Source organism: Pimephales promelas, chromosome 6, assembly GCF_988280905.1.
Source record: "Pimephales promelas chromosome 6, fPimPro1.hap1.1, whole genome shotgun sequence".
In the NCBI taxonomy this organism is placed as follows: Eukaryota; Metazoa; Chordata; class Actinopteri; order Cypriniformes; family Leuciscidae; genus Pimephales; species Pimephales promelas.
This window is the reverse complement of record NC_142774.1, coordinates 9,763,412-9,907,081: the sequence shown is the minus strand read 5'-3', so window position 1 is coordinate 9,907,081 and position 143,670 is coordinate 9,763,412. Positions and strand designations below refer to the sequence as shown.

The 143,670-nt window shown below is 38.5% G+C and overlaps 4 protein-coding genes across 4 annotated transcripts; all 4 read right to left on the bottom strand.

Moving 5' to 3' along the window:
* Nucleotides 1-19,541: 19,541 nt before the first annotated feature.
* On the bottom strand, nt 19,542-22,919 carry LOC120491362 (uncharacterized). The gene is made up of 2 exons (XM_039689127.2): nt 22,507-22,919; nt 19,542-22,308 (listed from the first exon to the last, which is right to left on the bottom strand). Exons 1-2 carry the CDS (start codon nt 22,661-22,663, stop codon nt 21,047-21,049), a joined length of 1,419 nt encoding a protein of 472 aa, XP_039545061.1. The 5' UTR covers nt 22,664-22,919; the 3' UTR covers nt 19,542-21,046.
* A 9,233-nt stretch (nt 22,920-32,152) lies between these two features.
* mogs (mannosyl-oligosaccharide glucosidase) lies at nt 32,153-38,533 on the bottom strand. The gene is made up of 5 exons (XM_039689115.2): nt 38,378-38,533; nt 37,591-37,995; nt 37,252-37,475; nt 35,441-35,634; nt 32,153-34,206 (listed from the first exon to the last, which is right to left on the bottom strand). Exons 2-5 carry the CDS (start codon nt 37,940-37,942, stop codon nt 32,442-32,444), a joined length of 2,535 nt encoding a protein of 844 aa, XP_039545049.2. The 5' UTR covers nt 37,943-37,995; nt 38,378-38,533; the 3' UTR covers nt 32,153-32,441.
* A 3,440-nt stretch (nt 38,534-41,973) lies between these two features.
* On the bottom strand, nt 41,974-47,323 carry LOC120491344 (uncharacterized). Its single transcript, XM_039689103.2, has 8 exons — nt 46,955-47,323; nt 46,270-46,373; nt 44,593-44,695; nt 44,270-44,367; nt 44,080-44,182; nt 43,786-43,877; nt 43,051-43,132; nt 41,974-42,929 (listed from the first exon to the last, which is right to left on the bottom strand). Exons 1-8 carry the CDS (start codon nt 47,223-47,225, stop codon nt 42,139-42,141), a joined length of 1,644 nt encoding a protein of 547 aa, XP_039545037.2. The 5' UTR covers nt 47,226-47,323; the 3' UTR covers nt 41,974-42,138.
* A 257-nt stretch (nt 47,324-47,580) lies between these two features.
* LOC120459352 (uncharacterized) lies at nt 47,581-141,485 on the bottom strand. Its single transcript, XM_089132657.1, is given in 130 exon segments — nt 47,581-48,102; nt 48,288-48,534; nt 48,911-48,969; nt 49,113-49,228; nt 49,430-49,605; nt 49,686-49,755; nt 49,926-50,029; nt 50,192-50,262; nt 50,355-50,476; nt 51,049-51,227; nt 51,311-51,362; nt 51,450-51,544; nt 51,686-51,747; nt 51,839-51,960; nt 52,072-52,226; nt 52,327-52,390; nt 52,505-52,605; nt 52,744-52,805; nt 52,897-53,018; nt 53,131-53,285; nt 53,386-53,449; nt 53,565-53,665; nt 53,805-53,866; nt 53,958-54,079; nt 54,192-54,346; nt 54,447-54,510; nt 54,623-54,723; nt 54,863-54,924; nt 55,017-55,138; nt 55,250-55,404; nt 55,505-55,568; nt 55,682-55,782; nt 55,922-55,983; nt 56,075-56,196; nt 56,308-56,462; nt 56,563-56,626; nt 56,741-56,841; nt 56,981-57,042; nt 57,134-57,255; nt 57,368-57,522; nt 57,623-57,686; nt 57,800-57,900; nt 58,040-58,101; nt 58,193-58,314; nt 58,427-58,581; nt 58,682-58,745; nt 58,860-58,960; nt 59,100-59,161; nt 59,253-59,374; nt 59,487-59,641; nt 59,742-59,805; nt 59,919-60,019; nt 60,159-60,220; nt 60,312-60,433; nt 60,546-60,700; nt 60,801-60,864; nt 60,975-61,075; nt 61,217-61,278; nt 61,370-61,491; nt 61,603-61,757; nt 61,858-61,921; nt 62,036-62,136; nt 62,276-62,337; nt 62,429-62,550; nt 62,662-62,816; nt 62,917-62,980; nt 63,095-63,195; nt 63,331-63,392; nt 63,485-63,606; nt 63,718-63,872; nt 63,973-69,186; nt 69,595-70,750; nt 71,579-72,310; nt 72,692-74,748; nt 74,806-75,552; nt 75,790-77,307; nt 77,398-78,153; nt 78,598-78,648; nt 78,970-79,249; nt 79,391-79,774; nt 79,913-80,098; nt 80,981-81,166; nt 81,467-81,814; nt 122,881-123,014; nt 123,164-123,225; nt 123,351-123,472; nt 123,691-123,866; nt 123,969-124,017; nt 124,106-124,206; nt 124,331-124,392; nt 124,482-124,600; nt 124,700-124,854; nt 124,943-125,006; nt 125,082-125,221; nt 125,348-125,409; nt 125,501-125,622; nt 125,730-125,884; nt 125,991-126,057; nt 126,155-126,255; nt 126,443-126,504; nt 126,598-126,719; nt 126,827-126,981; nt 127,070-127,133; nt 127,247-127,347; nt 127,474-127,535; nt 127,627-127,748; nt 127,856-128,010; nt 128,117-128,183; nt 128,277-128,377; nt 128,566-128,627; nt 128,721-128,842; nt 128,950-129,104; nt 129,193-129,256; nt 129,369-129,469; nt 129,596-129,657; nt 129,749-129,870; nt 131,076-131,230; nt 131,319-131,382; nt 131,496-131,596; nt 131,723-131,784; nt 131,876-131,997; nt 132,104-132,258; nt 132,364-132,430; nt 132,540-132,640; nt 133,861-133,922; nt 134,015-134,136; nt 134,248-134,430; nt 134,476-136,863; nt 137,010-137,059; nt 141,457-141,485. Coding segments are annotated over 130 exon segments (27,936 nt in total). The 3' UTR covers nt 47,581-48,006.
* Between the last annotated feature and the right edge of the window lie 2,185 nt (nt 141,486-143,670).

The window sequence follows — 143,670 nt, the reverse complement described above, 5'->3', positions numbered from 1 at the left end:
ACATTTTATGTTTTGTAAATGTCATCATAACCATTTGTATATTTATTTATTTATTTATTTTGCCTGGGAAGTGTAGTTTTCTGTGTAAAGACCTAAGGAAAATATTAAACATATTATAAAGACAAAAAAATGTTGGCTTTTTTATGTCATTAAAGCCAGAGCAGATTGTTAAAAAATTATCAGGACATATTATCTTATTCAAAATTATTTTATTTACTTTGTATTAAGTTGACAGTGTATCTTGTTTTTACACACAACGGTAATGTTAGGCCTATAAACATCACTATCAACATCAGTTGAAATTTAATGGATAAAAAAAAGGACTCGTTTCCCGAGGACAATGGAGAACAGACATGCTGATTAAGATAAAAAGCGATGCTAACCTCAAATGCTCAGAAGGTCGCTAAAATTTACTTCGTCAGTTAGATGACGCCGTAGGATCGCGTCATGTAAGTGGCGCTAAAGGGCGCCTAAAACGTCAAATATTGAAGCATGGTCAAAGGTGACGCCTTGGGGTGAGAATGCGTTGTCTAAATTTACTACTTTCTTTCTCGCCCTAGACATAAAGAAACGGATAAAGGAAAGATTATCTTGAAATGAAGTCAAAAGGAGAGGCGAGATATAATAATGCGAACAATACTTAGTTAAAGGGTTCCTATAATGCCCTTTTCACAAGATGTGAAATAAGTTTCTGATGTCCTCAAAGTGCGTATGTGAAGTTTTAGCTAAATAATGTTAAAATTGTCACTTTTTGAGGGTGAGCAAAAACAGTAGTGATGGCACATTTTCGGTAGTGACAGTAATATAGCCCATTGGTAGCAGTACAGAATTTTAACTCACATACTAAAGCACTTCTACATACTAAGATACTAATGATTTGCATACCTATACTAAAGTTTTGTTTATTTCCCCCAATTAAGTGATTATGTGTTTCCTTTTGTCACTACCAAAACCATGATGGCAGGCATATGTTTCGGTCATGACTGTTTCGGTAGTGACAATTTTACACACTTTTAAGCCTAGCTCAAAAATATAAATCAGCAAATGGTTAACTTGCACAGTTCTGAACAGTTGAACACACACAAAAACTATACATATTTTTTTTTCCGAATAACACTCAAAAAAAAACAAAAAAAAAACATGATGTCACTGGACTCACTACCGAAACTTCACCACATGTTTCGGTAATGACTGTTTTGGTACTGACAATTTTAAGATACTTTTGAGCCTAGTTCAAAGATGATAACCGTGACATGGTACCCTAGCACAGTTCTGAACAGTTGTATACAGATAAAAACTAAATTTTATGGAATGACACCCAAAAAAAAGTTTGCTTAATTGCAGAAAAAAAAGTGTTTGGTAGTGATGTTCCTTAAAGTTAAAAACAGATTTTCAGAATTTTGAACATATTTTCCTCAAAATGATGGTACAGTATGTGAAAGAGATGCTATGAGAGAAAGGTACACAAAAATATTTCCTGATCAAAAATGGACAAAACATACACTGTTTCGGTAGTGACATGAAAATCCTGGACACTTTTTTTTTTAAGTTTTAATGATTTAAAAATAAAATAAAATAAAAAAAATTCCATAAATGAAAAATCAAAACGAAATCAAAATAATACACCTCCTGAAAACTTCCCTTAGCACTTCCCCTCGGGGGAATAGCTGCCATTAATAAGTGCCGAGAGAAGTCTAAATGGACAGACCCTCGCTCCCTTGATTTTGACAGAGGGAGTGAGTACTTCATATGTAGGCTAGGCAACACTTCAGGCAGCCGATATACCACAAAGCAACATGATTGTGAAAATAGGAATCAAACACACCTATAGGCTATAGTAGAATGCTGCATTAAACAATTTCATTTCCTAAGGTTTGAAATTTCGAAAGGTCAATTTTGAAAGTCTTGACGGTCTGGAAAGACATGAGGGTGAGTAAATTATGACAGAATTTTCTTCTTTTTTTTTTCTCTCTTTTTTTTTTTCCAGCTGAATATTAAATCATGTTTGAAACATGTCTAATCTTTGGTGTTATAATATTTTGCCTGTTGTCTCCCTAACAGGGTCCAGAAGTTTGTTGTGTGACAATGATAAGTAGGTGATCCAATCTAACAAGCTCAGACAGAGACTGAGAAGCAACGTTCTGAACCCTGACACAGAGACATGGAGGACATCACTACAATAAGACATTAGCGCCATCTTGTGGTTGCATTATGAATAGGCACAAGGCACCCTCCATCTGTCTATCTATCTATCTATCTATCTATCTATCTATCTATCTATCTATCTATCTATCTATCTATCTATCTATCTATCTATCTATCTATCTATCTATCTATCTATCTATCTATCTATCTATCTATCTATCTATCTATCTATCTATCTATCTATCTATCTATCTATCTATCTATCTATCTATCTATCTATCTATCTATCTATCTATCTATCTATCTATCTATCTATCTGTCTGTCTGTCTATCTGTCTGTCTGTCTGTCTGTCTGTCTGTCTGTCTGTCTGTCTGCCTGTCTGCCTGTCTGCACTGGATGGCTACTTCAACCAAAGCCCCTGTATGTAGACATGACCTACAGTAACATTTCATCAGACCTTCATCAGTTCCTTTAACTTCATCCATTCCTTATTGCAGATAACAATGCAACGTTATCTGCAAGGGAATATTCCCAGCCGTTGATATTCCATGGTTGTGTGCGTTCCGGTGTCCTTGAATGGCCTTTTTATTGAGACCAGTAATTCTGAAACACCTGCTGTAGATGAAACACCGTCATCTTCAGCAGTAATCAATTAAAGGAAGTGTTCTCCCCCTAACCTTCCACACACACACACACACACACACACACACACACACACGTTCTCTCTAAAGTCTTTAATTCAGACATTTCAAAAAGTGACAACCACACTATGGGCTAATTACTAGCCTGTCATCTACCTTTGTATTTTGATGGATTCCATTCATGATGTGCTGTGCTTTTCCTATAGCTTTTTAGCAATAAATGCTTACTGAGGGTATTATTAGCTACTGTTTGCTTAGCAACGATAGCATGTGTCTGAAAAGTGTCGTTTTTTTTCACTGTAATTTAAACACTGAGACATAGAGACATGCAGGATTGGAGCAAAGCAAGAAATTAGAATGAAATTGAACAAGACTGTGAATAAAATGGCATGTTCTGCATGATAATAAAATGTGCATTGCTTTAAAAGCCAATTGGAAATCAGTGCACCTGCTGCAAAAAATATGCATTTCTCACATCCTGTATTACAAGGGTACTATCAACAGGGGACAGCAAAAGATAGAGCTTCTCAAAGGGGGGCAAACAACTGCATGTTCCACAACCACAACACAGTTGCATGTTAGGTTAATGAGATCATGGCAAAAAGAAATATGAATCTAATTGTCATTATATTTATTGTAGGAAATCACTTTTTTAATACCCAGTAAATAAAATTAAATATAACTGTAAAGTGTAAATATATTGTCTATTTTAAATATTACTGAAAAGAACAGGAATTATTAGAAAGATGATAACTGCAATATTCACACCAATATTTGTCATAGACTCAGACTTACACATCAAATAAAATAAAACATTAAAAAATATATATATTATTGCTGTAAAATTAATTAATCAAGAGTGATTGCATCTAACAAAAGTTTGTAAATGTGTGTGTGCTAAATTCACACATACACACAGAGAGAGAGAGAGAGAGAGAGAGAGAGAGAGAGAGAGAGAGAGAGAGAGAGAGAGAGAGAGAGAGAGAGAGAGAGACTTAAAGTTTGTTTTCTCTGTGAAAAAAAATGTGATCCAAACAATGAAAATGCAAGTGTGCTAATAATACAACTCAAGTGGCCATTGAGCATAATGAGAGCATAAAATGAACAAGCAAGACTTAAGAGAAGGGCACGATTTTAACCGGCATACAGCATGCACATCAACCTAGATTAGGCACTAAATGCACAAAACCAGATTTAGAAGATTGTGGGCTTACTGAAGACTTTGCAAATTTCACAGGCATAATTTCACAAGATTGTGCAATAAAAAAAATCGAATAATCTTTATCTGTTAATGACACTGTGCAGATAAATGTGTGAAAATCACGTTCAGCAATGACAATACAGACCTCTGCATTCTTAGCTTGAGCCACAGATGTTGCCATAGTAACAGAGTATATCTTATCAAGTATGGCTCTTGTGTGTGTGTGTGTGTGTGTGTGTGTGTGTTTTTCTGGAACTTATTTGGGCTTTCAGTGTAGGTATGACAACGGGCTGTTGAGTTGTTACACTGATTTGCATGTTAATAGATTTAACAGCTATGGTGTGTTTGTTTAACCTCTAGCAAGGTTTCGCATCCATTGAAGTTATATAGCCTGAATGAGGATCAATATGGGCTTTTATGTAAATGGTATAAGATAGCCTACTTTTAAACTAAAAATAGTTGCTTCAGATGGAAGCGAATGACAATTTCAACATTATGGTGGATATGGCTCAACTGTACATTAATCCAGTCCTTTCAATTTTTTTTACACCTCATACACATCCGGTTTCTTAATGATTAAAATAAAGTGCCCGTTTGCATCCTGAGGGAACTGACAAGTAGGCAGGGATGATTGACAGGTGAAACTGTCGACGCTCGTGCAATACGCTGTGAACTGTAAGGCAACGTTCTCAAATTTCCCCTTCTTACCCCTTAATTCAACAATCTCTGCATAAAACAAGATGGGTGGCCCTTGCATGCCCATAAAGACTAAATTGTTTGAACCTGTTACACTTTATAGCCCCCGCTCTGCTCAGGGAATCGCCTGGCGCACATCCCATTGTCAAGTATAATGAGGGTGTTTGATGCAAGAGTACATAATGAGGTGTGCTGCTCTGAACACATAAAAGTACATCTGGCCTATGTTGGAATGCTGCAGGAGTCCTGGTGGCCTGAACAGAAGATGTGGGTCCATTTTAATGGAGATCTGATTTGTATAAACTAACGGATGTAGTGTTGCATTTAGAGGAAAAGCAACAGCAGGTTAAAAAAACACATTTGTATCTTTTCATATGCTGGATTATCGCAGTATATGAATTTAACACTTTCAGATGCATGAAATGTTAAAGGAATAGTTGGATTCTCAAAAGAAGATATTAAAGAAGAAAAGCTTTCGTGCATAAAATGAATGTCACGGGGTCCATATCAACATTGAAGAATTTATTTTTATTATAAGGGCATTCTTCAAAATATCTTTAATCTTTTGATATCTTTTGATTTTCTGAAAAAGAAAGTCACATGTTTGACAAAACTAGCCCTTAAATGTCACAAGCAGTGTGCAAACGTTCACTGCGAATTTGCGAAATGTTTTTATAATTTTTGCAGATAATTCTACAGTAGTTAAGTGACTAAGTTAGCTTAAATGGTTGAACATCACATTATGTTTACTGTAAAATATTGTACATTTTATGTTTTTTTTTTTGAAAACAACAAATTATCATATCATTTACAGTGATACTGTAAGTAAAAAAAAACATTAACAGAAGTGCTTGTCAAATTACTGAATGATTTGTATAAATAATTTTGCTGCTTCTTATTTTTGCCATCAGTAATGTGCATTGGGGATTTTTGTTGTTATGTTGTTATATTTTATACAAATTACTTGAGTTTTTTTACATTGTAAACTTAAATTTGTAAGTACAATAAACTTGGATGTTTAAGTCATTTCAACTTAAATTACATTAAACTGAAAAACTAGTTTCAACTTAATTGGATGAGTTAAAGCAATGAAAAAACACACACTCTAAACAATGCTGGGTTGTTTGAACCCAAATTTGGGTAAAATATGGACAAACCCAAATGTTGGGTTAAAAATGTAAAACCAAACTGTAATTTTTAAAAATTGCATTTTTAACCCAACATTTGGGTTTGTCAATATTTGACCCAAATTTGGGTCGAAACAACCCAGCATTTTTTAGAGTGTATGTTATCATAACTTATTCATCATATCATTGTTTACAGTGTACAGACACAAATATGCACTCCCGTAATACTGGGAAACATTGTCAACACATTTTTTATGGCAAACTTCTGGCAACTTAGCTGTAAGTTTAATGGGATATTTTTACAGTGTTTTTAGCATTATATCCATCAAAGCTTGGACAATATAGTATGATGTAGGACTATATAGATCCATCACAGACTGAAATGCAGATATCTATCACTGTAGAAATAAAGATGGACGACAGACATCATGCCTATGGAGATCTTTGACGCAGCCAATTGTTAGACCGAGCAACGGGATGCCCAAAAGTTTTCCTGCAGGCATCCTAATACACTGTATTTGGTTAATATTTAACCTGTACATCCTGCCACCGGCCTGTTAGGCACAAAGAAGCAAACAGAGTGGATCAGCCCAGTCAAGGAATGGGGTTTCCTCACTCGACTCAAGTGATCGCCAATGACAGTAGGCTGACACCTCATGAATGCATTGAGCCATCCATCTAATCCGCTGTCAGCGCTCACTTAGAGAAGGATGAGAGAAACAGGATTGAGATCGGTCTCCCACTGACTTCTAAAAGATCTGAATGGCCAGCTAACTCTCAGAGGATGTAAACGGGCTCTAAACAAGCGGTGAACAGAGGTGCTCCTGCTGGTTGATGTATGGCACCCTTGGAATACTTCAAGAATAGAAATAATGTCCAAAACTCTTTGATTTGTCAGCAAAACGAACCAGATTAAAATCAAAGTGGTGAAAAAATACCTTGAGTGTCCTTATTGTGAGAAAATATCACATTTACCTAGGTGAAGATTGTGTTGTGTCCAGGGAGTGACATTGCCTTGGCTGGGTATATATATATCCTAATGTAATTTTATACAGAGAATGAAAAAGCTAAATCTCTATTGGAAACACTTCCTCTCAGTAGTAAATGCTGATAATTACTGTAGAGAAAAGACTACATGTGTCTTCCCAGTGGTTCACAGGCATCTCACCTTATGTGGCCTCGTGAGGATAAGAAAACTAGGTTTTTAAAACAAAAAAAGCAGAGCAACTATTGTTTCCTGCTCCGCTTTAAAAAGATAATGTCCTATTTAATTTGCACATACACCAAACATCCAACCCATCTCATCTCAGTAATCAACAAGCTTTTGATTAAGTCAAATAATTACACAATGTCTAATGGCCTGGTAATTAACGGTATAATTGAAGGGTTTTTGTAAGTGCTCAAGTACCGTATACTAGTGGAGGTCAGTTTCATCTTCCTCCATGGTCTTGTCTAATGATCAAGTGAAGTCCTTAAAGAGCTACTGTGTTTTCACAGCAAGGTCCCCAAAAAGACAGACCACCTCCCACATTTCATGGTCCCATTTCACTCTCAGCGACAATCCATTTTCAGTAAAAAGCCTCAGTGGGAGGGAGTGTACCACAATGTGAAGGAGAGGGGGTGGGGAGATGACAAGGCTTTTACAGTTTCTGCTCAAACAGAAGAAAAAAATCTTAGTTTGTTTCACAATGCCCTGCATATATTCCCCAAAGACCAATAACAAACAACACAGCTTGAAAACAAGCCGAAAATAAAACAAATTAAACAAGGAATTGATTATTCCAGGTCATCACTGTGCACCAGAGACGGTAATGAGGTTATAATGCTTAAAAATCCCTCATATAATATGTAACACAGATAAAATTACTTTTGATTTTAGTTAAGATTTTACTTAAGATTTTACTTAAGATTTTACATGTTTTTTAAAAATTGCTTACACATTAAAAGTGGTACTTTCAAACCATGCACTCAGTTATCTGCGTATCTGCATTATCTGCTTTACATTAATTTTGCAAAACACTAAACATACTTCTCTGCATTAGACACATCATTCAAAACTACTAGCTCTTGTGTTTCATTTGGAAAACACTGCCATTTAAATGTTACTCTCATTGCCTTTACAAAGACAGATCTGCCTCATCACCCCCAGATCATCATCAGTCCTTCACCAAATTTCATAGTGGGTGCGAGGGTCTCTTCAGGTACTGGACTCATCAGAGAAAATCAGAACCAGGCAGATCCATCTTTGTGAAGGATGCATGACTTAAGCCACGTACAAGGTTATCCAAGAAGAAAACAGGACACATCGTTTTTTCCACAGGATAATGCCCCATGCTACACAGCCAGGGCAATAAAGGATGGAGGACCGCAGGATCAAGACCTTGTCATGGCCACTTGGCCAGCCCAAACTCCTGACCTGAAGGACAAGGTCACAAGCTGTCAAACAAAGCCAAGCTTCTTGAATTTTTTGCCAGGAGTGGCCTAAAGTCACCCAACAGCAATGCGATCGACTGAAAGAGAGCATAAAAGCCGATTGAAAATCAGGGTTATTCCACCAAATATTGATTTCTTAACTCTTCCTATGTTAATGAAACATTTGCTTTATTCATGGTCTGAAAACATGGCATATTCTTTGTTATTTTGACTAGTTGTCATTTAATGCATTCGATTAGACGCTCAAAACAAACAGCTCTTTAGTTTCATTCGGAAAACACTGCCATTCAAATGCCACACTCATTTACCAAATACACCCAGTGATCATGTGTGAAAACCCTTAAATGGGTAATTCCACCGGTGGAGACATGAATATGTATTCAAAGTGGGTCATATAAGTAGTATGATAGTATCATAAACTGATGGCGAGAAAATGCAGAAAATGACTTTTTATTGCTTTTGGATTGTAGACAACAATCCCCATAGTGCACTGCAATGCTCGAACCGGTTCCCTATTGGCACCGCATTTCGGTACCCAACCCTTTCCATAATGCATAATCCTTCGTCCATATTTTCAAAACGTTTCTGCCAGTAAAAATCAAACGCACTGGCAATGATCTGTGATAGGTCTGTTAACCCATTAGGTCCAACCCCCTATCCACAAGTTTCCTACGCGCCATGAGGCCTTGCGTCAAAAGTGGGCGCGACTTCCGGTTCGAAGTAAACAAAGCGCGATTTGACATGCTTGACACTCGTTCATTCAACAGTTGACAGTCATTCAAGTTATAGTGATCCAAACTAGCTAACGATGTGGGAACACAACCTCAACGAAATTCAAAAGGGTGAAATAACAATACCTTTACCCTCCGCAGTAGTTGGTTGGGAGTATTATTATAACATTAATAATCAATACTCATCAAGACATGGTGACGGACAATTGTGCGAGCTGACAAACAATTAAAATAAAAAATACACACTTAGTCATTGTGCTTTGGAGTTTATTCAAAATTATAAATGAATGTGCTACTTGAATACATTAACTGGCACATTTGGTATTCTGTCAACACAGGCTTTGATCCTGAGTTTAGGTGTAACATCAGTAGAGAACAGCCAAACACATGCTGATAGAGTTTATAGAACATTAAGAATTTAAACAAATGTACACAGGAAGATTCGTCGTCTTTTGGGAGGTGATGGAAACTACAGTTGTTGGCAGGATCACTCTGATTTCGTTTTCAGCTTATGTTCAAAACAATCACGTTTAAGCCACTGACTTAGTTTAGTCCGGTTATACATACAACCGCGAACAGCACATGTTGTCCCTGAGCTCCGTAACGACATCTCTCATAAAGATTTGCGTCTTTAATTAGTAAAATAATTATCCGAAAAACAGCTAGCCTCTTCGCTAACTAACACACAAAATACCATTGGAATGCTACTTCCGCCGCCTCACCGGAAGTTTCACCCACTTTATTTTTTACAGGAGCGCCCCTCTGGAACTTGTGGATAGGCCAACCCGGTCTAATCCCAAGACGTCATATAACTGACGTTTTGGGACGTCTTTTGACCATACGTCAATATTCGCCTTTTAAAGGCCCCCTTAAACGTCGGTAGTTGAGGTTATGGGATCCTAACTCTACCCCATACCTAAACCTAACCCTAAACCTAACCCGTCACCTAACTGACGTTAAAGGTAAAGCGTCAGTTGTATGACGGCCCGGGATCGCCATCTACCGACGTTTAAGGGGGCCCTAAAAAGGCGGATATTGACGTACGGTCAAAAAACGTCCCAAGACGTCAGTTATATGACTTTTTGGGATGAGACTGTGTTAGATAGGCGGGTTTGAAAAGGTGAGATCTAATGCTTATAGTCTTTACAGACCCCCCCCCCCCCACACACACACACACAAACACTTCCTCATACGATGACGTAAAACGACGATTTTTGCGTCATTGTAGGAGGAAGTGAAAAAGGTAAATAGCAGATTTCTCTTGTCTCAGGGGAAAATGAGAGAGTGTTGCACGACCATTCAATAGTATGACTGGATTCTAACAATGGAAACGTTAATGCAAATGGGCGGAGTGTCCCTTTAATTAGATTTCCACAACGCATGTGCGAGAACTGAACTGAAGTCGAAATTCTCACGCATACGTCGTGGAAATCTCTTGAACTCACGTCTCAGGCCTACAAGGAAGAAAAGGAATAGTAGAATAAAGTCATTATTTTTGTTTGTTTTTTCGCACAAAAATTATTCTCGTAGCTTGTTAAACTTATACTTGAGCCACTGTTGTCACATGGACTATTTAAACATTTTCTTCAATGATTTTCTGGGCTGTCAAGTTTCTCTCACATTTAATCAAAAATATCTCCATTTGTGTTCCGAAGATGAACGAAGGTCTTAAGGGGGTTGGTACAGCATGGGGGTGAGTAATTAATGACTTGATTTTCATTTTTGGGTGAACTAGCCCTTTAAAGCTGCTTCACAATAGTAACAAATTCAGATTCTTCTGTAACAAGCCAATAGTATCATTACAGCTTAAGTCAGTTCATTGTTGATTCAGTTCAGTTCAATAACTGTAACGTTCATCTATTCTGCAAACACTCCACTGCATACCAATCAAGCAAGAAATACAAAATAGTAATGTTTTACTTTTTAACATGTTGTTTGGCATGCATATGGATATTGATGATGTGTGTGTTGAGTTAATATGCAAAACAATTAGAAGAGTTAATATGGCTTAATATGCATGAATGAATGAATGAATGAATGAGGTTCATTGAAAAAACACAGGTCCTTTTTATCTGAATACATACTCACAATAATAAGAAATCAAAATGTAAAGGAAAGTCAACTAAATCAAACTGAACAAAGATAAGCAACTTGAGAGTGACACCATTAAGAGAAAAGCTGTGGACTGAGCAGCAGACAGGTGTCATTTTTATAATGTGTCTTGTCAGAGAATGGTATTCCAGCTTCTTGTTTTACAGTAAACATTGCCAGGTAAACAGACTAACAACACAATTTTTCTTTTTCAGTCAAACACACCAATGACTAACATAGTAGTACAACTAAAACTCAGTATTAGATTGCCCAAACGGTTTTAGAGATCGCATCCATATGAACACACTAACATTCAAAGGTTGGGGGTCGATTTTATATAAATGTATTTTATGTTCACCATTTAAAATAACCATTTCCTATTTTAATATATTTTCAAATGAAATGTATTCCTGTAAAGGAATAAAGGGTTTTTCATCATCATTAGTCCAGTCTTCAGTGTCACGTGTCCTTCAGAAATCATTTAATGTTGAAAACAGCTGCGTATTTGAAACAGAAATCTTTTGTGACATTATACATTTACTGCACTTTACTGTGCCTAACACTCTCTGATATGGTTCTACCTGACCATAACATAACCTGTTAAGAGCACACTGTCCTACATTCCTTATATCTTTGTATGTGGTATTTTATGTGCAAGTCATTTTGCTGTGTTTTTTACCACAAACTTGTCAATTCTCAAGCACATACCTGTGTGAAAATGTCAGCATAAAAAAGTATGTCTGTTCAGACACAAATTATATATATATGTGCATATACAGCTCATGCACATATAATGGCACCATGATTCACAGGCAGTATTGAGGTATAGTACAGCAAGTGTACGTATAGACTACTCCTGCTGAGACCTGACAGTGTGAGTTAACCACAGCCAACCCACTCATTTGCTAATGCCCTTTTGGAACAGGATTTCAACTATTACATTCTGATAGTGTGGGGGTGGTGGGGGTTGGGGGGTGTTATACAAAAATGGATAAACATGCAGGAATCTATTGCCATGTAGAAATCTAATCTACAAACAAAAATATAAAAATATAAACATCTATATAAACTCAAAACACAGGCTGAAAATACCAAATATGTTGGAAATGATTACAACTGTGCAACACTGTCTGGTTCTGATATTCCAGATGTGGTAAACTTCATTTGAGGTAACTGTTGCCTCACTGTAGCACTCATTCGTCTGACATGGCATGTGAAACCATTGGCAGCAGTGTGACTGTGACTGACCATATTGTTTTCTATCTCACGCTTAACAATCTCAATATCTCTCCATATCCCAAATACATGTCATGCTGTTTCTTTCTTTTTATCTTAGCCAATTTCATCCTCTCTTTCTCTTTCTTTACCTTATTCTCTCTTTCTGACACACGCTGACATGGGTGGCCTAAAGTGACATAGCCGTTGCTGGCCAAGCCTCATTACCGCGGCACAAATGTCAGCCACACCACAATCACTGTCCTGCTGAGGACATGGTAACGGCCTCTACTCAAGGCTTTTTTTGACTACAGATTTTGTGCAATGAATGGATGGGTATTTTTGCATTTTGGCTTAATGTGTTGAGTAACCTGGATGATTATCTTAATATTTGGGTTTATTGCATATTACAACAAACTGGAGCAAATTGATGCAGCCTACTTGGATTTGGACTAAAATGTTAATTGTAAGATGTTGATTGGAGCAGTCTCATCCCAAGACGTCATATAACTGACGTCTTGGGACGTCTTTTGACCATACGTCAACATCCGCTGTTTTAGGGTACACTTAAACGTCTGTTACATGACGTTATCGGATCCTAACCCTACCCCAGACCTAAACCTACCCCGTCACCTAACTGACGTTAAAGGTAAAGCGTCAGTTGTATGACGGCCCGGGATCGTCATCTAACAGACGTTTAAGGGTACCCTAAAAAGGCGGATGTTGACGTATGGTCAAAAGACGTCCCAAGACGTCAGTTATATGACGTCTTGGGATGAGACTGTGTAAATTGGAGAGGTTTCCCTCTCACACATTTATGTTCAATCTGAACTTCTTTTGAAATTAAATTTAGAGTTAATATTCGTCACATGCCTGTCATTAGGAGGAACGTTTGTATAGTTCCTATAACTACTGGTGGAAGAAATTGCTTTTTTATTTGTTCGCACCTCAGGAACTGGAAACAATTTTAGATATAGGAACGCCTTTTGGGAGGACTAAATAACTCCTACTTCAGAGTAGAGTCTAACCCAGCACAATAGGAACTACCAGTGACGCATGCCATACACAACACAGGCAACCGCCATTTTCAAAAAAGCCGCGTATATCAGCCCATTCTCACTCCCAAGGCGTCACCTAACTGACGCCTTGGGAAGCATTTGGACATGCTTCAATATCTGACGCTTTAGGCGCCCTTTAGCGTCAGTTAGATGACGCCCTAGGATCGCGTGTACCCTACCCCCACCCCACACCTAAACCTAACCGCGTCCTCTAACTGACGCTTTCCTTTAGCGTCAGTTAGATGACGCCGTAGGATCGCGTCATGTAAGTGACGCTAAAGGGCGCCTAAAACGTCAAATATTGAAGCATAGTCAAAGGTGACGCCTTGGGGTGAGAATGCGTTGCGTATATACACATGCACATATATTTACTCCACAAACTTAGGTGGACTCTGAAATCCAGGTACTTCTCAACCTTTGCGCTACAGAGTTGTTGGTGTTGTTGAATGATGTCGCTGTTGGCCGGCTTAGGTCACTTCAGAGTTTATGCAACCAAAATTGCCCTATAGGGGGACATTTAGTTCTTAGGGAACCATCCTGGTGGCTAGTTCCCATGACCGAGTTCCTATTGTGAAAGCCCCTAATGTAACAACGTGAGGAGATTACTCTCTAACTCCTGCGAGGATTTGATGACAACAAACTGTGAACGAACCAATGCACAATTTTCTGTAAATTGTAATACTTACTTCAAATGAGCTCATTGTTGGAGTTAAATGCTAACTGTGTAATTTGTATATGTACATTTCTAAAATCCATTAGCCTACTCGGACACAGTCACATCTGATAAAAGATCGCTGTAAATTGAAATGTAGACACCATTTGTCCTCACATCAGTACTCTTGGTTCAAAATTAAGGCTGGAATTTAGTTTAGTTCAATATTAGCCTATCGTTCTAGATAAAGAAAGCAACGTCCTACCTCAAATTCTGTAGGTCTATTAGATTTTAGATTTCTATTCTATTCTATTTTTAGGTCTATTAGATTTAGATTTTCACCATTTGAAGCATTTGACCATGCTTCAATATCTGACGCTTTAGGCGCCCTTTAGCGTCAGTTAGATGACGCCCTAGGATCGCGTGTACCCTACCCCCACCCCACACCTAAACCTAACCGCGTCCTCTAACTGACGCTTTCCTTTAGCGTCAGTTTGAAGACGCCGTAGGGTCGCGTCATGTAAGTGATGCTAAAGAGCGCCTAAAACGTCAAATATTGAAGCATGGTCAAAGGTGACGCCTTGGAGTGAGAATGCGTTGACATATAACGTAAATAAACGTGATTGTGCACAGGGTATTTTTTAACCGAGCGTGGAATATTTTCCCATCTTTACTTTTACACATCCCAGTTACAGTACATAAGTCTTTATAATAGTCATCATTTATAATGTAAAGAAACAATCCAACATTTGGCCTTCAAGAGCATCAACAAGTGCTGTTCCTTGGTGCTTGACACACTATCAAAACGAACACAAAACTCACACAAATGACATGCTTTATTTGTTTTTTTTAAGCACCATTCTCATATACTGACAGCGTTGCATTAACTCCAAACAGTTTTAAATGAACTGTTCTGGTGTCTAAAGGCTCTTTACCTCCACCGCACCATCAAGGACAGCTCTGGACTGTTCTACCATGTGATTGAATTGCTTTCAGGCAATTCATTTCACTCAAAATGTTCACCTCTCCATTCCATTTTGGCGCACCGTGACGCTTAACCCTTGTTGCCATAGTGATGTTTCACTGTGGATAACAGCGGTAGCCCGGACAAGACTCCTTGACCCCTTGGATTAACTTGCCATTTAGTGCGGGATAAAAACACCTCGGCAAGTTCTCGAAATCCATCCACTAGTGTCTACCCTGACCAGTAATACTAATGAAGAAATTCGCTTTCGGAACAATGGTGAGAATCAAACACTTAAATGTTTGCATAACGAGCTCTTTTACCTCGCCACTTCTCCATCTTAATCATTCGCACTCTCCATAACACCCACACCCTTCTTCAGGATCAGAGACAGGGCCGTCGGGCCGGGGAGCCATCCGACGAATTAATCCGCTAAGGCTGATTGCCATCAGTAGCTTATGATTATGCACCCTGATTACGAAGCCCACCCGAGGACCACGCTACGCCGGCTACACTTCGTCAAGGTGGATATAAAATCACGCAATGATTGCACTGGGACGGATCAATCTAGCGGCCGCATCGCCTTTTAGCTTAGTCTGAAGTGCAACTATGATTAATAAGGTGTACTTGAGACCTATATAGCTAGTAACACTCAACGAGACCTCCGGCTTTTAAAAGTCGGGCCTTTACTCGTCATAAAACAAACACTTAATTTGACGGACATGGAGGATTTCACTGGCAGCGCACTGGAGGAGTTCGACAGACTTGGAACAGAATACATGTCGAACTGCCTGGTAATAAGCCATTAATAAGCCATTCATGGATTGAATTCAAGCACAAGAGACCACTTCACTGACATTTTGTTTGGCTGTAAATAAAGAAAAATGTAGCCTACATGGTGAAAAATAACAAGAAATTCTGCTCCTACAATGTAATGGCCCACATTACTTCTAATTTACAACCAGCTAGCAATGTAGATATGATGACTTATTTCATCAGACTGGTTCCCTTGACAAAAACCCAATAGTTTTTTTTTTTTTCCCCATTGTTTTTTGGATTATTGCAGAAAATAAGCTCAGTGACCAACAAAAGTTTGTGATTATATTTTGTTCAATGTTATAATCTTACAAACCTACAAACACCAGAAGTAAAAGGCTTTAAACTTAAATGTTGCGCCATCACAAAGCTTTTTCAGTCTTTAATAAAGTATGAAATAATGATATAATGGTATTCTTAATGCATTATAATACATACAAAATTCCCTTATAAACAACTTTATAATGACTATCATCTGATAAATAATCATAACAATATTACATCATAACAATAAGTGGTTATATTATTTAAGAGTACAATGCATTATAACACAGATGAAGCCTGCATTTATAATGCATCACAATGGTGTTCTTAATGCATTTTAATGAATTATAAACAACATTATAATGTGTTGTATTTTCTCATGAATAATCGTAACAACAGCAATACTACTTAACTACAAATTTGATTTGGTAAAGCCTTATAATCTCACAGTTTTTATGAATAAACATGATTTGCATTGTGAATGAATACTTTTCCACACAACTTTGATTTGACCTTTAGGGAAATGTCATATAAACACTTCATTATATTATGGCTGTTCAAAAGAACTAATGTTACTTTACTTAGGCAAAGTATACATTTTATGATCACATAAAGCTTTTTAGATATCTAAAAGAAAACTTTGTTTTTGTCACTTTACTTTTAGTTGTAAAAAAACACTCATAAAATGTATTGTGATACTATGCAGATCTTATGTAAACAATGGCAAGATATGAGACTTGGAAAAGTAAAATATATGAAACCAAGGAATGTATGAAGAGTTCAGATGCAAAAGCCTCTAAATGCCATTCGAAATTTCTTCTAGAATGGTCATTTTTATCAAGCTTGTATATTTAAGTTCAGTGATTTCACTTAAATGGTAATTAATAGGTAATCTTCAATGCCATTTAAGTGAAATTACTGAACTTAAATATACAAGCTTGATAAAAATGATCATTTTAGAAGAAAATTTCAAATGACACTTCAACTTGAACTCTTCGTATATAATCCATTATAATTTAAGGGGATAAAATTATGTTCATTGTGTTTTATAAATCATCTATACTCTTAATAGTTACAAGCGCAGATGGGTAAGTGTTGTTACAATTATTCATGAGATAATACAACACATAAGGTTGTTTACAAGGCATTATGCATGTATAATAATGCAGTAAGAATACCTTTATGATGTTTTATAAACACAAGCTTCATAGAAAGTGTTAAAAACATTATGCGGCTGTGAATGCGGAATATTGAGTAGATGAGTTTTCCGGCTTGGTGTGATGACATTTATTGTCCCTGACAACCTCTTTAGTCCCATTTAGACACTAATAATAATAATTAGAATAATAATTTGTTACATTTACAAAGTGATTTTCTGGGTACACAAAGCACTTTACATGGAAGGGCTCAACCATTACCACTGTGCAGCGTCCACCTAGATGATGGGACGGCAGCCATATTGTGCCAGAACGCCCACCACACACCAGCTTATTGGTGGAGATGCAGCCAATCAGTAGAGGGACGATCAGGAGGCCAAAATTGGCCAGGATACCAGAGTTAAACCCCTACTCTTTTTCGAAGGAGTAGGCAACAGTCTGCAAGTAAATATGGTAACACTTCATTTTAAAGGGACGTAGTTACATGTCACTGCATGTCCTTAATAGTGATTACAACATAATTACAAGTAACAAACCCTCAACCAAAGCAATAACTCTATATTACGCATTGCTTATTTGTGGTCACCTTAAAATAAAGAATTACCAAAAAAAAATCAGAAGGGGAATGTCACAGAATAAAATGAAACTACCTTGATCTCGTGTTGATCCCAGACATTATTTAAAGAATTTCACCAAAAACACATTGATTCAGGACGATGGAAGCGAAACTGCTGAAATACTAACACATTTCTAGTTTTTGGCCAACAAAAGCACTCTCTTACAATGGAGACTCTGAATTATTCTGAGACACCAATTATGTGGCTGTTGATATCTGTATAAGACATATGGCTGCCTAACGTAGGCTGTTGCTTTTTTAGTATCATAGAGCCACATCAACCCAAAGAAAAACTTTCAGAAAAGTTTGAGTTTTAATTTTTTTTCTCTCTCTCTCTCTTAGTGAGGAATGAGTTGAGCTAATGGAACGAGGATTTCATTTGGATTTTTAGCTTAACTCCTATTCTCAGATGTGGAAAACTGACACTAAAGTGAGACTTGGTTCTATTTAACTTTTGCTGATATTTTACTCACCCCCATGTCATCCAAGATGTCCATGTCTTTCTTTTTTCAGTCGAAAAGAAATTAAGGTTTTTGATGAAAACATTCCTGCATTTTTCTCCATATCATGGACTTCATTGGAAACCAAACGGTTCAAGGTCCAAATGAGAGTTTCAGTGCAGTTTCAAGGGGCTTTAAACGACACCAAACGATGAATAAGGGTATTATCTAGCGAAACGATCGATCATTTCAAAAATAAATAAAAAAGTTTACGTTTTAAAACCACAAATGCTCGCATTGCTCTGTTGTGATGAGCGTTCGTGACTCACAAATGCTCATCAAAATGAACAAATCTTTTTTTGAGTCATGACAATTGTCTGGTGTTGTTTGAAGCTGCACTGAAACTCTCATTTGGACCTTGAACCGTTTGCTTCCCAATGAAGTGCATTATATGGAGAAAAATCCTGGAATGTTTTCATCAAAAACCTTAATTTCTTTTCAACTGAAGAAAGAAAGACATGGACATCTTGGATGACATGGGGGTAAGTTTTTTTTTTTTTAAAGTGAACTACTCCTTTAACATGTTTTTAATACAGTGTGGTTTCTGGTTTGAATATACACTCTAAAAAATGCTGGGTTGTTTTAACCCAATTTTGGGTCAAATATGGACAAACCCGAAATGTTGGGTTAAAAATGTAATGTAAAAATTTAACCCAACGGCTGGGTTAGTCCATATTTGACCCAAAGTTGGGTTAAAACAACCCAGCATTTTTTAGAGTGTAGGCTTCCATCATTTCTCCTCCTTGTCGAAAATGGGAACGTCATTCATAGATGAAGTGCAGCACTATAAATATAGCCACTACAGTACAAAAGCAGCACTTAAACACTCATCATCCAAGACACACCCAATTCCAATGAGGACAGTGGTGGCAAACGCCACTTTCATTGAGATCTATGCCACAGTTTGATCAAATACATTATGGCGTAATGTACCACTGTGACATGCTGATCACTGACAGTAGATGAGTGTCAGGGAAGCAGCACAGGCTCTTACGCATTGGAGTGGGAGCCAGTGATGTACTGCCAGCGGGACGCGTCATGTGTACAGGGCAGCCTACATGCTGAGGAGTCCCTATCACTTCTGCTTAGCACTTTGGCGACAGATTGCAAGATCTCAGAGCCAGTGTAGATGTCTGCATGAGACGGACTGGACAGATGGGAGGAGTGTATACAAAATAACATTTATAGCAAATCTATCAATTGAATGACCATTCTCAGTGAAAAGCTTTCTCCTTAAACACCTCAAGAAATCGTTTTATTCATAAATATCTGTCATAAAAATAACAAACATCAACGTTCATCCAAAGTATTGCGTATAAACGTTCTTGATATGTACAAAATCATTTCTCCAGTATGATTATTATAACTTAAGGCAAGTTCACATTTTCTACATTTTCCCCCATTACCTCTATAATTAATTCAGCTAGTACAATACAAAAAGCTTTCAGACTGAAAGGCATGTCGAAACTGTTCTAGTATCATGTGAAAGGACTACTGAAAACCGTAGCAACGTATGCTTTTCTAATCACTCAACAGCACCGTCGAAACCTGTGCTATTCTATTTTTTTTCTTTTTCTTTTTTTTTTTCTCATCACATCACAAAATATAGGAGCCATGTGAATTCATATTTCATGAATTAGGGTCACAAGGTCACACAATAACACACAAGTATCTGGTTAAAAAAAAACTGTAATTGAATTGAAGATACCTAGGGTAGACAATGGTATTAAAACTGGCTTAATACATTCAAATATTCTATTAGAATTATGAAGACTGAAGAAATTCAAGACATGTTTTGTGGAGCTTGTGCTTTCCATAACACAAGGGACACATCAAAAATAAGGATATAAATAGTCTCTCAGTTCAAAATAAAATGTAAAAAGTAGCACTTGTTAGAAAAATACAAATGATCATTGGCATATAAATGTATTTATTTCTTCCCATTCGCTGTGTAAATTTGACAACATTAGAACTGGATTCTTTAATTGTACAACACAATTACTATTCGCTAGCATAGCAACAAAATGAAACAAATGTATATATATTTTTATATTTATATAAAGGGGAAAATACGCTGTAAAAACCTTGGCACGAATGAATCAATAATGCCACCATGTTGTAAAACGAGGTAAATCGGACTTGTGCTGTGAAGCATCTATCGGTGATTATTAATATCACGTAAACATATACATGCATTTTTTTTTTAAGAATTCTTAAACAGGTGACAGCGTTAAAATAGAAAAGACCAAAAAGCACGAATTAAAACAATTTGAAGTTCGAAAGTGGAGATAAGTGCAATACATTCCAGCTGTGCGTTTTACTGCCGCATTACAATGCAAGGTCGAGGTTGGAGCTGTTCCATAGTGAAAGTGCTGAACTGCAGTTCATGTGTTCTGCAAAACACGCTCCTCGATTTAGGAATATGATGGTCGAGGAGTAATATAAATAAATAAATAAAAAACACTTGATTTTTGTTTATGCACTTGCTGCACACACCTCAAGCTGCACGCAAGGTTCATTGTGGGAGGTCCAGTATTTAAATTCTATCCCCTATTTCACGAAAAGGGGGATCCGTCTCCTCAGTGGACCTTTACACTCATGCGGGTCGCTTGATTCAGTTGCCACGACTTTCACATGAGCTTTGGAGTTGTAAAGCAACTGTTTTAGTAAGCTTGAATCTTCCAAGACGGTAAGATTTGACATCACGCACAACGAGCGCTCATTATCACAATTGTCGCTTAAATGGCCTCGGGCAAAGTAAACGGCCACGCGTTAACTACTTGTGGCTTCAGCTCCATCTTTTCTTTCTGTTTGAGATGCACCCGGCCGTGCCGTTTCCTTTCGTCGCTCCTGGCAAAGCGTTTGCCGCACACATCACAAGAAAAGGGTTTCTCGCCGGTGTGAGTGCGGGTGTGTGTGGTGAGATGGTCGCTCCTGCTGAAGCTCCGCAAACAGATGCGGCACTGGAAAGGTTTGTGTCCCGTGTGGATGCGGATGTGCCTGTTGAGCTCATCCGACCGAGAGAAGCGCCGGTCGCAGGTCTCCATCGGACACGTGAAGGGTTTCTCCTTGGCCGGCCCGGTAGAAGAGGCAGGGCTCTTTCTTACGCGATTAGGTTTCTGCGCCCGTGTGTAAGTTTGACTGAAAGACTCGGGCAATAAAGACGAATACAGAACCGAGTCTATTGTGGAAGTCGAGTAGGTTGTGTCGCAACTGGACTGGAGTTCAATATTTGGATAAATGGACGGTTTTAATAGACTGGTGGGCGGGATATCCATAACTGGGGTGGAGTAATTAAACATGGGAGCGTTGAAGCCCTGTGTGCAAGAATCTCCAAAGCACTGCTCCTGTTTTAAAGTGCTCTCCACTTTGAATTCAGTCTCTGGGTTTGAGCAAATGGGAGAATACGAGTCTAAAAGTTCTTTCACGTCCACTTGTTGATCAGCTTGAAAACTATTCGACATGGAGAACGCCTCTGACTGGAAGCCAGCATCCAAGTACGACTTATTGAAAGTCCCCCACTCGTAACAACTGCTCTCGAATTCATTTTTGATGACCACCGGGAAGGTCGCGCTCTCGGACAGCGGCTCTGCGTCTTGCGCAGAGGAGCGAAAGTTTAAATGCGATGCAGCGGAGTCTTGGGCCTGCGTGACGGTCTGGGAGTCCGGGTAGCTGTGGTTTGTCTGTCCCGGGGAATACAGCGGCGGGGTGGTGCACGTGGAGGCCTGCGTTTGGACCCCCTCGTCTCCAAAACTGCTACGGCTTGCGTTCATCGTACCGTCAGCACACTGTTGCGCATCCGACACAGGGGTTGTTGAGATGCCAACGATTTCGGTGATCATGTTAAGCAGTGTTTCCGTGCTGCAAGGTGTTCCTTGAGATGTTTCCACATAGAAGCTGCCTGAGTAAGCTAAAGAGGTTGCGTAGCTTTCTTTCGGTCCCTGACAAGAGTTATACTGATCTGTACTCGTGGGCTCCGTTTTGGGGGTAATAGGCGCACCTGATATGGAAAGAAAAAAAAAGCAGGCATGCGTCAGTGCCTTCATTGAAATGTGCAATCCGTTATATACTACCATACCTATACAGTTTCGTGAGTGCTTTGAATTAACTTGCACTATATAATATATTTAATGCAGCAGTACTGAAATCTGGTCTAGTTAACAGAGCTAGATTTTTTTTTTATTTGCCAGAAACTCACCGTGTGCAAACTGGGCAGGTGCTGTCCTTCCAGAATCCATGAAAACATCCTGGCTGTCTTTGGAGCCGCGAGTTTCCATCCCTATCGCAGAACTGTTACAGTTCTCAAACTGCGAGTAGAAAGAATCTTGAGAGTTCAAATCCATGTTGTTAAGCATCTTTCCGTAAGTGGCTTTCCAATGGCTGTCAGTCCGAACAGGTTATTGATAAGGGGTTATTGCAAACACAAGAAAGAGCACACAAAAAAGAAAAGAAAAAAAGACGGATCCGATAGTTAAGTCCGAGAAGGCGTTCGTCCAAAAAAGAAATGTAAATACTTTGGAATCCCCCCTTTTTGAGATCTGCGTCAAGGTAATATAGCTCTCCAGCTATCTGTAGATGTGTAGATCTGTTGATTCTCACACTAACGGCTTCCCTTCGCTCGGCTTTTATACACTCCGTCTCACCGATCAGCCCTCCTCCCCATTCATTGTCTCCAGTGAGAGGATTCCCCGCTGCGTGTCATCTTCGTGACCATATATGGACAGAGGATATGACGGGCTTCCCCAAAAAAGGAGAGTTACGGTTCTGACGCTTCAACAAGTCTTTTAGTTAAGTGTAAGGCAACGAAGGAGAGACATGGCTTCAGGTATGCATGTTTCTTTGCTAATTCAAAATTAAGCATGGTCCTGGATCAACATATTTTGTTGATCCTGGAACATTCCTGTCCCAAAATGTAGTCCTTACCCAATCCCTACCTCTAAACCTAACCCTATCCATAGCTTTTCCCTGAAATCATGAATTCATCATGAATTACTTTACCCTATTTAAAATAAACTATACAAACTTTCAACATAAAAAAAAAATTACCTTCAGCAATTAACTGACTGTTAACGAATATCATTCAGTTCGTCATGCAAATTAATAACGAGGTAAAGGCATTTGCGGTGATGCAATAGCATAAAGCATGGGAAGAACTCATTCATATTCCCGCTTTTATTACCAAAATAGATGGCTTATCACCTTATTAACTTGCTAATGCTTTGTCATTCTTTTGACCACTGTTCTAAAATTCCTGTTTTCCAGAACTCGAGGAGGATATAAGCGTTGTATCTCCTTGTAGACTACACTCTAAAGGATTGTTTTAACCCAAATTTGGGTCAACTATGGACAAACCCAAATGTTGGGCTAAAAATGCAATTAAAAATGTACGGTTGAAAGTGAAAGTTAAAGTTGGGTTAACATTTTAAATGACATTTTTAACCCAACATTTGGGTTTGTCCATTTGACCCAAATTTGGGTTGAAACAATCCAGCAGTGTAGATGTAATTTGATACAGAAAAGGCCTACACTTGGTGGATCCTAATAAAATGAACAGAAATGAAAACTAATTATAGTGTACAAAATTAAGTAAAAGTGCCCCGAGTCGAAGGTGAATATTTACCCCAAACAAGTATAGGTTGGAGACGCTCTGACATCCGTCGCGCAGAGCTGGTGGTGAGAAAAGTGCACTGTTGTCCAGCACCATGGAGAGCGCCACTCGAAATAGCCAGCCCATTCTCACCCCCAAGGCGTCACCTAACTGACGCCTTGGGAAGCATTTGGACATGCTTCAATATCTGACGCTTTAGGCGCCCTTTAGCGTCAGTAAGATGACGCCCTAGGATCGCGTGTACCCTACCCCCACCCCACACCTAAACCTAACCGCGTCCTCTAACTGACGCTTTCCTTTAGCGTCAGTTAGATGACGCCGTAGGATCGCGTCATGTAAGTGACGCTAAAGGGCGCCTAAAACGTCAAATATTGAAGCATGGTCAAAGGTGACGCCTTGGGGTGAGAATGCGTTGAAATAGCATGCTACTACATTCTACAATTGTAGTTCACGGCCTGCTGTCTGCGTTCGAACCCATAGAGGTAACGTTCTTGGAATGGGTTTAATAAAACAGTCGAACGGAAAACGATGCCTATTTTTCCCCCCTCAAAGGTTTTTCAAAATGTAAAAGAAATGCATACAAATATACTTACATATTCTGTGATTAACATGGTTTAAATTTCTGAATGAAAAGATGTTTTAGGTAACAGACAAAAATGTCTAGGCTGTTTAAGGGTAGAAAACTGTAAATAAAGTCTTATAAAAAATAAAGAAATGTTGGCCTAATAATTTATTTCTTAAAAAAAAAAAAACGTCACATGGAAAAAAAATAATAGCATATGCTACACACTACACCAAATATATATACACAATACTGTGCAAAATTCTTAGGCACATTGATATTTTCACCCACAAAAATGGTATTAAGACAGTTATTTGTATAATTTGCTGTAGTGTGTTAGTAGGAAATATTAGTTTACATTTCCAAACATTTACTTTGCAATTAAATGTAATAATCCAGTATGTACAAGGAGTCTGACAACAGCCAGTATGATCCACACGAAGATCCGATCTCATCATCATCGAGTCTTTCTGGGATTACATAAAGAAACAGAAAAAAACTTGAGACGACTAAATCCAGAAGAACTGCGGCAACGTCTCCAAGATGCTTTGAAGAAACTGACCTGCAAAGCTACAGTACTGTGCATTTATAAATAGATTTTATTTATCAATTAACATAATCAAATCAATATCTGGAGTGTGACCACCTTTGGTATATTAGCTTTATCCTAAGTATTCTTGCACATAGACTAGTTTTTCAGGTAGCTTTGCAGACAGGTTTCTTCAAGCATTTTGGAGATGGTGCCGCAGTTCTCCTGGAATGTTTGGAAAAGTAAACTTATATTTCCTACCGACACACTGCAGCAAAAGATAGAAATAACTGGCTTAAAACATTTTTTGGCAGGTGAAATACTGACATACCTAAGACTTTTGCTGTATATTTGCCACATATAAGCTGGTAACACTTTACTTGAAGGGGTGTGCATAAGATTAAAATGGCACCTTTATAATCATGACATGACATATGTTATGAATATGAAGGAAGTTTTATGCATGTTTGTGACAACTGTCATTAAGTGTCACTCGCTCAGTTATGACATTTTTAATGCAAATTTGACATTGAGACGTCACTGTTATGACATCTTGACATAAACCAATACATCATAACCTGTCAGTGTCTTTGTCATAATTACTCCAGTCTTCAGCTGATTTGATACTTATTATCAATGTTGCAAACAGTCACTTTTTATCAATTTAACATATCCTTGTTCTTTCAAAAAAATAAATAATAATAAAATAATAATAATAATAATGATAATCACTGACCCCAAACTTTTGAACGAGTATTCAAAAGCATTTATACACAGTATAGTATATGAATATTGTTAGAAAAGATTTCTATTTTAAATAAATGCTGTTTTTTTTTACTTTTGTTTTTATTCATTATCGATTCCCGAAAAAAATATCATAGGTTATTAAAAAAAAACATTAAGCAGCACAACTGTTTCCATGTTTCCAAAGCATATCAGAATGATTTCTGAAGGATCATGTTACTCTGAAGACTAAAGTAATGGCTGATGAAAATTCAGCTTTGCATCACATAAATAAATTACATTTTAAATAATATTTAAATATAAAAGCATTATTTTAAATTGTAAATGTAAAGGGTGCAAGAAAAGTGTTCTCTGCTTGCATTCATGTTAACACGTTGTTTGTTTGTAGAAAATTATTGTGGACTTTTTAATTGTTGTTTTTTTCCACTTTGGACATCCTAAATTATCATCAACCCATGTGATGCAGTCATACCTAAAGGTGTTGAATCAGGCTAATTTCTAGATGTTTGCCTCTTCATGCAAGAAATTGAAACATTTACTTAAACTTAAGTTAAGTAAACTTAAGCAATATTGAAACTTCCTGAATACTGAACTCCTACTGAATACTGAGGAGTTCAATACTGAAACTTAATTAAAAATATAGTTTTTCTAAGAAGGCATTTAAACGAAAACATAGCCTAGATTTTAGAATAATAAAAAAAAAAAAAAATCCAATTTATGTTTTAATGCTTCTTAGCCAAATTCTTTTTACCTGGATTACAGTTGCACGTGCAGGGAACTCCTACAATGGTGGCATTACTCTCGACAACTACAATTCCCTGTTGCAAAAATCCAGTTTAACCTAGAAGCTGTGTTATTGAATGTGGAAGCTGGTTGACCAGCCACTGTTCAAAAAATAGCTTGCACTGCTGGTTCAAGATGATCCACCAACTTGGAGCCGCTAATGACCAGCTATCATGTTCCAAAACACATCTACCATCACCGTACGAGGGGTACGGTGATGTCCACTTGTCCAGTAGCTGCATGGTAGGTGGAAACTTTATGCGAGGTTCAGGTGCCTTCAAAATCACCAGAGACCTATAGTTTGCCCTATCCAGCTGTGACTGCCACACTTGTACACTATTACTTCGCACAGGCCACTGGAGCAGCAATGAAAGAAAAAAAAGAGTTATGATGAAGAATATATTGAGCAGTGGGCTGCAAAAAGCGAGGCACTCATTTAGCACAAGCCTACTCAAGTATCCTTTGCTCAACCAAATCTATTTATGAAATTTTTGCATTTATCAGTATTGGCAGTTGCAGTATTTTTCATTTATTTTGGAACAGGCCTGATTAAATAGATTGGCCATGTATATGTAACCCATTTAGGAGTACAATAGGTTTCCATAAATACATATGCACGATGACAAAGAAGTGTCCGCATGCATAATGGAACTGGGTTTGGCGGTGCACGAAATATCCCTCTTATTATGATGATACAAAATCGTACTTAACAACGAGTTTGACATTTTCTGGAGGTAACCGTTCGCATCACGCTACTTTCCCCTATTCGAGGCCCTAATATCCCCCTCTCCAGTGGTCTCTCCCAGTTGACCTAAACCTATTAAAAAGCTCTTCTCTTAAAGAGTTCATAACACTGAGACGCTGTTGTGATAACTGCCGAGTAGCGCTCACCTCTCGCCTCTGCAAAATGCCACGGAGCTCAGTAATGGATTTATGTAATTCCTGCACTTACCAAGATTATTACACCAAAGAAATGCAATGAATGTAAAAGTGTAATGAGACCATCGATGTGTCGGTATTTTCAGATCGGGTGATCTGATCTGGCACTGCAATATCTCCAGATATCTCGAGTCCATTCATTAATTGATCTGAGAGCTTTAAACAATCAAATGGCAAAATATATGATGTCTATAGATCATATTGGTTGGTCAAAACAAGCTCCTCACAGTGCAAAGCATGTGAGCATAAAATGAACGCTGCATCTCTACTAAGTCTTCACTCATTTTCTTTTCTGCATGTGATCCATCTGTTCATAGCAGCATTTTTGTAGAACGCTCAACAACACCATTAACAAATGGTATAATCGTATCCACACATAATTTGACAAATTCCCAAGGCAATGATTGAGCTGAGGGAAGAAGCAGCACTGCAAAAAGAAAGTTTATTGCATCCATAAAAAGAAACAAGAAGTATTCATCTAAAACATTACTGATTTAGCAATTGCAAAAGGTTCTAGCTTATGGACTTGCCATGCATTAAGTATGTATTGAAAAGAGAGGCTTCGGAGTACTTTCAAGAACGTCTGGTTGGGTTTCAAGAGGCAGAGGAATCATACGCCCTCCACATCACATTTCTGCAGTATATGTCCCATTTTACAAGCCCCCAACAGCACCGGATGAAGGCGCATCTTCCTCAAACCATAGCAACAACGAGAAACCGAAAAAGGGATTGGGAGCGCCAACATCAGAGATTCCACGACTCAATGCAAGCTTGCATCACTCTGCCAAATCATTTTGATTTCTTTTTCCCTCGCAATCCCATGCATGACTACGCTTTAGCGCTTGAACCCCTTTCAGGAAGCATGGCTCTTTTCAAACAGCGACTTATCGCTCTCCTCCGTCTACGGAGTGTGGGAGTGGGGTTAGGGAAGCCCGATTGCACAACCAAAACCCCACTCAGCGAGCTGCAGGTTTCCCTTGCAGTTCCAGAAATACACCCTTGTGCTCGCCCACCCTTGTCCCCGGACATCCATCCTCGCCTTTCAGGCTGGGAGGGGCCGGAGCTTCGGCTTTCTTCCTGATCGTGACTGCGGAGGGTTCCAGCAGTTCCCCGCCCGCTCTGACTGACTCCCCCACATTCCCAGCAACCTCTTCTCTACTCTGAGCCGCAGCTCCAGAAGCACACCAGCAGGCCAATCTGGCTCTCCTCCAGCTACCTAGAGTTATCTAATCACAATAAATGAGGATAAATTAGCGTAGCGCCACAGCGACAGGGCTCACTTCATGTTACGCAGCAGGGTGCTCAATGTTTTAGCACTCTTGCTTGTTTTGGGGATGAGGCCCATTACTTTTTCCTCAACTCCCAAGCTGCAACCCAAACCGTTTGGAGAAATCAACGAACTCCTAATGTACTCGCATGGCAGTTCTCTCCCTACTATGTAATTCGAGCGGTTAGCACGGCGTATTTCTTCAACAGGCAGGCTTCATAACGACTGACCCCCATCAAGGTGAATCAATAAAAGCCTATAAAAGAATTCAGCACCTTTTCTGAGGGACAACTACAGACTGAAAAGAGATGAGTCTATTCAAACCAATTGCACTGCTGCTGCTATGAGGAAACAAAATAAGAATGTGGTGTCTCTCTCTCTCTCTCTCGCTCTCTCTCCCTTTCCTCGCTAACATAAGTAACTATGGTAACAGGCGCACTGCATGGCACTGCTTCCACAAGCTCTCCAGAAATAAAACTGTTGGGCTAAGAGCGAGCAGGTAAAGACAAAAGATCCCGGGTGCCACTATTTATAGAGGCAGGCTTACATAATCTCCACACAGACCAGCGCTGGCTGAGGGAGGTTGGGTTTTGGGGTGAGTGGCACAGGGGTCCCGGCCCTAGAATCGAGTGCGCGAGAGTAGCGTCTGGAGGTTACACTGTCGATTATGAGCAAGCTCCAAAGGCTACAGGAGGGGGAGGAAGTAGAGAAGAAAGAATCTGTACAGAGAGGGGGGAAAGACGATGGCGGATTGGATTTGATGGTTGCATTGCTAAAGGGTGAACGCTTTACGTGCGCTTGTTGATCAGCAACTCAAGCTCCCATGGGATGCATATCAGCCTGTGGTGGTGGGAGATGTTCGCCATTGAACGTCACTGTATCAGCGATTACATCACCAACAGAACTCGCTGAGGTAACAAGTGCTCATGACAGATGGAAAGAACGCTATCAGGGATAACAAACACAAGACTTTACCCATTGGCACTGTGAGACACACTCAGCTGAAGGCCTGAGAAGACAGTGTCACAATCTAATGGTCGTGGAAGGATTGAAAGACAGTATAAATCTAAAGAGGTTGAACTGACAAGCCTTCTATAGTTGATAGCTTGTTTAAAGGCAGAACTGTCAGTCCTGCCGTCACAAAATAAATTCTTTTGACGCACAGAGCGTGACTAAATGGCTCCCCCTAGCAGTCATGTGCCATTATTACACTCTCCACACTGTAATATTGATTCTTTTGAGCTTGACTGAACGAGGTGTGAATGAACAGCTCCGTTCTTGTCCGTCAGTTGATTTAATCTGCAAATGAAACCTTCGCGCTTCATGAAACAGGAAGCTTTGAGAATTTAATGCAATAATTGTCCCATTACGGGGCAAAAGAAAGTGTGACTCACGTAAATATGCCCCAACTACTCTAACCAATGGATGCAAATAGAGGCTCATCTCAGGGTCTCATCAATGCGCAAATGGAGGAACTCTGACTCATCTATTTATGCCTGTGCGTTAGATCTCGCTAATGTTGTTTTGGCTATTATCCCATTGTGGGTCTGAGGAGAGGGAGGGGGATTGCGCATTGAATGTTTTAGTCACACTGAACAACCAAAAACTAGGAGATGCATTTCAAATTGCTATAGCTATGAGGGCACACATGCTATGATGCCCAAGGGGAATGCGAATAGTGGAAGATGTGTGTTTATTTCCTCTCTGATCATTCGTCAGATGCTGACGTTGCCACATGGTTCTGAAAAGTTGGTGAAGTAAAAAATAAAATAAAAAACACCAAATACAGCATGACTCATCAACAGGCATAAGTATCCCAAACACTGTTGACGCAACCGAGACAGTATGAACAGAGGGATGTCAACACTTTTAAACTTTTATCATAAACAATAAACAACGATTCATATAAGCTTGCCTACCTTTCCTCGTGGAGGCCCTGGAACAGTATTGCTTCATTGTAAACCTAGATAATAAATGACAATAATATATTATAAGGTAGAGTCCTCAAAGTAACAGCAATTGAATGTAATATATATATATATATATATATAAAAATTATGTTGATACCTACCTACACATGCAACTCAGTTGAATGAAAGCAGGAAGCCTGTCATGGTTCAAAACTACCATGAATTAATAACACCTGTTTTAAATCATGCTACATAATTAATATGTGACAGCTTTGTGTGTTTAAACTTCCTCTGTACTCAAGATTTAAAAAAAAAAAAAAAAAAAAAACATCAATAAGAACCTGATGTATATTACACTTCTTTATGACATTGCATGAGAGACAAATCTTTAGAATTTGTAAAAGAAATGTAGAGTACAGGGCGTATACAACATAAGCCTTCAAAAAATAATGAAAGTACAGGATCATTGAATGTTTCAGTGGCAACATAAAACTGCCCAGCAAGGAAAACGAGTGATCTATCAACCAGCCTTAAAATGCTCAGCACATCCTTATTAAGCCCCTTTTAATATGGCCTACTGTGTAAAAAACAGATTGTATTGACTTTTATTGACTTCAATTCAGTGAACCTCCATCTTCATATAAAGGACTGGATTTGACTCGATTTCTGCACACACACACATACTTGATGTTCACTAATCTCTATGATTCAATGAAAACTGAGATGGTCTACCTGAAATTGAATAAAAATACATGTAGAGACAGACTACTTGGCAAATGGACAGAATTGTAAATTTAATTTAATTAATTGTAATTGTCAAGACACACTTTAAATGCTGGATTGACAGAGCCTTTTCTGCAAAACACGTTGGCCACAATACACCCTTTTAGTAAAATACTTTTTGCAATCTCCTTTTGACTTTGTAGGCCAACTCGGAAGTTATGGCGCATGGGTTCCCTCCATCGAAAAGCTATGCATTTCCCCCATAGACTTTTGGAAAAGTGCAAAAATCCAGTTAATCCAGTATACATTTAGAAGCCATTATGAAGTTTAAAAAACCAAAAGCAGACACAAAGTTAAAAAAAAAAAAAAAAAACACAAGCAAGTTATAAGGTGTGTCCACAAAAGCGTTTTTCCAGGCATATGTTTTGTTTTCAATGGGAGAGCCGCTCATGTGCAGTGCACAAGTCCCACCCCGAAAGTTTCCGAACTTTCCCGAAGGTGGTAGTACCGAAAAGTACTACCTTGCCAGCAGGGAATTTCTGGGGAGGGAAATTTTTACCCGGAACTTCATTCAACAAACCGAGTGCAAACACACCGAGTACCACCCCAAAGTTCCAAGTTCCTGGGGAAAGTTCCTGCGATGGAAACGCGGCTATAAAGTACAAGGAAGCAAATCAGTAAAAAAAAAAAAAAAAAAAACACTTTTATATGAACACCGTCCATAAAATGATATGATTTGAATATGTAAGTGTGAGAAATTCAATTAAACTGAAGAAAGATGTTATGAGAAGATTTCAATTTATTATTTCAAATGAAGCCAAACAGCAATGGACCAAAAAAAGTGCACTGTCTTACGGCTCTTTAAACCTGAGGATATAATCACATTAAACCAGATGTAAAATTGAAATATTTAAACAGGGCTCTTAATTACTATATTAAATGAGCAAATAAAATAAATCCACCAATTATCTAAATTACGTAAAAATGAAATACACTTTGTAGTAGCAAACATATGGCACCAATTGAACATCATGATTTATAAATCCGATTCCGGCTCGCTACTGATTTTCAATACTCTTCAGCCATTATCAGTACAGTCAGAGCCGACCAGCCAGTAAAGGGGTGGCTACCCTGCCCTCTTCCAGTACTATCACTGTACTGCTCCCAGATGTATCCTGTTTCCAGATACTGCTTGTAAACATTATTGATAAGGTTAGTCCTGAGCTCTCGGTAGAGGGTAGCTGCCTTCTCTTTGTATGGCCCTTCTATGCTGCCATAGTGATGCAGTGCTCTAACAGCCAGGTAGTTGATGTTGATCCAGATCGGACCTCGCCAGTAGGGGGCGTCGTGTTCCGTGTTCCTCTTCATGTAGAGGGGATCTGCGCGTGAGAGTGATCGCAGGCCATAGGGCGTCCAAAGGCGTTCAGGGTCTCGAATGTCTCTCAAAATATGCTCCATTTTTGGCGAGTCTGGTGTCAAAATATGAAGCAAGAACGGAAAAAGGCTAACGTAGCCTAATGCATTCACATACTGCAGCTTAGGGGCTCTGCGAACGGAGCGAACCAACCGCGAGACTGGGAACTGGTGCCGTGGTTGTCCGGGCGGCACAAACACCTTCTCCTGCTGAAGTGAGACCGCCTGGGTGTGATTGCCATAGTCACTGAAGGTGTGCAGATTCTCGGACCAGTGCAGTTCGTTTAACAGATCGTTATTTTTGAGGGTGTGATGCGTGTTTTCATACACCTGGTGGGGTTCCCCGAGTATTCGTGCCACATTCGCCATGATGCCAGATGCAAGGGTCATCCAGCAATACAAGTCTACATGCCTCTCATCAGCAGATGGGTGGGAAGCTCGTGGGTAGTCGTCCAGGCCAGAGGTCAAGGTTTTGGGGTTTAAGAAAAGGTTGGTGTCTTTGTCCCTGCCTCGCCAACGGTAGGAGTTGGCAATGGGTCCGGCTTGTGTGGTGTTAAACCACTCAAACCAAATCTGCAGTCTGGGGTACAACCTTCTCAAGAAAGGAAGCATGGACTGAGAGGACAACGACTCTGGTTGAGCATCCCGCTTCTCGAGCAACGCCTGCAGGGCCAGGAAGAGCGTGGGAGGGTTTGCGTTTTCGTTGTGCTGCACTATAAACTCAGACGGTACTTTGCTGCGTGCTTCATCATCCAAGATTTGTTCACGCGGTATCCAGCCCTCAACGTTGATGAGATCGAGCCAGTGCGCAATGACCCCCTGAGTTAACTGACTGTCCCATTTGTTGAGGAGAAGTTGATGAAATCCTTCGTCCCAAAGAAAGCCCCTCGGAAAGAAAGATCGCGATGGTACCGCCGTAAACAGCGGCCCCTCGGGGTAAAGCACAGGGTGCTCATTGTAAACGGACTGTACAACAGACTGTCCAAAGAAATATCCCATGCCCCCAAGCATGTTGCTTAAAGCCGCCTTGGCAAATTCGATCTGCGACGATGTGAATCCTTTAGCTTGAAGGCCAAATGTACCCTCAAACTTCTCATCAAAAGCCACCTTACGCTTCTCCAGCTCTTCCGTAAGCACAGAGCCCACAAGTTGATTGGGTCGGTCACGGAAGCTTCCGGATTCAAACAAAACTTCAATCTGGAAAGGGGTTTGAACGGTCACCTGATGCACCACAAAATCACTCTCCATCATGGGATCTTTCTGTTGATTCTGGTGGTTAGTGACTTTGTATGAATCCACGGCAAAATAAGACATTTTTTCACCTTTGGGGGGACTGAAAACAAATTTGTGATTTAGGCTGTTTTTCACTATATCTGTCAGCTTATCCAGGCCAGGACTCCTAGTTTGCAGGAAATTATATCTGAAAAGAAAGAGAGTAAAACAATACAGTAACTTGTTGAAAGAACATCACCAAACCTAAAATGTCTTTCTTCACACCCCTCCGCTCTGTTCATCTGATAATATTTTGTGTTAGAGAAGCAATTGGAGATTTCCTATTTGTCGAAGTGCACTAAATTTCAAAACTAAAAATGTTTTCTACAGCTTTCTAGGTTTGTATATATAAAAAAAAAAAACCTGTCATTTATCAGTAAATATTATTAACTTTCTAAATATAATACACATTGTTTTAATTTAATATATAAAGCTGCAGTCCACAGTTTTTTCCTTTTTGTCGCCATCTCTGTTCGAAATATGCAATTGCAGTCATTCGCTGCAACTTTACGCGAGTTGTACTTCGACACGGCACAGCACGGACAAACACAGTGTTTGAGGAGAGTGTGCAGCTGTCAGGTCACCGCGCCGGTGTGGATACTGGCATTCAGTATCATAGATTATTCTTTTTGGATTGGAAGTATGACCACCATAATAATTTTCACCGGAAAATGTCATCTGAACAAGTAAATAACATCCTCTTTTGTTCTGGTCATGACATTGCAGTAAATCGCGCTGATTAAATCTAAAAATCGCTTATCATATCACGCAAAACCATGCAAATTATACTTTGTTCACAAATTGGTAATGTTAACAACGTCAGTATTGCGGGACTACATGTAATGTCCTTCCAATACGCATCATTGTTTTCGCATGGGGCCGGTTGCAGATCTCTTTTTTTCTATAGCCACTCCGAAGTCTTTTGCATTTTACAGCGGGTGAATCTGTTGTCACTGGTGATTGTGGTTCAAGTCAATCAAACAGTCACCTTTGTGGTTCAATCAAGTGCTGTGAGAAAAGGCTATGAATCTCCACCTCCAGCATCCTCTCACGCAATATAGCTTACACAAGCCGAGACTCCATCTTTATGTGTACAGATGTGACGTAATAATGCAAAGACATGCTCGAATCTCCTTCGGAAATCCACCAGTACCACTGGAATTAAAAACATACAAGCTTACCGCTTTGAATCGAGCTAAGGCAAGCAGATAGCATTGAGCACTAGCTGGTTATGTATCTTCTCAAATATGTTATGTAAAGCTACTTTAATTAGTTTATTATTCTGAATATTACTGAAAACCTACATTCCTCCCTATTTCTAATGTTCACAATTATTACTTATTTATTAAATGATCTTCTAGTACATAATAAACATTAAATACCTGGCATATTTGCCTCCAGCACCTTCCCCTGCAGTGGGTTTGCCGAAAGTGATCTTGAAGTTGCCAAGCTCCTCAGAGGTTCCTGTCACAGAGCTCAAGCGATTTTTCTCCTCTACATGAGCCTGCAATGAACCTTGAATATCCGTGGCAGCGTAGAACATCAGCGAGATTACAGGAGCTGAGGAAGCAATGCTCTGCCATTCAGAAACAAAGACAGATTTGATGGTATGAATTTCGATTGTATAATATAATAAAAAAAATATGAAAAAAAAAATCAGAATTAACCACTTTAACTTCATATTATATTAAAAGAAAGCTGATGTTATGCAGAGTTGACACACTGTCTAGCATATTCTGCAGTATCCGACCTTCTAAAAATCATGCAGATTGTATATTTCCATACCAAATTTCAAATTTCTCAAATTTCACCCAAATAATTTTATATTGGTAAGAAAAAGATAGTTTGGCCTTCAATCGGTGACTGTTTTAAATACCTAAACTTGTACAAGTATCAAGGTCCCCACAACTTTTTATTTTTAGGAGCAATTTCTTGCCTATAAAATATTTCAGAGGTTAAAATTACCTTTTTTAGTGATTAATAATAATAATAATAATAAGGTATTTTAAATTTCTGTGACTTAAAAAAAAAACTAATTAATCAGCCACTTTAACTTCATATCATATTAAAAGAAAGCTGATGTTATGCAGAGTCGACACAGCTAGCATACTATGCAGTATCCGACCTTCGGAAAATCATGCAGATTGTATATTTCCACTCAAATTTCACCAATTTCAAGAAAAGAAAAAAAAAATAGTTTGGCCTTCAATCTGTGACTGTTTTAAATACCTAAACCAGTACAAGTATCAAGGTCCCCACAACTTTTTACTTAATACATTTTCGGAAATTTGCAATCATTTCTAATTACTGGAAAAATATTTTATAGAGACCACCCACATAAGCAGCCAATAAAATATTTCAGAGGTTAAATATTTAGTAAGTTCCATTACTTTTTTTTGGTGAATATTTTTGGTAAATTTTTGTGACTTCCTTGAAAGTCACAAATTAATATTTACCTTGATATTACTAGGTTTTCCATGACTGTGAGAATTGTGACCTGTTCACCCAGAAGTGAAAATTACCCCATTATTTACTATGACATTCTTCTTTCAGACGAATATAATCGGAGTTATGTTAAAAAATATCCTGGCTCTTTCAAGCATTTTAATGTTTATGTTATGTTAACATTTTAAATGCCCTTAAATAAGCCACATACCATCTAGGGGTGGGAATGAGGTTTGTAATCGAACCTCACGATTCGATTACGATTCAGAGGGCTGTGATTCGATTGTGATTTTTGTTAACCTTTTCTGTTTTGGAGTATTGCAATAATATCATATCGTGAGTTCAGTATCGTGATATGTATCGAATCGAGACATGAGGATATCGTTACACCTGAGTAAATCATGGGGCAATTTTAATTTTTGGTGAACTAACCTGTCTGTGTGGATATATGTATTTTTATTATTATTAATAATTTCACAGATGTATTTGAAATCAAGCAATATTATTATGATTATACTAAATAAAAGTGTTCTTCATGAAACCAAGAAGCGCATTTTTCCACAAAGTGTGAAAAAAGTACAATTTTAATTATCAAAACTCCCCAGACTATGAGCACTGATAACAATTAATATTTTTATTGTACATTGCTGTCACTATATTACAATAAAATATTCTTATATTTAACAATTTTATAATAACAAATCTTTCAAACACGTAAACTGTAAGAGCATTACTCTGTATTACGTACATGTTGTTTTGCAGTAATCCTCCAAGTCCAGTCTCCACCATGATCTCCACCCAAACGCTTCACAAACTCTGTGGTCAGAGTAAAATCACGGTCATGGATCTCCTGGACTCCAAAAGATACTCCATCATGCATTATCCATCCGTAGCCCTGCAAATGGTCGCCTTGCTCACAAGTGTGCCTAAGATTTCCATCCATTTCAGTGGACTGACGCATCCACATTAAGCCTAAATAAATCAATAGAAAAGGCAGGGTTGTAATAATCTCACAACATCACAAAGACAAATTTAGACAGAAAGTAAATACTGCATAAAGACAAAGTGTTAATTCAAAACACCCCACCTGTTACAACAGATCTAGGACTTCTTGTTTTCATCCCGAAGTACACCTGGGGGCGGTAGGAGCCCCAAAATCTTTCGGGAGACACAGCAGGACTTGAACTATTAGGATCTAAGACCCGTGGAGAAGGGTGCAATGTCATGACCCTCCTGGCCAAGGATGAACGCATATAAAGGGCATAGAAGAACCAGATGAGACTGAAGATACACAAACCGATGGATATATTGATAAACACCTTCCCAATGTCTGTTTTCTTTTTTTTCTCCTTGCGTGGTGGAGCAGGTGCTTTTTCTTCCTTTCTTGGGCTAGGTAACACACCATCACCACTTGCAACCCTCTTCCTCCGCCGACCCATCTTTCTTTTGACCTGACCAAGCCGGTCCGAGGATGACAATCATTCAAATGCACCTGAAAATCACCAAAAGTGAAAAGAGATTTTGACTGACATGTTTAGACTGTTGAAACAGTGATTGCAGCATTAGCTCATAAACTATCAGTCTTATGGTAATGCATTTACGGGAATAATACATGCCGATAAAATATGGTTATTATGTTAGACCTGTTTATGACAAGATTCAGCTAAATTAAATTAGCTAACGTTAACTGAAAAAAGGAATGAGGAAATGAATGAACGAACGAATGAATGAACTGATGAATGAATGAATGAGATTCAGCTCGTCAGTGTCTATTTAACGCGTCTGCAAAGATTATTCTCTCTGCACGAAGCAATAATAATAAAAAAAGACTATAGCAACAAGGCAAACACAAATTATACTAATAATGACGTTACCTTATGTACGTGTCAGTAGCCTACTCTACTGAACATTGTAACTTCCGCCTTTCTTTGCGAAGCTAACAACAAACGTAGATGCATGTTCAAAATAAAAGTCCCCCAGCGATTTACTATAAAAGACAACACTGGAAGTTATGTCGTAGTTTACTCATCATGCGTACGTCACCATAATTTCGTTCAAACCATGATCTGGCTTTCTTTCTTTTTAGAGCAAAAAAATTTCTGAAAATGTCTCGATGTTTTTGTCCATAAAGTCAAGGGAGACCAATGTAGTTTGGACCTCAATGACATTCAAAATAATCAGCTCTCTAGCTCCCCTGGGCGTGAATCAGTATATCATGTGCAGAATTTTCCTCCACTAGTAAGGTAACTTTTTGATCTAAAAAATAATGAACCCAAATTGAAAATTTACACAAACTGAGAAAGTTAAAATAAATAAATAAAAAAACTCCCTGCAACTAGCCTAATTATGTGTGCAAAGTCTGGAAACATATGATCTGATAACTGACCCTTTTACACTATTTTGGTACTAATTTGGCATTGATTGAAAGCACAAATTCTGCAGTGTATTTAAAGTTTCTATATAGACATTTTGGCAGACATACATTTTGACAGCTGAATGCCTGCATCTCAAAATACTATTACGACAGCATTACCTGAAGAAAAAAAAAAGTGCCTACAACAGCAACAACTACAGCGACTTTATCTCCCTCTATTAATGACACAAACAGTTAGGCACCCTTAACCCACTTATCAATATTTGGGTATCATGGGAGCCATTTTGCTAACCTTTTTGTATTTGTTGGCTTTATACTAACATTCCCGCAAGCCTACTTTTGCATTGGTTTATGTCTTTTCACCCATCACTACAACACTAATTGTGTGGTTTTACTTTACCTATTGGAGATGATTCATGCATTTTCTTATTTTATGAATACTTGTATGATTTAACATATAGCCAAGATAATTGTGTGCATGTATATATATATATATATATATATATATATATATATATATATAGTTGTTGTTTTTTTTACAAAGGGTAATGGTATTACATATTAGACTGACAAAATATAAGATCATAAAAACAAGTCTGGACTATGGTGTGATACAAACTTTGTGAAAAAAAAAATGTTTTTATGTTGTATAACAACCTATACAAATCAACTTTTTTTCGAGTTTTTTTTTTTTTTTTTTTTTTGTCAAAATGGGCAATTTAGGATGATTTATAGATGCATCTATTTTTTTGAACTATGTCTGGCAATTCTATTAAATATACTATATCTAATGTGGATTTTTGGTTTGGTGAAAATAAACATCTCAATGTACAGTGCCTACTACTGTTAAATAAAAATGTTACTAAGGGTGATAACTTTCCTCATTAAAATGTATCTCGCTGATATTTGGGTTGAATATGTACAAGAACTTGTTCTATAAACCAGCCTTAACCATAGTCATCATAGCTTCTGTAATATTTTGGAATTCAAAGACCATTACTATAAATGGACAATTTTACATTACACAGCAGTTTTAATGCAGACCAAGTTTTTTTTTGAGAACCAGGTGTTGTTTTTTATGCAATGATCAGAGATCCTTTGCTTGAAGGTGCATGAATGTATTAGTAGTTGCTGACATTACACAACAGCAGTCATTTTAAGGTAAAATATATACAATACTCCTTCACATTTCTTCCAATTAATGTAGAGACATTTCAAACATTTTGAAAGGGAAATCTACTGCACACACTGCATACATACATGAAGTCAATATGAAGCTGATAGTTACCCAGTTTACTTCAGAAATCTGATGTATTTCTCAGTGAAACAGGATATTCAATGAGAAAACAAAATGTAGGTACTTGATTTTATCCAAAGAGAATTTTTTGGATAATCAAAGTGGCAGTTTCAGAATGTAACAAGGTGGTTAGTGGGAAGCGGTTGAAAGGGATTTGTGATGTTAACTAGCAAAAAGGAAATGGTTTTAGAAAGCGTCCAAAATCGCTTACTCTCAAGCAAATCATTATTTTGAATAAATAATTACTTCATGGCCACTAAAAAAAGCATGTTCTATATAGTATTAATGTGCGTCAGTTTCGTCTTTTCACTGCAATTCACAAATCCTCTACCGTGGCCTCATGGGAAAGGGAAAAGTGTCCATTATATACACATTTCAGAATCTCAGTGGGAGTAGTAGGTCATCCGGGTACATTTTGTCTACATGGGAATTCAGACATACTGTTTTTCGCCTACTATACAGCAGTGTTGTAGTACTTGAGACTCGGACTCGTCTCGGACTCGGTCTCGAGACCATATTTTAATGGTCTTGGTCTTGTCATGGACTCATGTCCATTTGGACTCGGAATTGACTCGTACTCCAACATTTTTTTTTTTTAGGACTCGGAATTATTCCAGAGTCCACTCGAGTTCAATTAAAAATATTTTTCATGATTATTAATGTATGTTAATAAAATATTTCTTTAAATTCATTGACACGCCCAGTGATTGGTGATTTTCTAGTGCGCAACTGCGCATGACAAATTGTAATAAAATTACTTTTAACACCACCTACTATGTGGCCTTTTTACCCTAAACTGATCATATTTTTTAAACTCTAAGTAAATTAAGTAAAAAAAAAAAAAAAAAAAGGATTTCTCTAAGTAAATAAAAATAAATTAGGTAATCAACCCTCACTGGTCTCGGTCTCGACTCGGACTCGACCGTCTCTGGTCTCGGACTCGACTCTCTATGGAATCGGTCTTGACTCGGACTCGACTCTCTCTGGTCTCGGTGTCGACTCGGACTCGAGTGAGGTGGTCTCGACTACAACACTGCTATACAGTAGGGAAGCTTGTTATTTGTTAAAGGGTTAGTTCACCCAAAAATGAAAATTCTGTCAGTATTTACTCACCCTCATGTTGTTCCAACCCCGTAAGACCTTCGTTCATCTTCAGAACACGAATTAAGATATTTTTGATGAAATCTGAGAGCTGGATCACTCCTGCATACTAGTCCATAGGCTTCTTGAGGAATTGAAACTTGCTGGCCTCGAAAAGTTATTAAAGACATCATTAAAATAGTCCAAGTGATTTCAGTGGCTCGTTCTTAAGTTTATCAAACAACGAGAAAACTTTTTGTGCGCAAAAAACAACAAAAATAACGACTTTATTTCAACTATTCATGCCCTTCTCTCTCTGCCTCGAGTCAGGTTACTAGTTTAAGAGCGTAAGCTTCTGTTATTGTACGTCACACGCATCACACACATCACCAGCGTCGGCAAATAGTGAGCTTACGTGTGACGTAGCTCTACACTATCACACTACGTTAACTGACTAGAGGCTCATAGTGAAGGAAGTGAATTGTTGAAATAAAGTCGTTATTTTTGTTTGTTTTTGTTCACAAAAAGTATTCTCGTCGCTGGATAAAGTTAAGATTGAGCCACTGAAGTCACTTGGACTATTTTAACGATGTCTTTAATAACTTTTCGAGGCCGGCAAGTTTCAATCCCTCTAGTATGCAGGAGTGATCCAGCTCTCAGATTTCATCAAAAATATCTTAATTCGTGTTCCGAAGATGAACGAAGGTCTTACGGGGTTGGAACAACATGAGGGTGAGTAAATACTGACAGAATTTTCATTTTTGGGTGAACTATCCCTTTAATCTTCTCGTTATTTCCGTATAGAGGCCGATGAGTCGGATGCCTCAGAAAGAAACCAGCTTACTTCCGCATTGAAAAATAAGGCGGAAGACTTGTTGTGAAGTCTACATTTGTCCAGTAGTCGCACAGATTTTCTGTTGGTGTTTCACCAGAATGTACTTGTGTGCAAACATCCGCCCACATCGATCGCAACCGAAAGGCTTCTCACGTGTGTGGATCTTCATATGCGTTTTGAGGTTCGACGACTGGTTGAACATTTTTCCACAGAGGTTACAACCATAAGGCTTTTCACCAGTGTGAACAGTCACATGCTTTTTGAGGTTGCTTTGATCTGAGAACTGCTTGCCACAGTGCAGGCATCTGAATGGTTTTTCTCCTCTATGGATGCTGTGGTGTCTTTTGAGACTGGACGCCTGACTGAATCTTTTACCGCAGAGTGTACAGTTGTGGAGCCTCTCTCTGGTATGAAGTTTTTGATGCAAGTGGAGAGTGCTGGGTTGAGAGAATGCTCTTCCGCAATGTTTACACACAAACTTGTCTTTCCTTTGCATCTGAGGAGAATGTGACTGTTTGAAAGAGAAGCACGATGTGAAAGGGGGCTGCTCGGATTGAGAAATGTTGTTACCACCATTGCGTTGTGTTAAATGGCCTTCAATATCAGGCACAGATAAGCCATTAGCGTCTATTGGAGCTGCATAGGAACACATAGGATCTGCGCTTCCTCTGTACATCAAGAACGGATTCACAGAAGGTCCTCCGTTGCATTCAGATTCACCGTAGGGTGGATGGTTTGTGGTTACGTCTAATCTTCTGGAAACCCATGAGGCGTAGGAAGGGATGGGCTGTGGGTTAGTCTCTGCTTCTTCCTCACAACCCCTCTCCATTCTGGTTTCACCTATTGTGAAATACAACATGCTTAACAGTGAGCAAATGTCTACTTATTATGTAGGCTCACAACAAGAGTGTCAGACACTTCACATGAGGTGATCTATAAAATAAAACAAATTTCTAATTACCATTGAGTAAATGTGCACCTTCACCTCTGTCATACATTTCAGGGTTTTCGTCCTCAAGAAGATCAGGTTGCATTTCATGGGGCTGCAAGAGGAACAAATCATTGACAGTGAATTTTGTCCGAAAAATGTTGATGTCTTTACTTTTGACATACTATCGCTACACTGTGAAATCTGAAATTGTATTTGTTGAAACACTTTACAATAAGGTCCCATTAGTTAACGTTAGTTACAACACTACAACTAACTAACTAAGTCAACTACTTCAAATCTTTGTTAACGCTGTTATTGAAATACAACTGTTCATTGTTAGTTCATGTTTGCTCAGGACCATTCAATAATATTAATAGATACGTTTAAATTGAACAAGTTACAGTATTAGTAAACGTTGAAATAAAGTCTTTCAGTGTATTTTTCATTGTTAGTTTTTCATCGTCTGGAATCGTTAAAAGCCCTTTGAACAGTTTGTACTGAAAACGTCTTTTTGACCTTGAACCGTTTGGTTCCCATTGAAGTCCATTATATGGAAAAAAATACTGGAATGTTTTCATCAAAAACCTTAATTTCTTTTCGGGGGTGAGTAAATTATCAGCAAAAGTTTTTGTCAAAAGTGATGAAAACAAAAAAGGGCAGAAGTATGGAAATTGTCACAGCTGTAGAAAAGCAGTTTTTGTGTCATGAGCCTGATTTGTAAACAAAGACAGATATATTTAAAAGTTTACCATCTCTCAAACTGACCTCCTGATGGCAGTGTTGGACTGTATCCTGGTCTATGAAGTTCTCTCTATGAACTGGTACAAAGCTTCCCGTGCTCATGTACTGAGTGTCATCTAACCAGAAAATATTTTTTTTTAAAGTAGAAATAATTCAGGGCACACAAAGATTCATTACCATTTTAAATCTCAATTTCCATTCAAAAGTGTGTTGTATTTTAATAGTTTTCTAAATCTATTCCACCATACAGATATGTGTAATAATAATAACTAACCCTTAAATATGTTAAAAAAAATAACAAAACCCCACCATACTCACGATTTCCGGCAGTCTTTGTTTCTCCCAATGATTGTTCACATCTGATATTGTCAGGTCTTTCCTCTTTAATAATGAGAACATCTGGCTCATCTTCTCCTACAGACTGAAAAAATGCACAATGTCACCATGATTCCAGATCCATTATAAGTGGTCCCCTGAGCCTCACTGATGGCGGCATGCAGTTTCCTACCTCTGGATGGCAGTGTTGGATTGTGTTCTGGTCAATGTTGTTTTCTCTGTGGACTGTTACAAAGACTTCTGCACTCTGGCACTGGGCGTCATCTTCAACTGCAAGGTGGATGTACCAGTAATGCAAGCTTTTTCATATATCAGTGAATTTTAAAACATTATTATTTGATCATTTCTTCTTACAATCCTTACAAGCCACATTTTGTCGTCTTGTTGACTTGAATGACATTTCAACTGATATCAGATCTGAGCCATACACTTAAACCCCTACAAGTTACAAAGGATAAAACTATTACACAAATAGATTAAATGCCCTTTACTCACGATTTTCAGCAGTGTCTGTTTCTCTTTCTGACTGTTCACACCTCATGTTGTCAGGTCTCTCCTCTTTAATAATGAAAACATCTGGCTCATCACTTCCTACAGACTGATAACAATGTTGCATTGAATACTGAGAGGAAATTTGTATGGTATAGAAAATCTGAACAGAATTAGTGGTGATACATATATATATATATATATATATATATATATATATATATATATATATATATATATATATATACTATCTCGATATTTAGAGATATGGGTGGCCAAGGGCTTATTTGTGTTCACAAGTTTGGGGTCAGTAAAATGAATCAAATTAATACTTTTATTAATACTGACCAAGGATGCATTACACTCACCAAAATTGACATTAATGAGATTTATAATATTACAAAAGATTTCTATTTCAAATAAGTGCTTGGAAGTTACTATTCTTAAATGAATAGGGAAAAGTGTATCACAGATTATTTGACTGATTTCAACTGATAAGACAACGACATTCTCCTGGGCAGCAAATCCGCATATTAGAATAATTTCTGAGGAATCATGTGACTGCCATTACAGGAAATAATTAAATAATAGGAAATAATTTTAAAATATTTTAAAAGTAAAAAACATTTTAAAGTGTAATAATACTTCACAATATTACCGTTTTACTGTATTTTTGGTCAAATAAAATAAGAGACTAATTTCAAAAACCTTTCCGACTCCACACTTTTGAACAGAATATATTTTATATAAAAACAAACAATTTAACAATTTAATTATATCAAGCAACACAAACTGCTGAAAGAAAATGCACACTTACAAAATATGTGTGCCACATTACTTTAAAGATTACTGTATATATATATATATATATATATATATACTATTATTTTCATAGGCAATTTTAGAGAATTGTTGAGATGCTAACATAACACAAAAGATGAAAATATAAGAACTCTTTGGAAAACTTTTTGAGTGCTTTGAGATAAAGTTATCGAACACAGATAAAGAGTCAGTGAAAATGATTGAATGAACAATTAATAGAGGTTTGCAGTTAAATGGTTTGATCACCCAAACATCTTCCCATCATTTACTCACTCTCAAGCCATCCTAAGTGTATATAATTTTCTTCTTTCAGCCAAACACTCAATCTGAGTTAGGCCTATATCATAAAATATCCTGGCTCTTCCATTCTTGGAGTGAATGGTACCTTACATTTTGAAGCCCAAAATGCACATCCATCTATCATAAAAGTAATGTATATGGCTCCAGTGTGTTAATAAAGGCATTCATTATTTTATATCCAGCCATATTTATAACTTTAGAAACTAAAATCAGTGGTTTCCGGTAACAGCCGTACGCAAGTCTAATTCCGGCGGAAAAGACTGACCTCTGACCTGACATATGTAAAAGTAGTGTAAGCTAAAGGTGAGATTAGACACCTCTACCTTATCTTGGCTTCAAAAAACAAGGTAGAAGGTACCGCTATTCACTGCCATTAAAAAACTTGAAAGAGCCATGATATTTTTTTATATATTGTGTGAAGGTGGCTTGAGGGCGAATTGTAAATATGGGTTCATTTTCATTTTTGGGTGAACTGACTTTAACTGACGAGTATCAGTGTATGAAGACAAACAAACAAACAAAAAAAATTAGATACACACTCCATGTATTGTTTATGCAGACCTGGTTAAGTCTTTCAGGCTGAAGAAGCGAGTTACTGCGGTGAACTGATCCCTCTTCATCACTACCAACATTACACACCGAAGAGACTTTCAAGCTGATTCGCCCTGGAAATAAGTGTAGCACCTTCACAGTGAACAATATATAATGTTTCAATATATTCAATGTAATGTATAACTCATTACATTGAGTTATCAATATATTATTCAATGTAATGGAGTGAACAATATATAATGTTTCAATATATTCAATGTAATTTATAACCCATTACATTAAGTTATCAATGTATTCAATGTAATGGAGTTATCCAAAACTATGGAAGCCCGTTTATGCCACAGGTGAGTAAAAAAAATTATGCAGTAAATCAAAATAATGAGAAACTTTTTCATAATTATGACTTAGTTTCTCATTATATTGAAAAAGTTTCTCATAATAATGACTTAACATCTCATACTAATGAGAAACTTTCTCATGGCAAAATTTCTCATTAGTATAAGCCATGATTATGAGAAAATTACCCATTAATAAGAGATACTAAGGCATAACTACGAGAAAGTTTCTCATTATTATGACTTAATTACAGAATTATATTGTTTTACTCAACTGTGAAGTACACAAAACCGCTTCCACACAAAACCGGTCAGCAAAGTAACGTTAACTGAATGATTCCCATTCCAATCAGCCTTACCTGACACTTTTTCGTTAACACTAACGTTAGTTCTGGTCATAGAAGTTGATTCGCTCATCAGTTTATGCGCTCTTCGATAAAACGAATCCCGGATTTCTATCGTTTTCAATTTCTTTTTAAGGAGGATATTCTCATTTTTTGTTTGTGATATTTCAAGATGTAATTCGGCATAGCTGTCCTCAACAAGTTTGCAGATTTCTGCCACAGCGGCGTTTGCTAGAACTTCCATAACTGAAGCAATTTGCGTTTGAAACGTTAATATATTTGCCATTGTGTTGAAATCTATTTTGATGAAGCTAACATTAGTGAGCCAGTTCAAATGAGTGTGTGTGTGTACTAGTCTTCAGGTGCTCTTCCTCAAACCGCGAAGCTGGCCATGATTCGACAACTTCCGCTTGGGATTTTTAAAATAAAAGCTCATTTCCTATTGCTTGAAAGATATTCATTAATTTAGAACTTTTGTAGTTAAAAAATAGAGCTTTAATAAGTTGTAAAAGTGGATACATTTATTTCCACCTACATATATAATGGAACAGCTGAGAAACAATTTCATATTGTAAACAGTAGTATAAACTAATTTAATAGGAAAAACAAACTTTTGTATTGATACATGTAGTATTTTAGTTTTTGCAGAGTAATATGTCCATGCCAATGACTTGCAGAACATTTGCTTTGCATTTATAAAGTGCATGGAGTATAAATACATAAGCCACTGAAAATGTCATTTTTCTCCAATAAATACCCCATAAAAAGACACGATTTCCACAACATTATATGGTAAATGGTACATTATAAATAAATATAAATAAATAAAAACAATACATTTCATTATACAATACAGAGAAAGAAATCACATTTAGAAACATTTTATGGAGGTCCTGTTTGTCTAGCAATACAGGCCAAAAAAATACGTAATTGATAAAATAAAATAATCATTAATAAAGTACATTCATTACTACAAATGAGGTGGATTTTAATATCCTGCAAGGCTTAAATGAATTATATTTATGTTTTCATTGGTGTTCAGTCCTGTTTTTGCTCTATAAATATCTCTAGAAGAGGCTGTTTCGAGTGGTGTACTGTACGTTGTATGACTTTCTTCTGTGCCAACGTCTTCTGACTGCTGCACAGCATCCACAGAGTAAACACTAAAGACATAAACAGACAAAATGAGAGTTAATATCCTGAGAGAGAACACTTTACACTTAAAAAAGATGTTCAGCTACACAATTATAAACCTCATTTAAAAGGCAGATCTATGAATAACACATCCCTGCTGTCATGAATCACTTCATTATGCACATTTTTGACTATCAATTATCATAAAACTTACGCAAAGGAGAATCCAGCAAGGTATAAGCCCGAGGACAATAGCCACAGGGACAATGATCGCCACAATCCATGCTATGTTTGTGCCATTGTTTGAGGTTGTGGTTGGTGGAGGTATGGTGGTGGGAGCAGGTGTGGTAAAGGTCAAGAAAAGTTGTGAGACCAAGCTACCAAAAGCTGCAAATCCACCGTCACGTTCTGAGAAAACGTAGGCAACATTGGCCACAAGCACGGAGGAACTCGCCGACTCGCTGTGGGGAGATTAAAACATTCAATGAGAAACAAAAAGGAATTTTTTAGATTATACATTTTTTTTATTTTGCCATTCTAACTGTAAAAAAATATTGTTGGTTTAACTTAAAAAATGAAGTAACCCAGTTGCCTTAAAATATTAAGTTCATTGAAATTGAAAAATTTAGTTAATACAATGAAGGAGATTGATTTAATCATCAGAAACTCAAAATATTAAGTTATCTGAATAACATTAATTATTTAAGTTGATTTAACAAAAGAAAAAAAAATGTTGTGATTACAAATCATGCTTCAGAATCCAACTGGCAAAAGCAGATTTCTTAAAATCAAGTTGACATTTCTGCTCAACAAATTAAAAAGCGGATCCGAACTTACGTGAAATTGGCTGGAATAAATGTAAAAGTTGCTGCGGGATTCTGTAGGATCTGTTTCACCTGAAGAATGCAGAAATAAATATAGAGAATAGCAGTTAATGTGATTATAATAAGGCAATTTTAATATCAAGGGGGGTTTTGTTGTTGTTGTTGTTGTTGTTGTTTTTTTGAAGGACTGCAATATCCAAGCCTCTCCAACTCACCAAATTATTTATCTTTTTTTGTATTTCATCATAGGCTTGATTCTTCTGTGCATCATTCACAGATAAACCACTGACTTCAAATTCAAAGTTGAGAGCATAGGCAGTCTCATTAATACCTAAAAGACATATATAAAAAAAAATAATTAGTTGTATGTCATTATCCATTTTCATTCATAATCATGCATAATTATTGATTATTTTCCTTCGAAAAAAAGCCATAAAAGCTTACTACAGGTCTGCCAGATGTACACTATTTGAATTCAAATGTTATATTCACACACACAAAAATAGCACATGAAGAAGAGAGAAAAACTCACTCGAATAGGTGACACCTGTCTTGACCACAGGCTCATTTGGGATTACTGCTGTTTTGGTGATTTGTTTAGTTGTGAGATTTGAGGCCAGCAGAGAATTAATTAGCCGTAGAACTTTACTCTCACTTGGTTTTGGGCCCAGTGTGACAAACTCAAGGCGAATCCTGATAATCACGTCACTGATACTGAAATAATAAATAAATAAATAAATAAATAAAGATGAAAAATAATTGAAAATGTAGACATAGAAGGATTTCACAAAATTAATGATTGGACTCGTTGGACTTACGGTTTTTGTACGGTAGTTGCGGTTGTCGAAATGCTCGCTGCTAAAAGAAAATAACAAGTAAAAGAGGAGATCAGACTTTCAATTACAGTATTTGTTGTTTTTGGTGCAAGACAGAAAACATGACATCTTTTTTTAAATGTTAATGTAATATCTGACAGTCAGTTTGGCCATTTAAATAACCGTTTAAGACTGTAGGGTGTATGGTAATACCTTGGTTAACCTGGAGAAGAAGCTGGATAAAGGGACTAGGTTGCGTGATATTACTGAATGAGAAAACATACGTAACATTTGCCTGAATCGTCGAGGTATTACCCCTGTAGGGAAATTAAAATGTTCAATTAGAAATGAAAGTTAAAAACTGAAAAAATATGTTTTGACACCTACATGTGTATAAAAACTACTAATAGTAACTAACTAACACCAAATATATATATTTTTTTTAATCAGAACATATTTGCTTAAAATTCAGAACTTACATGAATTCTGTGAAATCGCCTGGTTGGAAATTAACTACAGGAGCTGAGGAATTAGTTAGGATCTTGTTTAGCTGAAAAGTGCAGGAAAAAAATTGAGATTAATGTGGTTAAAATAATGACTTTTTTTGTAAAAGACCACTGCATTGAAATGTGTCCAACTCACCAATAAATTTACGGAGTTTTGTACTGACAGGTAGGTGTTCTGCCTGAATTCAATTTTCTCAGACATGGTCACATTGCTGATTGCAAATCCGAAGTTGAGAGCATAGGCGCTTTCATTAATTTCTTAAAAAATATATAAGGAAAATAATTAGTGGTGTGGTAGTAAATGTGGATAGTATAAAACTTATGCATAAAACTTATGTTCACTTATGGATTCTTTAAAGGGATACTCCAATTTTTCTTTTGGAAAGAGGCTAATTTTACAACTCCCCCAAGTTAAACAGTTGGGTTTTATCGTTTTCTAATATATTCAGCCAATTTTCTGATATTTAGAAGAATATCAGTAACCAGACAGTTTCTGGTCTTATTGACTTATTAGGAAAAAAAATATATACTATGGAAGTCCATGAGATCAGAAAGTGCCTGGTTACTGATATTCTTCTAAATATCAGAAAATTGACTGAATATATTAGAAAACGGAACAACCCAACTGTCTAACTCAGGGGGAGTGGTAAAATGAGCCTATTTAAAAATAAAAAAAAGAAGAAAAAAAAGTGGAGTATCCCTTTAAGGAATACCAAATGGACTTTTTTCTTTCGTAAGCTTTCTAAAGATCTACATGATGTACAGCATTAGCATTCAAAAATGACATGATTCACAACAAAAAGAAGCCAAGATAGGAAAGAAAAACTTACTCGTATATGTGACATTCACAAAGCTTACAGGATCACTTAGGGCTTCTGTTTTGGTGTTTAGTTTAGTTGCGGGGAGCGAGGACAACAGATTGTTGGCAACCTGAATAATATCCTTTTCATTTGGTAGGGGGCCAGGTACAACGAACACAAGGCGTATATATATAATCACTGTGCCAAGCCTACGAAGATGATAAATAATAAACATTAAGGTAAAAAATGAAAATGACAATTTTAAGGATCAGACTGGAATTATTGTTCTTACAAAGTCCGTGGAGTAGTTGTGCTTGGAGTCAGGGTGCTGGCTGTTGTTAAGACTGTAAAGTAAAGCAATGATTAGTGGAGGATGCTTGCGATACAGTACATGGTGTCTGTGGAGCAATTTATTGTCTGTTTTGACAAACCTGAATGAAGCTCATTTAGGAAGCTGACTGGTTGAATGGCATCTCCATTCTGGAAGGTGTATTCCATACTGCCATTAATATGGTTTGAAGAGCTCCTGGGGGACAAACAGAAGATATTTGTTCAATTCAGATTCGAAAGGTTTTGAATTTTTTGAGTCTTTAATTTTTCATTACTTTCATAGATTAAAATCTGACAACAGATAAAATAAAGATTGTGATGTCAGTTTGCATCTTACACAAAGTTGGATGAATTGGCTCTCAATGGTAGACTGGTCGGTTCATTCAGAAGAGTGTTCAGCTGCAGGTGAAAATCAAATAATTCATTAAACTTTATAGAAAGATTTCTACTGGACTCAGAAACATTGATTAATTTAATTTTGATTTCTTACTGCATTATTGATGACATCTTGCACTTGCACGTAAGTGCTGTTTCTGAGCTCAGGGACTTCAGACATGCTGATGTTACTCAGTTTAAACGTAATGATGATGGCATAGGCGGTTTCTGAGATTTCTGTTTGGAAATAAAGGTATATTCATATTTGTCCACACCGTGGCAGTCTTGACTGTTTGGCTTGGTCATACTCATTTCAAACTATTTTCAATTCTGAAGGACGAAACTTACTCTGATAGGTGAAATTCGCCACCTCCACTGATTCATTGAGCTGTGACTGTCTGGATGTCAGGAGAGTGTTGAGAGCACTGAGGACAAGAGTTTCACTGGGGACTGGAGATGAGGAGTTGAACAGCAGCTTGCTTGTGACCACTGCTGAACCAGATCTGTAAAAACAACAACTTTTGTTTAGTATATTTCACATTTGTACAATGAAAATACTCCATGACTGATAGTAATCTCTCAAAATGGAAAGTCAACACTAACATTAGTTTTGGAGGAGCCAGAGAGGACCCAGTTGTTGATTCTGGAGACACTGTTGTAGTGATCACTGCTACAATTAAATGTGAAAACAAACAATTAGTCTTTTGTGATTTACAGAAAAAACTTTTTTTTTTTCACCTTTTAGAATTTTTATAGCCACAGATCATCATAACTGACATACCCAATTGTGAATGAAGCTCATTTAGGAAGCTGACTGGTTGAATGGCATCTCCATTCTGGAAGGTGTATTCCATACTGCCGTTAATCTGGTTTGAAGAGCTCCTGGGGGACAAAGAGAAGATATCTGTTAAATTCAGATTCAAAAGGTTTTGAATTTTTTTGTGTGTGTTTTTAATTTCCCAATCAATTAAAATCTGCCAACAGATAAAATAAAGATTGTGATGTCAGTTTGCATCTTACACAAAGTTGGATGAATTGGCTCTCAATGGTAGACTGGTCGGTTCATTCAGAAGAGTGTTCAGCTGCAGGTGAAAATCAAATAATTCATTAAACTTCATAGAAAGATTTCTACTGGATTTAGAAACATTGATTAATTTAATTTTGATTTCTTACTGCATTATTGATGACATCTTGCACTTGCACATAAGTGCTGTTTCTGAGCTCAGGGACTTCAGACATGCTGATGTTATTCAGTTTAAACGTAATGATGATGGCATAGGCGGTTTCTGAGATTTCTGTTTTGGAAATAAAGTTATATTCATATTTGTCCACACATTGGCAGTCTTGACTGTTTGGCTTGGTCATTCTCATTTCAAACTATTTTCATTTCTGAAGGACGAAACTTACTCTGATAGGTGAAATTCGCCACCTCCACTGATTCATTGAGCTGTGACTGTCTGGATGTCAGGAGAGTGTTGAGAGCACCGAGGACAAGAGTTTCACTGGGGACTGGAGATGAGGAGTTGAACAGCAGCTTGCTTGTGACCACTGCTGAACCAGATCTGTAAAAACAACAACTTTTGTTTAGTATATTTCACATTTGTACAATGAAAATACTCCATGACTGATAGTAATCTCTCAAAATGGAAAGTCAACACTAACATTAGTTTTGGAGGAGCCAGAGAGGACCCAGTTGTTGATTCTGGAGACACTGTTGTAGTGATCACTGCTACAATTAAATGTGAAAACAAACAATTAGTCTTTTGTGATTTACAGAAAAAACTTTTTTTTTTTTCACCTTTTAGAATTTTTATAGCCACAGATCATCATAACTGACATACCCAATTGTGAATGAAGCTCATTTAGGAAGCTGACTGGTTGAATGGCATCTCCATTCTGGAAGGTGTATTCCATACTGCCATTAATCTGGTTTGAAGAGCTCCTGGGGGACAAAGAGAAGATATCTGTTAAATTCAGATTCAAAAGGTTTTGAAATTTTTTTGTGTGTGTTTTTAATTTCCCAATCAATTAAAATCTGCCAACAGATAAAATAAAGATTGTGATGTCAGTTTGCATCTTACACAAAGTTGGATGAATTGGCTCTCAATGGTAGACTGGTCGGTTCATTCAGAAGAGTGTTCAGCTGCAGGTGAAAATCAAATAATTCATTAAACTTCATAGAAAGATTTCTACTTGATTTAGAAACATTGATTAATTTAATTCTGATTTCTTACTGCATTATTGATGACATCTTGCACTTGCACATAAGTGCTGTTTCTGAGCTCAGGGACTTCAGACATGCTGATGTTACTCAGTTTAAACGTAATGATGATGGCATAGGCGGTTTCTGAGATTTCTGTTTTGGAAATAAAGTTATATTCATATTTGTCCACACCTTGGCAGTCTTGACTGTTTGGCTTGGTCATTCTCATTTCAAACTATTTTCAATTCTGAAGGACGAAACTTACTCTGATAGGTGAAATTCGCCACCTCCACTGATTCATTGAGCTGTGACTGTCTGGATGTCAGGAGAGTGTTGAGAGCATTGAGGACAAGAGTTTCACTGGGGACTGGAGATGAGGAGTTGAACAGCAGCTTGCTTGTGACCACTGCTGAACCAGATCTGTAAAAACAACAACTTTTGTTTAGTATATTTCACATTTGTACAATGAAAATACTCCATGACTGATAGTAATCTCTCAAAATGGAAAGTCAACACTAACATTAGTTTTGGAGGAGCCAGAGAGGACCCAGTTGTTGATTCTGGAGACACTGTTGTAGTGATCACTGCAACATTTAAATGTAAAAACAAACAATTAGTCTTTTGTGATTTACAGAAAAAAAAAAAAATTCACCTTTTAGAATGTTGTATAGCCATAGATCATCATAACTGACATACCCATTTGTGAATGAAGCTCATTTAGGAAGCTGACTGGTTGAATGGCATCTCCATTCTGGAAGGTGTATTCCATACTGCCGTTAATCTGGTTTGAAGAGCTCCTGGGGGACAAAGAGAAGATATCTGTTAAATTCAGATTCAAAAGGTTTTGAATTTTTTTTGTGTGTGTTTTTAATTTCCCAATCAATTAAAATCTGCCAACAGATAAAATAAAGATTGTGATGTCAGTTTGCATCTTACACAAAGTTGGATGAATTGGCTCTCAATGGTAGACTGGTCGGTTCATTCAGAAGAGTGTTCAGCTGCATGGTGAAAATCAAATAATTCATTAAACTTCATAGAAAGATTTCTACTGGATTTAGAAACATTGATTAATTTAATTTTGATTTCTTACTGCATTATTGATGACATCTTGCACTTGCACATAAGTGCTGTTTCTGAGCTCAGGGACTTCAGACATGCTGATGTTATTCAGTTTAAACGTAATGATGATGGCATAGGCGGTTTCTGAGATTTCTGTTTGGAAATAAAGTTATATTCATATTTGTCCACACATTGGCAGTCTTGACTGTTTGGCTTGGTCATTCTCATTTCAAACTATTTTCATTTCTGAAGGACGAAACTTACTCTGATAGGTGAAATTCGCCACCTCCACTGATTCATTGAGCTGTGACTGTCTGGATGTCAGGAGAGTGTTGAGAGCACCGAGGACAAGAGTTTCACTGGGGACTGGAGATGAGGAGTTGAACAGCAGCTTGCTTGTGACCACTGCTGAACCAGATCTGTAAAAACAACAACTTTTGTTTAGTATATTTCACATTTGTACAATGAAAATACTCCATGACTGATAGTAATCTCTCAAAATGGAAAGTCAACACTAACATTAGTTTTGGAGGAGCCAGAGAGGACCCAGTTGTTGATTCTGGAGACACTGTTGTAGTGATCACTGCTACAATTAAATGTGAAAACAAACAATTAGTCTTTTGTGATTTACAGAAAAAACTTTTTTTTTTCACCTTTTAGAATTTTTATAGCCACAGATCATCATAACTGACATACCCAATTGTGAATGAAGCTCATTTAGGAAGCTGACTGGTTGAATGGCATCTCCATTCTGGAAGGTGTATTCCATACTGCCGTTAATCTGGTTTGAAGAGCTCCTGTGGGACAAAGAGAAGATATCTGTTAAATTCAGATTCAAAAGGTTTTGAAATTTTTTTGTGTGTGTTTTTAATTTCCCAATCAATTAAAATCTGCCAACAGATAAAATAAAGATTGTGATGTCAGTTTGCATCTTACACAAAGTTGGATGAATTGGCTCTCAATGGTAGACTGGTCGGTTCATTCAGAAGAGTGTTCAGCTGCAGGTGAAAATCAAATAATTCATTAAACTTCATAGAAAGATTTCTACTGGACTCAGAAACATTGATTAATTTAATTCTGATTTCTTACTGCATTATTGATGACATCTTGCACTTGCACATAAGTGCTGTTTCTGAGCTCAGGGACTTCAGACATGCTGATGTTATTCAGTTTAAACGTAATGATGATGGCATAGGCGGTTTCTGAGATTTCTGTTTGGAAATAAAGTTATATTCATATTTGTCCACACATTGGCAGTCTTGACTGTTTGGCTTGGTCATTCTCATTTCAAACTATTTTCATTTCTGAAGGACGAAACTTACTCTGATAGGTGAAATTCGCCACCTCCACTGATTCATTGAGCTGTGACTGTCTGGATGTCAGGAGAGTGTTGAGAGCACCGAGGACAAGAGTTTCACTGGGGACTGGAGATGAGGAGTTGAACAGCAGCTTGCTTGTGACCACTGCTGAACCAGATCTGTAAAAACAACAACTTTTGTTTAGTATATTTCACATTTGTACAATGAAAATACTCCATGACTGATAGTAATCTCTCAAAATGGAAAGTCAACACTAACATTAGTTTTGGAGGAGCCAGAGAGGACCCAGTTGTTGATTCTGGAGACACTGTTGTAGTGATCACTGCTACAATTAAATGTGAAAACAAACAATTAGTCTTTTGTGATTTACAGAAAAAACTTTTTTTTTTTCACCTTTTAGAATTTTTATAGCCACAGATCATCATAACTGACATACCCAATTGTGAATGAAGCTCATTTAGGAAGCTGACTGGTTGAATGGCATCTCCATTCTGGAAGGTGTATTCCATACTGCCGTTAATCTGGTTTGAAGAGCTCCTGTGGGACAAAGAGAAGATATCTGTTAAATTCAGATTCAAAAGGTTTTGATTTTTTTTTGTGTGTGTTTTTAATTTCCCAATCAATTAAAATCTGCCAACAGATAAAATAAAGATTGTGATGTCAGTTTGCATCTTACACAAAGTTGGATGAATTGGCTCTCAATGGTAGACTGGTCGGTTCATTCAGAAGAGTGTTCAGCTGCAGGTGAAAATCAAATAATTCATTAAACTTCATAGAAAGATTTCTACTTGATTTAGAAACATTGATTAATTTAATTCTGATTTCTTACTGCATTATTGATGACATCTTGCACTTGGACATAAGTGCTGTTTCTGAGCTCAGGGACTTCAGACATGCTGATGTTACTCAGTTTAAACGTAATGATGATGGCATAGGCGGTTTCTGAGATTTCTGTTTTGGAAATAAAGTTATATTCATATTTGTCCACACCTTGGCAGTCTTGACTGTTTGGCTTGGTCATTCTCATTTCAAACTATTTTCAATTCTGAAGGACGAAACTTACTCTGATAGGTGAAATTCGCCACCTCCACTGATTCATTGAGCTGTGACTGTCTGGATGTCAGGAGAGTGTTGAGAGCATTGAGGACAAGAGTTTCACTGGGGACTGGAGATGAGGAGTTGAACAGCAGCTTGCTTGTGACCACTGCTGAACCAGATCTGTAAAAACAACAACTTTTGTTTAGTATATTTCACATTTGTACAATGAAAATACTCCATGACTGATAGTAATCTCTCAAAATGGAAAGTCAACACTAACATTAGTTTTGGAGGAGCCAGAGAGGACCCAGTTGTTGATTCTGGAGACACTGTTGTAGTGATCACTGCAACATTTAAATGTAAAAACAAACAATTAGTCTTTTGTGATTTACAGGAAAAACATTTTTTTTTCACCTTTTAGAATTTTTATAGCCACAGATCATCATAACTGACATACCCAATTGTGAATGAAGCTCATTTAGGAAGCTGACTGGTTGAATGGCATCTCCATTCTGGAAGGTGTATTCCATACTGCCGTTAATCTGGTTTGAAGAGCTCCTGTGGGACAAAGAGAAGATATCTGTTAAATTCAGATTCAAAAGGTTTTGATTTTTTTTTGTGTGTGTTTTTAATTTCCCAATCAATTAAAATCTGCCAACAGATAAAATAAAGATTGTGATGTCAGTTTGCATCTTACACAAAGTTGGATGAATTGGCTCTCAATGGTAGACTGGTCGGTTCATTCAAAAGAGTGTTCAGCTGCAGGTGAAAATCAAATAATTCATTAAACTTCATAGAAAGATTTCTACTGGATGTAGAAACATTGATTAATTTAATTCTGATTTCTTACTGCATTATTGATGACATCTTGCACTTGCACATAAGTGCTGTTTCTGAGCTCAGGGACTTCAGACATGCTGATGTTACTCAGTTTAAACGTAATGATGATGGCATAGGCGGTTTCTGAGATTTCTGTTTTGGAAATAAAGTTATATTCATATTTGTCCACACCTTGGCAGTCTTGACTGTTTGGCTTGGTCATTCTCATTTCAAACTATTTTCAATTCTGAAGGACGAAACTTACTCTGATAGGTGAAATTCGCCACCTCCACTGATTCATTGAGCTGTGACTGTCTGGATGTCAGGAGAGTGTTGAGAGCATTGAGGACAAGAGTTTCACTGGGGACTGGAGATGAGGAGTTGAACAGCAGCTTGCTTGTGACCACTGCTGAACCAGATCTGTAAAAACAACAACTTTTGTTTAGTATATTTCACATTTGTACAATGAAAATACTCCATGACTGATAGTAATTTCTCAAAATGGAAAGTCAACACTAACATTAGTTTTGGAGGAGCCAGAGAGGACCCAGTTGTTGATTCTGGAGACACTGTTGTAGTGATCACTGCTACAATTAAATGTGAAAACAAACAATTAGTCTTTTGTGATTTACAGAAAAAACTTTTTTTTTTTCACCTTTTAGAATTTTTATAGCCACAGATCATCATAACTGACATACCCAATTGTGAATGAAGCTCATTTAGGAAGCTGACTGGTTGAATGGCATCTCCATTCTGGAAGGTGTATTCCATACTGCCGTTAATCTGGTTTGAAGAGCTCCTGGGGGACAAAGAGAAGATATCTGTTAAATTCAGATTCAAAAGGTTTTGATTTTTTTTTGTGTGTGTTTTTAATTTCCCAATCAATTAAAATCTGCCAACAGATAAAATAAAGATTGTGATGTCAGTTTGCATCTTACACAAAGTTGGATGAATTGGCTCTCAATGGTAGACTGGTCGGTTCATTCAGAAGAGTGTTCAGCTGCAGGTGAAAATCAAATAATTCATTAAACTTCATAGAAAGATTTCTACTTGATTTAGAAACATTGATTAATTTAATTCTGATTTCTTACTGCATTATTGATGACATCTTGCACTTGCACATAAGTGCTGTTTCTGAGCTCAGGGACTTCAGACATGCTGATGTTACTCAGTTTAAACGTAATGATGATGGCATAGGCGGTTTCTGAGATTTCTGTTTTGGAAATAAAGTTATATTCATATTTGTCCACACCTTGGCAGTCTTGACTGTTTGGCTTGGTCATTCTCATTTCAAACTATTTTCAATTCTGAAGGACGAAACTTACTCTGATAGGTGAAATTCGCCACCTCCACTGATTCATTGAGCTGTGACTGTCTGGATGTCAGGAGAGTGTTGAGAGCATTGAGGACAAGAGTTTCACTGGGGACTGGAGATGAGGAGTTGAACAGCAGCTTGCTTGTGACCACTGCTGAACCAGATCTGTAAAAACAACAACTTTTGTTTAGTATATTTCACATTTGTACAATGAAAATACTCCATGACTGATAGTAATCTCTCAAAATGGAAAGTCAACACTAACATTAGTTTTGGAGGAGCCAGAGAGGACCCAGTTGTTGATTCTGGAGACACTGTTGTAGTGATCACTGCAACATTTAAATGTAAAAACAAACAATTAGTCTTTTGTGATTTACAGGAAAAACATTTTTTTTTCACCTTTTAGAATTTTTATAGCCACAGATCATCATAACTGACATACCCAATTGTGAATGAAGCTCATTTAGGAAGCTGACTGGTTGAATGGCATCTCCATTCTGGAAGGTGTATTCCATACTGCCGTTAATCTGGTTTGAAGAGCTCCTGGGGGTAAAAGAGAAGATATCTGTTAAATTCAGATTCAAAAGGTTTTGAATTTTTTTTGTGTGTGTTTTTAATTTCCCAATCAATTAAAATCTGCCAACAGATAAAATAAAGATTGTGATGTCAGTTTGCATCTTACACAAAGTTGGATGAATTGGCTCTCAATGGTAGACTGGTCGGTTCATTCAAAAGAGTGTTCAGCTGCAGGTGAAAATCAAATAATTCATTAAACTTCATAGAAAGATTTCTACTGGATTTAGAAACATTGATTAATTTAATTCTGATTTCTTACTGCATTATTGATGACATCTTGCACTTGCACATAAGTGCTGTTTCTGAGCTCAGGGACTTCAGACATGCTGATGTTACTCAGTTTAAACGTAATGATGATGGCATAGGCGGTTTCTGAGATTTCTGTTTTGGAAATAAAGTTATATTCATATTTGTCCACACCTTGGCAGTCTTGACTGTTTGGCTTGGTCATTCTCATTTCAAACTATTTTCAATTCTGAAGGACGAAACTTACTCTGATAGGTGAAATTCGCCACCTCCACTGATTCATTGAGCTGTGACTGTCTGGATGTCAGGAGAGTGTTGAGAGCACTGAGGACAAGAGTTTCACTGGGGACTGGAGATGAGGAGTTGAACAGCAGCTTGCTTGTGACCACTGCTGAACCAGATCTGTAAAAACAACAACTTTTGTTTAGTATATTTCACATTTGTACAATGAAAATACTCCATGACTGATAGTAATTTCTCAAAATGGAAAGTCAACACTAACATTAGTTTTGGAGGAGCCAGAGAGGACCCAGTTGTTGATTCTGGAGACACTGTTGTAGTGATCACTGCAACATTTAAATGTAAAAACAAACAATTAGTCTTTTGTGATTTACAGGAAAAATATTTTTTCACCTTTTAGAATTTTTAGAGCCATAGATCATCATAACTGACATACCCAATTGTGAATTAAGCTCATTTAGGAAGCTGACTGGTTGAATGGCATCTCCATTCTGGAAGGTGTATTCCATACTGCCGTTAATCTGGTTTGAAGAGCTCCTGTGGGACAAAGAGAAGATATCTGTTAAATTCAGATTCAAACGGTTTTGATTTTTTTTTTTGTGTGTGTTTTTAATTTCCCAATCAATTAAAATCTGCCAACAGATAAAATAAAGATTGTGATGTCAGTTTGCATCTTACACAAAGTTGGAAGAATTGGCTCTCAATGGTAGACTAGTCGGTTCATTCAGAAGAGTGTTCAGCTGCAGGTGAAAATCAAATAATTCATTAAACTTCATAGAAAGATTTCTACTGGATTTAGAAACATTGATTAATTTAATTCTGATTTCTTACTGCATTATTGATGACATCTTGCACTTGCACATAAGTGCTGTTTCTGAGCTCAGGGACTTCAGACATGCTGATGTTATTCAGTTTAAACGTAATGATGATGGCATAGGCGGTTTCTGAGATTTCTGTTTGGAAATAAAGTTATATTCATATTTGTCCACACATTGGCAGTCTTGATTGTTTGGCTTGGTCATTCTCATTTCAAACTATTTTCAATTCTGAAGGACGAAACTTACTCTGATAGGTGAAATTCGCCACCTCCACTGATTCATTGAGCTGTGACTGTCTGGATGTCAGGAGAGTGTTGAGAGCATTGAGGACAAGAGTTTCACTGGGGACTGGAGATGAGGAGTTGAACAGCAGCTTGCTTGTGACCACTGCTGAACCAGATCTGTAAAAACAACAACTTTTGTTTAGTATATTTCACATTTGTACAATGAAAATACTCCATGACTGATAGTAATCTCTCAAAATGGAAAGTCAACACTAACATTAGTTTTGGAGGAGCCAGAGAGGACCCAGTTGTTGATTCTGGAGACACTGTTGTAGTGATCACTGCAACATTTAAATGTAAAAACAAACAATTAGTCTTTTGTGATTTACAGGAAAAACATTTTTTTTTTCACCTTTTAGAATTTTTATAGCCACAGATCATCATAACTGACATACCCAATTGTGAATGAAGCTCATTTAGGAAGCTGACTGGTTGAATGGCATCTCCATTCTGGAAGGTGTATTCCATACTGCCGTTAATCTGGTTTGAAGAGCTCCTGGGGGACAAAGAGAAGATATCTGTTAAATTCAGATTCAAAAGGTTTTGAATTTTTTTTGTGTGTGTTTTTAATTTCCCAATCAATTAAAATCTGCCAACAGATAAAATAAAGATTGTGATGTCAGTTTGCATCTTACACAAAGTTGGATGAATTGGCTCTCAATGGTAGACTGGTCGGTTCATTCAGAAGAGTGTTCAGCTGCAGGTGAAAATCAAATAATTCATTAAACTTCATAGAAAGATTTCTACTGGACTCAGAAACATTGATTAATTTAATTCTGATTTCTTACTGCATTATTGATGACATCTTGCACTTGCACATAAGTGCTGTTTCTGAGCTCAGGGACTTCAGACATGCTGATGTTACTCAGTTTAAACGTAATGATGATGGCATAGGCGGTTTCTGAGATTTCTGTTTGGAAATAAAGTTATATTCATATTTGTCCACACCTTGGCAGTCTTGACTGTTAGGCTTGGTCATTCTCATTTCAAACTATTTTAATTTCTGAAGGACAAAACTTACTCTGATAGGTGAAATTCGCCACCTCCACTGATTCATTGAGCTGTGACTGTCTGGATGTCAGGAGAGTGTTGAGAGCATTGAGGACAAGAGTTTCACTGGGGACTGGAGATGAGGAGTTGAACAGCAGCTTGCTTGTGACAACTGCTGAACCAGATCTGTAAAAACAACAACTTTTGTTTAGAATATTTCACATTTGTACAATGAAAATACTCCATGACTGATAGTAATCTCTCAAAATGGAAAGTCAACACTAACATTAGTTTTGGAGGAGCCAGAGAGGACCCAGTTGTTGATTCTGGAGACACTGTTGTAGTGATCACTGCAACATTTAAATGTAAAAACAAACAATTAGTCTTTTGTGATTTACAGGAAAAACATTTTTTTTTTCTCCTTTTAGAATTTTTATAGCCACAGATCATCATAACTGACATACCCATTTGTGAATGAAGCTCATTTAGGAAGCTGACTGGTTGAATGGCATCTCCATTCTGGAAGGTGTATTCCATACTGCCGTTAATCTGGTTTGAAGAGCTCCTGTGGGACAAAGAGAAGATATCTGTTAAATTCAGATTCAAAAGGTTTTGAATTTTTTGTGTGTTTTTAATTTCCCAATCAATTAAAATCTGCCAACAGATAAAATAAAGATTGTGATGTCAGTTTGCATCTTACACAAAGTTGGATGAATTGGCTCTCAATGGTAGACTGGTCGGTTCATTCAGAAGAGTGTTCAGCTGCAGGTGAAAATCAAATAATTCATTAAACTTCATAGAAAGATTTCTACTGGACTCAGAAACATTGATTAAATTAAATTTTGATTTCTTACTGCATTATTGATGACATCTTGCACTTGCACATAAGTGCTGTTTCTCAGCTCAGGGACTTCAGACATGCTGATGTTATTCAGTTTAAACGTAATGATGATGGCATAGGCGGTTTCTGATATTTCTGTTTGGAAATAAAGGTATGTTCATATTTGTCCAAACCTTGGCAGTCTTGACTGTTAGGCTTGGTCATTCTCATTTCAAACTATTTTCAATTCTGAAGGACGAAACTTACTCTGATAGGTGAAATTCGCCACCTCCACTGATTCACTGAGCTGTGACTGTCTGGATGACAGGAGAGTGTTGAGAGCACTGAGGACAAGAGTTTCACTGGGGACTGGAGATGAGGAGTTGAACAGCAGCTTGCTTGTGACCACTGCTGAACCAGATCTGTAAAAACAACAACTTTTGTTTAGTATATTTCACATTTGTACAATGAAAATACTCCATGACTGATAGTAATCTCTCAAAATGGAAAGTCAACACTAACATTAGTTTTGGAGGAGCCAGAGAGGACCCAGTTGTTGATTCTGGAGATTCTGGAGAGGTTTTGGTTGATTGGCCTGAAGTTGAAAGTGCCACAGTGGCTGGAACTTGAGTTGTGCTTAACAGACCTGTGCTTGGAATGGTGGATGTTGTGCTTGGAACTGTAGTTGATGTTTGACCTGGAATAGATGCTGTTTTCTGGTTTTCCAGACCTGGTACTGTTATTGGAACCAAATTTGTAAATTCTACTGTATTTGTAATAATTCCAGTTGTAGTTGTTGAAGCAGTTGTGGTTCCTGAATTCAAGTTTGCTGAAGACACAGTTTTTGTTGTTGGGCCTGAAGTTGAAAGTGCCAATGTGGCTGGAGCAAGAGTTGTACTTAACAGACCTGTGCTTGGAAAGGTGGATGCTGTGCTTGGAACTGTAGTCGAGACATCAGCTGTAATTGTATTGGTGGGAAAAGCAGTCATGGTTCTCGTGGATGCAGTTGGCGTTCCTGGAGGTTCAGTTGTTTTTGTTGGAGTTGAAGTTGGGGATATAGTATCATGCACTGTGGAGATAGACATAACTGTTACAGCAATAGTAATGTTTTCTGGAGACACAGTTGAGATGACTGGAGGTTCAGTTGTTTTGGTAAGTGTAGTTTGGCTTAGAGCTGGAGCTGTATCAGTAAAATTAATAGTTGTGCTTGACAGAGGTGCAGTTGTTATTTGGAATGCAGTTGTTGTTGCTGCTGTAGGTGTGTTAGTGTTTTGAGTTAAAGCTGAGGTTTGAGCTGGAGTTTCAGTTGTGGGATAGTCGTATGTTGTCATTGCTAATGTTGATGTAGCTGGAGGCACAGTTAGAGTTGAAGTTGTGGTTTCAACTGTTGTGTATGTTGTAACTGAACTGGCAGTCATAGATGTTTCTAAAGATGACAGCATTGTTGTTGAAGTAAGAGGTGTGGCTGCGGGTGTTGCTGTCATTGGAATGTATGTTGTTGTACCTGAAGATTCAGATGAGGTTGGAGCAAATATAGTAGTGGAAGGCACAATCGTGGTTGTGGAAGCTGTAGATGTTGAAGCTGCAGTTGTGGTTTCTGAAGTTGTAGAAACTTTTGTTGAAACAGTTTCTGGAATGATATTTGTGGTTGTGACAGCTTCAGTGGTTACGTGTGGCATTGTGGTTTGAGGTGTTGTACTTTGAGCTTCAGAGGACGTTGGAGATAATGTAGTAGTGGACGGTTCAGTTAGGGTTATAGGTGCTGTGTTATTTGTTTCAGTTGCAGTTGTTGTTTTTGAAGTTGTAGGCATTGTTGTTGAAGCAAGTGTTGTAGTTTCTGAAGTTATAACTGTTGTTGCAGTTGGAGATTCAGATGAAGTTGGAGTCGATGTCGTAGTACTGGGCAAGGAAGTTGTGGTTGAAGCTGTAGCTGTAGTTTCTGAAGTTGTACTTTCTGAAGTTGTAGGCACCACTGTTGACGTTAGATGAGTTGTTTCTGTAGTTACTACGGTGGTTGTGGGAGATTGAGTTGTTGTGAGTTCAACTGATGTTGTGGGCTCAGCTGTAGTTGTGGTAGGGGGAGATGCAGTTGAAGTTTCTGAAGTTGTAGACAATGTGGTTGAAACAACAGGTAAGGTTTCTGGACTAACATTTGTGATTGTGACAGCTTCAGTAGTTGTGGTTACAGGTGTCATTGTGGTCAGAGCTGTTGTTGTACTTTGTGCTTCAGAGGATGTTGGAGCTAATGTAGTGGAAGCTTCAGTTAGGGTTGTTGATACTGTTACAGTTGTTTCAGTTGCAGTTGTTGTTTCTGAAGTTGTAGGTATTGTTGTCGAAGCAAGTGTTGTAGTTTCTGAAGTTATAACTGTTGTTGCAGTTGGAGATTCAGATGAAGTTGGAGCCGATGTCATAGTATTGGGCAATGAACTTGTGGTTGTTGAAGCAGTAGCTGTAGTTTCTGATGTTGTACTTTCTGAAGCTGTAGACATTGTGGTTGAAACAACAGTTGAGGTTTCTGGACTAACATTTGTGGTTGTGACAGCTTCAGTAGTTGTGGTTACAGGTGGTGTTGTGGTCGGTGCTGTTGTTGTACTTTGTGCTTTAGAGGACGTTGGAGTTAATGTAGTTGTGGAAGCTTCAGTTAGGGTTGTTGATGCTGTAATAGTTGTTTCAGTTGTTGTTTCTGAAGTTGTAGGCATTGTTGTTGAAGCAAGTGTTGTAGTTTCTAAAGTTATAACTGTTGTTGCAGTTGGAGATTCAGTTGACGTTGGAGCTGATGTCGTAGTACTGGGCAATGAAGTTGTGGGAGTTTGAGTTGTTGTGAGATCAACTGATGTTGTGGGCTCAGCTTTAGTTGTGGTAGTGGGAGGTGCAGTTGAAGTTTCTGAAGTTGTAGACATTGTGGTTGAAACAACAGATGAGGTTTCTGAACTAACAGTTGTGGTTGTGACAGCTTCAGTAGTTGTGGTTACAGGTGTTGTTGTGGTCGGTGCTGTTGTTGTACTTTGTGCTTCAGAGGACGTTGGAGTTAATGTAGTTGTGGAAGCTTCAGTTGGGGTGGTTGATGCTGTAATAGTTGTTGCAGTTGCAGTTGTTGTTTCTGAAGTTGTAGGCATTGTTGTTGAAGCAAGTGTTGTAGTTTCTGAAGTTATAACTGTTGTTGCAGTTGGAGATTCAGTTGATGTTGGAGCTGATGTCGTAGTACTGGGCAATGAAGTTGTGGTTGTTGAAGCTGTTGCTGTAGTTTCTGATGTTGTAGGCACCACTGTTGAAGTAAGAGGTGTTGTTTCTGTAGTTACTACTGTCGTTGTGGGAGTTTGAGTTGTTGTGAGTTCAACTGATGTTGTGGGCTCAGCTGTAGTTGTGGTAGTGGGAGGTGCAGTTGAAGTTTCTGAAGTTGTAGACATTGTGGTTAAAACAACAGTTGAGGTTTCTGGAATAACAATTGTGGTTGTGACACCTTCAGTAGTTGTGGTTACAGGTGTTGTTGTGGTCGGTGCTGTTGTTGTACTTTGTGCTTCAGAGGACGTTGGAGTTAATGTAGTTGTGGAAGCTTCAGTTAGGGTTGTTGATGCTGTAATAGTTGTTGCAGTTGTTGTTTCTGAAGTTGTAGGCATTGTTGTTGAAGCAAGTGTTGTAGTTTCTGAAGTTATAACTGTTGTTGCAGTTGGAGATTCAGTTGACGTTGGAGCTGATGTCGTAGCACTGGGCAATGAAATTGTGGTTGTTGAAGCTGTAGCTGTAGTTTCTGATGTTGTACTTTCTGAAGTTGTAGGCACCACTGTTGAAGTAAGAGGTGTTGTTTCTGTAGTTAATACTGTCGTTGTGGGAGTTTGAGTTGTTGTGAGATCAACTGATGTTGTGGGTTCAGCTGTAGTTGTGGTAGTGGGAGGTGCAGTTGAAGTTTCTGAAGTTGTAGACATTGTGGTTGAAACAACAGTTGAGGTTTCTGGACTAACATTTGTGGTTGTGACAGCTTCAGTAGTTGTGGTTACAGGTGTTGTTGTGGTCGGTGCTGTTGTTGTACTTTGTGCTTCAGAGGACGTTGGAGTTAATGTAGTTTTGGAAGCTTCAGTTAGGGTTGTTGATGCTGTAATAGTTGTTGCAGTTGCAGTTGTTGTTTCTGAAGTTGTAGGCATTGTTGTTGAAGCAAGTGTTGTAGTTTCTGAAGTTATAACTGTTGTTGCAGTTGGAGATTCAGTTGACGTTGGAGCTGATGTCGTAGTACTGGGCAATGAAGTTGTGGTTGTTGAAGCTGTTGGTGTAGTTTCTGATGTTGTACTTTCTGAAGTTGTAGGAACCACTGTTGAAGTAAGAGGGGTTGTTTCTGTAGTTACTACTGTCGTTGTGGGAGTTTGAGTTGTTGTGAGTTCAACTGATGTTGTGGGCTCAGCTGTAGTTGTGGTAGTGGGAGGTGCAGTTGAAGTTTCTGAAGTTGTAGACATTGTGGTCGAAACAACAGTTGAGGTTTCTGGACTAACATTTGTGGTTGTGACAGCTTCAGTAGTTGTGGTTACAGGTGTTGTTGTGGTCGGTGCTGTTGTTGTACTTTGTGCTTCAGAGGACGTTGGAGTTAATTTAGTAGTGGAAGCTTCAGTTAGGGTTGTTGATGCTGTAATAGTTGTTGCAGTTGCAGTTGTTGTTTCTGAAGTTGTAGGCATTGTTGTTGAAGCAAGTGTTGTAGTTTCTGAAGTTATAACTGTTGTTGCAGTTGGAGATTCAGTTGACGTTGGAGCTGATGTCGTAGTACTGGGCAATGAAGTTGTGGTTGTTGAAGCTGTTGCTGTAGTTTCTGATGTTGTACTTTCTGAAGTTGTAGGCACCACTGTTGAAGTAAGATGTGTTGTTTCTGTAGTTACTACTATCGTTGTGGGAGTTTGAGTTGTTGTGAGTTCAACTGATATTGTGGGCACAGCTGTAGTTGTGGTAGTGGGAGGTGCAGTTGAAGTTTCTGAAGTTGTAGACATTGTGGTTGAAACAACAGTTGAGGTTTCTGGAGTAAAAATTGTGGTTGTGACAGCTTCAGTAGTTGTGGTTACAGGTGTTGTTGTGGTCGGTGCTGTTGTTGTACTTTGTGCTTCAGAGGACGTTGGAGTTAATGTAGTTGTGGAAGCTTCAGTTAGGGTTGTTGATGCTGTAATAGTTGTTTCAGTTGCAGTTGTTGTTTCTGTAGTTGTAGGCGTTGCTGTCGAAGCAAGTGTTGTAGTTTCTGAAGTTATAACTGTTGTTGCAGTTGGAGATTCAGTTGACGTTGGAGCTGATGTCGTAGTACAGGGCAATGAAGTTGTGGTTGTTGAAGCTGTTGCTGTGGTTTCTGATGTTGTACTTTCTGAAGTTGTAGGCACCACTGTTGAAGTAAGAGGTGTTGTTTCTGTAGTTACTACTGTCGTTGTGGGAGTTTGAGTTGTTGTGAGTTCAACTGATGTTGTGGGCTCAGCTGTAGTTGTGGTAGTGGGAGGTGCAGTTGAAGTTTCTGAAGTTGTAGACATTGTGGTTGAAACAACAGTTGAGGTTTCTGGACTAACATTTGTGGTTGTGACAGCTTCAGTAGTTGTGATTACAGGTGTTGTTGTGGTCGGTGCTGTTGTTGTACTTTGTGCTTCAGAGGACGTTGGAGTTAATGTAGTAGTGGAAGTTTCAGTTAGGGTTGTTGATGCTGTAATAGTTGTTGCAGTTGCAGTTGTTGTTTCTGAAGTTGTAGGCATTGTTGTTGAAGCAAGGGTTGTAGTTTCTGAAGTTATAACTGTTGTTGCAGTTGGAGATTCAGTTGACGTTGGAGCTGATGTCGTAGTACTGGGCAATGAAGTTGTGGTTGTTGAAGCTGTTGCTGTAGTTTCTGATGTTGTAATTTCTGAAGTTGTAGGCACCACTGTTGAAGTAAGAGGTGTTGTTTCTGTAGTTACTACTGTCGTTGTAGGAGTTTGAGTTGTTGTGAGTTCAACTGATGTTGTGGGCTCAGCTGTAGTTGTGGTAGTGGGAGGTGCAGTTGAAGTTTCTGAAGTTGTAGACATTGTGGTTGAAACAACAGTTGAGGTTTCTGGAGTAACAATTGTGGTTGTGACAGCTTCAGTAGTTGTGGTTACAGGTGTTGTTGTGGTCGGTGCTGTTGTTGTACTTTGTGCTTCAGAGGACGTTGGAGTTAATGTAGTTGTGGAAGCTTCAGTTAGGGTTGTTGATGCTGTAATAGTTGTTTCAGTTGCAGTTGTTGTTTCTGTAGTTGTAGGCGTTGCTGTCGAAGCAAGTGTTGTAGTTTCTGAAGTTATAACTGTTGTTGCAGATGGAGATTCAGTTGACGTTGGTGCTGATGTCGTAGTACTGGGCAATGAAGTTGTGGTTGTTGAAGCTGTTGCTGTAGTTTCTGATGTTGTACTTTCTGAAGTTGTAGGCACCACTGTTGAAGTAAGAGGTGTTGTTTCTGTAGTTACTACTGTCGTTGTGGGAGTTTGAGTTGTTGTGAGTTCAACTGATGTTGTGGGCTCAGCTGTAGTTGTGGTAGTGGGAGGTGCAGTTGAAGTTTCTGAAGTTGAAGACATGGTGGTTGAAACAATAGTTGAGGTTTCTGGAGTAACAATTGTGGTTGTGACAGCTTCAGTAGTTGTGGTTACAGGTGTTGTTGTGGTCGGTGCTGTTGTTGTACTTTGTGCTTCAGAGGACGTTGGAGTTAATGTAGTTGTGGAAGCTTCAGTTAGGGTTGTTGATGCTGTAATAGTTGTTTCAGTTGCAGTTGTTGTTTCTGTAGTTGTAGGCGTTGCTGTCGAAGCAAGTGTTGTAGTTTCTGAAGTTATAACTGTTGTTGCAGTTGGAGATTCAGTTGACGTTGGAGCTGATGTCGTAGTACTGGGCAATGAAGTTGTGGTTGTTGAAGCTGTTGCTGTAGTTTCTGATGTTGTACTTTCTGAAGTTGTAGGCACCACTGTTGAAGTAAGAGGTGTTGTTTCTGTAGTTACTACTGTCGTTGTGGGAGTTTGAGTTGTTGTGAGTTCAACTGATGTTGTGGGCCTAGCTGTAGTTGTGGTAGTGGGAGGTGCAGTTGAAGTTTCTGAAGTTGTAGACATTGTGGTTGAAACAACAGTTGAGGTTTCTGGACTAACATTTGTGGTTGTGACAGCTTCAGTAGTAGTTGTGATTACAGGTGTTGTTGTGGTCGGTGCTGTTGTTGTACTTTGTGCTTCAGAGGACGTTGGAGTTAATGTAGTTGTGGAAGCTTCAGTTAGGGTTGTTGATGCTGTAATAGTTGTTTCAGTTGCAGTTGTTGTTTCTGTAGTTGTAGGCGTTGCTGTCGAAGCAAGTGTTGTAGTTTCTGAAGTTATAACTGTTGTTGCAGATGGAGATTCAGTTGACGTTGGAGCTGATGTCGTAGTACTGGGCAATGAAGTTGTGGTTGTTGAAGCTGTTGCTGTAGTTTCTGATGTTGTACTTTCTGAAGTTGTAGGCACCACTGTGGAAGTAAGAGGTGTTGTTTCTGTAGTTACTACTGTCGTTGTGGGAGTTTGAGTTGTTGTGATTTCAACTGATGTTGTGGGCTCAGCTGTAGTTGTGGTAGTGGGAGGTGCAGTTGAAGTTTCTGAAGTTGTAGACATTGTGGTTGAAACAACAGTTGAGGTTTCTGGAGTAACAATTGTGGTTGTGACAGCTTCAGTAGTTGTGGTTACAGGTGTTGTTGTGGTCGGTGCTGTTGTTGTACTTTGTGCTTCAGAGGACGTTGGAGTTAATGTAGTTGTGGAAGCTTCAGTTAGGGTTGTTGATGCTGTAATAGTTGTTGCAGTTGTTGTTTCTGAAGTTGTAGGCATTGTTGTTGAAGCAAGTGTTGTAGCTTCTGAAGTTATAACTGTTGTTGCAGTTGGAGATTCAGTTGACGTTGGAGCTGATGTCGTAGTAATGGGCAATGAAGTTGTGGTTGTTGAAGCTGTAGCTGTAGTTTCTGATGTTGTACTTTCTGAAGTTGTAGGCACCACTGTTGAAGTAAGAGGTGTTGTTCCTGTAGTTACTACTGTCGTTGTGGGAGTTTGAGTTGTTGTGAGTTCAACTGATGTTGTGGGCTCAGCTGTAGTTGTGGTAGTGGGAGGTGCAGTTGAAGTTTCTGAAGTTGTAGACATTGTGGTTGAAACAACAGTTGAGGTTTCTGGACTAACATTTGTGGTTGTGACAGCTTCAGTAGTTGTGGTTACAGGTGTTGTTGTGGTCGGTGCTGTTGTTGTACTTTGTGCTTCAGAGGACGTTGGAGTTAATGTAGTTGTGGAAGCTTCAGTTAGGGTTGTTGATGCTGTAATAGTTGTTGCAGTTGCAGTTGTTGTTTCTGAAGTTGTAGGCATTGTTGTTGAAGCAAGTGTTGTAGCTTCTGAAGTTATAACTTGTGTTGCAGTTGGAGATTCAGTTGACGTTGGAGCTGATGTCGTAGTACTGGGCAATGAAGTTGTGGTTGTTGAAGCTGTTGCTGTAGTTTCTAATGTTGTACTTTCTGAAGTTGTAGGCACCACTGTTGAAGTAAGAGGTGTTGTTTCTGTAGTTACTACTGTCGTTGTGGGAGTTTGAGTTGTTGTGAGTTCAACTGATGTTGTGGGCTCAGCTGTAGTTGTGGTAGTGGGAGGTGCAGTTGAAGTTTCTGAAGTTGTAGACATTGTGGTTGAAACAACAGTTGAGGTTTCTGGACTAACATTTGTGGTTGTGACAGCTTCAGTACTTGTGGTTACAGGTGTTGTTGTGGTCGGTGCTGTTGTTGTACTTTGTGCTTCAGAGGACGTTGGAGTTAATGTAGTTGTGGAAGCTTCAGTTAGGGTTGTTGATGCTGTAATAGTTGTTTCAGTTGCAGTTGTTGTTTCTGTAGTTGTAGGTGTTGCTGTCGAAGCAAGTGTTGTAGTTTCTGAAGTTATAACTGTTGTTGCAGTTGGAGATTCAGTTGACGTTGGAGCTGATGTCGTAGTACTGGGCAATGAAGTTGTGGTTGAAGCTGTTGCTGTAGTTTCTGATGTTGTACTTTCTGAAGTTGTAGGCACCACTGTTGAAGTAAGGGGTGTTGTTTCTGTAGTTACTACTGTCGTTGTGGGAGTTTGAGTTGTTGTGAGTTCAACTGATGTTGTGGGCTCAGCTGTAGTTGTGGTAGTGGGAGGTGCAGTTGAAGTTTCTGAAGTTGTAGACATTGTGGTTGAAACAACAGTTGAGGTTTCTGGAATAACAATTGTGGTTGTGACAGCTTCAGTAGTTGTGGTTACAGGTGTTGTTGTGGTCGGTGCTGTTGTTGTACTTTGTGCTTCAGAGGACGTTGGAGTTAATGTAGTTGTGGAAGCTTCAGTTAGGGTTGTTGATGCTGTAATAGTTGTTTCAGTTGCAGTTGTTGTTTCTGTAGTTGTAGGCGTTGCTGTCGAAGCAAGTGTTGTAGTTTCTGAAGTTATAACTGTTGTTGCGGTTGGAGATTCAGTTGACGTTGGAGCTGATGTCGTAGTACTGGGCAATGAAGTTGTGGTTGTTGAAGCTGTTGCTGTAGTTTCTGATGTTGTACTTTCTGAAGTTGTAGGCACCACTGTTGAAGTAAGAGGTGTTGTTTCTGTAGTTACTACTGTCGTTGTGGGAGTTTGAGTTGTTGTGAGTTCAACTGATGTTGTGGGCTCAGCTGTAGTTGTGGTAGTGGGAGGTGCAGTTGAAGTTTCTGAAGTTGTAGACATTGTGGTTGAAACAACAGTTGAGGTTTCTGGACTAACATTTGTGGTTGTGACAGCTTCAGTAGTTGTGGTTACAGGTGTTGTTGTGGTCGGTGCTGTTGTTGTACTTTGTGCTTCAGAGGACGTTGGAGTTAATGTAGTTGTGGAAGCTTCAGTTAGGGTTGTTGATGCTGTAATAGTTGTTGCAGTTGCAGTTGTTGTTTCTGAAGTTGTAGGCATTGTTGTTGAAGCAAGTGTTGTAGCTTCTGAAGTTATAACTGTTGTTGCAGTTGGAGATTCAGTTGACGTTGGAGCTGATGTCGTAGTAATGGGGAATGAAGTTGTGGTTGTTGAAGCTGTAGCTGTAGTTTCTGATGTTGTACTTTCTGAAGTTGTAGGCACCACTGTTGAAGTAAGAGGTGTTGTTTCTGTAGTTACTACTGTCGTTGTGGGAGTTTGAGTTGTTGAGAGTTCAACTGATGTTGTGGGCTCAGCTGTAGTTGTGGTAGTGGGAGGTGCAGTTGAAGTTTCTGAAGTTGTAGACATTGTGGTTGAAAGAACAGTTGAGGTTTCTGGACTAACATTTGTGGTTGTGACAGCTTCAGTACTTGTGGTTACAGGTGTTGTTGTGGTCGGTGCTGTTGTTGTACTTTGTGCTTCAGAGGACGTTGGAGTTAATGTAGTTGTGGAAGCTTCAGTTAGGGTTGTTGATGCTGTAATAGTTGTTTCAGTTGCAGTTGTTGTTTCTGTAGTTGTAGGTGTTGCTGTCGAAGCAAGTGTTGTAGTTTCTGAAGTTATAACTGTTGTTGCAGTTGGAGATTCAGTTGACGTTGGAGCTGATGTCGTAGTACTGGGCAATGAAGTTGTGGTTGAAGCTGTTGCTGTGGTTTCTGATGTTGTACTTTCTGAAGTTGTAGGCACCACTGTTGAAGTAAGGGGTGTTGTTTCTGTAGTTACTACTGTCGTTGTGGGAGTTTGAGTTGTTGTGAGTTCAACTGATGTTGTGGGCTCAGCTGTAGTTGTGGTAGTGGGAGGTGCAGTTGAAGTTTCTGAAGTTGTAGACATTGTGGTTGAAACAACAGTTGAGGTTTCTGGAATAACAATTGTGGTTGTGACAGCTTCAGTAGTTGTGGTTACAGGTGTTGTTGTGGTCGGTGCTGTTGTTGTACTTTGTGCTTCAGAGGACGTTGGAGTTAATGTAGTTGTGGAAGCTTCAGTTAGGGTTGTTGATGCTGTAATAGTTGTTTCAGTTGCAGTTGTTGTTTCTGTAGTTGTAGGCGTTGCTGTCGAAGCAAGTGTTGTAGTTTCTGAAGTTATAACTGTTGTTGCGGTTGGAGATTCAGTTGACGTTGGAGCTGATGTCGTAGTACTGGGCAATGAAGTTGTGGTTGTTGAAGCTGTTGCTGTAGTTTCTGATGTTGTACTTTCTGAAGTTGTAGGCACCACTGTTGAAGTAAGAGGTGTTGTTTCTGTAGTTACTACTGTCGTTGTGGGAGTTTGAGTTGTTGTGAGTTCAACTGATGTTGTGGGCTCAGCTGTAGTTGTGGTAGTGGGAGGTGCAGTTGAAGTTTCTGAAGTTGTAGACATTGTGGTTGAAACAACAGTTGAGGTTTCTGGAATAACAATTGTGGTTGTGACAGCTTCAGTAGTTGTGGTTACAGGTGTTGTTGTGGTCGGTGCTGTTGTTGTACTTTGTGCTTCAGAGGACGTTGGAGTTAATGTAGTTGTGGAAGCTTCAGTTAGGGTTGTTGATGCTGTAATAGTTGTTTCAGTTGCAGTTGTTGTTTCTGTAGTTGTAGGCGTTGCTGTCGAAGCAAGTGTTGTAGTTTCTGAAGTTATAACTGTTGTTGCGGTTGGAGATTCAGTTGACGTTGGAGCTGATGTCGTAGTACTGGGCAATGAAGTTGTGGTTGTTGAAGCTGTAGCTGTAGTTTCTGATGTTGTACTTTCTGAAGTTGTAGGCACCACTGTTGAAGTAAGAGGTGTTGTTTCTGTAGTTACTACTGTCGTTGTGGGAGTTTGAGTTGTTGTGAGTTCAACTGATGTTGTGGGCTCAGCTGTAGTTGTGGTAGTGGGAGGTGCAGTTGAAGTTTCTGAAGTTGTAGACATTGTGGTTGAAACAACAGTTGAGGTTTCTGGAGTAACAATTGTGGTTGTGACAGCTTCAGTAGTTGTGGTTACAGGTGTTGTTGTGGTCGGTGCTGTTGTTGTACTTTGTGCTTCAGAGGACGTTGGAGTTAATGTAGTTGTGGAAGCTTCAGTTAGGGTTGTTGATGCTGTAATAGTTGTTTCAGTTGCAGTTGTTGTTTCTGTAGTTGTAGGCGTTGCTGTCGAAGCAAGTGTTGTAGTTTCTGAAGTTATAACTGTTGTTGCGGTTGGAGATTCAGTTGACGTTGGAGCTGATGTCGTAGTACTGGGCAATGAAGTTGTGGTTGTTGAAGCTGTTGCTGTAGTTTCTGATGTTGTACTTTCTGAAGTTGTAGGCACCACTGTTGAAGTAAGAGGTGTTGTTTCTGTAGTTACTACTGTCGTTGTGGGAGTTTGAGTTGTTGTGAGTTCAACTGATGTTGTGGGCTCAGCTGTAGTTGTGGTAGTGGGAGGTGCAGTTGAAGTTTCTGAAGTTGTAGACATTGTGGTTGAAACAACAGTTGAGGTTTCTGGACTAACATTTGTGGTTGTGACAGCTTCAGTAGTTGTGGTTACAGGTGTTGTTGTGGTCGGTGCTGTTGTTGTACTTTGTGCTGCAGAGGACGTTGGAGTTAATGTAGTTGTGGAAGCTTCAGTTAGGGTTGTTGATGCTGTAATAGTTGTTTCAGTTGCAGTTGTTGTTTCTGTAGTTGTAGGCGTTGCTGTCGAAGCAAGTGTTGTAGTTTCTGAAGTTATAACTGTTGTTGCAGTTGGAGATTGAGTTGACGTTGGAGCTGATGTCGTAGTACTGGGCAATGAAGTTGTGGTTGAAGCTGTTGCTGTAGTTTCTGATGTTGTACTTTCTGAAGTTGTAGGCACCACTGTTGAAGTAAGGGGTGTTGTTTCTGTAGTTACTACTGTCGTTGTGGGAGTTTGAGTTGTTGTGAGTTCAACTGATGTTGTGGGCTCAGCTGTAGTTGTGGTAGTGGGAGGTGCAGTTGAAGTTTCTGAAGTTGTAGACATTGTGGTTGAAACAACAGTTGAGGTTTCTGGAATAACAATTGTGGTTGTGACAGCTTCAGTAGTTGTGGTTACAGGTGTTGTGGTCGGTGCTGTTGTTGTACTTTGTGCTTCAGAGGACGTTGGAGTTAATGTAGTTGTGGAAGCTTCAGTTAGGGTTGTTGATGCTGTAATAGTTGTTTCAGTTGCAGTTGTTGTTTCTGTAGTTGTAGGCGTTGCTGTCGAAGCAAGTGTTGTAGTTTCTGAAGTTATAACTGTTGTTGCGGTTGGAGATTCAGTTGACGTTGGAGCTGATGTCGTAGTACTGGGCAATGAAGTTGTGGTTGTTGAAGCTGTTGCTGTAGTTTCTGATGTTGTACTTTCTGAAGTTGTAGGCACCACTGTTGAAGTAAGAGGTGTTGTTTCTGTAGTTACTACTGTCGTTGTGGGAGTTTGAGTTGTTGTGAGTTCAACTGATGTTGTGGGCTCAGCTGTAGTTGTGGTAGTGGGAGGTGCAGTTGAAGTTTCTGAAGTTGTAGACATTGTGGTTGAAACAACAGTTGAGGTTTCTGGAATAACAATTGTGGTTGTGACAGCTTCAGTAGTTGTGGTTACAGGTGTTGTTGTGGTCGGTGCTGTTGTTGTACTTTGTGCTTCAGAGGACGTTGGAGTTAATGTAGTTGTGGAAGCTTCAGTTAGGGTTGTTGATGCTGTAATAGTTGTTTCAGTTGCAGTTGTTGTTTCTGTAGTTGTAGGCGTTGCTGTCGAAGCAAGTGTTGTAGTTTCTGAAGTTATAACTGTTGTTGCGGTTGGAGATTCAGTTGACGTTGGAGCTGATGTCGTAGTACTGGGCAATGAAGTTGTGGTTGTTGAAGCTGTTGCTGTAGTTTCTGATGTTGTACTTTCTGAAGTTGTAGGCACCACTGTTGAAGTAAGAGGTGTTGTTTCTGTAGTTACTACTGTCGTTGTGGGAGTTTGAGTTGTTGTGAGTTCAACTGATGTTGTGGGCTCAGCTGTAGTTGTGGTAGTGGGAGGTGCAGTTGAAGTTTCTGAAGTTGTAGACATTGTGGTTGAAACAACAGTTGAGGTTTCTGGACTAACATTTGTGGTTGTGACAGCTTCAGTACTTGTGGTTACAGGTGTTGTTGTGGTCGGTGCTGTTGTTGTACTTTGTGCTTCAGAGGACGTTGGAGTTAATGTAGTTGTGGAAGCTTCAGTTAGGGTTGTTGATGCTGTAATAGTTGTTTCAGTTGCAGTTGTTGTTTCTGTAGTTGTAGGCGTTGCTGTCGAAGCAAGTGTTGTAGTTTCTGAAGTTATAACTGTTGTTGCGGTTGGAGATTCAGTTGACGTTGGAGCTGATGTCGTAGTACTGGGCAATGAAGTTGTGGTTGTTGAAGCTGTTGCTGTAGTTTCTGATGTTGTACTTTCTGAAGTTGTAGGCACCACTGTTGAAGTAAGAGGTGTTGTTTCTGTAGTTACTACTGTCGTTGTGGGAGTTTGAGTTGTTGTGAGTTCAACTGATGTTGTGGGCTCAGCTGTAGTTGTGGTAGTGGGAGGTGCAGTTGAAGTTTCTGAAGTTGTAGACATTGTGGTTGAAACAACAGTTGAGGTTTCTGGACTAACATTTGTGGTTGTGACAGCTTCAGTAGTTGTGGTTACAGGTGTTGTTGTGGTCGGTGCTGTTGTTGTACTTTGTGCTTCAGAGGACGTTGGAGTTAATGTAGTTGTGGAAGCTTCAGTTAGGGTTGTTGATGCTGTAATAGTTGTTTCAGTTGCAGTTGTTGTTTCTGTAGTTGTAGGCGTTGCTGTCGAAGCAAGTGTTGTAGTTTCTGAAGTTATAACTGTTGTTGCAGTTGGAGATTGAGTTGACGTTGGAGCTGATGTCGTAGTACTGGGCAATGAAGTTGTGGTTGAAGCTGTTGCTGTAGTTTCTGATGTTGTACTTTCTGAAGTTGTAGGCACCACTGTTGAAGTAAGGGGTGTTGTTTCTGTAGTTACTACTGTCGTTGTGGGAGTTTGAGTTGTTGTGAGTTCAACTGATGTTGTGGGCTCAGCTGTAGTTGTGGTAGTGGGAGGTGCAGTTGAAGTTTCTGAAGTTGTAGACATTGTGGTTGAAACAACAGTTGAGGTTTCTGGAATAACAATTGTGGTTGTGACAGCTTCAGTAGTTGTGGTTACAGGTGTTGTGGTCGGTGCTGTTGTTGTACTTTGTGCTTCAGAGGACGTTGGAGTTAATGTAGTTGTGGAAGCTTCAGTTAGGGTTGTTGATGCTGTAATAGTTGTTTCAGTTGCAGTTGTTGTTTCTGTAGTTGTAGGCGTTGCTGTCGAAGAAAGTGTTGTAGTTTCTGAAGTTATAACTGTTGTTGCGGTTGGAGATTCAGTTGACGTTGGAGCTGATGTCGTAGTACTGGGCAATGAAGTTGTGGTTGTTGAAGCTGTTGCTGTAGTTTCTGATGTTGTACTTTCTGAAGTTGTAGGCACCACTGTTGAAGTAAGAGGTGTTGTTTCTGTAGTTACTACTGTCGTTGTGGGAGTTTGAGTTGTTGTGAGTTCAACTGATGTTGTGGGCTCAGCTGTAGTTGTGGTAGTGGGAGGTGCAGTTGAAGTTTCTGAAGTTGTAGACATTGTGGTTGAAACAACAGTTGAGGTTTCTGGAATAACAATTGTGGTTGTGACAGCTTCAGTAGTTGTGGTTACAGGTGTTGTTGTGGTCGGTGCTGTTGTTGTACTTTGTGCTTCAGAGGACGTTGGAGTTAATGTAGTTGTGGAAGCTTCAGTTAGGGTTGTTGATGCTGTAATAGTTGTTTCAGTTGCAGTTGTTGTTTCTGTAGTTGTAGGCGTTGCTGTCGAAGCAAGTGTTGTAGTTTCTGAAGTTATAACTGTTGTTGCGGTTGGAGATTCAGTTGACGTTGGAGCTGATGTCGTAGTACTGGGCAATGAAGTTGTGGTTGTTGAAGCTGTTGCTGTAGTTTCTGATGTTGTACTTTCTGAAGTTGTAGGCACCACTGTTGAAGTAAGAGGTGTTGTTTCTGTAGTTACTACTGTCGTTGTGGGAGTTTGAGTTGTTGTGAGTTCAACTGATGTTGTGGGCTCAGCTGTAGTTGTGGTAGTGGGAGGTGCAGTTGAAGTTTCTGAAGTTGTAGACATTGTGGTTGAAACAACAGTTGAGGTTTCTGGACTAACATTTGTGGTTGTGACAGCTTCAGTACTTGTGGTTACAGGTGTTGTTGTGGTCGGTGCTGTTGTTGTACTTTGTGCTTCAGAGGACGTTGGAGTTAATGTAGTTGTGGAAGCTTCAGTTAGGGTTGTTGATGCTGTAATAGTTGTTTCAGTTGCAGTTGTTGTTTCTGTAGTTGTAGGCGTTGCTGTCGAAGCAAGTGTTGTAGTTTCTGAAGTTATAACTGTTGTTGCGGTTGGAGATTCAGTTGACGTTGGAGCTGATGTCGTAGTACTGGGCAATGAAGTTGTGGTTGTTGAAGCTGTTGCTGTAGTTTCTGATGTTGTACTTTCTGAAGTTGTAGGCACCACTGTTGAAGTAAGAGGTGTTGTTTCTGTAGTTACTACTGTCGTTGTGGGAGTTTGAGTTGTTGTGAGTTCAACTGATGTTGTGGGCTCAGCTGTAGTTGTGGTAGTGGGAGGTGCAGTTGAAGTTTCTGAAGTTGTAGACATTGTGGTTGAAACAACAGTTGAGGTTTCTGGACTAACATTTGTGGTTGTGACAGCTTCAGTAGTTGTGGTTACAGGTGTTGTTGTGGTCGGTGCTGTTGTTGTACTTTGTGCTTCAGAGGACGTTGGAGTTAATGTAGTTGTGGAAGCTTCAGTTAGGGTTGTTGATGCTGTAATAGTTGTTTCAGTTGCAGTTGTTGTTTCTGTAGTTGTAGGCGTTGCTGTCGAAGCAAGTGTTGTAGTTTCTGAAGTTATAACTGTTGTTGCAGTTGGAGATTGAGTTGACGTTGGAGCTGATGTCGTAGTACTGGGCAATGAAGTTGTGGTTGAAGCTGTTGCTGTAGTTTCTGATGTTGTACTTTCTGAAGTTGTAGGCACCACTGTTGAAGTAAGGGGTGTTGTTTCTGTAGTTACTACTGTCGTTGTGGGAGTTTGAGTTGTTGTGAGTTCAACTGATGTTGTGGGCTCAGCTGTAGTTGTGGTAGTGGGAGGTGCAGTTGAAGTTTCTGAAGTTGTAGACATTGTGGTTGAAACAACAGTTGAGGTTTCTGGAATAACAATTGTGGTTGTGACAGCTTCAGTAGTTGTGGTTACAGGTGTTGTGGTCGGTGCTGTTGTTGTACTTTGTGCTTCAGAGGACGTTGGAGTTAATGTAGTTGTGGAAGCTTCAGTTAGGGTTGTTGATGCTGTAATAGTTGTTTCAGTTGCAGTTGTTGTTTCTGTAGTTGTAGGCGTTGCTGTCGAAGAAAGTGTTGTAGTTTCTGAAGTTATAACTGTTGTTGCGGTTGGAGATTCAGTTGACGTTGGAGCTGATGTCGTAGTACTGGGCAATGAAGTTGTGGTTGTTGAAGCTGTTGCTGTAGTTTCTGATGTTGTACTTTCTGAAGTTGTAGGCACCACTGTTGAAGTAAGAGGTGTTGTTTCTGTAGTTACTACTGTCGTTGTGGGAGTTTGAGTTGTTGTGAGTTCAACTGATGTTGTGGGCTCAGCTGTAGTTGTGGTAGTGGGAGGTGCAGTTGAAGTTTCTGAAGTTGTAGACATTGTGGTTGAAACAACAGTTGAGGTTTCTGGACTAACATTTGTGGTTGTGACAGCTTCAGTACTTGTGGTTACAGGTGTTGTTGTGGTCGGTGCTGTTGTTGTACTTTGTGCTTCAGAGGACGTTGGAGTTAATGTAGTTGTGGAAGCTTCAGTTAGGGTTGTTGATGCTGTAATAGTTGTTGCAGTTGTTGTTTCTGAAGTTGTAGGCATTGTTGTTGAAGCAAGTGTTGTAGCTTCTGAAGTTATAACTGTTGTTGCAGTTGGAGATTCAGTTGACGTTGGAGCTGATGCCGTAGTAATGGGCAATGAAGTTGTGGTTGTTGAAGCTGTAGCTGTAGTTTCTGATGTTGTACTTTCTGAAGTTGTAGGCACCACTGTTGAAGTAAGAGGTGTTGTTTCTGTAGTTACTACTGTCGTTGTGGGAGTTTGAGTTGTTGTGAGTTCAACTGATGTTGTGGGCTCAGCTGTAGTTGTGGTAGTGGGAGGTGCAGTTGAAGTTTCTGAAGTTGTAGACATTGTGGTTGAAACAACAGTTGAGGTTTCTGGACTAACATTTGTGGTTGTGACAGCTTCAGTAGTTGTGGTTACAGGTGTTGTTGTGGTCGGTGCTGTTGTTGTACTTTGTGCTTCAGAGGACGTTGGAGTTAATGTAGTAGTGGAAGCTTCAGTTAGGGTTGTTGATGCTGTAATAGTTGTTTCAGTTGCAGTTGTTGTTTCTGTAGTTGTAGGCGTTGCTGTCGAAGCAAGTGTTGTAGTTTCTGAAGTTATAACTGTTGTTGCAGTTGGAGATTCAGTTGACGTTGGAGCTGATGTCGTAGTACTGGGCAATGAAGTTGTGGTTGTTGAAGCTGTTGCTGTAGTTTCTGATGTTGTACTTTCTGAAGTTGTAGGCACCACTGTTGAAGTAAGGGGTGTTGTTTCTGTAGTTACTACTGTCGTTGTGGGAGTTTGAGTTGTTGTGAGTTCAACTGATGTTGTGGGCTCAGCTGTAGTTGTGGTAGTGGGAGGTGCAGTTGAAGTTTCTGAAGTTGTAGACATTGTGGTTGAAACAACAGTTGTGGTTTCTGGACTAACATTTGTGGTTGTGACAGATTCAGTAGAGGATGTTGGAGCTAATGTAGCAGTGGAAGGTTCAGTTAGGGTTGTTGACGATGTAATAGTTGTTCCAGTTGCAGTTGTTGTAGAGTCAAATGAAGTTGGAGGTGATGTTGCAGTTGTGGTTTCTGTAGTTGCCCTGATTTGATTAAAAATATATATTATATTGTATCGTATATAAAATAATGATATATCTATTTATTACATTTGCAAAATAGTATATATATATATATATATATATATATATAAATGTGTGTGTGTGTGTGTGTGTGTGTGTGTGTGTGTGTGTGTGTGTGTGTGTGTGTTACTAGAAACTTTGTTCTTTTAGCCATAGACTTTCTAATGTAATAAAACAGTATGTTCTCTAAATTATACTGTGGCGAACAGGACAAGGCCGAGGACCGTGAGAGATACGAGACCGGTGCGTCTCACTTATGTCACTCATCAGCAATAATGCCACCGGCCTTGGCCCACTTTCTCATGGCCTCACAGCCTTCTGCCTCATCCTGCCCACCACAATATATATATATAATTTCGAGAACAAATTTTTTTACTACATTAGAAAGTCTACGGCTACAGGAACATTTCCAAAACACTCAAAGGTCCTAAATAGAGATACAGATGGCAGCCTTATATATAGGTTTAAAAATGGTAATTCCGAAAATCTCATTAAGGGGAAAAAAATACCCCTTATTGGTAATGATCAGAAAAACTAAGCAAACCCTCAATTTACTGCCAAAGACAAGCAAGATTATAAGAAGAACACTAGACAAGCATGACCTTCATGTTGGGACATCTTGCCAAATGCCAGTCTTGACTGCAAGAAGAACATAAAAGGCCGACTTGAATACGCTAAAATTAATTTGGATAGATCTGTGAATTTCTGGAAGAATGTTTTAAGTATTAATGTGACTAAAATTTTAACTGATGTTTTTTTTATATATTTTTCTGATACATAACTAATTTTTGGGACCTATGGATCAGCGGCATTTCTGGTGCAAAAAGGGCAAAGCTTATTAGCTTGTCAAACATGGAGGGGGTCCAGTCTTGTTATGGGGGTGCTTTGCTGTCGCAGGAAGTGGAAATCTTGACTGTATGGACATCATTGTTTGAAGTATGAAGGCATTTTGGCAAAGATGGTAAGACCTTCGATGCAGAGACTGAAACATGATGATCAATGAACTTTCCTCCAGGACAGCCACCCCAAAGTATACAGTAAATACAAATTGACTTAAGCTTGGTTCAGGGATCAGTAGTAGAATGCCCTTGAGTGGCTGTACAATCTATAGATTCCAATCTCATTGAAAATATTTGGTGGAATTTGAAGAAAGCAGTGGTAACTTCAAAACCAAATATTTTCAGTGATCATAAAGCTTGAAAAAGCGAGGAAATGAGCCAAGATTGCAGTAGCGAGGTGAAACTTCTTAACACTTACAGGCAGCATTTATTAGATGTTTCTGTATAAAATGTGACTTTGGGGGGTTGAATAATTTGTATTTGTAAAATGTGACTTTGGGGGGTTCATTAATTTGTACATTAATGTTTAGAGCATATTTGATTTTTTTTTAAATTGTCATCAACTTTACTTTCTCAGAATCATTTGTATTAATAAACTATAATAGTTTACTGATGCCTTTGTTGAATTGGTTTAATAAAATGTTGTTCTTGGCAGCTAAATGTTTTGCAGGTCAAAGAGGTAGTGTGTGAGTGTGTGTGTATGATACATGATTGAGAATACAAACAATTGATTATAATTCCACTTACTCAGCTCCATGAATTCCACACCACAGACACACTGTAAACAGAAACACAGTGCTATATAATTATACATATATATTAACATATATATTATAAAGATGTAACATTTCAAGTACTTACATAGGATGAATAAAATTGTCCTAGTGCCATCTTGCTTGGAAAGAAAAAAAATCCTAAGAGAGAAAAAAGAGAGAAAAAAATTGTTTTAATTGTTTAAATTACCCTATACAGTTAAAGAGTGGAATATCAACAAATAAGTTTTTTTTTTTTCTGATCAGAACAAAAAAAGAGGATCCCGTTAAAGCAGGTAAATAGCGGACCCCTAATACTGCTCATAAGTAAATATAGCCTAGTCGAATTACGCCAAGATGTGTGTCTCAATTACGCAGCACATGCGCATCTATGGCTTTTATCTCAACACAACCTTCACTAAGCAACACATAAAGACGCTGGTTTGGGCCTAATATTAGGCCTAAAATAGACAAATTAAAATAACCCCCGTGTAAAAAGGACAGAACGATGAAGCACATCTGTCAGTTTTTAATTACATCTGTCTGTTTTAAATGACATTTGAAACTAATAACCTAACCTTTCAAATGAAGATTTTAATTGTTATGCCAGTAGGTGGCGACCATGACTGTTACAATGTAATTGATAGAGATTCGTTCAAAAACTACTTTCATTAACTACATTCATTAATTTATAAATCTTTTAAAATAATAGGCTATATTTTTGTAACAGACTCATATAGGCTCACATATAACATAAGACATATATAAATTGGCTCATTTATAACATTAAATATAACATTTTGTCAGACGACTAAACAAAATGAAGTTTAATTTAGGCTGCTTGTTAACAAGCAGCCTAAATTAAACTTCATTTTGTTTAGTCGTCTAATGTAGCCTATTGTTTTCAAAATCGTGGGAGAACCGTGATCTGTAGCCTAGTTTATATAAAAATCCAGATTATCCTGAATTATAATCAATCTTAAAAGATTAAAATAGGCCAAATATATTTTGGCATAATGGCATGTATTTGGCATCTAATACACTCTAAAATAATGCTGGGTTATTTCAAACCAACTTTGGGTCAAATGTGGACAAACCAAGCCGTTGGGTTTATTTTTTTTTTTATTATTATTTAAATTTTAATCCAACGTTCGGGTTTGTCCATGTTTGACCTAAAATTGGGTCAAAACAACCCAGCATTTTTTAGAGTGTGTATTCGAACTTTTTCTAAAATGTAAAATCTTACAGATTATGTACCCTGCAAAGTTTTTTTTTTTTTTTTCAACAAATATAGGCTATAGCCTACTTTGTATGTTTTTAAATGTTATTTTCTATTAGCCAGCAATACGTAGGTTGGGTTTGATGGGAAAGAGATCACAAAACAGAGTATAGGCCTAAGACTTCTAAGATAAATTATTAGTGGATTTAGAATTTAGTTTGATAAGGAGAATCAGTGAAAATAATTTCAATCCTGCGCCATCTACTATATATTTATGCTGCAGATGCCAACAGTTTTAGTTACGACAATAATAAAATGTTTAAATTAATTTCAGTCAAAATATTTTATCTTATGGCCATAAAGTCTCCGAGACTTTAGATTATCCCTAAATGTTAATTAATGCATTAGGCTAACTATCAAAATAGGCTGCCGTTATTCGTGAATTATCCAGCCGTTTAGCCTATATCTTCATTGGTTCATTTTGTTCATGTCTTCCCTATGAGTTCATGTTGAAGTAGGATAAGTATTAATTCGGGTATTAGCACATTATTCATCTAAAACGTTGTCATACTGGGCGTAGTAGGCTATGTTATTAATAATAATAATAATAAAAATATAGACAACGTTTCTTTTTTCTTTATCTCTAACGAATATACTAAATTAGAGCACACGTGTATATTATAGCATTATTACATATAATTAGGGGTGTAACGGTACCGTCATGTCACGATTCGATAGCCTATTTCACGGCTATACTCACAATACGATACTATTGTGATACTCTAAGACATAGGCCTATGGTAAAACGTTAACAAAAAATAATAATAATAATACATTTTTTGATTAAAATGCTAAATGTGATGTTACATTGTGTGTTTAAATGAATAGCCTTGGACTTGCTGCTTGTAACCCAAGGACAATGGTGACACCAAAATAAAAATATTGATGATTCTGAAGCTGAAAATACTGAATTATTGTAGACGAATATGCTTGCACTCTTTCACTGACTAGATATATTTAAAATAATGTCGGCCACTTTTTACTGGTAACATCAGACATTTGGCATTATCAGGACTCACAGATATCCCCCATTGCATTATTATAGGCCTATATTATAATCAACATTATATATAGTAGGATAGTTTTATGTAGCAGGCCTACTGACACTAAAACTCACAAAGTAATTTTTCCACGATACGAATTGCATTTTTGTATTGCTATATATTGTGGCACGATTTATTGTTACACCTAGGCTTATAATGTATAGGCCTAGCATTAAATGTAGGCTAATAATCGATTAAGTGGCATATCAGTATGGGAACAGAGAGGAGTTTAATGTTACAAAAAACCGCTCAATTGAACGCAGATACAATTAATTGTTTGACATATTTTTAGCCATTTATCAATTCTTTTTTTAAAAATAAATACATTTTTAATATGTCCAGTGTCCTACCTTCTTCCACCCTTAAAAGTCATAACCATGAAAAAGCAAAAAATAGTCCTGTCGATAGTCCTTGCGATGCTCTATGCGATGCGATTCAGTTCAAAGTTTAAAGACTGACTAGAAAAAAAATTGGGGCAGAGTATTTCAAAGGTGTATTAAGGTGTGGTAACAGGTGCAATTAGGTGAGTATGGAATCTGCAGTGCGCAATAGATAGTATTTTCGATATAACTCCACAATAAAGGGTGTAGCAATACAATAGCCTATACGTCAAAAACATTTCTTATAGAGAGTCGAGACCCAGACCATTTATAGCCAGAGGCTATATCTACATTTTGCATTTTTCTCGTCGGCTTTTGGTATTTACCAGTACCACGTGAACGCAGTGACAAAGATGACCATAATGTTACTATGAATGAACAGGTAGCCTTAAGTTAGGCTACATTCTGTGACCATTTGAAGTGACCAAACAAAGGAGGGTTGGGGGATACAAATAAATAGCCAAATAATTATAGACTATAGGCCTAGATTTTCTCATTTTATTTGTCTTATAATATTCTTATAGCTACATTTTTAGGCTGATTTATATATATATATATATATATATATATATATATATATATATATATATATATATATATATATATATATATATATATATATATATGTCCTCGGAGTTGTATGGATTATTTTAGAGGTTATTACAATTACATTTAATCTATTTCTCATCAAACAACCAGACTAATAAATGTCTTGATAAACCATACCTGAACAGAGCCTAGACAGATTTATTTACGGGCCAAAAACGCTTTTTGACTTTCTCAGTTTGTGTAAATCTACTTAGGGTTCAGAGTATTTTTTTTTTCTTCATTAATTTCACATGTGTTGTAACGATCGTTACTGTGTATTCGTGTTTATCACACACCATAGTGCAGTGCCCCTTAAGAGAGGTTACGTCACTCATGACGTGTAATATGCGTAATGACGTTGGAGATGAGAACATTGTTGAAGATGCTAGACGTGCTCTACCCTTTTCCTGTGTATTTTACCCTACCCTTTTCCTGTATATCCTGTATATGTTAACTAAGTTTTGTGACGCTAAGAAAGAGTAGCTCTCATGAATGAGAGGATTTCCTCGCCTGTGCATGTTTCAGCCTTCAAGCTCTTTCTTCCCTTGATTCCTCTCGAGTTATCAGGTCCAAGCGTTACAATGTCTAGTGCGATTATGTAGTTTTCTTATGAGAGGTTCTCTCGCAATTGCGAACGTTTAGCTTACGCTACAGGAAAGATTAATCTTTTCGAGATTTGAAGCCAAAAAAAATCCTTAATTTTGTATTCATCGTCAACACAGTGCAGCAGCTAGCAGGCCTAGAGCATAGACAGTATAAGAAATGGGCAGAGTGATCTCATTGGAACTCCACTGAGACGATTGAAGCCCGCTTTTGGCGATTTTTTAGCACTTCCGTCCCTGACGCGCAGACTCAAACAGAGCTTGCCGACGTAGATGTGACGAGAGCACCCCGTCTGTCTTCTAGTGGATGTGGCATGAAAAATCTGAATCATTCCCTTCCCAAACATGCAGAGACGGAGAGTGTGAATAGGAGCTGTCCATGAGCTAGGAGAAGGAGACAATTGTGTTAGGTATTCTGATTAATTATTTTGTCATTTTGCATTCAAGTTTCCCCGATTACGCGCAAGCTTCTTCTCTTGTCCATACGGTAATCTCTCTACTATGCGACATAGAGTCGCGTGGGTATGACGCAATCGTTAGCCTACTTTCACTAAAACTGCTTCTACGAGGCCATAACATAAGCTACAAGGTAATGGAGCATTTTATACATTGTTGTGTTTCTTTAGAAATAAATAAAGGACAAATGGGGTCTTCAAACACCTCAGATGTAAAGTTATTCGCTGTCAAAGTGACGCCAAAATGAATGGGAGTCAATGGGAGCGCTAACGCAAGTGAAGTTCTGCTACAAGATGGCAGCTCCCGCGATGGATTACCCCCTTGGCCTAGAGCAGGCTGTCTAGCAAGCTCATAGGCTGTCCTGCGGGAACTGCAGCAGCCTACCACTGAGCTCGACATGACATCACGCCCAATGAAGGACCCTTGCGCCTTCGCAGCGTCATAGCCCACCAGTATGGGCGTGGCTTAGCATATATAAGCAGGGCTCGGAGGCTGTTTCCCTGATTTTCATCTCTTCAGCAAAGCTCTATGCATCGCTGGATCTAGAAAAAAGCCGCCGCCGCCATCGAGAAAGTATCCTTTCTTGCAAAACTTGCTGTCTAAAAAAGCATCTTTTTCAATATGCCTTAGACCGCGGAGACCGCCATGTGATCTGCACTGTCTGCTTGGGCCAGGAACACACAGCTATCGCCCTCTCAAGGGGTTGTGAGCTCTGGAACACTTCCGATGTTTACCCTGCTGCGGGCTTGACTCAAAGTGTTCAACCCTCAACCCTCACTCCGCCCTTTGCACACCTTCAAACAAGCGCGACACACAAAATTGTGACGCTCTCTTATCAGCTTGTGCTAAGTAAAGCTTATGTCTTTTGCCCCTGTGGCTCATAGCTTTGCATACCAAATGCATAGCTTTCGCGCCAGAGATCCGTGTTTGATCCCGGCTCTCCTCAGCCAGCTGCCATATTCAGCTCCGGCTCACGCCAATGGTGTTGTAAGTGTACACGAGCGCTTACACTTACTTATAAACACTCTGCTCAAAGCACCGCGCGCGTCATGGAGTTATCATAAAAACTCTCCCCAAAGAGTTCGGGACATCAAAAATGTATGCGTCTCGTGCCCGCTCACCATCGTTCACGCTTACTATTAAACACTTTGCTCAGGGATATCATAAAACGCTCCCCATCCAAAGCGATCGGGACGTCGAATATGTGTGTAAGTCTCGGGCCCGCTCACAAGTGCTCACACTTACTAATTAACACTTGCCCAGGCGCTGTGCGTGCGTCACAGGGCTATTGTTAAACGCTCCCCATCAAAACCTTGGCAATCAAAACCTGGAGCCCATTCGGCCCCTAGCTGCACATGTATAAAACCGGGTAGGGGTTTCAGAATGGGTGCTAAGCACAAAAGGCAGGGCTATTCGCTACAGTTCATTCGCCGTCCCCCACGCTTTCGAGCACGGACCGCTACTGCAGTGAATGCGTAAGTAGCACATCTACTCCGCGCAAAAATAGCGATGCTGTGCAAAGGGGCTATAGAACTGGTACCGCATTCTCTGAGCGAGTCAGGCTTTTACAGCCATTATTTTCTCATGCCCAAGAAGGACGGAGACCTCAGGCCCATCTTAGATCTGAGACGTTTAAACAAAGTACTAATGAAAAAACAGTTCAAAATGCTTACTACCATGAAAATCCCTGCGCACGTTCGCCCGAGGAACTGATTTATCTCTCTCGATTGAAAGATGACCTGTCCTGCCGTTCAGCCTGTCTCTAGCACCCCGTCCATTTACAAAGTGCATGGACGCACGCGGCTCTCGCCCCCTTGAGAAATTGGGGTTTGCGTATCATGTACTCTGGACGACTGACTGATTTTGGCACAGTCAGCCTCTGAACACGACATATCTGAACTGGCTAGATTTGTTGAGTGTCACGTTTGACTGCATGTTAGCCTGGGAAAACCCAGACAACTTCCAGCAAATTTAGATTTGCTCTGAAAAGTTAGTCTGGGCTCATTCAAGCCCATTTCCAATCCGTCGAAATGGCGGCACCAATCAGAAACGCTGGGGCGGGCTTTACACGATGAAAACAGCGCTGGGATTTTGAAACAGATTACATTACAAAGATGGATGCCGCATCCGTCGAACATCACTCGTTCGAATCAGCTATCAGCTATCAGAATTTAAACGTTTCCTTTTTGTTAAAAATCGAGCAAAGAACAACACTAGATGTTTCTCCGCCGCTCTGCATACGTCATCTCCTTCATCGCTCTGATTGGCTTTAGGTCCATCCACGACGTCCGTTGGTGACGCCCCTCTGGAAATTGTTTGTCTATGACGCTTTGCCAGACCATAACTCAGTTACAACTGAGAATGGTTTGGTTTTAACCGGGCTAACCTCATGTTAGAAAAATGACTAAGTCAAAAGAATACTCCAAAAAGTTAAAAGAAGATATCATCACCCATCACACAAGCAAGGAATACGATGCAAAAGATAGCGAATGCGCGAAATGTTCCCAGGGAGAACATTGCAATCATAGTTTCCCAGATCAAAGTTAAATGAACAGTGATGACACAACCTGGACAGGGCAGAAAAAGAAAGCAATCAATGGCTGCAACCAGATTTCTGAGAAAGCATATTCAGAAAACCCTTTGAGTGACAGCAATAGACCTGCAGCAAGACTTGATGGCAGGTACTTAGGTTTCAGCTTACACAGTAAGGCACATACCAAACACATGGCAGAACTCCAAGGCATACACCACGACTTATCCAAAAGGACAAGAAAAGTCTCTTCCAATTTGCTCGAAATCATAGAAATAAGGCACAGAAGTTTTGGGATTCTGTCCAGCCCTATGGATCAGTGGTATGTCTGGAAGAAACATGAAGCTAAAAGAACACTCTGCCTACAGTTGAGCTTGGTGATGCTCTGGGGCTGCTTTGCATCCTCTGGCACTACAGGAAGGCAAGATGGATTCAGTGAAGCATCAGGAAATCCTAGTAGTAAACATCATGCCATCAGAGAGGAAGCTGACGCTTGGTGGGTAAACATGATTGTCTGTTCTCTAAAAAATCCTAAATATTGTGGAAAAATGTCAAATATATATAAATATATAAATGAAGTACATTGGAGAAATTAAGGAAAAGAAGAGGGAAATTAAGGAAGCATTCTGAATAGTGTCATTCTGAATGGCACTTTTGCAATTGTCGTGCCACAGATGGCACACCTAAACCTAAATATTTTTAAAAGTAAAAAGAGGAACAATTATACAATTAAGGTATAACATATATGACACATAATATCTGATGTATTCAAAACTTGTTCACTTATTCCAAAGACTTGTTAAACCATAACTCATGAATCATATGACTAAATTTCTCGTGGCTGAAATACAGGATTTCACAACGTTACCCGTCACACAATCGTGAGACCGATTGTTTCCCCTTAATTCTTACTCTATGTATTGTGCGTCAGCATATACTCAACAATAATTCTTATTTATTACAATTAATACAGTATAAAATAATTATACATTTCTTCTCTCTCTGAAGTTATTTTGGAAAGTCTTTCTTTTTCTCTTTCATTCTTTTTCATTTGTTTGTTTTAGGGGTGCGTATATCAAACGCACAAACGGTTCCTCTTTCACAATCATATTGTATCTAATTGTTTTCCTCTTGGGTGTGGAATGTTAAAACACGCACAAACAGGCACAAATTCTTATCACAACAACATCTCTGACAAACAGACGTACAAACGACACACCTTCATCTTTCTATCAAACAATACACAGGTACATCATGACAGATGTATTTTATTTGGATGATTTTCTCATGAACCTAAACAAACAAACAAATAAAAAACATGAACCCTGATACTCTACCATAATAGATCTGTTTTGACCACAATTATGTTATTTATTGGTGCAAGATGGCAACCATTGCCTTAAAATGTCATATCATACATTAATAAAAACTGAAACTAAATGAACCTTTGCAGCAGACAATAATTAGACTGTCAAACCACATATTCAATTGGCTGTTTTGATGAAACCAGATTTGTTTAATAGCTCCACCCTTTACTTTTACAGTTTTTGTACTGTTTTTATCGCATCAGTGCTCTGGAATGTGAATAACGCTGTTATTTTTTACCCTGCTGAGTAATTTTGTGTGGCCTGTTTTTTCCTTATACAATTTGAAACAGATTAGCTGATGTGAGACGACAGAAATCTGTGGTGTTCTTTGGTAAAACATGTTTTCTCTATCCACAAGTTTCCGAGGGGCGCTCCTGTAAAAAATAAAGTGGGTGAAACTTCCGGTGAGGTGGCGGAAGTAGCATTCCAATGGTGTTTTGTGTGTTAGTTAGCGAAGAGGCTAGATGTTTTTCTGAGAATTATTTTACTATTTAAAGACACAAATCTTTATGAGAGATGTCGTTACGAAGCTCAGGGACAACATGTGCTGTTCGCGGTTGTATGTATAACCGGACTAAACTAATTCAGTGGCTTAAACGTGATGGTTTTGAACACGTCTATGTTTTGAACATAAGCTGAAAACGAAATCAGAGTGATCCTGCCAGAGCCCGTTTCTGATCCTGCCAACGACTGTAGTTTCCATCACCTCCCAAAAGACGACGAATCTTCCTGTGTACATTTGTTTAAATTCTTAATATTCTATAAACTCTATCAGCATGTGTTTGGCTGTTCGCTACTGATGTTACACCTAAACTCAGGATCAAAGCCTGTGTTGACAGAATACCAATGTGCCAGTTAATGTATTCAAGCAGCACATTCATTTATAATTTTGAATAAACTCTAAAGCACAATGACTACGTGGGTATTTTTTATTTTAATTGTTTGTCAGCTCGCACAACTGTCTGTCACCATGCCTTGATGAGTATTGATTATTAATAATGTTATTATAATACTCCCAACCAACTACTGCGGAGGGTAAAGGTATTGTTATTTCACCCTTTTGAATTTCATTGAGGTTGTGTTCCCACATCGTTAGCTAGTTTGGATCGCTATAACTTGAATGACTGTCAACTGTTGAATGAATGAGTGTCAAGCATGTCAAGTCGCGCTTTGTTTACTTCGAACCGGAAGTCGCGCCCACTTTTGACGCAAGGCCTCATGGGGCGTAGGAAACTTGTGGATACTGTCAGGCTATGTTCTTGACTATTAATAATAATCACTAGTGTTTATAGTAGAGGCAGTTTTTGCAAAACAAAAATGTCACTGCAAACAATACACTTTAAAAATATATAATTATAAAATAAAAATAAAAAAAGAATTAGTTTAGGGGCAAGGGGGTTCCTTTTCGAATAGCATAGTTTACAATGCATGCCATTTATTATTGGCATATGTGCAGTTTTTGAGTTCAAATATGCTCCCGGGCAAAATGGCAATACTGTATAACAGTCTAGTATTGTTTTTTTTTTTTTTTTTTTTTTTAAACCTGAGGAATAAGGTTTATAGATAATACATTAAAGGGTTGGATTTCAAAAACAATTGTCATCATTTACTCTCCTTCCTTGTGTCAACCTGTATGATTTTCTGTCTTCTGTGGAACACGAAAGAAGCTAAATTACCCAAACTTTTAAGTTACCAACATTCTATATCATTAATATGGCGTTTTGTTGCATGTTGTTTATCCGCTTATTTGTTCATTAAAAGTTGTTCATTTTCTAGTTTAATAGAATACATTATTTTGATATATGACATTAGTCCCTTTACATAAGATAGTGTCTATTTTATTTATTCCATATATCACAAATCCACCATATATTTTTCAGTGGAGCTACACATGAAGCAGAAAGTCATTCAGTGCTATGTCAGAGAGTACATTTTGCAATGTAACTTTAAAATGTCTTTTTAGATTGTTGTTGATTTTTTTTTTTTTTAAGTGACAATGGGTTGGTCTCCTTCATGCATCTTTTTTACTATAAGGAAGTAAGTCATTGGGGCAGACACCAGTTATTACGCACTACATGCCGAATGAACAATGCATTCCGATCTGAACTAAATGGGAAATTAACGGATGAGGGAGAAAATCTGATATAACGAAACATGATCTAAATCAGAACCATTTGCTTTAGGGCTTTAGGTCAAGAAAGGCCAAGAGGGTGTATCATTTTAATAACAGCTTAATTTGTAATGAATGAGGTGGAACGGGTTTAAGGTCATGACGACAGAGCTGAGCGCAATTTGAAAGGCATCCAGGTTGGGCTGCTGTCTGATAAAAAAAAAAAAAAACCAGCAGAAAGTCTAATTATACAGTATAATTAAATACAAAAATAAAGCAATTTGAAAACTGAGTTGTAATAAGCTGGTTCATATATATAATCCCATTTTATTTAAATCCTATATGACAAATCCTTTCAAGAAATTTGAACCGTACTACAACAAGACACTTTTTGTGTATTGCACAATCAAATACACACAAAATAATGACAAAATGCCAGGCTTGGCGTTGGCAAGTTTTCACATAAACATAGTTGGCTATGTCTAATAAGACGTGTCAATATTCAGCCCGATCTCATGAAAGTTCGTGTCTATGGCACGAATGTCATTTCTCGTGGCATTTATACGCCAAAAACAGTTTTTGCGTGTATTTGGCACGCGATTTTCGCGTACATATGATACGCACTTTTTTGCGTATAATACGCACGAACTCCCCACCCCCCTCCCCCCTAAACCCAACCCAGGGTTTTTTAGTGCGTACCATATACACGAAAAAAACACTTTTGGCGTATAAATGCCACGAGAAATGACACTCGTGGTATAGATACGCATCTTCATGAGACTGTGTTGCAATTTTGGTATTCTTGCATTAGAATTTAGTCACAGCAGCTAGAAGCTATTTGGCAACTGTCACAGGATTATTTTCTGCTGAGTGTTTGTTATCCTAAAATAATATAGTTTCCAATTCCATGTCAGTTTAATTAAGTTCACCTGGTGTTCATTAATTAGCTCATTAGATCCCTTATTAAGGCTATGTTTACACGGAGACGATTCTGAAGAGAAAACACAAAAATGGCGTTGCGTTATCACTTTTTATCACTTTTTTTCGTGTTTAGATGAGCGTTTTGGGTGTGAAATCCGGGTGCAGATGGTGACACAAAAGTCTGTGAAATTCAATGTAGTATGCACTCAAAGCGGCTAATAGTGCATACTACAACATCACCAAGCCCGCGCGCCTGTGTACAATCTTCACTGTCAAGCAGACCTTTGCGTTTTATCCATTTACACGGGAACGCGGCGGGGGAGCGTTTTAAAGATTTCCACTCTGGAAGGTGGTTTCACTTTTTTGCGTTTTTAAGCCCCAAAAACACCGTCGCCGTGCAAACGTAAGGCACATCCGATAAAATATTTTTACGTTTTCACCCGCGAGCGTTCTCGTGTAAACAAGGCCTTAGTCTGGTATATTCTTTGTTCTTTGTCCTGTCTCGTAAATGTTAAGTGGTGGTGTTTTCCCGTTCTCCTGCATTCTGCTGCCTGGATATAACAAAGACTACCCTATCTCACGACCAATTCGTATACGAATTCGTAGGAGTGATTCAAAAGTGGCTAATTCGTACTAATTCATACGACCTCACTCGTACAAATTTGTACGATTTGTCTAAACCCACGTGACGGTTATGTTTAGGGGCGGGGTCAGGGGTAGGTCATTCGTACGAATTCATACGAATTGGCTAATTCGTAAAATATGTACGATTTAGTTAAATCGTACTAATTCGTACGAGTGAGGTCGTACAAATTGTTACGAATTAGCCACCCCTTAAAATTCGTACGAATTCCCGTGAGATCGGGTTGAACAAAGAATGTTTTTGTCACGGCCGCATGAAACAGACAAGGCAGGATCCATTTGCAGTATTGTTTAATTCACAAATTCAGATACACACACGAAAACCCAGGATCTGCTGGTTCTGCCCAGCACACACACTCCTGTGTCTCCAGAGTTCCTAGCCCGCCTCCTTTTCCAATACCAGCCAGGTCCTCAGCCCTGCTTCTGCTGGTTCCATTTACCCCTTGCCCTTTCCTCTTTCTAAATCAGCCAATCCATCAGCCTCATCTCCACTGTCTCCTGTCAGCCCCTCGGCTTGTTGTCGACCTTTCCTCTGTGGTGTGGATCCACCTTGGGCCTTTCGTCATCCAGCTTCTTCAGTAGCAGCTACTTCCATCACTCCACCTCGCCCCGTTACTCTGACTCCTCCGTCTTGGCTGCTCCATCCCTCGTATCCACCTGGAACCATTGAACTTCACCTCCAGCTCCACTCCAATCGGGGTCCTCTGGTACCCCGATTACTCCTTGGACAGTTAATTAATTAGCTTATTAGTTCCCTTATTTGGTCTGGTATATATTCTCCCTGTTTTGTTCAGTTCTTTGTCTCATCAATATCGAGTGTTTGTGTTTTCCTGTTTTCCTGTGATTCTCCTGCCTGGGTTTAATAAATGTTTGTATTTTTGATATTCTTTTTTATGGCAGTAATGCTGCATCGTGTCTCAGCCCTGGTCCTGCTATTCATTTAGCGGGAAGTGAAACTTCCATGTTGGAGCCAACGCGTTTTTTCCCTTTGAGTGAATATCTGGCTTATGCTGGTCCAAGTAAATGGAAAAAGTCAAATGCAGTGGTGGAATGTAACGAAGTACAAATACTTTGTTACTTTACTTAAGTAAATTTTTCACGTATCTTTACTTTACTTAAGTACAATAAATAGTGCCTACTTTTTACTTTTACTTCGTTACATTTTGCAGCAATTATTATACTTTCTACTCCACTACATTTCTACAACTTCTGTTACATTTTCGTTACATTTCCTGATCAGTTTTTCCCCTGCCAAAACGTAATCTGACCGTCCGTTCGTTGCACGTTTGTCTCACCAGTGACGTTTGGTTGCCATAGATACAGTATATCAACCCGTTCACACTAAATGCGTCTCACACGCAGTGTGTTTATCATGCAACTCATACGCGAAAATTTGTTTTTACGTGCATAGGAAACACACCGTGTGTAATATATGTTTGGTTTGGTTAGGATTATGGCAAGCCAAGAGGTTCAGAATTACACCATAAATTAATCGCGTTTCAATAGTAAGGATAAGCATGATATTGCCTAATTGCAAGCTTGTTTCAGAAATGGTGACATTTTTTTCCATCATTATTGAACATCATTATATTAGGTTGAATGAGTTAGAATTAAATGTTTTATTAATCATTAGAAAATAGACATTAAGATAATAAATTGTTATGCAAGTACTTTTACTTTTAATACTTAAAGTACATTTAAAATAAAGTACTTTTTACTTTTTACTTAAGTATGGTTGTCATTGTGTTACTTCTACTTTTACTAAAGTAAATATTTATCCGGGTATTTGTACTTTTACTTAAGTACTGAGATTCAGTACTTCCTCCACCACTGGTCAAATGAAACCTTTCATTCAGGAACTTTCCCTCAGGAATTTTTATTTTAGAATAGGAACAAAATATGAGCGCTGACAAATGCATCCTGTTTTAACTGGTTTGGCACAGCTTACCACAAATTGGGTTATATAAGTGTGTGGGGATTCATCATTTTAACAGTAAAAATGACCAAAACTACCCAGTATCTGGGTCAAAATAATAGAAAATAACCCAATAAAATGACCCAACATATCCACATTTGGGTTAAACAATAACATTTTTAGTGAATACCTGCTGTTAAGAATCAATGTATAGTGTTTGTTTAAAAAAGAGTTTTGACTGATTTGAGTTAAAGGGTTTGTTCACCCAAAAATGAAAATTCTGTCAGTACTCACCCTCATGTGTTTCCAATCCCGTAAGACCTTCATTCATCTTCAGAACATGAATTAAGATATTTTTGATTAAATCTGAGAGCTGGATCACTCCTGCATACTAGTCCATAGGCTTCTTGAGGGATTGAACTTGCCGGCCTCGAAAAGTTATTAATGACATTGTTAAAATAGTCCAAGTGACTACAGTGGCTCAATCTTAAGTTTAGCAAACGATGAGAATACTTTTTGTGCACAAAAAACAAAACAAAAAAACAAATAATGACTTTATTTCAACTATTCATTTCCTTCTCTCTGGGTCTCGAGTCAGGTTAGTAGTTTAACAGCGTATTATCTGTTGTTGTACGTCACACGCATCACACACGACCAGTGTCGGCCAATCGTGAGCCCATAGCTCAACGCAATTACACTAGTTTAACTGACTAGAGGCCCACAGAGAAGGAAATGAATACTTAAAATAAAGTTGTTATTTATATTTGTTTTGCACACAAAAAGTATAGGGGTTTATCACGCTTCCGGGTTTCATGGGCGGGATTTGTCAACTTTGTGTGAATCAGACTAATTTACCAGGGATGCCGTATAAATAAACTTAGTGTAGTCCTTCATCAGTTCGCTAGCAAGATCGGTGATTCAATGGAAGCGGCAGTGCACAAAGATCACAGAATCCGGAAGTACTACGTATCAGCGTGATAATCCCCTATTCTTGTCACTTGATAAACTTAAGATTGAGCCACTGTAGTCACTTGGACTATTTTAACGATTTCTTTAATAACTTTTCAAGGCCGGCAAGTTTCAATCCCTCAAGAAGCCTATGGACAAGTATGGAGGAGTGATCCAGCTTTCAGATTTCATCAAAATATTTTAATTTGTGCTCTGAAAAAGAACGAAGGTCTTATGGGGTTTGAACAACATGAGGGTGAGTAAAAACTGACAGAATTTAAATTTTTGGGTGAACTATCCCTTTAATCAACATAGACAACAACAGACATGATGTATACAGGCTATATATGTATATAGGCTATATATATATATATATATATATATATATATATATATATATTTGGGGTGGAACGGTACATATATTCGACTATTCGTATTGAACCGAAATGGTACGGGCGTCACGGTTCGGTGCACGAATTTACACGGAGAATACACGGTATAAAAATAAATAAAACTCACGTGCATATTAATTAATGTAATGCTGAACTACTGTTACGCGGGTTCTTTAGGGAAACATAATCTGTACCATCGGCTAGAACCGTCTATGCTCTGAACGCGCGTTCCCTTCAAACGTTGGCTTTATACGCGCATCGTCGCTTTGGACTAGCATCGAACTAGATGCAATAGACGCGAATTTCTCACCCCAAGGCATCACCTTTGACCATGCTTCAATATTTGACGCGATCCTACGGCGTCATCTAACTGATGCTAAAGGAAAAGCGTCAGTTAGATGACGCGGGTAGGTTTAGGTGTGGGATGGGGGTAGGGTTACACGAGATCCTAGGGCGTCATCTAACTGACGCTAAAGGGCACCTAAAGCGTCAGATATTGAAGCATGGTAAAAATGCTTCCCAATGCGTCAGTTAGGTGACGCCTTGGGGGTGAGAATGCGTTGTGTGACCAAATAATGAACAGGCTGCGATGTCAAGATTGCAATGAGTGTGTATGTCTGTGTGTGTGTGAGAGAGAGAAAGAGAGAGAGAGAGAGAGAGAGAGAGAGAGAGAGAGAGAGAGAGAGAGAGAGAGGGAGAGGCGCGCCCGATAGAGAGAAACGCGATAGAACAATGGAAACATAAAAACTGTTCTTATATTTGTAGGTTACACTCGCAATAAAACACAATATTGTGCTTTTGTCACACTGTAAACTCTTGACACACTGTAATCTGTCTGTCACCCAACCAAAATCACACACACACACACACACACACACACACACACACACACACACACACTTTTTAAAGGTAAAACATGCATATTTATCCAACTCCATTTCACAACAGTCTGTGGGTCCCATCTTTTGGACATTCGTCATATTCCTCAGAGCACTAATCTTACACATTCTACATTGATTAAAAAAAAGAAAATCGAAAGTGTTTTTAATGGTAGTATTATTTCATACAGAAATCAAATATTTATCATTCAGATGAGAATAATGTTACATTGTTAATTAATAATGTTAATTAAAATTAAGGAAAACAAATATATTGATCTGAAATAAAAAGCAAAATAAATTTAAATTAATTCAGGTACAATTACCAAACATATCGCAAGGTCTTTTTGTCTTTTTATTCATTTAATTAATAAACTAATTATATCTAGTGTCCGGGCACTACAAATAAACTGGTTCTATGCTTTTATGAAACTTATTTTAAAAAATACAATGCCTGTATTTTTGTTTTGCTTTTCCCTCCATTGTACTGCAATCGTACCGAACCATGAGGTCTGAGCCGAACCGTGACTTCTCTGTACCGAACCACCCCTAATACACCCCTATAGGCTATATTAATGTGTGTTCAGTAAAAGTGGATCTAATCTCATTATTATCTTCCACCCTGTTGCTGTTTTTCGGCACACACCTCTTACATCTCCTCTTCCTCTTTCAATGGCAAACACAACGGCACTATCTTATTCTTTCCCTTTATCTCTTTCACCATGATCCAAACAATACCCAGCTTCAGTGACAGGTACGCAATTAGAACAAAGGAGATTATCTTCAAATAAATATACACGTAATGGTCCATATGGTTTGTGAGAACATTCCAGGGATTATAGAGACAAAGAGATAAAAGAAGATAGCTCCTCTGGCAGATCTATATAGCCAAAACATATAAATAGATATAGCCAATATCACTATCATCATTAGTGATCTATATGATGAACAAGCCGTCACATAAGCACAGGATGAAATTTTGAATCGCAAATGTAATCAGAATTGTGTTATTGAGTTTTTGGGATGATGAAAATCCTTTTATGGATTAACTGTCACATTTTTGATCCATCTTGCTGTTTGTTTTGAAGTTGCACTGTTGCTGTTGCAGTCTGCACAGACTGCAGAACGAGTATGGCCAGTTAGACCATGGCCCAACCTTCAAATACCTCAAATGTGAGCTATAGTGGGTGGTGGGGTGGGTGGCAACTGTCAATAACATTTTATTATATATTTATTTATTTTAGGCCTTGCTAAGAGATTTTATATTTTACAAATAATAACAAGACATGCTTTTGTGTTAATAAGGAAAAATAAATGAAGAAAAATATACAACTTAATATGCAAGTCAAATGTCTTAGTTTGCAAGATAACTCAGTCGGATGGATTTCCCCTGCTTCAACAGTAAAAATGTAATTCGTCTTGCTGGTAACAAGAAAACAAGAAACATGAATCCTGGTGAAACTTGGAATGGTGAGAGCTGTGTTCTGTTCGGTGTCTGATTTTGTAACATATTTGTAACATATCCAGCGCTTTGCCTTGTAGGTTGAAACTCTCAGCTGTAGCTCTTTCATAAAACATTCTTTGTTTCAGAAGGACTTTAGTTCAGCAGCAAAAGGGGCCATGCACTGCTGCCCCCATCTGAATAGATCATTAAGCCATAATGTAAATAAAAGCCTGAATTCAATCTGTTCATCACATAAAGAGAGTGAGTCTCTTCAGAATAATTGGACTAAACCACTCTATTCATTTGAACTTGTTTTACGATTTCTTTATGAACTTTTTGAAGCACCAAAGTAGTGCATAGACTGTCAATGGACGTACAGTCGCTCAGATTTCATTCCAAATATCTTCATTCGTTTTCCGAAGATGAGCAAAAGTCTTACGGATTTGGAACAACATGAGGATGAGTAAATGATGACAGCATTCATTTTAATTTTTGTGTAAACTCTCTCTTTAATTCACTTTCTAGCTCTATGCTGGATTAGCATTCCAGCTCCAGTTGGAAACATAATGTTGTTCCATCCTGCTTCAAAGGTTTTAGACCTCCTTAAACACATTCTAACAAAGTGAGACATCTGCTCAAAAGATGCGTATTAACTGTGAGCCTGATCCTGTCCAACAGGTAGGGAAGGGGCAGGTTTGCATTGTGAGATGTCAAATGAATCAATTGAGAGAGAACTAGAGGTGTACTACCTTCATTTCTAACGCTCTTGTATGAGAACTGAACTCCCTGGGATGCTTGGCATTCACGTTTACAGAGTTCTCTGAAAAGGAAGTCGTTGGGTAAACTTCAAAAGTGGTGAATGGAAACTACAAAAAAATATATTTTTTGCATTCCCATTTCCACCAGCAAAAGGAAGATCCAAGATAGCGTTTATAAGACTTTCCAGAAGAGAAAAAAAATATTGAGAGATTGATTATGGTAGTCTCAGCCAGTGTATTAGAAACAGTTCAATGAGAGTTCAATGTTTCATGCCAAGGTGATATAACGCCTATGATTAGCAAAGTAGGCAAGTTGTGTAGGGCCCCCGAACCACCAGAGGGACCCCTTGCATTCAAATATGTTTTAATTTATTATTGTTATTATTAATATTATTATTAAGCATTTCTGAGATACAAAAGTGAACATTCATAAGCCAAAAAAGAGCCAGAGGTACAGGGACTAAAAAATATTACATAACATTTGAATTTAGAGAAGAAAAAAAAGTATTGATTAGAAACGATTCTACCAATTAAACAGAATAATAATAAAATAAAAGAAATTATGTAAAAAACAAATAAAAAATATCATAGAAAAAATATACAAAAACACCAAACATTGACCATACATTTAAAGTTTTAGTAGCCTTTTTGTTGCAAGAGGTAGATAAGGATTTGATTTAGATTTAACATCATTTTAAAAAGTGAGAAAAATTGGGGGTATAACTTTCATAGTTTTAAATTTTTGGACAAAATATTTTGCAAGCAAAATAATTAAGTTACAAAGAAAAAAATAATATCATATTGCTTCACAAAAATGAAAAACCTCACAGCTTCTCACTGTTGTTTGTTAAGTTTCCTTACCCTTTGTTTCATCAGAGAAACAAAAAAGTAGCTATGTGTTTCTAGTCTGATTTGGTAACAGTACAAAACATTCAGGATGTTCTTTTCTGTGTGAATGTAAGAGTTGCTTTTAATAGTGAGGAGAAAAAAAAATTATCTTTCTTTCTTTTCTTCAACCCCCGTCCCCGTCTATTTGATCAAAAAGTCAGTAAAAACAGCAATGTTGATTTAAAATAACTGTTTTTAATATACAGTCTTTAAAATTAAATTTATTTCTTTAATGGTAACACTGAATTTTCAACAGCTATTAATGTCCACATTTTGAACAATGACTTTAAAGAACTAAACAAAAGAAAAGAAATGTCAAAAATGTTACAATCATCTCCGGTGTAAAGACTCTGGGTCGGTTCTGATCAGGGGGGGGGAATTTGCATATCATAATTAATAATTGATAATTAATAATTATTTATACAGATTTGGATCAGACCGGTCTTACATGTTAATTTATTAATTTTACCCATATGCATACATGTGCGTCCCCGCAATCAACCACAAATTAATTGTTATTGATTGCAAGGACCACGTTTTACAAGATAGGCAAAATCAATTAGCTCAATAAGTTATATAGCTTGTGAAAACAAATTCTGTGGCCACTAGAATCTGCCTTCCCTGCTCTATAACCAAATACCCTCTTAGGTATTTATAGTTCTGTAAAGCGTGTAGCTTTAAATTGACATTTCATTGACCCGTATTATGAGCAAGACAATCAGTCAAGGTAAGCATATTTTGTATTTAATAAAGTTACTACTTAAGCATTCACTACGTTACAATGATACAGGTATTTACAAACATTAAACACAAACTAAGACGACGCAGAGCGTTTAGACAATGGATACGCGCAAGTTAAGTGAGTTGGAGAGAGAGAGAAAGTGAGAGAGAGTGAGTTGTGAGAGAGAGAGAGTTACGTTCATCAAAACAGTCAGTTAACCTTTCTGAACACCACGAAAACACTTTCTTAACGCTTCTTAGAAGCTCTAAAAGAAGGTATACTTGCAGGGCACAATTGGGTCTGTGTGAGTCGTGGGCTCGTTGCACGTGTCGGCTAGAGGTGCGCCGGTCCGGCGCGCGTGCGTCACGTGAAGCGCGGCCGCGGCGTGTTTGCGCGGCCCGTCCCGACTCGTTCATGGCTGCTTTGTTCCGTGGGGAGTCACGTGGCGTTCGTCGGCATTTAGGCTAGAGGTGCGCCGGTCCGGCGCGCGTGCGTCACGTGAAGCGCGGCCGCGGCGTGTTTGCGCGGCCCGTCCCGACTCGTTCATGGCTGCTTTGTTCCGTGGGGAGTCACGTGGCGTTCGTCGGCATTTAGCGCCAGCGTTTGAAAGGCTGAGAGTCTTTGAGGTTGCGTTACCCGAGGAGATAGTTCGGCAAAGTCCACTCCCTTTCCTGGAAGACGAACTTGGTAGTCCACTTGAGGAAAAGATGAAACTTTTAGACGAACAAAAGGAAAGATCCATGGTTGGATCAGAGTCCCATTAGGTTTACATGTTGAGCGCTGGAAAGTTCAGAAGAGAAGGGGCGGACCTGCGTTCTCACATTTATCACCTTGGAGAAATCCATCCCCTTCCTGTTGGCTTGAGCCAATCGGAGAGTGGATGTTGCACGCGAGAAGCTTTCTTTTGTTCCTCAGCGCGGGCTTCTCGTGGAAGGGGGTGTGTTAAATGAGGGTTTTGCAATAGCAATTTGATCTTCATTGGCAGTACAACGAATTAAAAATACACTTTACTTTACATCTCTATGCATATTCGAGTGTTTCATTCAATAAGCATTCTAGAGATATCAAGGAACATTATGTTATATCAAAGGAATATACACTTATGTTTCGAATGCATGACGAAGGTATTTTTAATTCCTATTTAAACCGTGACCAAACAAAGTTATTTCACTGTGACATGGGGAAGACACATATACATAGAAACCATTGAAAACATTTTGTTGAATGTTTTTAAACACCAAAAGTCCTTCTCTTTGTTCAAAAACATTCCACACATTCCGATGTGTGGGGGAAGTGAAAGGTTTGTGTGTGCGTTTATGTGTTTCAGAACGTCGCCTGGCCAAGATTCCTTACATCTCCCCCTTTTCGTTAGGTGAAGTCCTTGTGTGACTTCATCGAACGACACCATCGCAATGGACGGATGGCAGGTGAATCATGAGGGTCAGGTGGCAGGCGGCGGCTAGGCTGAGGTAGGGGCTCAGCTTGCTGAGGTTTGACGCAGTCTCCAGCGTGGTACCCTCTTCCTGAGGGTCCCGTGGTGGCTGTGGAGGTTTGCATTTCCTTGCCTCTTGTGCAGCGTGGATGTCAAGTGTCAGGGTGTGGTTGATTACCGTAGAGGTACCCAGTGCAGAATCAGCTGCAGTCCAGGATTGGACTACCGGTGAGGCAGTTGTGCAGTGCAACAGGTGTGCAGTTGAGACACAGCAGTCACTGGGAACAAGTCCAGTTTGGCTGGACCCCTCCTATCATCGTTCATAATTCCAGTTCTGGAATCAGGGTGAAATCGTGGGTTTCGTCCTGGCTGGGACTTGACTCAGGCTCGGTTGCAGCAGGGTAGCTCGGGTCTTGGAGCAAAGGCTGCTTGGTGAATTTTAGCAAAGTCATTCTGGCAGACAGTGAACAGTTGTCTCGCTGGAGCTCACTTGTCTGGTTCAGTAGAATGCTGTGTGCGTTGCGGATTTATCACAGTTCCTTTCAATTTCTTGATGGTCTGTGAGGAGGCACTCTGTGTTGTGAGTTACCTTTTGGCTGTGGGATTTCAGTTCGTTTGGTTGCTGGACAGGCCGGTGTTTGACTGCGTACTGACAGCAGCGGCGTGGGAGTCCATTTAGCTCTGCTTGCGTGGCAGTCGACCATATGCTGTCTGATGTCGGACCCGGCGGTGAGGCGGTCGACAGTAGCTGTCCTCTGGTTGGCTGGAGGCACAGGAAGACGACCACAGCAGCATCCTGTAACAGAGACAGGGGAGAGAGAGAGAAAGGGAGGAAAGAATTCAGCGGCTGTCGGCTGGGACAGTCTGATGCCTTTGAGGATGCCGAGATGTCCTGGTGCTGCGGTGTGCAGCCCACATGGTGCGTGACTGGGCATACACTGGCATATCCCCCTTTCTGCACCGTGGCAGCACAAGCCGTGGCGAAGTGATGTCACGAGGTGCATGAAACTGAGTTGTAGGGCCGTTGAGCAGCATGTTCTTGGTGTGCTGCCTGATGTGTCCGACGGCAGGCTTGGGAGGTTGGAGGGGTAAAGAGGTGGTAGTTTCAGAGTTCATTTGGTTAGTCAAAGTCTTTAGTGAGCTGAAAGGTGCAGAGTAGCAAGTTCATTTCTCCATTTGGTGCTGAGGCTGTGCCTTCATGGCTGGCTGCGGGAGTTCTTGTGACCTCTGTGACCTGCCAGTTAGGTTCTCTTGACCTGTATGACTGGAGGGGGAGGGGTTCTTGAACTTGAGCTCAGGCATTCAGTTGTTTAAAGTCTATTAAAGGCTCAAAGCGATCTAACAGATCTTGGGCAATCAGAAGTGGGTACGGGATCGTTCTTGATCGGTACCCTGGGTGAATCAGGCTCATAGGACCAAAAGGATGAATGGGAGCTACCTGTTTTGAGCCAGAAGTTGTTTTGGCTGTAGGGTTTTCATTCAGCTCACATGTTTGGGCTTTGAGAGTGCGTTCTTGACCCTTTGCTTTAGCAGTGAGTCTTTTGAAGAGTTGGGCTGACATTAGCGTGATGTTTGAGCTAGTGTCTGACAGGCCTTCAAGGCTCAAATGATTGTCTCTGGTGGTGGTTATGTATAGTCTTTTGGGCCACCCCCTTTTGTTTAGGGTTCCCAGAAGTTTAGACATCTGGGTTGGTGTTGTGATCGATGAGCGGTTAGGGCCGGTGTTTTGTGGGACACCGGACTGTCATGCTCAGGTTGTGCAGCTGTCAGTTGTAGCGGCTGCTTGGTGTTGTCGCTTTGTGATGCGACAGTGAGCTCTGTGGTCTGATGCTGACAAGCAGTGTTCTGGGTGTCTGGCTTTGGTCTTGCGCTGAGACATAGGATGTCTGACTTGTCTCCTTGTGATGCCTCGTGCAGAAACGCTTTCAGCACCTTCAGGATTTCTGCCGTCTGTGACGTGGCTGCACTGTTGTTATCTGATGTGTGCTCAGACTTGTGCTTACCAGTGGCGTGTTGAGAGGGTACCGCTCTGGGCTGGTTGGGCTTGAGTCTCTTGGTGCTGGGCGGTCCATTCTGGGTCGCCGGCTGGCTTCCAGAAATGTTTCAGAGCTCTTGCTCTGGGGCGTTAGATGAGCACCATGACGGTTGTGTTGCCCTCTGCTGGCCTGGAACGGTTTAACTCTCAGTGAAGGTGTTTGTGATGTGTGGGGTGCCTTCTAGAGGCAGCTCTGAGTCATGCTCAGAGTAAGGTTAGTTTGAGGGTTTTTACACAGTCTTTTCGGACAAAGTCTTTGCTTAATGTGAGCTTTGCGGGCCCAGTCTCGTAGCTGAGGTAGACAGGCTACAAGCACAGGCCAGGGTGCTTATCGACTAACTCACTGTGGGATGCAGGTTTTAAGGGAACAGAGTTCTGAAACTGGTATCTTTTTCATACCTGATGGTTTGCTTCTCGAAGTAGGCTTGCCGAAGTCGGTGGAGTTTCAAGTCGGTCTTACTTGATGTCCACGGTGGTGATAACCCTTGGTCTGATTCTGGATCAGGGAGTTAAGCGGTCAAAGCTTATTGCAACAGCTGGTAGTCCATTTTGACAGTCTCTGTTTGACGATCTAGGAAGCTGTGCACCTCGCGACTGGACGTAATCCATATCAAGCAGAATCTGTTTCATGCAGTCATGTTGGTTAGACAGTTTGCAAGTGAAAGTCTTGTCTGCATGTCGTGGGTAGATGCAGGGTCCTGAGTGAATCTTGGGCCCTTTCTGGTTAGCTTTGTTGCATCCTTTTTGGAGCCATGCCGTGGTTTGGGGCAGTGGTTCCTTGGCAGGTTGAGGTCGGTTTAAGCAGGGGCTCTGTGGCATTCTGGCACACTTGTTGTGAGTGACTAATGCATGGCCCTAAAAGTTCAGAACTACTGCTTAATAAGTTAGTGAAGTGTTTAGCATAAAGCTAAGTGTCTCTTGTGTCCTTATCTTAGCTGTGCATGTTAGGGCTAAGTCTTGTGTGGTTACGAGCGTATTCCCTGGAAAGGACATATCCGAGATGAAATAAATAACATAAGGTGGTCCTTATGACTAAATTATTTCTCTGGACTTAGCTGGTGGTCCACTATGGCTCGACGAAGTGAACAATAATAGGAAAAGGACCGCTTTCTTATTTAAATTCTGCTTATTATCGACCCTCAGGACTCTAGTAGTGCCCTAGTAAATTGTTGAAGTTACTTGCGTTGCAGGGTCACAAACGAGTGCATTGGTTGAAACTAAGCCAAAATAACAAATAAGGGGGGTCTTTGTTTCCTTTCTGGGCCCTAGGGGAATAGAACCACACTTGGACAAGAGAGGAAATGAAATTAAATCATATAGATGACCTAAGGTAATAGCTGCTTGCTATTATCATCAAGGTCGAAGGAATGAAATAATCAATGAGGCAAAATACAATTAAAATTAAAGCAAAAGGAAATAAAGTGATCAAAACACGGGAATGATCTGAGGTCAAGAGTGTTCAGTGGCATTAGTGACTAAACTTTGGATTTGCTTTGAGCCACACTATAGTGGGTTGTAGCGGTTGGGTGTTCAAAACCACATTGTGTGTCCCTCCAAAGCTTTAGTCAACATGCCGATGAAAATTCCTACGGTTACACGCGTTATTCTGTAGTTAGTTACGCAGTTTTCATGTAGTTAAACTTAAGTTTAATTAACAAGGTATCTGCGAAGTTCGTCCTTAACGGTTAGCAAGGAGTATTCCTAACCCTGTGAAGGTAAACTTTAGCTAATAAGAATGGTAAACATGGAAAGTGAGTAATTTAAAACCCTAACTGGTGTTGAGAAAGTATTCTAGCATACTTTGTGCTGTGGAACACGAGCGGTGAGTAAGGGTTCACGTAAATGATGCTAACTGTTAACTGTGGAGGTTATTCAGCTTAGCCTATGTTGGATGGGAGCTAGGTTAGGTTAGCTTAGCCCAAGTTAGCTTGATGCTAAGCTAGGTTAGCTTAGCCGGAGTTAGCTTAGTGCTGGGTTAGTTTAGCTTAGCCTAAGTTAGCTTGATGCTAGGCTAGCCACCCAGGCTGGTTTGTTTACAAAAGTGACATTACAAGGTAACACTTCCTGTGACAAGATGTTGTCATGGGAACCAGAGCGTGTCGCTAGGCTAGGTTAGCTTAGCCACCCAGGCTGGTTTGTTTACAAAAGTGACATTACAAGGTAACACTTCCTGTGACAAGTTGTCATGGGAACCAGAGCGTGTCAGAGCAATTCAACAGTACCTGAAGAATGTCTGTATATTTTACATAAATCATGCACGTTTTAATGGGTTAAAAGGAGGCGCCTATACTTTATGATTTTCAAGAACTTTGGTTGCATTCAGTAAAACGCAAATGTGTTTTGGCATTTGCTGATTTTCTCATGGAACTCTGTTCTTTACTTTACACGTCTTCTATTTGTTTACAAAGTAAGGAAATAGATTTGCTGCAAGTCAAAGCTTGTCTTGTTCTATTTGTTTACAGAGTAAGGAAATAGGTTTGCTGCTGAGTCAAAGCTCGTCTAAGCATATATAGGTACGTCTCTCTCATGCATGAGTGTTAGCTCTTCCGCGAGTAACTTGTTTTGATCGTTTAGTGGCTTTCTGCTTGTCGATGCAGCTAAAATTTAGGTGAATTACATCAATCTAACAATAACATTAAGGCCTTTACTTTGTAGAAAGGGGGAGCGTCTCCCAGGTCTACCTACATATAACTCTGTCCTGGGCTTCCTTCGTCAGGAACAGGTTTAGTCATACCGCGATTTGGATTTCTTTTAACCAAAGCAGAATAGATATCGGTACAGATTACAAGCTGCTGAGGTGATACCTTTGTTACACAGACTTACGCTTTAATGCTGAAGTTCTTGATATCAGTTGGGACTCTAAGGCTGTTTTTTTTTCAAAGTAGAGATGTCAATTTCAGCTATTTGTTTTATCTGCATTTAGATAAGCCAGCGATCAAAATGCGTGTTGCACGTTGCGTTTTGGTTGGGTCGCGATGATCGAGTGCACGCCTGTAGGTTAACAATAGTTAAAACTCGGGTGATTTTACTACACTCTGTCGTCAGGGTAACGTACTGTATGCCCTGTTCGGAGTTGGTGTTTTCTGTAACTCTTCACTGTCACAAAACCTAATGTTTAACGGTGCTGATTTAAACAACATCCAGAAACTGTCTGTTTCGAAAGAGTCGTGCATAGTCCGTCGGCCGTTGAGGCTTACATGCCTATCTCAGATTCCTTTAACTTAGTAAAATTCTAATTCTACAAACGCAGAGTCTTGCACGGTGTTCGTGCTGTGTGTCTTCTGGTTCTGCAGTTCAGAATAATTTGGGGTTTGAGGAATTTTTACTGGGGGCCTTCACGCCTCGTTGAGTGGGCATGGTGTGGGGCCGAGAGAACTATGGTGACTGACGGGTTTTTGGAGGGAAAGTTTCTTGAAACTGGCGTCCTCCTCAGTTACAGGTTCGTTGTAAGTTCCACAGAAAACTCGTTCGGAGCCGGTGGTGGTAGCACAGGCCCTCCTGGGTCTGTCCTGCTGGGTGTCGGTGTCGGGTGTGCACCGGTTGGAGACAGCAGGTGAAAAGTCAATGTCTTGTAGATTGTCAGAGATGTTGTGGAAGGCGGGCTTTTCCACCCCCCTTTTTCAGCTCTTGTGCATTGGCTGAAATGTGCAGACTGGTCAGGGGAAGCTTGTGGTGTGTGTCCTCCCCTTTCCAGTTATGCTGCAGTCTATCAGAGTGTTGCAACTCTGTGGGTCAAGTTCGTGTTCGAGATCTTGTCTCTGCTGAACGAGCTTGTGGGTGGTCGCACGGGCCTCTTGCGCAGGCCGTGGCTTTTGAGTCTCTTTCAGTTCGGTCTCTGCTCTTTGCAAGAGACTTCACTTTGTCGGAGTTTCTCGTTGAATTCTTTTTAGTTCTTTTCTCTGACTATTCTTCTTCAGTCTATGTAGAAAATTAGACAGGGCAGTTTGAAGTCTTTCCACTTCCTTCGGTAGCTCGGGGTAGTTGTCATCCTCGGCGTTACAACCTTGTGCTCCAGGGCGATGCGGCTCCTTTCGCGGAGGCGTGCGTGTGCGTTGAGCTGGTGAGCGAGGTTGTGATGTGTCTGGCCCAGTCTTTGTCAGCTGCTCTTGGCTCGGGGCTCTGAGTCGCTGGTGGCTTTGGGCAGGGATGGAGATGTCATGAATCTCAGCCATGTCTCCAGGTTGTCCCAGGTCGTCCCAGCGGGTTGTGGGACTGTAGGACTGGAACATACTGCCTTCACTGTGGACGAGAGGAACACAACACACACAGACAGACCAATGCCAGTTCGACTACTTTTAACGAGCTATAATACAGGCTAAGCCGTGTATGAGAATTTTGGTTAACTGATGCAGACAGTTAAACCGTTTGGTGGGACAATTTGGGTAGGTCATCATGGGTCTGAATGAAGGTTTTTGACAGGGCGCTAGCTTAGGGGTCACCTGTTGGTGCTAACGACTTGGTTGTCAAACTATTCTTCAGCTTTCCTTGGTGTGTCAGAGAGGTTCTGTCTCTAGGTGAACTGAAAGGAACAGAGCACAACAGAACAGAGCAATGGCAATCTAGCAAAGTTTGAAGTAACATGCAACCATCAGAGATGGGGAGGTCTGTACTGAAATGGCATTAGTAGTAGTACACCAGCAGTGTTAGAAAGGGGAAGAAGAGAAGGCCTAAGCCTGTTTGGAGCCGGTTTGTGGCTCGGAGAGGAGGAAGCCAACCACTTCAAATTACCAGGGGAATCTCTAGGTTCTGTGGCAAATAGTAAGTGGATGGGTTTTAATACCTTTTCTAGTTTGCCTGGGGTGAAATGAGGTCATTCTGGCCGGAGTCAGCATCGTGGTTGGTCCTTCTGTCGCCCCACACATGACAGCAGTGTCCCGGGCCTTTCGGTGCATCTATACAGAGGTGCGCCCTCTCAAGCAACTTGACCTTGAACACAACCGGCGGTGCCAGATTGGTGATATCGTGTTGCGGGCCGCACCAACAGAAGATACAGAAAAGTCCGAGACTCGCGCTCAGTCAGTGATGGTGACGCAGATCAGACGAACCAGCTCGCTGGACCCCAGGCAGAGATGACTGTCATATCATCACAGCACGAGAGAGATTTCTACTTGCAAACACAAAACAGGATGAAGAACAAGTGTACTTCAATGTGAATTAAAGCTTCTTTATCTAAATCAAATTGAGTGTCTTTTTTTGTAGAAAAATCAAAGGCAACAGCTTCACTAAAATTATGGTATAAACAAAAAGGAAATTATGACAATGTTACTTATCAGAATAACCTAGCCTCCATTCAGGAAAGGGATAGAGTGCCGCAATGAAGAACACAGGAGGAAGCGAGCTGTAGTGGCGGGTTTTGGCCACTAAGGGTTTTGGGCCACTTCCTGCTAGTGTTTCACCGGGCTGACAGAGAGCTTGATTTAAATTGCATTCAAACTGATTTAAACACAATTCAAATTGAGCAAATGCATAGGGGTTAAGTAACCATTAGATTAGTAAGGATACAGTTGTACCGAGACCAGATCAAAATTATTAAAAATAATTTGAGGAGGAAATATAGGAATAAAGCCATAAACAATTCCCAATGGGAAATGAGAGAATTAATTCAAATTAACTTCGAAATTTGTCTGTTTCAAACCAAATTTGAATAAGTGTAGGAAATTAAAGGTTGGTGTCTTATTTGATGATAATCACGATTACGGTGAGGGATCAGTGATAACCAGAATACAACCAACAGAGAGAGCCATGCAGAACAGAGTGATGTTAGCTGACGACTTAGCAAAGGGACGGCCACAAGGGGGCGCTTTCTTCTAAGTGGTCATCAGAAGCTGCTAAGACTTAATTCTGAATTTTAAATTCAAACGTGGTTTGAACCAAATTCAAAACAAATGCACACAGTCAAGGTAAAGAAAATCATGTTATTACAACGAGGCTGTAAATTGCACATGCATTGAAAGTTAGAGAAACTAGTTCAAAATTTCAGTAAGAAAATAGGAATTTTCTAACAGAGAATTTTGAGGAAAAGATGACCTAGCTGTTAGTGTCCACACGATGGCGCCACTGCGCTCACACGGGGTAAAGTCAGGACACCGGTGGAAATTTGATACTGCAAAGCACTCAAGGGCGCACCCTAGTGTCTGGCAGTAGTATTACAACCACCTGCTGCCCCTGTGATATTCTCAGAGGGAGAATAATCACAAATATTACGGAATTTTACATCTCGACGGATTTCTTTCCGGTACTATATTTTACAAGCACGTTTGGCAGGATTTTTTCCTTTTCGCTGCGTTGTGCAAAAGAAAACAGGAATTACTCGTCTGTTTCAAAACTCCAAATAACATTTATCAAAACTAGTATTAATGATTGGAATGTTTTCAGTTTTGGATTTTTTGGTGCTATATTTGTTTAAAACACGTTCGCAGGTTTTCTTCGCTGCATTGTGCAAAGGAAAACAGGAATTACTCGTCTGTTTCCTGCTCCAACAGGCATATATCAAATAGCACTTATGATAATATGCTTGACGGTTTTATACATTGAGTAGCTAAGTCAATGTTTTTTCAACCAGGAGCTTATCGTTACTCTAACGATTATAATATAAGGCCTTTTAAGAACAGTAAAAGAGCATCGTTTTACCGTATCTTGTCTTCGACACTATTCGGAGAATTTCGTCCGGACAGTGGAGTTAAAATTATTAAAAGTGTCGTTTATGCACAGAGGTTTCTCTTCCATCTGTGCCAGAACAAATTTAATACTATGGAAACTGCAGTTTATTTTTAACAATTAACAGTGACTAAAATGTTTGAACATTTAGCAGCTTGTTAAATGTGCTTGACTGAGGCGGCTTTCGTGCCCAGATCAGTCATATCATGAGTTCGCAAAGCGTTCACTCCGATGCGCGTGTAATATTAAATATTACATAAACAATATTAAATAACAATATACACATTAGCTTGAAATTGATTGCTCATAAACAAGTTTGAAATGCCCGCATTCTCCACCAATGTAAAGACTCTGGGTCGGTTCTGATCAGGGGGGGGGAATTTGCATATCATAATTAATAATTGATAATTAATAATTATTTATACAGATTTGGATCAGACCGGTCTTACATGTTAATTTATTAATTTTACCCATATGCATACATGTGCGTCCCCGCAATCAACCACAAATTAATTGTTATTGATTGCAAGGACCACGTTTTACAAGATAGGCAAAATCAATTAGCTCAATAAGTTATATAGCTTGTGAAAACAAATTCTGTGGCCACTAGAATCTGCCTTCCCTGCTCTATAACCAAATACCCTCTTAGGTATTTATAGTTCTGTAAAGCGTGTAGCTTTAAATTGACATTTCATTGACCCGTATTATGAGCAAGACAATCAGTCAAGGTAAGCATATTTTGTATTTAATAAAGTTACTACTTAAGCATTCACTACGTTACAATGATACAGGTATTTACAAACATTAAACACAAACTAAGACGACGCAGAGCGTTTAGACAATGGATACGCGCAAGTTAAGTGAGTTGGAGAGAGAGAGAAAGTGAGAGAGAGTGAGTTGTGAGAGAGAGAGAGTTACGTTCATCAAAACAGTCAGTTAACCTTTCTGAACACCACGAAAACACTTTCTTAACGCTTCTTAGAAGCTCTAAAAGAAGGTATACTTGCAGGGCACAATTGGGTCTGTGTGAGTCGTGGGCTCGTTGCACGTGTCGGCTAGAGGTGCGCCGGTCCGGCGCGCGTGCGTCACGTGAAGCGCGGCCGCGGCGTGTTTGCGCGGCCCGTCCCGACTCGTTCATGGCTGCTTTGTTCCGTGGGGAGTCACGTGGCGTTCGTCGGCATTTAGGCTAGAGGTGCGCCGGTCCGGCGCGCGTGCGTCACGTGAAGCGCGGCCGCGGCGTGTTTGCGCGGCCCGTCCCGACTCGTTCATGGCTGCTTTGTTCCGTGGGGAGTCACGTGGCGTTCGTCGGCATTTAGCGCCAGCGTTTGAAAGGCTGAGAGTCTTTGAGGTTGCGTTACCCGAGGAGATAGTTCGGCAAAGTCCACTCCCTTTCCTGGAAGACGAACTTGGTAGTCCACTTGAGGAAAAGATGAAACTTTTAGACGAACAAAAGGAAAGATCCATGGTTGGATCAGAGTCCCATTAGGTTTACATGTTGAGCGCTGGAAAGTTCAGAAGAGAAGGGGCGGACCTGCGTTCTCACATTTATCACCTTGGAGAAATCCATCCCCTTCCTGTTGGCTTGAGCCAATCGGAGAGTGGATGTTGCACGCGAGAAGCTTTCTTTTGTTCCTCAGCGCGGGCTTCTCGTGGAAGGGGGTGTGTTAAATGAGGGTTTTGCAATAGCAATTTGATCTTCATTGGCAGTACAACGAATTAAAAATACACTTTACTTTACATCTCTATGCATATTCGAGTGTTTCATTCAATAAGCATTCTAGAGATATCAAGGAACATTATGTTATATCAAAGGAATATACACTTATGTTTCGAATGCATGACGAAGGTATTTTTAATTCCTATTTAAACCGTGACCAAACAAAGTTATTTCACTGTGACATGGGGAAGACACATATACATAGAAACCATTGAAAACATTTTGTTGAATGTTTTTAAACACCAAAAGTCCTTCTCTTTGTTCAAAAACATTCCACACATTCCGATGTGTGGGGGAAGTGAAAGGTTTGTGTGTGCGTTTATGTGTTTCAGAACGTCGCCTGGCCAAGATTCCTTACACCGGTCTCTCCCTTAAGCCGTATTAGCCCGCCTATACCATGAGTCAACGAATGACACACCCGCCACGTTGACGCAAAGTATTTTTTTTTTTTCCTTTATTGACAACATTTACATACAAAGTGGCATAGTACAAACCAGTGTAGGCTATGATTAACACGGGAACAGACAGGTCAGAAAGTAAGGTACAAAAACAAAAAAAGATTAAATAAATAAATAAAATAAATAAAGGGGGGATAAAGAGTAAAGTGACAAAGTTTGGAGTAAAGCTAGGGGTTTTCTGTAAGATTAAGGTCATCAACTGATTTAGAAAGCTTAATAGCATTCTTCGTCTTAATACGTCTAAGAGAAGAGAAGTAAAGACACAGCTCCTTATGAAAAATTTAGGAATTTGGCCTGGATTTCATGAATTTGTTTTTATGTATAAAAATGTGAATTTGAAGCCAGGTCATAACGTTTTCCTTTGTTAGAGTAGAAAAATGTAAAACTTTATGGAACAACCAATAATGCAAATCTTCCCATAAAGCATTAACAAAAATACATTCATAAAATAAATGCTCAGTGGTTTCAATATGGTCATCAAAGAATGTGCAATTATTGTGATCCAAACCAAAGTGACATCTCAAAAATTCCGCTGAGGGGTATATTCCATTTTAGATCCTTAAAATGAACCTCCTTCGCTTTTGGTGCAATGGGAAATTTAATAAATTTAGAACTGAGAGTCTTAGCCTCTTTTAAAAAAAAAGCAATTTCTGTGGAAAGAAGGTGGTTATAATTCTTTAAAGGGATAGTTCACTTTGAAATTAATTTTTGATATGTTTTAGCTTTACCTCACGGGAATCCAAGATGCAGCTGTCTTTGTTTCCACAGTATTTTCAGTATTTTGATATTTTTCGGTCAAACCGTTCTTGTCTATCAGTCATATAATGCAGGTCTATGGTCACCACCTCAAAGAGCATGCATAGAGAAGTCATAATTAAACATGATTTAATTATTATTGATGGCCTAAGACATGAAACGAGCGGTTTGTGTGAGAAAACGAATAGTGTTTTTATAGTTTTTATCTCGTGTAACCACAGCCAAGTCCAACTGATCTGAAGGTACGGCCGCTTCGGTCTGCGCATGCGCCGAAAGTGATCACTTGCGCGTGTACGTCACTAAGTTTTTACACAGAGATTTCGTAAGTTTCAAAAGGGGAGTGACAAATTCGGCAGCAAATGTTTCATATACTCATATACATATAGCCGACAGATTAGGGCCGGCGGCAAAAAGAAGCCATGCAGATATATTTTGCTATGGGGACTACATTTTTTTTGTGGAAATTATCTGAATTGAGAGAGTTCAGGAACCAGATAAACTAAAGCTCTGTGATAGTGAGTTTACAAGTAATAAGCACAAGAAAAGAAAAGAAATTTAAATGGTCAAACTAAGTTCTCTTTAATCACTGTTTGGGGTCAGTCTGACCACAATGGACTTTTCCTTCATTTTTTTTTTAAATGTTACCTTTATCTCAGGGGCATGAAACTCTGTGACTTTTCCTAGATAATCTATCTAAACATGCACGAAAATGGTGTGTAAAAAAATGACCGTTTAAGCGGTTAAGCTGTTTAACCCCACATTGAAAATGAATGGGGAAAAAAAAATACTTTTTTAAATTTTGTTTGTCAATGAAATAAAAGTAAATCCATTATACATCTGAAATGTTCTACATAGTTCTACAAAGGTCTGGTCCTAGAGCATGACTAAAAAGTAAAACAAACTTTCTATCTCATACACACACACCCACACACACACACACACACATGTATCATGTATGCATCCTGTTCATTACAGTTTATTGGTGCTGTTGTTTTGTATTATATTGGTTTATTTACTTGGTTTATTACATTTATTTTGTTTTAAAATATCTTCTATTAAATAAATCATTTTTGATAAATAATTTTCTGAATTAAATAGTGTGTGATTACAGTCATGTCTCATTTTGATAACTTGTAATGTTTCTGCAAATGTATGTTTTGCAAAAGCATGCATCTATGCATAGTCTACGCGTCCTCTGAACCCTCATATTTAAAGACGGCTCTGCAGAGGATGACTTCTTTTTAGACACACACACACACAGAGACAGACACACACACACACACACACACGCACACACACACACACACACACACACACACACACCTTTGAAGGGATAGAAAAGTCCTCGGGATACCGCCGCATCTCTGGCAAGACGCCACTTGGATTAGTTGTCTGTTATGTCTTAAGTTCTGGTAATCATGAAGACAAGAAACTTGTAACTTCTTCAAGGTTTATTCAAACCCACAAGCAAGGCAACAGTGCCACATGGTCACATAATTAGACAGCAGGTGCAACAACCATGTGAACTACAGCGCCATCTCCTGTCAAGTACATAAACACAACATTGTCAACAAGGCGAAGTCCACCATTCTTCACTTCTTGCAGCTCTCTCGAGAAAATGTCTGCGCGGCACACACTATAGTTTAGAATGATCATGTTTAGATGTGTCCGTGGTTGATGGCAAACCACCCGTCCAGAGCCAGAGTCTAACCCCGAAGCATCGCGGGGAACATATTCAACGCACTTGGACTTTGCACCATAAAAACAAACACTTGCGTCCCATCATGATTGCCTCTGTCATCTACTAGCTACAAGATGTTTGTTTGATACTTTATTTATCTCAAGGGAAATATCACAGTTTGACATGTCTGTCGTTGGATAGATCCACATGTTGTCATGAATAATTAAGAGACCACGTCTTCTCATAGGATAAGAAAACTCAGTCTCATTAATAATTATGAGAGACACCGATGAGTCGTCAACGGCCACGTCACGTATTAAATCTAACAGATGTTAACATTTTCTTCAATGGTGTTCAACACACATAGGCTACCTCTGTTAAAATCTCGGAAAATTTGGTTTGGGGTTTCATGACCCTTTAACTATAAGAAAAAACAGTTTTCGACTAAACAGCCTAGGTATATTATAAGCCTAACACATGGAGCAATATCCAAAAACTATTTAGATTTAATTATGATCATCATTTAAGTTATTTTTTCTTTAAAAAAAAAAAAAATCCTTTTTCATGTGCCAATTTATGGCCTAGTTATGCAATTGTGCAGTAAATTGGTAGATAACTTTAAAAAACCCCAAAAAACACATTTTACTGTAATTTCCTGTATGTGAACTCCGTGAGCTAGAGAGGGTTAAATGATACCAAGAAGATATACACACATAATAAGAATACAAAGATACACCTAATGCAATATAGAAGTTATTACAAGTACTTAGAGTATTTATTTATTTATTTATTTTGGTAGAGCACAGCTGTTTATGCTCTTCAACCCTTCCACTCTTTGTCTACTTTTATAATCGAACTGTGTCCTTTCCCCATCGTACCATCTCCCAAGACTCTTCACTGCATGGCTTCTCAGAAACTGATGGTATTGCCTCACCATTAATGAATAATGTTTTATATCTAACTATCAAGATGCTCATTGATTTAGAGGGCTTAAATTGCATTTGTGCCCATTCAATATTGTTGGTTAACTTACCCAACAACCGATTAGTGCAGGCTGCTGTTGTAGTCATGGTTGTCATGTCATGTCGCATCCCAGAAGACAAGCGCTCTCCTCCTACTACCAATCTTGATGTCCTAATGAATATTTCCATTGTCATGGTAAAAGCCAGTGGAGAAATGGTGCATCCTGCCATTATTCATGAAAAACCACACTTCAGTACTTCACAATTCACAGTCTTTGTAGGCCTAGTACGTTTTAGCAACGTTAGAATTGTCTTAACTGTTATTGCCCTTTTTGTTTTTATTTTATTTGTATTGCCTGGGACTGTAGGGAGGTTGGTGCCATTTTTATTTGCTATCTCCTGGTTTGTGGTCAGGTTGGGAGTGAGTGTATAGCCTACATTTCTGTTATTTAGGCTATTTGTTAAATTATTTGAGAGGGTTAGTAGAATTTGACACCCAGGTAGACTAAACTTTTGTTTGTTGACATTTCCCCCTTCTTGAGTCTTTATTTCCTCCCTTGCTGGGCAGATCGAGGCTTCATGAAACACTGAAACAGTTCTCAGCAAATGTGCTGTATTCTGTTGAGGCTTCGAAACAATCCGACACCTGTCTCCATGGTGACCGCTAGTGGTCAGACCAGTGTAATTGCAACATAAACTCGGGCCAAACATCCATAAAAACCCCTTTTACAAATGTATTGCAAATGTTTTATTGAAAGAAAAATATTTCAAATGTAATTATCTAATCATCTAACAAGATTATTAAGTATTATGTTATTTTATCAATCATCATGATGTTGTATTTCATAGTTGGTGTGTGTGTGTGTGTGTGTGTGTGTGTGTGTGTGTGTGCGCGTGCGAGTTTGTGTGAATCAGACAGATTTGCTTCGGATATTTGTAATGTTGTATTTCAGTTATTGCTGTGTGTGTTTGTCAGAATGTGTAAGTATATAATAGATTTGGTATGAAGTAGAAATAAATAAATAAATAAACCAGAAAATGCATTCATTTTAGTAATTGAATAGTTGAAATAAAGTCATAGTTTTTGTTGTTTTTTGCACACAAAAAGTGTTCTCATTGTTTGATAAACTAAGATTGAGCCACTGTAGTCACTTGGACTATTTTAACAATGTCTTTAAAAACTTTTCGAGGCCAGCAAGTTTCAGTTCCTCAAGAAGCCTATATGTACTAGTATGCAGGAGTGATCCAGCTCTCAGATTTCATCAAAAATATCTTAATTCATGTTCTGAAGATGAACAAAGGTCTTACGGGGTTGGAACAACATGAGGGTGAGTAAATACTGACAGAATTTTCATTTTTGGGTGAACAAACCCTTTAAATATTGCCTGTAAAGCTCTGCATTGTATATTCCAGTGATGAATAGAGATGGATAGAGTCCTCACTGCAGAACACAAAATCACCTTGTGTATACCTAAACCTACCCATCTCCGCCCCCTGATCCCTAACCCTACCCATCTCCACCCCTTAGATCTTCTTGGATCTTTTTTACTACAATGAGGTGCTACTGGATGGATACAACAACATTCTTATAATGAACAATAGCTTTTATTTATTTTTAACTAGAAATTTTAAAACATTCACAGTGAATTTGTGGAAACATTTCAGTAGGGAGCCATATATTATATTAGATGAAGATAAAGTACATAGAGTGTATAAAAACGTGATCAACACATTCTACATATGTCCCTTAACATTAACTGTACGAGGAAATAAATTGTTTATTTGGAAAACAAGATCATCATCAATTTAAAAGACAGAATTTTCAAATAAATAAAATATCTTAAATAACAGTTTTAAAACAGTTGCAAAGGTCCTGTTTGCCCAGCAATACAGGAAAAAGAATGTATATTTCAAGTGTCAATGTTTTCATCTTGAATATCTCTAGAAGAGACTGTTTCGAGTGGTGTACTGTATGTTGTACGACTGTCTTCTGTGCCAACGTCTTCTGACTGCTGCACAGCATCCACAGAGTAAACACTAAAGACATAAACAGACAAAATGTTAACATCCTCAGAGAGAACACTTTACACTTTAAAAAAAAATGTAATTCAGCTAGACAATTCTAAACCTCATTTAAAAGGCAGATATATAATACATCCCTGCTGTAATGAATCACTTCACTATGCACATATTTGACATTCAAACATCATAAAACTTACGCAAAGCAGAATCCAGCAAGGTATAAGCCCGAGGACAATAGCCACAGGGACAATGATCGCCACAATCCATGCTGCGTTTGTGCCGTTGTTTGAGGTTGTAGTGTTTACAACTGTAGGGAGAACTGTGGTTGGAGAAGGTGTGGCGAGAAAAAGGGAGACCAAGGCAAAACTGCTGATATCATCATCCGAAAAAACATACACAACGTTGGCCTCAATCACGCTGGAATTACTCCTGTGGAGAGATAAAAATGTACAATGAGAAATGAAATATAAATAAAGAAAATAAATGAACTGAATTTACAGTACATCTTCCCTCACCCATGCACCAAAAGCCACCCACTGATATAAACAGATCTCTTAAGAATTCCTGCTCGAAATAAAGGAAAAAATCACAAAACAAGAACTTACTTGAATTTGATATTATTGAAATTAAACTGAGTAGTTGTTGTTTTATTTAGGATCCTGGACACCTGAAGAGAGCAGAAATAAACAGAGATTCATTTGTTTAATCAAGTTAATGCCATTAAAATAAAGCAATTTTAAGTTCAGGGCCAGTGTTTCTAACTCACAAATGTGTTTATATAGGTCTCGATCACTGAGTAGGTTTCATTCCTGAAATCAACTTTCTCAGACATGGATACATTGCTGATTTCAAATCCAAAGTTCAGAGAGAAGGAGGTTTTGTTGATTTCTTTTGGGGGAAAAAAAAACAATAATTATGTAGGCTAACAATTATGGTTATATGTGGCTGATAAAATTTCACTTCTTCATTAATTATTAGGGCACAACAAAGGAACGCAAACTTACCATTATAGGTGACATTCACAGAGCTCACAAGGTCATTCAGTTGTCTTTCTGTGAGGACTCGATTATTAATTTTTAGTTTCATTCCAATTAACAGAGAGTTAGTCAGTTGAAGAACCATACTCTGACTTGGTAAAGTGCCCCGTGTATTAAATACAAGGCTAACATATATAACCACCTTCCCAAGCCTGCAAAAGATGGCACATTCATTTATTTAGATGATTTATTCCATGTCACCATCTATAGTTTTTTTCATGGCAACAAAAAGGTAAAATCCATTCAATACAATATGTTTAACAGTAAGTGTTACAGGAGTGTCAAGATGGAAATTTGCAAAAGAAAATGAGAAATGTAACTGGCATTGCAATTATTGCTCTTACAATGTCGGTGGAGAGGTTGCGCTTGTCGTTATAGTGCTGGCGGTCGTTAAGTCTGTCAAATAAAGGTCTAATTAGTGGAGGAAATCATGCTTTAAATTACAGTATTTGGTGTTTGTGGATAAATGTATTTAAAACATGGCATGGCAGGTGTGGATGTGGTAATACCGCTATTGATTTTGAGAAGTTCCTTGACAAAGGTGCTGTTTGTGTTCAAGTTACTTTCTGAGAAAACATATGAAACGTTGGCCTGAACGATGGTGTTACCATTCCTGTGGGAAGAATAAAACATGAAATGAATATCAAAAGCATACAACCTTTTCTCACAAGCCACCTACTTGCATTCTAAAAACAGCTGCTGACAAATACAGATTGAGACAGTTTTGCTCAAAATAAAGTAAAGAAAACATTCAGAACTTACTTGAAATCAATTTGGCTGATATTAAACTGAGGAGCTGAGGGGTCATTTAGGATCTTAGTAATCTGAAGAGTGGAGTAATAAATATAGAAATTAATGAATTCATTAAGGATAGAATAAATATTCTTTTTCAGGTCAAGTTTCTGAGAAGAAAAAAGAAAAAAACTGTATCAAAGTGTCTCCAACTCACCAACTGGTTTATAGAGTTTTGGATTGAAATGTATGTATCATTCCTGAGTTGAATCTTCTCTGACATGGATACATTGCTGATTTCAAATCCAAATTGGAGAGCATATGAGGTATCATTAATTCCTTAAAAATATATTTAAAAAAAATTAGTTGTGTGGTTATATGTTGCGTGGTAAAACACATTAAGTACACATTCATTTACAGAAGGGTATAATTGACTGACACATTTATTATTTTCCCTGAAAGAAAGCTATTGTTACAGGTCTACACTTTTTACATTATTTGCAATAAAATGTCAAATTTAGAACAAAAAGCAGCCTACAGTGGAGAGAAATACTCACTTATAAAGGTGACATTATAGTTTGACACATCTGACACATCAGTTTGTGTTGAGCCATCTTTAGTGCTTATACGTGGTTTGATCAAAGAGTTGACCAGTTGTAGAACACTAGCCTCACTCGGTATTGAACCCAGTGTTTTAAACACAAGGACAATATTTATATAAACCTTCCCCATCCTACAACAAATGATAAAAAAAACAAAAAAAAAAAACAGGAATGTAAAACCATTCGGACAACAACGGGCTTTTAGGAAATTGAACTGGAATACTTGCTCTTACAAACTACGTGGAGCAGTTGTGCTTGTCAGAGTGGTGGCTGTCGTGAAGACTGTAAAATAAAGTAATGATTAGTTGAGGATGCTTGCGGTTGCACAATTTGGTGTCAGTGGAGCAATTCATTGTGAGTTTTGACATACCCATCAGTGAATGAAGCTCCTTTAGGTAGCTGACTGGTTGAATGACATCTCCATCCTGGAAGGTGTATTCCATACTACCATCAATCTGGTTTGAAGAGCTCCTGGGGGACAAACAGAAGATTACTGTTACAGACATCATTTGTAAAATTCACCTATTTTATATATTGCTTTAAAATCTAAAAATGTGAGAGCAAATAATATAGAATAAGTCAGTTCCCATCTTACGTGAAAACAGATGACATGGGTTTTAAAGTCTGTCTGCTTGGTTCATTCAGAAGAGTGTTCAGCTGCAGGTAAAAATCAATTATTTTATTAAAATCTGGGGTAGATTTGCATCGGATCAAAATATCTAAATGGGTAAATGGTGATTTCTTACCTCATGATTGATAATATCCTGTACTTGCAGGTAGGTGTTGTTTCTAAGGCCAGAGTCCCTTGGCATGATGTGACTCATATTAAACTTAAAGATCACCACATAGGATGTTTCTGAAATTTCTGTTAATAAAGAAATGGTTTAGATTGGCTTTGAGCATGACATTCGCTTTTCTCTCATTTCCATTTAAAATCATTTCAACTTTAAATGATGAAACTTACTCTGATAGGTGAAATTCAGAATCTTCACTGATTCATTGAGCTGTGACTGTCTGGATGTCAGGAGAGAGTTGAGAGCACTGAGGACCAGAGTTTCACTGGGGACTGGAGATGAGGAGTTGAACAACAGCTTGCTTGTGACCACTGCTGAACCAGATCTGTAAAAACAACAACTTTTGTTTAGTATATTTCACATTTGTACAATGAAATTATTGTGAGCTCTCAAAATGGAAAGTCAACACTAACGTTAAGTTTGGAGGAGCCAGCGAGGACCCAGTTGTTGATTTTGGAGACACTGTTGTAGTGATCACTGCAACATTTAAATGTAAAAACAAACAATTAGTCTTTTGTGATTTACAGAAACATATTTTTTTTTTCGTCTTTTAGAATGTTGTATAGCCATAGATCATCATAACTGACATACCTATCTGTGAATGAAGCTCCTTTAGGTAGCTGACTGGTTGAATGACATCTCCATCCTGAAAGGTGTATTCCATACTGCCATTAATCTGGTTTGAAGAGCTCCTGTGGGACAAAGAGAAGATGTTAAATTCATATTGAAAAGGTTTTGACTTTTTTGTGTGTTTTTAATTTCCCATTGCTTTAATAAATTAAAATGTGACAACAGATAAAATAAAGTTTGTATCTTACACAAAGTTGAATGAATTGGCTCTCAATGGTGGACTGGTCGGTTCATTCAGAAGAGTGTTCAGCTGCAGGTGAAAATCAAATAATTCATTAAATTTCATTTAAGGATTTATACTGGACTCAGAAACATTGATTCATTTAATTCTGATTTCTTACTGCATTATTGATGACATCTTGCACTTGGACATAAGTGCTGTTTCTGAGCTCAGGGTCTTCAGACATGCTGATGTTACTCAGTTTAAACGTAATGATGATGGCATAGGCGGTTTCTGAGATTTCTGTTTGGAGAGAGATGTGAAATTTTTTTGGTTAAAAGATTTCCATTCATGAATCTTTGACTAAATACCGTTTCCAAAGCATTTCAACCCTAAATGATGAAACTTACTTTGATAGGTGAAATTCGCCACATCCACTGATTTATTGAGCTGTGACTGTCTGGATGTCAGGAGAGTGTTGAGAGCACTGAGGACCAGAGTTTCACTGGGGACTGGAGATGAGGAGTTGAACAACAGCTTGCTTGTGACCACTGCTGAACCAGATCTGTAAAGAGTACCGCTTTTCATTAATATAGTTCCTTTTTTGATCATAATTTTAGTGCCCGATAAAAGGTTGCAAATAGTTTTGTCAATAGAAAATGAACACTTGCATTGGGCTTGGAGAAGTTGAGGGGACACTGGTTATTTTATCTGAAGACACTGTTGTAGTGGTCAGTTCTACAATGAAAGGCAGAAACACAATAAATCTCAGAGTCAGAGCAAAAAGATTTTTCATTCCTATAGATATATATATATATCGTGAGCTTTGACATACCCATCTGTGAACGAAGCTCATTTAGGAAGCTGACTGGTTGAATGGCATCTCCATCCTGAAAGGTGTATTCCATATTGCCATTAATCTGGTTAGAAGATCTCCTGCAGGAAAAATTTAAAAAAGATATTTGGACAGAGTTTCAATTTATTTGTGCAATACAGATTTATTGAAACATTCAAGCAAATGTAATTATTTTTACTTTTTTGCTTTTTTAACGTTCTGAAATCGAAAACTGAACATAATGAATCTATAATTAGATTCCAAGATAGAAGTAAGATCGCATCTCACGTGAAGTTGGAGGACTTGGGTTCAAAAACTTGTTTCCCAGGTTCATTCAGAAGAGCGTTCAGCTGCAGGAAAAAACAACAAACCATTCATCAAACTCTGTCAAAGATTGGCATTGGAACTAAATCTATTTACAGTGTTCATTTGTATATCTTTACCGCATTATTGATAATATCCTGCAATCTCTGGTCGGTGTTGCCTCTGACATCAGAATCTGCTGGCATGCTGATGTTAATCAGGCTGAATGTAAAGACGACAGCATAGGAGGTTTCTGAGATTTCTGTTTGGAGAGAGATGTGAAATTTTTTTGGTTAAAAGATTTCCATTCATGAATCTTTGACTAAATACTGTTTCCAAAGCATTTCAACCTTAAATGATGAAACTTACTCTGATAGGTGAAATTCGCCACCTCCACTGATTCATTGAGCTGTGACCGTCTGGATGTCAGGAGAGTGTTGAGAGCACTGAGGACCAGAGTTTCACTGGGGACTGGAGATGAGGAGTTGAACAACAGCTTGCTTGTGACCACTGCTGAACCAGATCTGTAAAAACAACAACTTTTGTTTAGTATATTTCACATTTGTACAATGAAATTATTGTGAGCTCTCAAAATGGAAAGTCAACACTAACGTTAGGTTTGGAGGAGCCAGAGAGGACCCAGTTGTTGATTCTGGAGACACTGTTGTAGTGATCACTTCAACAAATAAATGTAAAAACAAACAATTAGTCTTTTGTGATTTACAGAAACATATTTTTTTTTCGTCTTTTAGAATGTTGTATAGCCATAGATCATCGTAATTGACATACCTATCTGTGAATGAAGCTCCTTTAGGTAGCTGACTGGTTGAATGACATCTCCATCCTGAAAGGTGTATTCCATACTGCCATTAATCTGGTTTGAAGAGCTCCTGTGGGACAAAGAGAAGATGTTAAATTCATATTGAAAAGGTTTTGACTTTTTTGTGTGTTTTTAATTTCCCATTGCTTTAATAAATTAAAATGTGACAACAGATAAAATAAAGTTTGTATCTTACACAAAGTTGAATGAATTGGCTCTCAATGGTGGGCTGGTCGGTTCATTCAGAAGAGTGTTCAGCTGCAGGTGAAAATCAAATAATTCATTAAATTTCATTTAAGGATTTATACTGGACTCAGAAACATTGATTCATTTAATTCTGATTTCTTACTGCATTATTGATGACATCTTGCACTTGCACATAAGTGCTGTTTCTGAGCTCAGGGACTTCAGACATGCTGATGTTACTCAGTTTAAACGTAAAGACAACAGCATAGGAGGTTTCTGAGATTTCTGTTTGGAGAGAGATGTGAATTTTTTTTGGTTAAAAGATTTCCATTCATGAATCTTTGACTAAATACCGTTTCCAAAGCATTTCAACCTTAAATGACGAAACTTACTCTGATAGGTGAAATTCGCCACCTCCACTGACTCATTGAGCTGTGACTGTCTGGATGTCAGGAGAGTGTTGAGAGCACTGAGGACCAGAGTTTCACTGGGGACTGGAGATGAGGAGTTGAACAACAGCTTGCTTGTGACCACTGCTGAACCAGATCTGTAAAGAGTACCGATTTCATTAATATAGTTCCTTTTTTTTATGATAATTTGAGTGCCCGATAAAAGGTTGCAAATAGTTTTGTCAATAGAAAATTAACACTTGCATTGGGCTTGGAGAAGTTGAGGGGACACTGGTTATTTTATCTGAAGACACAGTTGTAGTGGTCAGTTCTACAATGAAAGGCAGAAACACAATAAATCTCAGAGTCAGAGCAAAAAGATTTTTCATTCCTATAGATATATATATCGTGAGCTTTGACATACCCATCTGTGAACGAAGCTCATTTAGGAAGCTGACTGGTTGAATGGCATCTCCATCCTGAAAGGTGTATTCCATATTGCCATTAATCTGGTTAGAAGATCTCCTGCAGGAAAAATTTAAAAAAGATATTTGGACAGAGTTTTAATTTATTTGTGCAATACAGATTTATTGAAACATTCAAGCAAATGTAATTATTTTTTACTTTTTTGCTTTTTTAACGTTCTGAAATCGAAAACTGAACATAATGAATCTATAATTAGATTCCGAGATAGAAGTAAGATCGCATCTCACGTGAAGTTGGAGGACTTGGGTTCAAAAACTTGTTTCCCAGGTTCATTCAGAAGAGCGTTCAGCTGCATGAAAAAACAACAAACCATTCATCAAACTCTGTCAAAGATTGGCATTGGAACTAAATCTATTTACAGTGTTCATTTGTATATCTTTACCGCATTATTGATAATATCCTGCAATCTCTGGTCGGTGTTGCCTCTGACATCAGAATCTGCTGGCATGCTGATGTTACTCAGTTTAAACGTAAAGACGACAGCATAGGAGGTTTCTGAGATTTCTGTTTGGAGAGAGATGTGAAATTTTTTTGGTTAAAAGATTTCCATTCATGAATCTTTGACTAAATACCATTTCCAAAGCATTTCAACCTTAAATGATGAAACTTACTTTGATAGGTGAAATTCGCCACCTCCACTGATTCATTGAGCTGTGACTGTCTGGATGTCAGGAGAGTGTTGAGAGCACTGAGGACCAGAGATTCACTGGGGACTGGAGATGAGGAGTTGAACAACAGCTTGCTCGTGACCACTGCTGAACCAGATCTGTAAAAACAACAACTTTTGTTTAGTATATTTCACATTTGTAAAATTAAATTATTGTGAGCTCTCAAAATGGAAAGTCAACACTAACGTTAGGTTTGGAGGAGACAGAGAGGACCCAGTTGTTGATTCTGGAGACACTGTTGTAGTGATCACTTCAGCAATTAAATGTAAAAACAAACAATTAGTCTTTTGTGATTTACAGAAACATATTTTTTTTCGTCTTTTAGAATGTTGTATAGCCATAGATCATCGTAATTGACATACCTATCTGTGAATGAAGCTCCTTTAGGTAGCTGACTGGTTGAATGACATCTCCATCCTGAAAGGTGTATTCCATACTGCCATTAATCTGGTTTGAAGAGCTCCTGTGGGACAAAGAGAAGATGTTAAATTCATATTGAAAAGGTTTTGACTTTTTTGTGTGTTTTTAATTTCCCATTGCTTTAATAAATTAAAATGTGACAACAGATAAAATAAAGTTTGTATCTTACACAAAGTTGAATGAATTGGCTCTCAATGGTGGGCTGGTCGGTTCATTCAGAAGAGTGTTCAGCTGCAGGTGAAAATCAAATAATTCATTAAATTTCATTTAAGGATTTATACTGGACTCAGAAACATTGATTCATTTAATTCTGATTTCTTACTGCATTATTGATGACATCTTGCACTTGCACATAAGTGCTGTTTCTGAGCTCAGGGACTTCAGACATGCTGATGTTACTCAGTTTAAACGTAATGATGATGGCATAGGCGGTTTCTGAGATTTCTGTTTGGAGAGAGATGTGAAATTTTTTTGGTTAAAAGATTTCCATTCATGAATCTTTGACTAAATACCGTTTCCAAAGCATTTCAACCCTAAATGATGAAACTTACTTTGATAGGTGAAATTCGCCACCTCCACTGATTCATTGAGCTGTGACTGTCTGGATGTCAGGAGAGAGTTGAGAGCACTGAGGACCAGAGTTTCACTGGGGACTGGAGATGAGGAGTTGAACAACAGCTTGCTTGTGACCACTGCTGAACCAGATCTGTAAAGAGTACCGCTTTTCATTAATATAGTTCCTTTTTTTATCATAATTTTAGTGTCCGATAAAAGGTTGCAAATAGTTTTGTCAATAGAAAATTAACACTTGCATTGGGCTTGGAGAAGTTGAGGGGACACTGGTTATTTTATCTGAAGACACAGTTGTAGTGGTCAGTTCTACAATGAAAGGCAGAAACACAATAAATCTCAGAGTCAGAGCAAAAAGATTTTTCATTCCTATAGATATATATATATATCGTGAGCTTTGACATACCCATCTGTGAACGAAGCTCATTTAGGAAGCTGACTGGTTGAATGGCATCTCCATCCTGAAAGGTGTATTCCATATTGCCATTAATCTGGTTAGAAGATCTCCTGCGGGAAAAAATTAAAAAAGATATTTGGACAGAGTTTCAATTTATTTGTGCAATACAGATTTATTGAAACATTCAAGCAAATGTAATTATTTTTACTTTTTTGCTTTTTTAACGTTCTGAAATCGAAAACTGAACATAATGAATCTATAATTAGATTCCAAGATAGAAGTAAGATCGCATCTCACGTGAAGTTGGAGGACTTGGGTTCAAAAACTTGTTTCCCAGGTTCATTCAGAAGAGCGTTCAGCTGCAGGAAAAAACAACAAACCATTCATCAAACTCTGTCAAAGATTGGCATTGGAACTAAATCTATTTACAGTGTTCATTTGTATATCTTTACCGCATTATTGATAATATCCTGCAATCTCTGGTCGGTGTTGCCTCTGACATCAGAATCTGCTGGCATGCTTATGTTAATCAGGCTAAATGTAAAGACAACAGCATAGGAGGTTTCTGAGATTTCTGTTTGGAGAGAGATGTGAAATTTTTTTTGGTTAAAAGATTTCCATTCATGAATCTTTGACTAAATACCGTTTCCAAAGCATTTCAACCTTAAATGATGAAACTTACTTTGATAGGTGAAATTCGCCACCTCCACTGACTCATTGAGCTGTGACTGTCTGGATGTCAGGAGAGTGTTGAGAGCACTGAGGACCAGAGATTCACTGGGGACTGGAGATGAGGAGTTGAACAACAGCTTGCTCGTGACCACTGCTGAACCAGATCTGTAAAAACAACAACTTTTGTTTAGTATATTTCACATTTGTACAATGAAATTATTGTGAGCTCTCAAAATGGAAAGTCAACACTAACGTTAGGTTTGGAGGAGCCAGCGAGGACCCAGTTGTTGATTCTGGAGACACTGTTGTAGTGATCACTGCAACATTTAAATGTAAAAACAAACAATTAGTCTTTTGAGATTTACAGAAACATATTTTTTTTTTGTCTTTTAGAATGTTGTATAGCCATAGATCATCATAACTGACATACCTATCTGTGAATGAAGCTCCTTTAGGTAGCTGACTGGTTGAATGACATCTCCATCCTGAAAGGTGTATTCCATACTGCCATTAATCTGGTTTGAAGAGCTCCTGTGGGACAAAGAGAAGATGTTAAATTCATATTGAAAAGGTTTTGACTTTTTTGTGTGTTTTTAATTTCCCATTGCTTTAATAAATTAAAATGTGACAACAGATAAAATAAAGTTTGTATCTTACACAAAGTTGAATGAATTGGCTCTCAATGGTGGGCTGGTCGGTTCATTCAGAAGAGTGTTCAGCTGCAGGTGAAAATCAAATAATTCATTACATTTCATTTAAGGATTTCTACTGGACTCAGAAACATTGATTCATTTAATTCTGATTTCTTACTGCATTATTGATGACATCTTGCACTTGCACGTAAGTGCTGTTTCTGAGCTCAGGGACTTCAGACATGCTGATGTTACTCAGTTTGAACGTAAAGACGACAGCATAGGAGGTTTCTGAGATTTCTGTTTGGAGAGAGATGTGAATTTTTTTGGTTAAAAGATTTCCATTCATGAATCTTTGACTAAATACCGTTTCCAAAGCATTTCAACCTTAAATGATGAAACTTACTCTGATAGGTGAAATTCGCCACATCCACTGATTTATTGAGCTGTGACTGTCTGGATGTCAGGAGAGAGTTGAGAGCACTGAGGACCAGAGTTTCACTGGGGACTGGAGATGAGGAGTTGAACAACAGCTTGCTCGTGACCACTGCTGAACCAGATCTGTAAAGAGTACCGATTTCATTAATATAGTTCCTTTTTTTATCATAATTTTAGTGCCCGATAAAAGGTTGCAAATAGTTTTGTCAATAGAAAATTAACACTTGCATTGGGCTTGGAGAAGTTGAGGGGACACTGGTTATTTTATCTGAAGACACTGTTGTAGTGGTCAGTTCTACAATGAAAGGCAGAAACACAATAAATCTCAGAGTCAGAGCAAAAAGATTTTTCATTCCTATATATATATATATATATATATATATATATCGTGAGCTTTGACATACCCATCTGTGAACGAAGCTCATTTAGGAAGCTGACTGGTTGAATGGCATCTCCATCCTGAAAGGTGTATTCCATATTGCCATTAATCTGGTTAGAAAATCTCCTGCGGGAAAAAATTAAAAAAGATATTTGGACAGAGTTTCAATTTATTTGTGCAATACAGATTTATTGAAACATTCAAGCAAATGTAATTATTTTTTACTTTTTTGCTTTTTTAACGTTCTGAAATCGAAAACTGAACATAATGAATCTATAATTAGATTCCAAGATAGAAGTAAGATCGCATCTCACGTGAAGTTGGAGGACTTGGGTTCAAAAACTTGTTTCCCAGGTTCATTCAGAAGAGCGTTCAGCTGCAGGAAAAAACAACAAACCATTCATCAAACTCTGTCAAAGATTGGCATTGGAACTAAATCTATTTACAGTGTTCATTTGTATATCTTTACCGCATTATTGATAATATCCTGCAATCTCTGGTCGGTGTTGCCTCTGACATCAGAATCTGCTGGCATGCTGATGTTAATCAGGCTGAATGTAAAGACGACAGCATAGGAGGTTTCTGAGATTTCTGTTTGGAGAGAGATGTGACATTTTTCTGGTTAAAAGATTTCCATTCATGAATCTTTGACTAAATACCGTTTACAAAGCATTTCAACCTTAAATGAAGAAACTTACTTTGATAGGTGAAATTCGCCACCTCCACTGACTCATTGAGCTGTGACCGTCTGGATGTCAGGAGAGTGTTGAGAGCACTGAGGACCAGAGTTTCACTGGGGACTGGAGATGAGGAGTTGAACAACAGCTTGCTTGTGACCACTGCTGAACCAGATCTGTAAAAACAAAAACTTTTGTTTAGTATATTTCACATTTGTACAATGAAATTATTGTGAGCTCTCAAAATGGAAAGTCAACACTAACGTTAGGTTTGGAGGAGCCAGAGAGGACCCAGTTGTTGATTCTGGAGACACTGTTGTAGTGATCACTTCAGCAATTAAATGTAAAAACAAACAATTAGTCTTTTGTGATTTACAGAAACATTTTTTTTTTCATCTTTTAGAATGTTGTATAGCCATAGATCATCGTAATTGACATACCTATCTGTGAATGAAGCTCCTTTAGGTAGCTGACTGGTTGAATGACATCTCCATCCTGAAAGGTGTATTCCATACTGCCATTAATCTGGTTTGAAGAGCTCCTGTGGGACAAAGAGAAGATATCTGTTAAATTCATATTGAAAAGGTTTTGACTTTTTTGTGTTTTTAATTTCCCATTGCTTTAATAAATTAAAATGTGACAACAGATAAAATACAGTTTGTATCTTACACAAAGTTGGATGAATTGGCTCTCAATGGTGGACTGGTCGGTTCATTCAGAAGAGTGTTCAGCTGCAGGTGAAAATCAAATAATTCATTAAATTTCATTTAAGGATTTCATACTGGACTCAGAAACATTGATTAATTCAATTCTGATTTCTTACTGCATTATTGATGACATCTTGCACTTGGACATAAGTGCTGTTTCTGAGCTCAGGGACTTCAGACATGCTGATGTTACTCAGTTTAAACGTAATGATGATGGCATAGGCGGTTTCTGAGATTTCTGTTTGGAAATAAAGGTATGTTCATATTTGTCCACACATTGGCAGTCTTGACTGTTTAACGTGGTTATTCTCATTTCAAATCATTTTCAATTCAATATGGTGAAACTTACTCTTATAGGTGAAATTCGCCACCTCCACTGATTCACTGAGCTGTGACTGTCTGGATGTCAGGAGAGTGTTGAGAGCACTGAGGACCAGAGTTTCACTGGGGACTGGAGATGAGGAGTTAAACAGCAGCTTGCTCGTGACCACTGCTGTTGTTTGAGTTGTTGCAATGTTTGCAGTTGTAGTAGCTCCAGATTCAGTCATTGGAGTCTCAATTGTAGTTGGGGAGGCACCAGTTGTAGACATTGACAATGAAATAGTGGTTTCTTGAGGAACAATCATGAGAGTCGATGTACTGGTTGTAGTGGTCGCTAAAGACGCTTCAATTGTATTTGGACCTGGATTCTGTGTCGCTGAAATTTGAGTGGCATTTTGTAAAGATGTTGTCACAAATGTTGTAATTTCTGATAATATTGGCATGGTTGTGGTAGTGAAAAATGTTGTTGTGGTAGCAGGTCTGGTTGTTGTCGTGAAAAGTGAAGAAGTTGAAGATATTTCTGTGGTTGGAGAAGCATTTTCTGTTGCTGGAGGTGCAGTTGTAGGTTCTGAGAATATGGGATTATTTGTGGGGGTCATAGATGTGGTTGTTGAAGCTTCAGCTGTTGAAGGTTGTGTTGTTGTTGTTGATGGAGTAGCATTTGTTGCTGTTGAAGGTGCTGCTGTAGTTGGTGAGGATATGAGTGTGGTTGTGGGGGTCACAGCTGTGGTTGTTGTAGCTTCAGTTGTTATTGTTGATGATGGTGTCCCTGTTGGAGAAGTATTTTCTGTTGCTGGAGGTGCAGTTGTAGGTTCTGGGAATACAGGCATGGTTGTTGGGTTCACAGCTGTGGTTGTTGTAGCTTCAGCTGTTGAAGTTTGTGTTGTTGATGGAGCAGCATTTGTTGCTGTTGAAGGTTCTGCTGTAGTTGGTGAGGATATGAGTGTGGTTGTGGGGTTCACAGCTGTGGTTGTTGTAGTTTCAGTTGTTATTGTTGATGATGGTGTCTCTGTTGGAGAAGTATTTTCTGTTGCTGGAGGTGCAGTTGTAGGTTCTGAGAATATGGGATTATTTGTGGGGGTCACAGATGTGGTTGTTGAAGCTTCAGCTGTTGAAGGTTGTGTTGTTGTTGTTGATGGAGTAGCATTTGTTGCTGTTGAAGGTGCTGCTGTAGTTGGTGAGGATATGAGTGTGGTTGTGGGGGTCACAGCTGTGGTTGTTGTAGTTTCAGTTGTTATTGTTGATGATGGTGTCCCTGTTGGAGAAGTATTTTCTGATGCTGGAGGTGCAGTTGAAGATTCTGAGAATACAGGATTATTTGTGGGGGTCACAGATGTGGTTGTTGAAGCTTCAGCTGTTGAAGGTTGTGTTGTTAATGGAGCAGCATTTGTTGCTGTTGAAGGTGCTGCTGTAGTTGGTGAGGATATGAGTGTGGTTGTGGGGGTCACAGCTGTGGTTGTTGTAGCTTCAGTTGTTATTGTTGATGATGGTGTCCCTGTTGGAGAAGTATTTTCTGTTGCTGGAGGTGCAGTTGTAGGTTCTGGGAATACAGGCATGGTTGTTGGGTTCACAGCTGTGGTTGTTGTAGCTTCAGCTGTTGAAGTTTGTGTTGTTGATGGAGTAGCATTTGTTGCTGTTGAAGGTGCTGCTGTATTTGGTGAGGATATGAGTGTGGTTGTGGGGGTCACAGCTGTGGTTGTTGTAGTTTCAGTTGTTATTGTTGATGATGGTGTCCCTGTTGGAACAGTATTTTCTGTGGCTGGAGGTGCAGTTGTAGGTTCTGGGAATACAGGCATGGTTGTTGGGTTCACAGCTGTGGTTGTTGTAGCTTCAGTTGTTATTGTTGATGATGGTGTCTCTGTTGGAGAAGTATTTTCTGATGCTGGAGGTGCAGTTGAAGATTCTGAGAATATGGGATTATTTGTGGGGTTCACAGCTCTGGTTGTAGAAGCTTCAGCTGTTGAAGGTTGTGTTGTTGATGGAGCAGCATTTGTTGTTGTTGAAGGTGCTGCTGTAGTTGGTGAGGATATGAGTGTGGTTGTGGGGGTCATTACTGTGGTTGTATAAGATTCAGTTGTTATTGTTGAAGATGGTGTCTCTGTTGGAGCAGTATTGTCTGTGGCTGGAGGTGCAGTTGTTTGTTCTGGGAATACAGACATGGTTGTTGGGTTCACAGCTGTGGTTGTTGAAGCTTCAGTTGTTGAAAATTGAGCTGTTGTTGTTGATGGAGCAGCATTTGTTGCTGTAGTTGGTGAGGATGTGACTGTGGTTGGTGGTATCATTGCTGTGTTTGTAGATTCTTCCTTTGTTAATGTGGAAGCGGCTGAATCTGTGGTTGTTGAAGATTCAGTTTCTGTTGTCATTGAAGATGACACTGTGTTTGAACTAGTAACTGCTGTTAGAAGTTCTGTAGAAGCTTCAGTTGTTCTTGAAGATACCGTTGATGTTGAATCGGTAGTTGGAGAAGGTGTAGTTGTGAAAGTCACAGCTGTACATTTTTGATATGGTTTGGGTGTCATAGCTGTGGTAATGGGTGCTTTAGTTTTTATTATACAAACTTCACTGGTTGTTTGGGAAACCGGTGTTGTTGGTGCAGTTGTAGTTGGGGATGATGTACCTCCACAAACGGTACACCATACACATACTGTCAAGAAAAAAGAAACAAAGATATGTCATCATTACCATCATTAATATTTTATTTTATTTATTTATTTTTTGATATGGATGAATATTATTTAATAACATTATCAAATATCTATATACTACTCTTATCTATAAGAGTATACTTACATATGGTGAAAAAAACTGTCCATCTGGCATTTTTGGAAATGAAACACTCCCTAAAATAGGAAGAAAAAAACAACAACAAAAAAAAAACATCTAGTTTATGTCTTTAAGCAATTTCAAAACATTAACATTCAAAGAGCTTCATGAGTTAAGTGCTATATTGTTTATGTTGCAGAATTAGCGATCTTTAAATAATTCACCTTTGTAGTAATAAATCTATGTAGTAAACTTTCCTTTAGAGAAGATTTAAAGAACTAAAATTATATTTTTTAAAAAATTTCAGATTTTCAGTAGTCTCAGCCTCAGGCGTCACGCCCACGGAACGTTGGCTAGCTGTCAGTCTGAAGGTATATGGCTACACGAGACTAGGTTTTCAGAGAAACTGAAACACTTTAATTTTTTTTTTTTTTTAATTCTGTCACAAACACAGTAGATCTGAAAAGGTTTAAACTGAGGCATCAATGACAAACATACTTTTATCATTCTAAAAAGCCAGGTCGAACTACATGGATCACTTTTCAAAGCACTTTTGTATTTTTTGTATGCTTATTTCTCAAAATGTCCACCTATGTTGAAATATTTATCATGACATATTTGCATGTCATTGTCTGAAGCAGCTCATTTGGGATTTGGAATGTATACAGTTATATTGGTTCTCATTCCCTGGCAATCAAACTCATGGTCTTGTTATCAAGTGAAATTGTTTGTGCTACAGGAATGCACAGAGCTTTCAAACAAACATTGAAACAGATTAAGTGTGAACTACAGACAATAAGACATAAGGCACTGCAGTGCCATCCCAATCCGCATTACATTAATACTTGGTAGATATCAAGCACGTCACAATGTAACTGTATGAGTTTCAGATTCATGATATATTTTGCAGTAGTTCTGTAAAATAAAGTAAATAGTCATTATTCAGAAGAGCTAAACTTTGAATTAGTCACACAACTCTCATTTTTCAAATTTAGAATGAAAGCTGTTCCCAATTAACACCAGATGATGAAAAAAGAGATTTGTTTAATTTTCTATAGACTAATCAGGTCATGACGCAAATTATACATTTGATGTGTATTCATGGGCTTTCTATGACCATCACATGCTAATGTTATTGAAGTCCATTGGTTTTTCTATTTGTCATTTTAGGTTTCAAAAGGCTGCCCATGTGCGCCCTCTTTTGATAACCAAATAATTTATATGGCCTCAATACACACTTCTGCTAAATACAGTGGACTATACCCAACAACCTACAGTATATGCCAAATGTTACAAATACCACTGCATCGCATTTGTTGGACTTTAGTTAACTTCAGGAGAATAGCTTATTTAGGGCTAATAGGGTTGGCTGCCTCTGCTTGACGTTGACGACTAGTTGACGACTAGTGGTGTATGCTTCTTTTGTTTGTTCGGGTTGGACTTCTTTCAACATGTTTGTTGCTTAACATAAAACATATGCTGCTCCTACTTGTTGCTACCTGTTGTCTATGTTTCCTGCATCTTATTTTTTTATTCACTGAATGAATGAAATGACTCGAAAAAAAGATCTATTCATTTTGACGAACAAGTTCGAACAGGAGAGTCGTGAACGCGCATCACAGAACAGAGCAAGGTGAGCATTTATGCTTATAAAACTTAAACTTTTTTTTATCTATTTTTGAAATGACCCTTACATAAGACCCTTATTCATCATCTGAGTGCAATTTAAATCAATTTGAAGCTGCACTGAAACTGTCATTTGGACCATGAAACTCTCGGAGTCCATTGAAGTCCATTATATGAAGAAAAATCCTGTAATGTTTTCATCAAAAACCTTAATTTCTTTTCGACTGAAGAAAGAAAGACATAGACATCTTGGATGACATGGGGTGAGTACATTATCGGAATGTACTCAGCATGTACGTTTTTTTTTTTTTTTTAAAGTGAACTAATCATTTAACTATTGATCTATTTATGATTATTTATTTAGTTAGGCCTACTTGCACAGCCGATCCTCCCTACACGCACACTACAAGTTGAGTAGGCCCCGCAAATAATTAAAGTCCAAAGGTCAAAGCGCGTCAATCAAAGTTTACAATATCGATGAGATAATTAAGCGGAACTATCCTTCTGGTCACGAAAAGAGAGACAATGGGGACCAGTTACCAGTAGGCCTATATGGGTGGTATGGCACTCAGTTTTAGACTCAATAATGTGCTTTGCAATGCCTGAAATGTAGTCTGAAGTTCCTGTACAGCTGCTAAAATCGTGGAAGCCTGGGTGTAAACCACTGTTTCATCAGCATATAAATGTAATTTGGCTTGAACATCTCTATCCAAATCATTTATAAAAATTGAAAACAAAACAGGTCCTAAGATTGATCCTTGAGGCGCACCTTTGGTTATCTCAAGAAAATCAGATTTATAACCTTCAGCATAAACACATTGAGTACGATCTACAAAATAATTTTGGAACCATGCAACAGCCTTCTCACTTAAACCAACTGAACGTAATTTTGTCAATAACAATTTATGATCAACTGAATCAAATGGCTTAGAAAGATCAACAAATAATGCAGCAGCAGCGTGTTGCTTCTTATCTAAGGCCCCAATAATATCATTTATCACTAATGTAGCAGCAGTGATAGTGCTATGGCCACTTCTGAACCCTGACTGAAAATTATTTAAGATGTTTTTGTCAGCTAAATACTGTTTTAACTGCACATTCACAAATGATTCCAAGATCTTTACAGTCCCAATTCATATCACCCATAACAAATAAATTCAGAGTCATTAATATTAGGCCTATGTAATATTTTGCATAGAGTTTGGAAAGCATCATTTGAAGCAGACGGAGATCTATAGCACCCAACTACTGTAATAGCAGCATCTTTTGATATATTCACTTTCACAGTCAGAATTTCAAACTGTTTAGCTTTAGTTAGTGACAGGGCTACAGAGCTTATAAACTTAAATTTCACATAAATGGCAACCCCACCTCCGTTGCCAACCCGATCAGTTCTATAAACTTTAAAACCTTCAACAGAAATACGTTCATCAGACACAGATTTTTTAAGACAGGTTTCAGAGATAATAATGAAATCAGCATTCCTTGTATTAGCCCACATCTTAATATCCATTTTAGGGACAAGGCTTCAAATGTTTAAATGTATAAAACCAAGGCCATGTCTGCTTTTGAATTCTGAAGGAGTGGCTAAGAATTGTAAAGTGTTAGGAAGACCAGGAACAAGAACGCATTCTCGGGCTGGGAACAAATAATAACCATCTCGATTCTCGATTATTGCTTTTATCATTTAAAACACACAGTGGCATGTAATGACAAGCCATTTTAGCTTTTAGTAATTCACAGGATGTATTTTTGATATGGGTAATCAAATGTGTACTATTTAAGACGTGAATTAGTGATAATCAAATAAAATGTCTATTTCTGATATCAGGAATTACATTTTCATTAGTACTAACTAAATGAGGGAGGAATGTAGTGGTAGAACTGGGGTGCCAGGTGTGACTGTGTGGCAATTTTAAATGGTTTACATGGTTAATGGGTCAGGACAGGAGGGCCCCTAAACAGATTTTTGAGGGAGGTCAGGAACGGCTCTGCTTACTAACTACTATGTAGCCAAAACTACTATGTAGCCAACTTACAAAAAAAAAAAAAAAAAAGTAGACTACACTGTGTTCACATTGTATTGCCAAACACTTTGGCTGCTATTGATGTGGGATACAGGCCAAACAGTGTAATCATATGTAATTATGGAATTACAGTGTTATTGCATATGTAATTACAGAAATTAATTACAGCTACATGCAGTTATTTTTAAGTACAAAAAAACATGGATGTAGGCTACACAAGGAGTGCATTGTGTCAATGTATTAATTTAAAGGGTTAGTTTGGTATTTTTACACTTAAAGCACTGTTTTAAGATTGTTTCTGATTAAATAGAACATAAAGATTGACAATTGGACCAATGCTACTGTCCCGAGAATTTTAGGTTTACAATGGTCGTCTATGTGCACTGGAACAATCATAAAACTCATTAAACTTTAGTTTACAAAGACGTGAAACTCACCGAATGGTCTGGGGTGTTCACTGATCTGCTCACACAAAAATCGATGCAAAAGATGCTTTCCAACAGGTTTTATCATAGTTTTTGTAACAAGTCAAGTCAGTGGAGTCGAAACGATCTAATTTCATTTTCATCAGAAACGATCTAAAAACAGGGCTTTAAGTGTAAAATAACCCCTGACAAACTTTGATTTCCCAGTTAAATATGTGATCCAATGTTTACAATGCACTTTAACGCTTTGGTACTCCATTTAAATTTCAAGTCATATTAAAAATTTAATTGTAATTTAAAAGGAAATCATATACCATATGTACACATTGAATAAAGTATTATATTGTATTATAAGCTACATTATGTCAATCATTTCATACGTAAGGTTTAACCTACCTCCATATGCTGTTCAAAGTCATAACCATGTGGTATTGCAGAGCTCTATGTGATTTGTCTTCTTAGATAAAAAGTGAAAAACTGAATAGTGCAGTTTTGGGTGATACTATATTAAAGGCAGATTGACGTCTGTAGGGTGTGGTAAAAAGTGTAGCTCAGTGACCAAACCCTGTAGTGCGCAATACAGAAGCATACTGAAGGAATTCTTCACAATGAAGGGTGTAAATACAATGCTGATTACTACAAGGTGAATGTCAAGAATTCATTTCTGTTTGGATGATAAATGGTGAATTGGTTACAACAAAGAGTCTATTTTGATGAAAGATAAGTAAATAAATATTAGGTGAAATAAACCTATAAAAGAATTTATGAAATGGATGAACAATAAACCAGAATAAATCTGATATTATTCGCTACACACATTACATAATCAGTCCTAGTCCCTAACTGTTAAAAAAGCCTTTAACCCTCCTGTTGTCCTCAAATCTGATGACATTTTTTTATCAATCAATTTGGCCCCAGTAATTTAAACCTCCACAACATTATAATTATTTTTCTTTCAGCCCATTCTCACTTCCAAGGCGTCACCTAACTGACGCCTTGGGAAGAATTTGGACATGCTTCAATATCTGAAGCTTTAGGCGCCCTTTAGCGTCAGTTAGATGACGCCCTAGGATCGCGTGTACCCTACCCCCACCCCACACCTAAACCTAACCGCGTCCTCTAACTGACGCTTTCCTTTAGCGTCAGTTAGATGACGCCGTAGGATCGCGTCATGTAAGTGACGCTAAAGGGCGCCTAAAACGTCAAATATTGAAGCATGGTCAAAGGTGACGCCTTGGGGTGAGAATGCGTTGTTTCTTTACAAAGGTTTGTCTCAGTTAATTTATGTCTTTGTTGACTACTTAAGTAACCGTTTAGGCGGGGTGGGGAGGGGGGTGGTGGGTGTACGTATGTCGACTTAACCCCTTATCTGTCATCCAACCCCCCCCCCCCCCACCCCCCCCCCAATTGAGAATGGGGGTTAAAATGCACTATTCACACTCAAATGGTTGTAATTCAAGAATGCTTTGGAATATACACCCAAGTTTGGTCTTGTTTTAAAGAAAACAATCAGCCGATTATTGCTGAAGTGAAAACACTTCAAAAAATGAAAGTATGAAAAGTACAGTAAATCAAATATACTATACTATGTTTTTTATTTTAAATAAAATATATATTTTACAAAATATTCTTTACTCTAAAATTACTATAAAATGAAAGCCATAAATCTAACCAAGTAATGTTCCAAATTTGAAGTTGATATCACAAAAATTGAAGTTCCCATGAGGTTTTGTTTAGGCCTAGTACCAAAAATAGCCACCGGGTGCCATTGAATTCCATTGAATTTAGTTGTGTACATTCAGCCTTAACAAATTAATACATTTCTGTCAAAATATCAATTCTGTCACAAAATTTGGAACCTCGAGACTCAGACCTTTCTGACAATGAGTTTTGTCAAGATTAGAAAAGGTTTTTGATCATAAATTATGAAATAATGATGCCCAAAAGGGGAGGAGCCTGATAAAATAAGTACCGTTTGTATGGTAACGCAACATTCAATTATAAAACGGTTTTCACTGGATGAATTCTGAGTTCATAAGCTTTGAAATGATACCTAATTTCTGATAACTACTGTAATATGTGATATATAAAAAAGGCGATAAAATAATATTATATTTTAGAGGATTATATTTATATATATATAATAATTTTTAGACGATAATATTACACTTTATTTTTTTATTATATAAAAATACTAGATTATTTGTTTTATTATGAACTTTTTGCATAAAAACAGAAGTTTCAATGATTAAATGTGGGTGCGACGACTTTTTGTGACAAAGGTCAGACCTCGAGGTGCACTTTTGTCATAAATTCATCAATTACTCTTCCTACATAATACAAAACACAAAACAGGGACAAAACATCTATTTAGAAGTCTTAGACCTTTCCAACAATATATAATTTGTCATAATTAGATTAGGATTTAATAGAAATGAAGTAAAGTTAGGCGTCCCGGTACCGGGACATGCAGTGACAGTTAAGGGGCTAACCCCTTATACATCCAGAATACCCATTGCACGACCATGGACAAATCTACAAATCAACATAAAATCTTACTGATTGACCTAAAATATATTTGGTGTTTTATTTGTTTTAGAATATTTCTAA

Excerpts from the sequence above, each read along its gene's own strand:
- LOC120491362 (XM_039689127.2), bottom strand. The coding sequence starts at position 22,663 with ATGCTTAACAACATGGATTTGAACTCTCAAGATTCTTTCTACTCGCAG. Across the intron at positions 22,309-22,506 it reads ACCTGCCCAGTTTGCACACG|GTGCGCCTATTACCCCCAAA; the intron begins GTGAGTTTCTGG and ends TTTCCATATCAG.
- mogs (XM_039689115.2), bottom strand. The coding sequence starts at position 37,942 with ATGGGTCGGCGGAGGAAGAGGGTTGCAAGTGGTGATGGTGTGTTACCT. Across the intron at positions 35,635-37,251 it reads GGATTACTGCAAAACAACAT|AGCATTGCTTCCTCAGCTCC; the intron begins GTACGTAATACA and ends TCTGAATGGCAG. Across the intron at positions 34,207-35,440 it reads GCTGGAGGCAAATATGCCAG|ATATAATTTCCTGCAAACTA; the intron begins GTATTTAATGTT and ends CTTTCTTTTCAG.
- LOC120491344 (XM_039689103.2), bottom strand. The coding sequence starts at position 47,225 with ATGGCAAATATATTAACGTTTCAAACGCAAATTGCTTCAGTTATGGAA. Across the intron at positions 44,183-44,269 it reads TCCAACACTGCCATCCAGAG|TCTGTAGGAGAAGATGAGCC; the intron begins GTAGGAAACTGC and ends GCATTTTTTCAG. Across the intron at positions 43,878-44,079 it reads AACAAAGACTGCCGGAAATC|ATGACACTCAGTACATGAGC; the intron begins GTGAGTATGGTG and ends TTTTCTGGTTAG.